This window comes from Cetorhinus maximus, chromosome 31 (genome assembly GCF_964194155.1).
Source record: "Cetorhinus maximus chromosome 31, sCetMax3.hap1.1, whole genome shotgun sequence".
NCBI classification, from domain to species: domain Eukaryota; kingdom Metazoa; phylum Chordata; class Chondrichthyes; order Lamniformes; family Cetorhinidae; genus Cetorhinus; species Cetorhinus maximus.
Window position 1 is genome coordinate 13,879,219 of NC_135909.1, and position 144,179 is coordinate 14,023,397.

A 144,179-nucleotide genomic window follows, 5' to 3' on the forward strand; every position below is an offset into this window, starting at 1 on the left:
CCAGTTTGTGTTGAGCTTCACTGAAAAATTGCAGCAGGCCAAGGAGGGACATGTGGGCATGAGAGCAGGATGGTGTGTTGAAATGGCAAGTGACAGACATGTCTGGGTCGTGCTTGCAGACAGACCAAAGGTGTTCCGCAAAGTGGTCACGCAGTCTGGGTTTGATGTCCCCAATGTAGAGGAGGCCGCATTGGGAGCAGTGAATGCAGTTGACCAAATTGGAAGAGGTGCAAGTGAAGCCCTGCTTCACCTGAAAGGAGTATTCTGGCCATTCGATGGTGAGGAGGGAGGAGGTAAAGGGGCAATTGTTGCACCTTCTTCGATTGCATGGGAAGGTGCCATGGGAAGGGGATGAGGTGTTGGGAGTGATGGAGGTGTGATCCAGATTGTCCCCGAGGGAACGGTCCCTCTGGGATGCTGACGGTTTGGGGGTGGGGTGGGGGGGTGGAGGTGGTCTGGGAGGATGAGGGGAAGGTGGTGGCATCACGATTGGGTTGGATGAAATGGCGGAGGATGATTCTTTGAATATGGAGGTTGGTGGGGTGGAAAGTGTGGACAAGGGGGACCCTATCGTGGTTCTGTGAGGGAGGGGAAAGTGTGAGGACTAGAGGCGCGGGAGATGTGCGGGACATGGTTGAGGGCACGGCCAAACACAGTCGGTGGGAAACCTGGATTAAGGAAGAAGGAAGTCATGTCAGAAGCGCCGTTTTGGAAAGGTGCCTCATCGGGACACATGCGAAGGTGCTGAAGGAACTGAGAGAATGGGATGGAGCCCTTACAGGAAGCAGGGTGTGAGGAGCTGTAGTCGAGGTAGCTGTGGGGGTCGGTGAGCTGGATTTGAATATTGGTGGGCAGTCTATTACAAGAAATGGAGACAGAGATGTCAAGGTAGGGAAGGGAAGTGCTGGATATGGACGATGTGAAGGTGATGGAGGGGTGGAAATTGGAAGCAAATTTGATATATTTTTCCAGGTCCAAACAGAGCATGAAGAGTCACCGAAGTGAGTCCACTAGAGTTTGCTGGAAGTTCATCAGCATTAATGTACCCATTCAATGCATTTACGTGCTGATTGCCATTACCTCAGTCCTAGAGGCTTTCTTAAGGCTGTCGCTTTTGATTTTTTTTTTCTTTGCTTACACAGGCTTACAACTAATTACAAAACTAACTTTTCCCAGTTCTGGTGAAAGGTCATTCATGTGAGACATGGACCCAGTTTCACATTCTCTGTCACTACCGGAGCTGTGGTGTAACTCGTACATTTTCTGACTTAACAATTGTGATGTGACAGGTTGGTTAAAAGGATTTGGGAGACAATGAAAGTTATCTTTGGTTGATGTAGCGTCCCTGGCTGCCTCGTTGTTCCAGTCTTTAGTGGTATTATTCTCATTTAGGGGTGTTCTTTAAATTAGTTTGCTCGAGTTGTCAGGTGTAATTCCTGGACGAGCCCTCCTGAGATGTTGAAGACATCGGTGCACTTTTCAACCTCAGAGACTCTTCTTCACTCACTCTAAGTTGGACTTTCCATCCCTGCCTGGATCCCTGTGTTAGGCGCAAGTTCAAAGTTGTTCATTTTATAAAAACAGTAAAATTCACTCTAATTATAAAACAGGAGTTTTAAAAGTACTGCAGCTGAAAATATAGCAATAAAAGTGGGAGAATCCGATCATGTCAGTGATTATTTGTGAAGTGTGATCCTGACGCGAGTGCACGAGTCTAGAATGACGAGAATCCATGGAGACAGATCCTGAAGAGATTGTCTGAGCCCAGAGTTCCGGGTCTCTGTGGGGGGGACAGGAGAAGGTCATTCAGTCCTTCCTTCCTGTTCCAACACTCAGTTAGACAATGGCTGATCTGTGCCTTAGCTCCATCCAACTGCCTTGATTCCATATCCTTTATACTGTTGCCTCGCAAAAAACTATTACTCACGGATTTGGAATTATTCATTGAGGCAGCATTTACTGCTTATTAGGGAAGACAGTTTCACACCTCTATCTTTGCGTGAAACAATATTTTTAAAGTCTCTCCTGAATGGCCTGGCTTTGTTGACATTCTGAAATAAAAACAAAGAAGCTGTTGAAAATAACTCTGCAACTCCGGCAGCATCTGTGGCGAGTGAAGCAGAGCCTCCCGGAACTGGCGAAGAAGTCACATTGGAATCGAAACGTTCGCCCTGTTCCAGGTCTGGCAGCATCAGTGGAGAGAGGGACAGAGTTAATGTTTGATTCTTCACGAGAGATACTGCCAGACCTGATTCCAGAGAGCGGGGCCGGGAAATTATTCTGAATAAAAACAAAAAACTACTGCGGATGCTGGAAATCCAAAACAAAAACAGAATTACCTGGAAAAACTCAGCAGGTCTGGCAGCATCAGCAGGGAAGAAAAGAGTTGACGTTTCCAGTCCTCATGACCCTTCAGCAGAACTGAGTAAAATTAGGAGCAGGGTGAAATATAAGTTGGTTTAAGGTGGGGGGTGGGGGGGGAGAGAGAAGTTGGGCGGGGTGTGGTAGTAGGGACAAGCAAGCAGTGATAGGAGCAGATAATCAAAAGATGTCACAGACAAAGGAACAAAGACGTGTTAAAGGTGGTGATATTATCTAAGAGAATGTGCTAATTAAGAATGGATGGCAGGACACTCAAGGTACAGCTCTAGTGGGGGTGCGGTGGAAAGACTGACAGGGCATTACAGGTATATATTTAAAAATAATGGAAATAGGTGGGAAAAGAAAAATCTATATATGGAAAAAACAAAAGGTAGTGGGAAGAAACGGAATGGGGGTGGGAATGGGGGAGGGAGTTCAAGATCTAAAGTTGTTGAATTCAATATTCAGTCCAGAAGGCTGTAAAGTGCCTAGTCGGAAGATGAGGTGCTGTTCCTCCAGTTTGCGTTGGGCTTCACTGCAGCAAGCCAAGGACAGACATGTGGGCAAGGGAGCAGAGTGGAATGTTAAAATGGCAAGCGACAGGGAGGTTTGGGTCTTTCTTGCGGACAGACCGCAGGTGTTCTGCAAAGCGGTCGCCCACTTTGCTTTTGGTCTCTCCAATGTAGAGCAGACCGCAATGGGAGCAACGAATGCGGTAGACTAAGTTAGGGGAAATGCAAGTGAAATGCTGCTTCACATGAAAGGAGTGCTTGGGCCCTTGGACGGTGAGGAGAGAGGAAGTGAAGGGGCAGGTGTTGCAACTTCTGCGTGGGCATGGGGAGGTGCCATAGGTGGGGGTTGAGGATTAGGGGGTGATGGAGGAGTGGATCAGGGTGTCCCGGAGGGAACGATCCCTACGGAATTCCCTCAGGCGGCGTGAAGGGCAGATGTGTTTGGTGGTGGCATCATGATGGAGTTGGCGGAAATGGCGGAGAATGATCCTTTGAATGTGGAGGCTGGTGGGGTGATAAGTGAGGACAAGGGGGACGCTATCATGTTGCTGGGAGGGAGGAGAAGGCGTGAGGGTGGATGCACGGGAGATGGGCCGGACACGGTTGAGGGCCCTGTCAACGACCGTGGGTGGAAAACCTCGGTTAAGGAAGAAGGAGGACATGTCAGAAGAACTGCTTTTGAAGGTAGCATCATCAGAACAGATGCGACGGAGGCGAAGGAACTGAGAGAATGGGATGGAGTCCATACAGGAAGCGGGGTGTGGGGAGCTGTAGTCGAGATAGCTCTGGGAGTCGGTAGGCTTGTAATGGATATTGGGGGACAGTCCATCAACAGAAATTGAGACAGAGAGGTCAAGGAAGGGAAGGGAAGTGTCAGAGATGGACCATGTGAAAATGATGGAGGGGTGGAGATTGGAAGCAAAATTAATAAATTTTTCCAGTATCCGACGAGAGCATGAAGCAGCACCGAAGTAATCATCGATGTACCAGAGAAAGAGTTGTGGGAGGGGGCCGGAGTAGGCCTGGAACAAGGAATGTTCCACATATCCCATAAAGAGACAGGCATAGCTGGGGCCCATGCGGGTACCTATAGCCACACCTTTTATTTGGAGGAAATGAGAGGAGTTAAAGGAGAAAATGTTCAGGGTGAGAACAAGTTCAGCCAGACGGAGGAGAGTAGTGATGGTTGGGGATTGTTCGGGCCTCTTTTCAAGGAAGAAGCTAAGAGCCCTCAGACCATCCTGGTGGGGGATGGAGGTGTAGCGGGATTGGACGTCCATGGTGAAGAGGAAGCGGTTGGGGCAAGGTAACCTGAAATTGTTGATGTGACGTAAGGTGTCAGAGGAATCACGGACGTAGGTGGGAAGGGACTGGACAAGGGGAGAGAGAAGGGAGTCAAGATAACGAGAAATGAGTTCCGTGGGGCAGGAACAGGCTGACATGATCAGTCTGCTGGGACAGTTCTGTCTGTGGATTTTGGGTTGGAGGTAGAAGCTGGCCGTCTGAGGTTGGGCAACTATCAGGTTGGAAGCTGTGGGAGGAAGATCTCCAGAGGAGATGAGGTCAGTGACAGCCCTGGAAACAATGGCTTGATGTTCAGTGGTCGGGTCATGGTCCAGAGAGAGGTAGGAGGAAGTGTCTGTGAGTTGACGCTCAGCCTCCGCGAGGTAGAGGTCAGTGCGCCAGACAACAACAGCACCACCCTTGTCAGCGGGTTTGATGACAATGTTGGGGTTGGACCTGAGAGAATGGAGTGCAGTAAGTTCAGAGAGACAGGTTAGAATTGGTGAGAGGAGCAGAGAAATTGAGACGACTAATGTCACGCCGACAGTTCTCAATGAAAAGATCAAGAGAAGGTAAGAATCCAGAGGGAGGGGCCCAGGTGGAGGGAGAATCCTGGAGGTGGGTGAAAGGATTCGGTGAACGGGGGGAGGACTCCTGCCCAAAGAAGTGAGCACGGAGATGAAGACGGCGGAAGAAGAGTTCATCATCGTGCCAAGCCCAAAATTCATTGAGATGAGGGCGTAAGGGTATGAAACTAAGTCCTTTGCTGAGCACTGAACGTTCAGCGTCGGAGAGGGGAAGGTCAGGGGGTATAGTGAATACACGGCCGGGGCTGGGATTGGAAGATGGGGTGGGGATGGAGGGACAGGCAGGGGTGGAGGGTCCTAGATGGGTGTTGGTGTCGATGAACATGGTGAGAGTTATTGCAAAACAGTTTATCAATCAGACACAAAATGCCAAAGATATAGTGTGTTTCGCGGTACTATAAATGCTGACTGTAATTTGAAGAAGTGTGCGATGGTGGTATAGTGATGAGCATAGCTGCCTTCCAAGCAGTTGACCTGGGTTCGATTCCCAGCCATCGCAGCAGCGGTACATTTTTTAGCCTTACCCGTGGTCAGACCACAATTCCGGACCCGTGGATTTAATCTCTGTGGTTTCCAAAATGAGATAAAGAACAACAGAAAGTGTGGTGGAATTTCCAACAAGGAAATAAAGGACTAATGAAATAAAATACATCAAACGTTTTCATCACTCACGTTTTTCGAACGTAAAATTCGGGTCTTGGGTGGAAAGACGCCTCACCCCCGCCCTCTCGCATATTTCCGATATGTGGATGATACGTTTGCTATATTTAAATCCGCAGCTGCATGTAACAATTTCCTTACATGTCTTTATGGGCTCCGTCCTGCGCTCAAATTCACCTATGAAATGGAGCAGTCAAAATAACTCCCCTTCCTTGACACACTAGTTGAGAAATCTTCCAGAGGATTCTCTAGCAGGTTTACCGCAAGCCGACCTTCACTGGTCAATATACGCGTTGGGATTCTTACAGTCCCACGCTCTGTAAGATTGGTCTTATCGGCAACTTTGTAAATAGGGCCCGAGCCATTTGCTCACCGTGCAAGCTTGATGCTGAAATCGGGCTCATCAAAGGCATCCTGCAGGGTAATGGCTACCCTGATCAGATCATTTCGCGTTGTGTATCACACAAGCTCATGACCGGGCCAAAGACCGTTACTTTCCACCCTGAAGTATATTCTCTATCAGTATAAATTGTTGTCTTCCCCTTATATTGGTTTTCTTGCGAGTGTCCTGTTGAGTGCAGAAGGCAAAGCTTTGACATGTCTCTTTTTTTCAGCCATTCTCAAATACATTGGCGCTAATGTTCAATTTGAAAACCCGTTTCAGCTCTACCAGTTTGGCTCAGTCAATCTCCGGCCCATTTTCTCATTGATCTTTGAAAGCTGGTGAAATAGGCTGCTCTCTGATTGGTTATAAAAGCCACCCAATGAGTTTCCGAACACATTGACCATTCAGAAGGAGGCCGACTGCATTCCCCAGAAGATTGGGGAAGGTTGAGTGCGGGAGGAATTCTTCATTCGTGGTGTAAGTGTGTGTAAGATTGTAGAAAGACCGGCGGTAGAGCCCAGGACAAAGCCAAAGCCAAGTCTCGCTCCTCCCGGGCTGGACTGCAGCTCCCCGCGGGCCGTGTCCACAGGCTCCTGAGAAAGGGCAGCTATGCTGAGCGTGTGGCTGCTGGAGCGCTCCGCTCTTCCGATTGTAACATTCCCGGCCGCTTTCAGGGGACAGGATCAGAAATCAGCCGTTTCTCTCTGTCCCGAAGAAGCCTGTGTGAAGGAGTCGGTTGGTAATCTATGTTATTGCGTTTCCAGTGAGCTGAGATTGGCTCTGTTTTAAATCGCTGCTTTGTTACCGCCGGTTACAGATAAGAGATTGATAAATTTAACCTGTTCCTAAAATAGCGCCAGGATTCTGTGACGCAGAATGCAATATTACAGCTCCTAAAGTGTGAGATTAAAATTGCCTGGAAATTCAGCCGTTCGGCTGTTGTCTTTTTTTCCGTCAAATTGGCGGGCTTTTCGAGTTTGAAAATATAAGCCAATCGGCACTTCCAATTCCTGCTACCTGGCTCTCCGATTGGTTGAAGATTTGGGATGAGAATGGACTGACCAATCAGAGCTAGAGCCTGGCTAAACCCTCTCAAACCTTTCACAATGGTTAATTATAGAAGTTTGACTGACGGAATCCGTATCTTTCACCCCACCTGTACTTGAGTCCTAAAATATACTTTTTTCCAACAGGCAAATAATTGAAGGAACCAGAATAAATAGGGTGTTTCCTCCAGCCAAGCTAGAATGAATATTCCCGCCTGCTCCTCCCACACAGTACGTATATTATCACTGACAGAGCGCAGAGACACAGACAGGTCATCAATTTCACTATCCGAGACAGCAGAAATAATTCCAGAGTCACACTTTCCATCCATCAATCAAACTGTGCAGGAGAGATAGATGTTGTTTCCATGTTACCTCGACTCAGTACCACAGACGGGTAGTCCACATTCTCACCCACGATCCAATTTTCACCAGGTCAATTCCACAATAGTACAGCCTCAGCTACAAACTAAATGTCAAATAAAACTGATCCATGTTTCCAGTTTCAAGTTTACAGGCTTAACCTTAATAATGTACACTGAGATCCATGTTTGCAGCAGTCCAATATTTGCACACTTCACTAGTTTATAAATTGCAGTATTAATTCCCACATTGTGTCCTGACACATGCATTAGATGCAAATCCAAATCTCAATTACATTATCAGTTTGAGATATTCTGAAAGCGAGTATAACCTGAGATCCAAACTCAGATTCTAGTTAAAAGCACCCTGATTATGAAACTAGGATACAAAATTAATTTGATGACTATGGATTGAGCTATAAACTCCATGCTAATTCTAAATCCTCACACAGTGTCAAATTAAAGATACTTTACCAATTCAGGACTGAGCTCCATTTTGCATTTGTGTGGAAATTCTGACTCAGAATCAGACTGAATGCCACATATCAAATTGTTTCGTACAAGCTGGAGTTACACTTGCAGACCAATCCAGGATCAGATTGAAGGATACATTATCTTTCACAATTGTGTTCACAGTGACAAAGGTTTAATACTCAGCCAAAGCTGACACACATTGTTTTCTTTAAACCTACCATATCCGTGGCTTGTTGTTTTGCTGGAAATGTATGTGGAATGAATCAAAACATATAATTAGTCCCAGAGACTGAAGGTTATATAATGAATCCCACACTCACACAGAAGCTGAGAATAATTCTCAAGCACATTTTCAGTGCCAGATGTTGAAAGATACAGGCTGTTCACTGCACTCACTCACAATAGCTGAATCTGAGTGATACTAAAGAAATATGACACACCAATTGTACCACTGAGAGATTTAGAAAGAGTCCAAGCATCACATAGAGTAACAGATGCTGACGGATACAAATGGAAGACCACACACTAACACACACACACTGTAAATTCCACTTTCACATACAATACCGATGATTAAAAAACACCAATTGAATCTCACAATTTTTTATAACACCAAAGTTTGACAGACATAAAATTAATCCCACTGACAGATACAGAATGAATCTCATGCACACAAACACAACCAAGTGATGAAAGAAACATATGATTCCCACACTTCCTTTACAATATCACAGATACAGAGTGCCATTGACAAATCTGCTTTGAATGCTACGCTCACACACGTTACGAGAGTCTGACATGTATGTAATGGATAAAGAATGGATACTACACTCAAAATTCTGACTTGGAAATATATTGCTGTTCCTTCACTGTCGCTGGGTCAAAATCCTGGAACTCCCTTCTGATTAGTATTGAGGATGTACCTGCACCACATGCACTGCAGTGGTTCAAGAAGGTATCTCACCACCACCTTCTCAAGGGCAACTAAGGATGGACAATAACTGCTGGCCTAGCCAGCGAAGCCAACATCCCACGAATGAATAAAAAAAGGGCACCAAAGACTTCAGATTCAGAATGATTTCCATGTTCACATACAGAAGTACTGTCTGATAGAGTTAAACACACACACACACCATTAAGAGATTCAGAATGAGTCCCTAACTCATTTGCATTACCAGAAAGTGACTGAGCATAAAACACTTCCACACCTACAGTTCAACTGGCAAGTCAAAAAGTGTCCAGACACTCACACAATACCAGAAAATGCAATATGCAGTCTGAATATGACACAGGTATATTGTACCAGAGAATGAGAGACACAGAATGACTCCAACACTCACTTTCAGCACCAGAAGCTGACTGATAGAGCAAAATCCTTCCACACATACAGTTCCACTGACAGTTTCACAATGTAACCCACCTCTCTCAGTCTCAGAAAACAATGATACAGATAGGAATGGAATATAACACAAATATACTGTCCAAGAGAGTGACTGTCAGGATAAATTCAAACACATTGGCAGTTCCACTGACAATGTCTCCACACTTACATACAGTAACCAAGACTGACAGCTTCAGAATGTCTCTCAGTTTCATACAGTACCAGTAAGTGACATAGATATTGAATCCCACGTTCACTAAATGGGCCAGAAAAGGCCAGTGAAGAATGTATCTCACTCTCAAATACAAAACAACAATCTGACGGTTTCAGCACAACTTCTGTTTGGTATAACAAAGTATTATGAAATGTCAGCTCCACCGTTAGTAATTCCAGATATCCCCCTTCGCCGTCCAATAAAATATGAACGGTTCTTGTCTGTTCTGTCGCTCTCTGAGTGTGCTGACATCTACTGGCCAGAGCTGAGAAGTGCAACAGAGCGGAACTTTTTAAAAAATTCAATGGATATGAGATTCGCTGGCTCGGCCATCATATTTTTTCAACCGGGAACTCGTTTGTACTGCAGGGAAGCATTTTACACAACAACAAAGAACATTTCTCAACACCAGAGAGCACAATTCCACAGCAGGAAATGTATTCTAAACATGTGAAACACTTTAAAACCATAATGGAACAGCAGACGTTAAACACCAAGCAGCAGAGTGGCGCAGCGGAAGCGTGCTGGGCTCATAACCCAGAGGTCGATGGATCGAAACCATCCTCTGCCATTTGCATTCTCATTAATGCCAAAAGGGAGTATTTTCTGTTGCCCACAATCATGTCTGTTATTCGCATCAGTTTCTTGCTTCCAGTGCAAAAATTCAATCTTCAGCTAATCTCTGGTATGGTGTTTATTCACAGATGGATATAAACTGTAAATGCTGCAAACGCATCGCAGCCAATGCTTTCCCCTTTCCCTCGGCCCATTCCTCCCAAAGAACTGGCACAGGCGCAAATGCCCTGAGTGGCCACCTCCTCTTCACTATTACTGTTTCATTATCTGAATGGAAAAAAACATCCTCTTAGATGGAAACAATATCGTTAAAGTCATATTTTTTAAAGTTAATTCACGGGATGTTGGCTTCGCTGACTGGGCCGGAATTATTTGTCCATCCCGAGTTGCCCTTGAGAAGGTGGTGGTGGGCTGATTTCTTGAACCGCTGCATTCCGTGTGGTGTAGGTACACCCACAGTGCTGTTAGGAAGGAAGTTCCAGGATTTTAACCCAGCGACAGTGATGGAACGGCGATATATTTACAAGTCAGGATGATGAGTGACTCGGAGGGGAACTTAGCCGCAGGTTTTCCGATCTATAGGACACCCTGCAGTAATTCGCCATCTTTATTTGAACAGCAGCGTCCTCCCTGTGACATGAACCACCGAGAAGGACAAAACTATCAGCATAGCGGAGACAGCATCGCACCAAATACACAGTTCATCATTATCTGGACAGTAATTGTTATTCCTTCTTAATCACTGGTTTAATTTATGGAATTCCGTCCCCATGATTAATAATATTAACCATAATAATAAGTAACCATAATTATCATAAACGTTTCATTCCTTCGGGATTGTATTAAATGCAGATTAAAGTAAATTATTATTTGTGTGCCTCTGATTGTTTCCTGTCTTGTTTTACCTGTTAGTGCTGATGGGAATTTAACGTGCTCAGTTTACCACTCATTCCGTCCTTATTGGCCCTACTTGAGGTGATAACCAGCATGTATGTGACCTTTCTGCTCGAACTGAATTTCTGTCTCTCACATATTTTGGTCACTCATTGCCAGATGCTCATTCACTATCATATAGTTAAGTCATTCGAAACTCCAATAAGTCTAGATCCAACCTGATCAACACTTCCTCATTAGAAAACCCCCTCAGTCGAGGGAATATCCCAGTCACCTTTCTTGGGAACTGTCTTCAATGCAAGTAATGTCCATCCTTCAGTAATCAGACCAAATCAGCACCCATTATTCTAGGTTTCGTCTCGCCAATGCCCTGTACAGTTGCAGCAAAGCTTCTCCGCTTTTCTATTCCAGTCCCCTTGCAATTAAGACCAACATTCTGCATGCCCTCCTAAGTATTTGATGCACCTGCATGCTAACTTTTTTTCAATGATTCTTATACAGTGGCACACATATCCATCTGTACTGCAGCATTCTGCAATGTCATCTAAACATTTTTTGTAATTCTTGTACAAGGATCCCTCTGTACCACAGGATTCTGCAGTCTCTCTCCATGTAAGTAATATTCCTCTCTCCTATGCTTCTTGCAGAAGTGGGCAACCTGTCATTTTACTACATTGTACTACATCTGCCATTTTATCCCCACTCACTTGAACATCCACATATCTATGCAGACTCTCTGTATCCACTTTACAACTTGATTTGATTCCTATAATTGCGTCGTCAACAAATTTTGCTACAATACAGTGGATCCCATCATTCAAATCATTAACATCGATCATAAATAGTAGAGGCCCCAACACTGAACTCTGTATCTGTCTACTAGTTATAGTTTGCCAACCTCAAAATGACCCATTTATCCTGACCCTCTGTTTCCTGTTAGTTAGCCAGTTCTCAATCCATGGTAATATATGAACCATAACAACATGTACTCTTATCTTGTGTCGTGACATTTTATGTGGCACCTTATAGAATGTCTTTTGGAATACAACTGGCTCCCCTTTATCATCCCTGCTGCTTACATTCTGGAGGAGCTCCAGAACAATAATCTAACATGATTTCCCTATCTATATCCCCTTCTTAGAATCTTTGAATTACACTCACCATTTGCCTTCACACTTGACGATAGTACATTAATTTCCCTCATCCAAACCTTCCTGGCACTTGGTGATGGACTGCTTCAGTATCCAAAGAGACGTGAATGGTGCTGAACTTTGTGCAGTCATCAGGTTTCTGACCTTATTTTGGAAGGATGGTCATTGATGAAGCAGCTGAAGATTGTTGGGCCGAGGACACTACCCTGAGGAACTCCTGCAATGATGTCCTGGAGCTGAGGTGATTGACCTCCAGCAACCACAAACATCTTCCTCTGTGGTAGGTATGACTCCAAGCAGCAGAGAGTTTTCCCCATGATTATCATTGAGTCCAGTTATTACACTGGCACTTACTGTTATACTTACCCTGATTGATTTTTTTAAAAATTCTCATCTCCTAGTTTCAATCAATGTCCAAGTTTAGAAAGAGAAAAACAGAGAAATCGGCACAAACTAACCAGTTACCTCCTTTCCTGTGATATCAAGCATTGAATATTTTGAACATGGCCGGTTTGCTCCAGCCCCTTCCTCTCAGCTCTTTATCCCCCGCCACTCTCACTCTTCTCTCCTTCTCTCTCCCTCGCGGCTGCTCTCGGGCAGCTCTGCCGCTGTTCTTTCTCCACCCTCCGGTCTCACTCAGCTTTCACTCTCAGCTCCTCCGGCATAGTCCCAAGTTATTGACTGTTTAGGAAATTCTCGGATCTTTCTTTAGTTCAAGATGGACGACCTCACTCTTCCCAATGTTGACCACCACCGGCCACAGTTTTATTCTCTCACTGAATCTGTCAATGACCCTTTGAAACTTGCTGCTCCCACAGACGCTACTAACCATGTCACCAACCTATTGTTATCAGCAAACTTGAATATAGGCTGGAAGTTATTAAAATTTACAATAAAACAGAAAATGCTGTAAAAACTCAGCAGCCCTGGCAGCATCTGTGCAGAGAGGAACAGAGTTAACGTTTGAGTCCGTATGACTCTTCTTCAGAGCTCGCCACTACTTTACCCTTTTTGTCCCTTATTCAATTTTGTATCCATGCTGTCGCTGCCCCTTTAATCCCAGCTGCTGGAATTTTACCAAGTTCATTATGTGGGACTTTTTCAAATCCCTTTGGAAGTCCAGACACACATCATCATCCTCACTTCCCTGGTCAATGTTCTCTGACACGTCATCAAAGAGCTTTATTAAGTATTTCAGTGCTGATTTTCTGTTAACCAATCTGTGCTGGTTATCATTTATCAACTCATGTTCTACCGAGTGACAATGAATTTTGTTCTGGATTATTGTCTTTAAACGTTTCCCCACCACCGGCATGAGACTAACTGCTCTGTAGTTACTGGGTTTATCCCTCTCCATTTTAAACACGGATGTAACATGAACAACCTGCAGTCGTCTGGCTTCACTCCCATATCCAAGGAGGATTGAAAGATTGTGGCTCGAATCCCCGCTATTTCCACCCTTCATTCCCTCAGTAATCCAAGGTGTATCCGATGCGGATTGAGCAGCTTTTCTACTGTGAGCGGTGCCAGCCTTGTGATAGCTTCCACTTCATCCATTTTCATCCTGTCCAATTTCCCCACGAATGACATTAGCAGCATCCGCTTATTTTGTGATGACAGGTTTAGTGCAAAGTTTACGAGGCGAATACCAGGAATGGGCCGGTTGTCTTATGTGGTGAAGTTGAACAGGTTAGGCTTGTATCGCCTGGAGTTCAGGAGAGTAAGAGGCAACTAGACTCAAACCTTTAAGATCCTGAGGGTCTTGACAGGGTGGAGGTGGCGAGCACGTTTCCTCTTGTAGCAAATTCTGGAACTAGGGGTCACTGTTTAGAAATAAGGGGACTCTCATTTCAGACAGAGTTAAGAATTTCTTTTCTATCCGAGGGTCGAGCGTCTTTGGAGCTTTCTTCCTCAAAAGCTGGTGGAAGCAGAGACTTTGAATATTTTTAAGACAGAGTTAGATAGATTCTTGATTAACAAGGAGGGGTGAAAGGTTCTTGGGGGGAGGCAGGAATGTGAGGTTGAGGTTACAATCAGATCAGGCAGGGTCTTACTGAATGGCGGGGCAGGCTCGAGGGGCTGAGTGACCTACTCCTGCTGCTAATTGGTTTGTTTGTATGTTCTCATTTAGTACGTCAGCCACGCCCTCTCCCCGCACAGGATCTCCAAATCAGCTCCCCTTTCAGTGACTGCCCTTATGCTGGTAAAAAATCTTCTGTGTTTTCGGTTGTTACCTGCAAATCTTTTCTCATACACTCTCTCTTCTGATCTAATTTCCTTTTTACCATCTCTCCTCTGCACTTTCTGTGGTCTGCTTGGTTCGCTAATGTATTATGAATCTGACTATTATCATCAGTCTTATTTGGAGTTCCCACAGAGCACAGGATGTGTAGGCAACAGCTCTCAGCTGTCCCAACATTTCACTGAAATGAGTTGTCTATTTAATTAAAGTTCTCGTTATTTAGAGAGTTCAACTCCTTCGCTCTTGTACTTTTGCTGCAGTATCTCGGTTAAAATTACACAGCAGCTCCTTCCTCCTCTGCACTTAACCCTCACTTGCAAAAAATTGAAATTTTTAAGTCTTCACTCTGAAATTTACTCTCTCTGTGTTTGAGCTCACAGGTCACTTGAGTTCTTGTTTGTAATTTAATTCTTCCACGTAATTTAACTGAAAGTAAGATTTGATTTTCAATATGAATTCATTTGCACTGTAATTCCAGTTTATTTCAATTCAATATATCAACAAACTGGAAGTTTGCTCCTAGTTTCTATGTTTTCAAAGGAAAATCTAGAAGTGACTTATTTGTTCTGCAATAACGTGCCTCAGTTCAGTAAATCCTGTTCTAAACAGAACGCTTTATCCAGACAATACATCTACTTGATGAGCTGATGGTGCACGGAGCACTCAGCTTTTATAGAAGTAAAGTATTCTTCCCTCATGCCTGTTCTGCCATTTAATGAACACATGACTGGTCTGTATTTTAGCTCCGTCTATCCCTCTTTGTTTTGTAATTCTTAAAGTTCTTACCAAACAAAAGCCATCAGTTTCAGTTTGGAAATTTTTGATTGACTCCCAGCTTTAACGCTTGATTGAGGGAGAGAATTCATTATTTCCACCAGCCTTTGTGTGAAGGAGTGCTTCGTGAAGTTACCCCCGAAAGGCTTCGTTTTAATTTGAAGGTTATGTCCCCTTCTCCTGGTCTTCCCCCGCCAGAGGTAATAGTTCCTCCCGATCTACCCTGTCAAATCATTTAATCATCATATATATCTCAGTTAGGTCGCCCCTTAATCTTCGATATTCAAGGCTCTACGAGACTAGTCTTTGAAATCCGTCATCATTTGAGGCTGGTATCACTCTTGTGAAATTCTGCTGCTCCCACTCGGAGGCCAATCTCTCTTTCCTGAAGTGTGTTGTCCGGAACTGAACACAGTGATCTAAATGGGATCTAAACAGAGTTTTATAAAGCTGTAGCATGAGCTCCAATCCTTTGTATTCTACTAGCATTATTACAGTATTTTTACCTTCCTGTCCACTAGCTTTTAATGATGTCTGTACATAGCTTCCTGCTCCTCCACCTTTTCCCACATCTCACCACAAAAACAAACAGTCCGCTCTATCCTTCATAGGATTAATTAGACAGCCCATCACTTTAAAGTTCATTTGATCAAACTTGCTCACTCACTGAACTCATCAAGCAAATTTCAACTTAAATGTGTTCCCGAGGATAATGTTATGTTTCTGCTCCATCGTCATTAACTTTTTCCGTTGCCTCCTTTCATGAATCCTGTCTGATAATCATTCCAGTATAATTTGGGTGAAGAACTGTAATTGTCAGTCTCAGGTTTGATGAAGTCTGAACAAATCCGTGATCTCCAGTGAGATATTGACAAGCAACGGATTTCAGTTCTATTTCATTCAAAATGTAACAAAACAGGAAGCAACAATTAATAAATAATATCCACAAACTAGCAGCAAGGATTGGATTGGAACCCATGTATGCAGAACACAATAGATTAGCAATCCAGCACCTTAAACTCTCAGTCACCTGGTCACCTGTCTGAGTTTTAGAACACAGTCTCACACCCTTTTTCCATCCATCAAAAGTTGGCAGGAAGGTTCTGAATGAGCAGCCTGGTGCGCAATGTTGGAAATGCAGCTTCTGTAAGTGAAAGGAATTTCTATCACATCAGGTCAGGGACTGTATGGAATGGACCAATGTGAGACATTTCCTCACAAATTAAATTATGACAATAGCAAAATCTTGCAGAGTGTATGTACTCTTCATTGGTTGTCAAACATTCTGTTAATTGCTAAACCGAATTGTACGAGAAAGAAAATAGTTGGGATGATTTTAAATACCTATATTAGATCTCCCCTTAACGTTCCCTGTGATAAGAAGAACACTGGCAGTTATTTTCCCCAGTCCATCCACATACGGGATCCCTCACCGCTCATACCATTCCAGTAAATCTCCACTGTACGCTCTCCAAGGTCTTGCTGTTCTTCCGAAAACTTTTCCCTAGCCCTCACCAGGATCTTATAATCATCATTATAATGGGATATGCCTCCAATTCCTTAAATCCCATCTACCCACATGATACTTGTTAAATAAGATATGATGCATTATAGATGAGGATAGGCTTCCATCAATTTTAATTTCCTTAAAGGCGTCGAAAAATGGATTTTCAATCTCTATTAAAAGAATCTTTGAGAAATTCGGCAATCAGCCATGAAAACCCCGCTTCCTTCATTCCACTTATTGTTATTTTTATTTCTGCTAATCCTACTTCTTTATCACAAAGGTTTCCCTCTTCTCCTTTAAATCCTCTTTAACAGAAGTGCTCATTTTCTCCATCCACAATTTACAACTGCCTTCTTTTATATTTAACTCTTGTTTGAAAAGAGGTACTGGACGGACTGGCTGAACTTTATGTTGGTAAGTCTCAAGGACTTAATGGGATGCAGCTGACGATGCTGAGAGATGTAAGAGTGGAAATTGTGAAGTTACTGGCCAGAACCTTCAGAATTCTATTTGTTTTTGTAATAGACAGCAAAAAACCACTTATTTATCCCAGGACACAATATTGAGTTAATGTGAATCGGTGCTGAGCAGGTTCTAACGTCCCGCGTCTCCAATTCTTTTTTTACTTCAGTGACCGGTCCTTGATGTAAGCTTTTTGCTTCACAACTCTTGTTTATTCCGGAAAACAAAGATGAATAGAATTTAATCGATGCAGAGCAGATTCCAACGCCCTACATCTCAGTTTTGATTTAAGTTTTTTCCTCTAAAAATGAGACCCCACCTCCTGGGAACACAGCAGCAATACTTCCAGGATCTGATTTACAACCTTGAAACTCAGTGAAAGGCTTTCACCCTCCCCTCGGGCTCTGACCGCCGCTCTACCCCCAACATTCCGCTTGGATAAGCAGACAAAACAACTTCCTTCCCAGCAGTCCCCCAGTACAGACTGGATAATGTCCCAAGCTCGTATCCCGCTAACCTCACATTGTTCCACCGAGTTATGCTATTCCCCCCAGCTCCGGGAATCTCGGACCAAACCCCGAGACCTTTCATTATCTCCTCAACCAACATTTTCTCCCCTGATTAAGTCCACCCTGAGAAGAGGGGCTGGGCATTCCGAGTTCCTCTGCAGACATCCGGTGGTTGCGAAGGGACCAAAAGAGGCCTAAAACCTGAAAGAAACCCTCTGGCACAGCCCTCTGAACATGTCTCCATTAGACCGTATGTCTCCATTAGACCGTGCAGTCACTCACTTTTCCAGAGCCGCTTCATCCAATTCAGGAACGCGGGGAGTCCGAGACCATCCGGACAGGCAATAGGCTTTGGCGGAGTTCACCCAGGACGTGGACTCTAGTCTATCACAGGCACAAACTCACACACACAGACACACACTGAGGGGCAACTTACCGTAGCCAATCTACCTAACCGGAGAAAATCTACGCGGACACGGGGAGAAAGTGCAAACTCCACTCGGACAGACACCCGACCGAACCCGGATCCCTGAAGCTGTGAGGCAGCAGCGCCTCCGCCCACCGCGCAGACAATACCTGCTTCATAGACAACAACAGCGCGAAGTATGAGCCATTTCAGTGCCAGCATCCAGTGGACATAGAGGATTCAACATAAAACAAAATTAAAAATACTGAACAGATCCTCAGGGAGCAGGACTCAAGTCAAAGTGGAAAAACCCAGTGGATTTGTCGTCGAAACTATTCACCATTGGACAATGGCAACTGAAATCATTCCCCACTCCACCCCCCCCCCTCCCCCTCCCCCCTCCTCCCCTCACGTACCCCACCCCCGCTTTCATACAGACCAAAAATGCTCCTGCACTGATTCACTTTTGCTCAAGTTGTTTACAATCAAATGAAGAAAATAAACTGTTGGAGGGAATTTCCATGATTGATGGAAACACCAACAACCGCCAGTTGTCAATCACTCAGCCCCATCAGACCCACCCACACTGACGGGAGCTTCCTGCATCCAGCACTGGCCCTGTCGCACTCACCAGCTGCTCACCCAGACCCCACTCTCACAAGCACTGAACATTTTTACCCAGACCCTTCAAATTATTTTTAACAATGAGAAGAAATGTTCACATTTCATCGCAGTTTGGTTGAATGGAACAAATGTTAAACTTTTCACCGTCACTCGGTAACCACGCTCGACATTCCTTCAATCAGTTGTATAAATTATCGGCTGTAAGGATTTATTTCACTGGGTTAAATAATTTCCATGTGAGGAATGTTCCAGCGTGAGAATGGAGGGGGCCGGGCTGACTGAGCTGTGTCTTCACCGCTTCTGGGCAGTGGGAATGTTCACCCTTCATTCTGCTCCGATTCACTTTCCCAAAGGGAATCTACAGATTTTCCAATCTGGGTCCTGGGGTTTATTCATTGGTTCCTTTCAATCTGTCTCATTTTTCCGAATGACGATGTTTTCCGAACTTCGGGGAAACCCTCCCCCTTACATTCTGCCCCAGTCTAGGGTGGAACAGGCCGATAGCGACCCCAAACTGGTCACCTCCACATTGACAGATACAACACGGTCACACTCTGCTTCAGTGAGATGAATGTCGAGAGCGGTTTCTTTGGAAGAAATTGTGGCTGATTGAGGTGCTTAGAAAGTCCTGATTATTTGTAATGAATCCGTTCCAAATCCATTGGAATGTCCGTGGAGTGATACCTAATATCCCTCTTTGTGAAAGGATATTTAAGATAAATGATAATCTCTTTCGGTGAAACGTGTTGAGCAGGTTGTGAGGAGAACTCTTTGAAATGTTCACGTGCTGCCACGTTAACAACATGTAAACAATTGACACTTTTTCACAAATAAATTTAAACTAAATATCCACCTACATGTAGACTCAGAATGTTCAGCATTTTAAACGGAGTGGAAAACAGGTTCATTGCACATCTTCAGTGAGGTCTCGGCAAGCAGAATTTGCCAAATGCTTGTTACAGCGTTCACACAGTAAACTATTGTTCACTTCTCTTCCTCTTATTTCCGGTGATGAAGTTTGAATCCTATCGCTGACCCAGTGATGTTTACCTTGCTCTGTTGTCTTGTTCTTCCAAAATCTGGATGTCAGTGTTCTGAACTTCAACTGTTAAATAGAATAGCGCCCATCTCTTCCGGTGGAGTCACACGAGGGAGGGTTTCTCAGTGTGAGTGGCCACTTTCCACAAATCTCTTCTTCAGTTGTGTTGAAATGTTAGAAGAAAACCTGCTGTACAAGGGAAGGCAATTTGAGCTAGCAATTTGGAAATACTCATCAGAACCAAGAAATGTTTTGCACTGTTACGAAGTATTTGCTCAAATCAGCTCAAAACTTGTAAATGGAAGCGAGGCTCCGCTAGGACTTGAACCCAGGGTCTCCTGTTTACTAAACAGGCACTTTAACCAACTCAGCCACAGAGCCCAATGCCGGTTTAGATGTCTCATGAACAGTTAGTTATATGTCGCAGATCTGGCACGACTTCGGTCCAGAAAACTGGGGTAAAGTATATAATGAGTGGAGAGCCTTTCATGATGTGTTAAAGAGACACTTCACACAAAGGGTGGTGAAAAATTAGAACTTTCCTCCCAAAAAGCGAACGAAACTTAGAGTCAAATGACAATTTTAAAAATGAGGTGGATCGAGGTTTTTTTGAATCAACACTGCTATGATTGTCTGTGAAATCCTGCCAGGAAGATGGAGCTCAGATACAGATGATCCAGGATCCAGCTGAAGGGCGGAACAGGATTGTGACCCAGCGACAGGGAAGGGGTGGCGATATATTTCTAAGTCAGGGCGGTGTGTGGCTCCACTGAATGGGGAACTCACCATACTGAAGGGACAATCCCCTCCGCGACCGCTGCTCTACCGCCAATATCCCCTCCCCTTTTAACCGCACCTTTCTGTGCTAATGCAGGGGATACAACGTCAGCTTTTTATCTCCTCAAAACCCAAACACCTTTTCCAAGGGAAGCAGTGATGCGCTTGTCCTATTTTTCAGTTTAATGTAGTGTGTTTGCAGGTGATGGTGTTCCCATGCGTCTGCTGCCCTTGTCCTTTTCGCCGGCAGGAGTGGCGGGTTTGGAATGAGCTGTGGAAGGAAAGTTAATGTCAGGAGGGGGATTCGGCACCCACGCTTCCAGAAGAATAGGGCAATATAAACACAGCACTTCAGACCACTCGGCCGCCATAAATCGCAGCTGTGATGTATTGGGACACTAACCCATTGAACTTTGCACAAATGTTTTGGATTCTATTTTCACCTTCATTGCATTAGAAGCTCGATGTGATTTTCCTTTTTTCAGCACCTGTCAGGTTCCTGTAACTGAGACCCATCCTTCCCCAAGCCGCCGGGGGGTGAGGAGCTTCTCATTGCTGCATTGCTCTGTTTGCTCAAATCAACAAAGACCCAATTCCCGCCCGACCTGTTCCTCACACGAAGGTGATGAGAGTGTAAGATCTGAGCGACTTGAAGTGTCCATTGGAAAATTACATCCTGGCGACAGGAATATCTCTCCACAGCTGCTTTCGGACCTGCTGAATATTCCCCGCATTTCCTGTTTCTGATTTTGTGCCTTCATTACAGGAGTTTTTTTCACTGATAACCCAAAACTTGTCTCTCGGGGCAGCTTCAGCCATAGATTTTCTGTGATCTCCTCACATACATGTTCTCTCTTCACTTTCCTACACACATGTTTTAAAGTCGGCTGTTCCCACACTCATCATCCTGTACCATGGATTTCAATCCCTCCCTCCCCGACACACCTCCCCCTACCCCACCCCCCGCCGCGCAATTACACCTCACGCAGTCTAAGCATTTCTTAGGAATTGGCAAAGACGAGGGGAGAATTAATCCACACTCACATTCAGTAGCACTGAGTGATAATGAGTTAATCACACAGACACACACACGCACAACCACACACACCCCAGCCCCCAGCCGCCACCCAACAAACACACACACACACACACACACAGACACACACAGCGTCATTGTGAGATTCAGGATGAGGAGATTCAGAAAGTCGCTTACAATACCAAAGACTGACTAATACAGAATAAACCCGGTCATTTACAGCACCGGAAGCTGACTGTCAGGCAAATCAATTGCACACGTACAGCTCCACTGACAGACTCAACTTATGACCAAAACCTCATAAAGTATCAGATGATGCAAAGATACATACTGAATATGACGAAGATATATTGTGTCTGGGAATGACAAATGCAGAAATCTGATCCTGTCACTGGAAGAGTAATCCAGCGATCCCAGGCTCATGCTCTGAGAGCCATCAGCTGCAGCAGAATTGTATTCGACCATAATTGATACGCTCCTGGCCCAGCACATCACCCACCCTAATATTCCCATCAAACGGCGGAATCAACCTGTATACCGAGGCTCTGCCGAATGTCACGACTCATTGGGGATAGTTCGCTGAAATATCAAACCCCACTGCTCCCCGAGCAGCGACAAATGTGAAAAAGTTTGATCAGCCACCAGATTGCCCCAATCCTACCTAACTGTTTAATTTAGGCTAACAGAATATGAGCACTAGGTTTGTAAACTTAATAAGTAAATAATTGTTTTGATCAAATTGTCTTTAACAAATGGCAAAAGAAAAAAAAAAGCTGCTAACTTCTAACACGATAACTTAAACTCCACCCCCTTCTTAAACCCCTACATACACACGCACGCACACACACACACACACACACACACATACACACAAGGCACACAAAACATGTATTTTAAGGGTTGGAAAAAACAGTTCATTAGCACCAATCTGGAGTACAGGGTTCAATGGGTTGATTTTGATTGATGTCTTCGAAATTCCTTTCAGATCTTGTTGATGACACGAGGTGGCCTTCCAGCACTTTCAGAATTTAGTTAATTGGATGACAACTTGCCTTTCAATGTCTCTAACAGTGGTTTCCCTTTCCCTTTTTATACTGGTTTCCTCAGAGAGAGAGCTGGTTATAGAGATATGAGGAAAGAGATTTTAAATGTTTTCTCTTTGCAGGCCAAGAGCTAACTGCTGTACCACTCTTCACACAAAACCTTGATCACCAGGTCAGGAGCCAGTGAAAATGTTGGCAGACAGCTCCCTTGGTCCAGAAATCCTTCCTGGCACCATCCTGTCTTTCATGACACACTCTGTTCCAGGATTGCAGCATTGTATATATCTCTCATTCTGTTCCAATGAGCATGTCTTTCAACATGCAGCCATTGTAATTCTAATCCACAGTCCAACAGGAAATAAAGAGATATGTTCTTTACAACAGTCCAACAGAAATGAGAAGATATGTTTCTTACACTGTGAATAAGAAAATACCATAGACATTTAGCCAACGAATTAATCCCAATTTCCCTAACAGTAATAATGGCTGATAGATACAGAATGGCTCCCACATTGGCAATCAGTACCACTGACTGATACAAAATTTATCCCACCCTCACTTACAGTACAAGACACATAAAGAAGGAATTCTACTCTCACAAACGGTTCCAGAGTGAACAAAGCTCATTCAGGTACAGAAGCAGAGTTTTATGGATATGACATGAATCCCACAATCAAATTTACTCCCAGCGATTAACAGATGCAGCCGAGTCTTGAAGACATTAATCCCATTGTCGTTTAACCAGATTTGTACACAAGAACTGGAACATTTCCTTTTTTTGCACGAGATGTGGGCGTCGCTGGCGAGGCCAGCAGGTGTGCCCTGTCCACAAAAAAAGCAGAATAAATCCAACCCGGCCAATTAGTCTACTCCTGATCAAAAAAAGAGTGATGGATGGGGACTTCGACAGTGCCATCAAGCAACAGTTACTCAGCAATAACCTGTTCATTGATGCTTGGTTTGGGATACACCAGGACCATTCAGCTCCTGACTGCACTGCAACCTTGGGCCAAACATGGAGAAGAACTGAGCTTAACTGGCGAGGTAACAGCAACTGCCCTTGATATCAAGGAGGCATTTGAATTGAATGCTTGCCTTTTTAAAGCTGTTGTAACAACCACAAGGGGTCTCAATACGCGTTACAATGAATGAAACACTTTTCAAGTCTAATTACTGGTCTAATGTTGGAAATTGCTGAACTTTGGAACAATTATACATTGTTGGAAATCCGAAAGGAACACGCGCAAACCGAAGTGGTTCTGCGGCGCAATGGAAAACGGGTTGAACTTCTAGGCAGTGACAATTAAGGTATTCAAAGGTTGTGGTTTACAGTCCCACTGTAGTCGGATTTTAGATCAGGTTACAAGCAAATCAATGAGTCATCATTCATGTGAGTAGAAATAAAACACTGCGGATGCTGGCAATCTGAAAGACAAACAGAAAATGCTGGAGAAAGTCAGCAGGTCTCGCAGCGTCTGTGGAGGGAGAATAGGGTTAATGTTTCGAGTCCGATATCACTGTCCTTCAGCACTCTGAAATACTGGACACAAAGCGTTAACTCTGTTTCATTCTCCACAGGTGCCGCCAGACCGGCAGAATTTTTAACATTTTCTATTTTTCTTATTCTTTTATTTAAGGCTTTCAGTAAAGGGGAGCTGTTTCACCGACATATCCAGTTATACGGGGGTGGGGGGGTGTGGGGGAGGTGGGGGGGGTTGGGGGGGGGGTGCTCCTGTCCGCCCCCACTTTCTATCTGAACCACTGACCAGAAGAATCTCACCTTCTCACGGCAACTTTTCATGAAACTAGAAAACACCAGGCCAGGCCAGAATCAGTCTGTTCATTCTTCAAACAGTTTCCAAAGTTGACATATACAGCCAGCGGGAACAGTGGCACGCAGCACAACACAGTCCCCTCCCACAACTCATTCTCCGGTACATCGATGATTACTTCAGTGCTGCTTCATGCTCTCGTCTGGAACTGGAAAGATTTATTAATTTTGCTTCCAATTTCCACCCCTCCATCATTTTCACAAGGTCCATCTCTGACACTTCCCTTCCCTTCCTTTACCTCGCTGTCTCAATTTCTGGTGATAGACTATCCACCAATATCCATTACAAGCCTACCGACTCCCACAGCTACCTCGACTACAGCTCCTCACACCCCGCTTCCTGTAAGGAGTCCAGCCCATTCTCTGTCGCATCTGTTCTGATGATGCCACTTTCAAAAACAGTTCCTCTGACATGTCTTCCTTCTTCCTTAACCGAGGTTTTCCACCCACGGTGTTTGACAGGGCTCTCAACTGTGTGCTGCCCATCTCCCGTGCATCAACCCTCACACGTTCATCTCCCTCCCACAACCATAATAGGGTCCCCCTTGTCCTCACTTATCACCCCACCAGCCTCCGCGTTCAAAGGATCATCCTCCGCCATTTCCGCCAACTCCAGCATGTTGCCACCACCAAACACATCTTCCCTTCAACCCCCCTGGCGGCATTCCACAGGGATCGTGCCCTCCGGGACACCCTGGTCCACTCCTTCATCACCCCCTACACCTCAACCCCCTCCCACGGCACCTTCCAGTGCAACCGCAGAAGGTGCAACACCTGCTCCTTTACTTCCCCTCTCCTCACCATCCAAGGGCCCAAACGCTCTTTTCAAGTGAAGCAGCATTTCACTTGCTCTTCCCTCAATTTAGCCTACTGCATTAGCTGCTCCTAATGCGGTTTCCTCTACATTGGAGAGACCAAACGCAGACTGGGTGACCGCTTTGTGGAACACCTTCAGTCTGTCCGTAGGCATTACCCAGACCTCCCTGCCGTTTGCCATTTCAACACTCCACCCTGCTCTCATGCCCACATGTCCGTCCTTGGCTTGCTGCATTTTTCCAGTGAAGCTCAACGCACACTAGAAGAACAGCACCTCATCTTCCGACTAGGCACTTTACAGCCTTCTGGACTGAATATTGAGTTCAACAATTTTAGATCATGAACTTCTCCTCGATCCCCACCCCCTTTCCGATCCCCCTTTTTTTCCATAAATTTATATAGATTTTTCTTTACCCACAGATTTCCATTATTTATAAATATATTTCTATCCATTGTTTTTTCTCTACCTTTTAGCCTATTTCGATCCCTTCATCCCACCCCATTCCCACTAGGGCTATCTGTACCTTGTTTGTCCTGCTTTCTACCCTTAATTCGCATATTCCTTAGATAATATCGGCACCCTCAACACGGATTTGTCCTTTTGTCTATGACAACTTTTGGCTATCTCCACCAATCACTGGCCCTCTATCCAGCGCTACCTGTCCCCCACCCCCCACCCCCCCACCCCACCCCCCGCTCCCCACCTTAAACCAGCTTATATTTCATCTCTTTTCTATTTTTACTTAGTTCTATTGAAGAGTCATACGAACTCGAAATGTTAACTGTGTACCTCTCCGCAGATGCTGCCAGACCTGCTGAGTTTTTCCAGGTACTGTTATTTTTGTTTTGGCTTTCCAGCATCCGCAGTTATTTGTTTTTAACTCTCTGTTTAATTGACTGCCACTTCACTTCAAGGAATGCCTACCTTGAAGAAGTATTGCTCTTCTCTCCATCAGGCTTTCCGTATCTCTCTTATTCCTTGTTCACTTTCATTGCTTTCCATTTCTCTCCTGGTGTTTGACAAGGTGTTTACTAAAATCCGCTTTCACAGCCATATTTCCTTTCTCAGTGACTGTCTCCGTCTCTGACTTACCCCACGGGGATTTCAACTGAAGCTCCAACCCTCATGTTTCGAATCCACCCAGGATTACAAGTATCTCCGGGACATACAATACTCCTTGGACTGCTGTTCTCGTCGCCTTCTGAGATCCACACTCAGAGCCATATGAACACACTCTACCTCTCCATCCAGCAGCACCACCGCACCCTATTTCTAAGCTGCCCGTGCCCCCAGTTTCATTTTGTTCTTCGTCTCATCCGACGCCTCAACAAGAAACTTTGTCTCTTTCTTTCAGGTGCAGAGGAACGCAAGCTCCAACAACTCATCGACACCAACACCCATCCAGGACCCTCCACCCCTGCATGTCCCTCTGTCCCCATCCCATCTTCCAATCGCAGCCCCAGCCGTGTATTCGCCATACCCCCTAACTTTCCCCTCTCTGATGCTGAACGTTCAGTGCCCAGCAAGGGACTTAGTTTCAAACCCTTACGCCCTCATCTCAATTAATTTCGGGCTCGGCACGATGCTGCAGTTTCCTTCTGCAGCCTTCGTCTCCATGCTCACTCCTTTGGGCAGGAGTCCTCTCCCCGTTCAACGGATCCTTTTACCCGCCTCCAATATTCTCCCTCCAGTTGGACCCCTCCCTCTGGATTCTTACCTTCTCTTGATCTTTTCATTGAGAGCTGTCGGCGTGACATTAGTCATCTTAATTTATCTGCTCCTCTCACCCACTCTAATCTCTCTCTCTCTGAACTTGCTGCATTCCGTTCTCTCAGGTTCAACCCTGATATTGTCATCAAACCTGCTGACAAGGGTGGTGCTGTTGTTGTCTGGCGCACTGACCTCTAGCTCGCAGAGGCTAAGCGTCAACTCACAGACACTTCCTCCCACCTCCCCCTGGACCATGACCCCACCACTGAACATCAAGCTATTGTTTCACGGACTGTTCCTGAACTAATCTCCTCTGGGGATCTTCCTTCCACAGCTTCCAACCTGATAGTCGCCCAACCTCGGACGGCCCGCTTCTACCTCCTACCCAAAATCCACAAACAGGACTGTCCCGGCAGACAGATCATGTCAGCCTGTTCCTGCCCCACGGAACTCACTTCGTGCTATCTTGACTCCATTCTCTCTCCCTTTGTCCAGTCCCTTCCCACCTACTTCCATGATTCCTCTGACACCCTACATATCAACAATTTCCAGTTCCCTGGCCCCAACCGCCTCCTCTTCACCATGGACGTCCAATCCCTCTACACCTCCATCCCTCAATGGGATGGTCTGAGGGCTCTCCGCTTCTTCCTCGAACAGAGGCCCGAATAATCCCCATCCACCACTACTCTCCTCCTTCTGGCTGAACTTGTTCTCACACTGAACAATTTTTCCTTAAACAGCTCTCACTTCCTCCAAATAAAAAATGTGGCTTTGGGTACCGGCATGGGCCCCAGTTATGCCTGTCTCTTTATGGGGTATGTGGAACATTCCTTGTTCCAGTCCTACTCCGGCCCCCTCCCACAACTCTTTCTCCGATACATCGATGATTGCTTCGGTGCTGCTTTATGCTCTCGTCTTGACCTGGAAAAATTTATTTTGCCATGGGAGGGGGTTGAGGTGTAGGGGGTGATGGAGGAGTGGACCAGGGTGTCCCGGAGAAAATGACCCCTGCGGAATGCCGCCAGGGGGGGTGAAGGGAAGATGTGTTTGGTGGTGGCATCATGCTGGAGTTGGCGGAAATGGTGGAGGATGATCCGTTGAATGCGAAGGCTGGTGGGGTGATAAGTGAGGACAAGGGGGACCCTATCATGGTTCTGGGAGGGAGAGGAAGGTGTGAGGGCAGATGCGCGGGAGATGGGCGGGACACAGTTGAGGGCCCTGTCAACCACCGTGGATGGAAAACCTCAGTTAAGGTAGAAGGAAGACATGTCAGACGAACAGTTTTTGAAGGTGGCATCATCAGAACAGATGCGACGGAGGCAAGGGAACTGAGAGAATGGGAGAGAAACCTTACAGGAAGCGGGGTGTGAGGATTTGTATTCGAGGTAGCTGTGGGAGTCGATAGGCTTGTAGTGGATATTGGTGGACAGTCTATCGCCAGAAATTGAAACTGAGAGGTCAAGGAAGGGAAGAGAAGTGTCAGTGATGGACCCGGTGAAAATGATGGAGGGGAAGAATTTGGAAGCAAAATTAAAACATTTTTCCAGATGCAGACGAGGGCATGTAGCGGGACTGAAGCAGTCATCGATGTACCGGAGAAAGGGCAAGTGCTGGAGAATGGGATTGGATAGATAGGGGATTGATGACTGATGCGGGCACGATGGGCCGAAGGGTCTCTTTCCGTGCTGTAAAACTCTATAACTCCATGATTGTGGTTTAAATGAGAAACTGGTTCGTTAATGTCGGTTGACGATGGTGACTCAAGTTACTATTCACTTTCCCTCCGAACCATTGAGCAGAATCATCAAATTCTCCGGACGAATCCCCCAAAACACATTGAGAATTGTTCGAACGCAGTCAGTTTGCTCAGCCCTCAGGCAGACTCCAACCTGTCCATAAGCAGCCAGTTGGTAATAGTGACATGCAGCATGGCACTACCTCTCAGAACTGCCCTGTCACCTCTCCAGACTGTTTCTGGGAGACACCTTTAAACAATAACATGATGAGGCCGATGTGAACCTACACCACTGGATGTCAAGACCAACACCATTACCACGCGGCTCTCACAGTTGTAATGAACAGCTCCTGTTGCAGTTTTCGATCAGACAGTGGAGGGTTATCCCGGGTTCCCTGTCAGATGACATGCTGCTTCAGAATGTTTTCCAACTGGATACATGGGGCGAGCGGCAGTGAGAACATTGGAGGGCCGGGGGTAAATTCCTCACTTGTCAGGCTGGAGTTTCGCGTCCATTTCCAGACAATTCCCTTACTCGATCTGAATCTAATTCCGGTCCCTTGATGATTCGCGCATTTCCTTGTTCCACCATTGGAGGCCGTGCCTTCAGCTGTCGGAACCATCAGCTCTTCAATTCCTTCCCTAAACCTCCCACCCCTCCTTTCTCCTTTAACGATCTCTTTAAAATCTTCCTCTTTGATGAAGTGTTTGGCCACCTGGCCTAATACATGTATCGGTATCAAATGCTGCTTGTTGCCTCTCCTGGAAAGCTCCTTGGTCGGGTTACGACTGCACGGTGTTGAAATGGCCTGAATGTGGATAAACACACATTCTGCTTCAATCTTAAGAAAGTGTCCCCTGCATTTTCCTCATGTCGCCTATGTCGACAAAACAGTAATGAGTTGCACAAAATGATGAATGATTTTGGTAGACTAAATAAGGAGAACTTTTTTTTAATCCAGTGACAGAAGGGTCAGTAACCACAGGACCCAGTTTTAAGGTAAATAGCCACTTGGTGGCACAGAACTGGAGTGTTTCTGATAAAAAAAAAGAGACATGCTGTCGAAGTTTTTCATCTTGCACTTATCAGGACAGACACACGAACGCCAAATTTCAAAGGGAACAACATTGAAAAGTATGTGATAAACAGGGTGCTGATTGGTTGGCATGTGGAATCTGACTGGTTAAGGCGTTGCCATGGACAATGCACCAAGAAACAGTTAATCCAAAGCTTTTGTTTTAATTCCAAAAAAAGGCAAGCCAACTCTGATTGGTCAAACATATCAACATGCGAGCTTACGAAATAGGAGCAGAAGTCGGCCATTCAGCCCCTGAAACCTGCTCCGTCATTCAATAAGATCATGGCTGCTCTGCTTGTGTTTCGATTTTCACATTCCCATCTACCTCCGACAACCTTTGATTCTCTTACCTAACATGAAAATTTGTACCTTTGCCTTAAAAATTTTCAGTGATCTCGCCTCTACCGCTTTCTGAGACAGGGAATTCCAAAGTCACACAACCGCCTTAGAGAAAACAAATTCTCCTAATCTCTGTCCTAAAATGGCGACCCCTAATTTTAAAACTGTGCCTCCTAGTTCTGGACTCACCCACAAGAGTGAATATCATTTCCACGTCCACCTTGTCAAGACCATCCAGGATCTTATATAATTCAACCAAGTCACCCCTCAATCTCCTTAACTCCAGTGGAAACAAGCCCAGTCTGTACAACATTTCCCCATAAGGCATCCCGCTCATTGCAGTTTTTAATCCAGTCAACCTCCTTTGTACCACCTCCAACCCATTTACCTGCTTCCTTAAATAAGACCAAAACTGCACAAAGGGTGGGAGATATGCTCTCATCAATACCATTTATAACTGAAGCATAACATTGTTACTTTTATGTTCAATTCCTCTCGTAACAAAGGGTAGCATTCCATGAGTTTCTCAATTACTTGCTGTGCCTGCACTAACTTCCTGTGAATCGAGAAATAGAACAGCTAGATCCTTCAGCATCTCGGAATTCTGCAGGCGTACCCCATTAAATAATAATCTGTTTTTTTTAATCTTTGTGCCAAACCGAAAAACTTCACCATCTGCCAAATGTTTGCCCATTCATTCAACCTATCTATATCCGTTTACAATCTTCTTATGTCCTCTTCGCAACTTACCTATGTTTGTTTCTTCTGCAATTTTAACAACTATGCCTTGCCTACCCTCATCTAAGTCATTGATATAAATTGTAAAATGTTGCGACCCCAGCACAAACCCCTGCGCGACCCCATTCGTCACATCCTGCCAAACAGAAAAAAATTACCCATTTAGACTACTCTCTGTTTTCTGCCAGCTAGCCAATTTTCTACCCACACTAATCTGAACAGTGATGATCGGCTTGAAGTTGACAGTAGCAGAGAAATCATTTAGCGGATTTCTCAAATAGCACATCGAGGAAAGGGAGCTAGTTACACTGTTCATTTTCAAATGTGAATATGAGCGCGGGATGGAACACGTTAACGTCTGCAAGGAAATGCTTACTTACAACTACATGTTGGTTGTTAATTCCCTCTGAACGAGATTGCGGAACCACATAAAGGCCCATTTTCTCCTCAGTGAAACTCCTGGAATACAGTGTAAATGCGGTCAAATAAAAACCAAGCTGCGGGGTTACCAGCTCTGTCAGTTATTTCAGATAATATTACAACAGAACTCATCAGCCTGCAACCTGAACTCACAAGCATGGGGTTACCTGAATTGCTGTTTTGGGATAATTTCAGAGTCAGATTACATAGGCAAACATTTATAAGGCCTGTGTTTATTTTCCCCACATGTGCAGCGTAGATAAATTCTAAGCAATAACGACCCGGATTCTCAAACCTGCTCCCGATTTCAGTAAATCCCACCTTCTAGAGCACAGCTCTTCATTGTTTTCCTTACGCGGCCCACATCTTGGACCAAAAGCCACAAACAATGATGTTTGGCTGGGGGTTGAACCCTTCACTTCTCGCAAACCAATTCAACAAAAATCCCGAATTAAGGATCGCACTCCTAGACCAAAGAGCCAGCGGAGATGACCCGCTTCAATGAATATCGATGTTGATTGCCATCAAAGTGCTTCAGTCACCCTTTTACATTGTTATAGTGAAAAGACAGCAATGAACAATTCCAGCTCAGCTCCGGCTGTAATACGGGGAGTGAAACACTTTGCTGCTCCACAATTTTAGTCCTGCCCAGATGTCCTGATTGTTAATTCCCCCTGAACCGGATTGCTGAAACGCTCACTTTCTGCTCAGTGCAAATACTAGAAAACAGCTCAAATATCGAAAAAATAAATCAAATTATGCCATTCTGTGTGTTCGTTCAGGCAAAATTGCAAGTGACTGCATTGGGCATCCCACCTGAATCCACAAGGAAGGAGTTGCTGCATTTGGTGCAGTGGGATGAATTCAGAGTCCCATAACACGAGGAGGCTTTGCGTTCATTTTCTTCACGTCCGGTGAAGTGAAGTATTCTCTGCAATGAGCTTCCAGGGTGTTTCAATCTCGCTCTGATTTCCGCAATTAGAATTTGAAAACAAGCAGGGCTCGTCCGTGATTTGAACCCGGGACCTCTCGCAAGTTCACACAATGAAGACCCCTAAGCGAGAATCATACCCCTAGACCAACGAGCCAGCCGGTAACATACACCTGGTGCAACTAAGGAATCGTTTCAATGGCACCTACAGGCGACCAAACATCTTTGGACATGGTGATTGGAAAATCAGACATTTTGGCAATTACTCCGCATCTCAGGCAGTAACACGGACAGTGAAACCGATGTTCACGTTTCACATCGATTACTTTTGATCAACACTGGAAAAAGTTACTGTTGTTATTAGTTTTAATCCAGTGAAACGCAGGAAAAAATGCAAAAGCGGCAGCCTGCGATGTATTGGAAATCAGTAAAGATAAAAGGAGAATAAAGTTTGTGCAGTTTGGCCAGAGAGAGGGAAACATAAACTCTAAGATTTACAACAGCGCAGAATGAGGCCCGTCCTGTCCGTGAAAACGGTTCCGACTGTGCAGCCAGATGTGCAATGTTGGAAATGTCGTTTTTGTTTTTGACCTTCACCAGGACAGGCAGTAAGATGTAACATTGATTATCATACAAACCGCGAGAGATTAAATCACAATAAAACACAAAGAGCGATAAATAACCTGAAACAACAAATCTATTGGATTGAAATGTTGAATTTCGATTGATATATCGCAAACAGCCAATTGAATTGGATCTTCGTCGTTTTATAGATCCGGAAGAGAAAAGAGAAACTGATGAAAAATGAAAATAAAAAACGATAAGAAATGAAAACTAAAACTGCTGCCTTATTATCTGTTTCTTCACTCACCCTTCAATACTGGATAAAACAGAATGGAAATAACTGGATGAATTTAACCAAACGGATCCCGATCTGAAACGTTTACTCTGTTTGTCCCGCCACAAACGCTCCCAGTTCTGCTGTGTATTTCCAGCTTTTTCTGAGTTTTCTTCAGATTTGCAGCATCTTCATTATTTCGCTTTTGGAATGTATGAGAAACCTCGGTGAACACTCGCCCTTCCCCCTTGCGTCGTGCCCCAGTCTCATTTTAAGTGGCCCAAAGCGACCCTCACACCGTCACCTCCACGCTGACAGATACAAGGTGGTCACGCACTGGTTCAGTGAGATTAATGCCGAGAGCGGTTTCCAGGTCCAATGCAATCGCAAAAAGAATCGTTGATTGAAGTTGTGGGGGATTGCGGCAACTTTGAATTGTGAATTTGTGCAGCGAATTACTTTATGAGAAGGGACAATTTCAAACAGCCATTCTGAAAACCTTTCTGAAAAGAAAATGATTCGGCCCTGTTTTGCTCAACTTCACAAATTAATCCAAATGTTAGTTTCTTCGACAGGGATTTAACCACAGCCTGTTTGTTAGGAGGATATTTTAACTAAATTCTCATAGAATCAGAGCAGAGGAGCTTGATGACTTGATCTGAGGAGTCTTGGGGGTGTATTTGATGTGTTTAGCTCTGAATTTTCCGTCTCTGGGTATGTTACGATTCCGTGAGTTTGCTGTTCTGTGTGATTGAGAGGGAGGGAAGCAGGAAGATCTGTGAAAAAGTTTTCCCTTTAAATATTTCACAGCTCCCCCGTCTATTTTTGGTATTCGTTCATAGGATGTTGATATCGCTGGATCGGCCAGCATTTTTTGCCCATCCTGAATTGCCCTTGAGAAGATGGAGGTGTGTTGCCTTCTTAATCCGCTACTGTTATGACGCGGCAGATGGTGTGAGCCAAGCGGATCAAATCCACAAAGGAAACTTGATCACTCGGTCACAACGATTTCGCAATTTGCATTTTATTTCAAGGTGCGTGCCCTGAATTCAGTAGTATTATATCTACCAAGAATCTAAAGGTGTTTTCAAAACTAAATTAAACATTTATTAGCAAAATAAATTATTTCAAGTACATACATAGGTCTACACATTACTGCTACAATAACTTGTAAATCCGCTAACTAATATGGCTTCCAGTTACACCCCCGTTAAGGCAGCGTTAAAAAATAGATTTAAACTGCTCCAGCCAAGTCAAACACAATACCCTGAACAGTAGAATTCAAAGTGGCTTTTCCCAGCTTGGGTTTCTATAGACATTGCCTTAATGAGCAAACACTGGTGGCTTTTCACACTTCTGGTGGATCTTGCAATGCCTTCCCTTACACAGAACTTCTATCCCCTTTAGACAAGTTTCTCCCTTTTAATGTATATTCCATTTTTCCCATATGCCTTTGGAACTTTACTTTTCTCATAATATAAATCATTGCATGGTGCTCATATTATCAGAAACCTCTGGGGGAAAATAATTACAGTGCTTGGCCTAGCTTCTCTGGCTAGGCGTAACATTCTATCATCTCTTTGAAATTCATACTACCCTGATTTATCTAAAAATACAAATTCTCCTCACCTCACATTCTAAAATTTCAGCCATGTTTACGAAATTAGCATCTCAAACAAAGCTTCCTCTTGATGAGTCAAGCTTCCAGACCAGCTGTCTCTAACTCAATTAAAGCCCACACACACGCACACAAACTGCTCATACCGCACTATTAACCCACTTTTAAAACAAATCACAATAACATTATGAGAATTATTATACTGTTGTGATAGCTACAGTCCGTGTGTTGTAGTTACATCCACAGTGCTGTTTCGGAGGAAATTCCAGGATTTTGACCCAGCAACAGTGAAGGAACGACGGAAAAGTGCTATCTCAGGATAGTGTGTGGCTTGGAGGTGAAATTGCAGATGGTGGCCTTCCCATGATTTTGCTGCCCTTGCCCTTCGAGGTGGTAGAGCTGCGGGTTTGGAAAGTGCGATTGAAGAAGCCTTGGTGAGTTGCTGTAGTGCCTCTTGTACATATTGCTGCCACTGTACGTCAGTGTTTGGAAGAGTGCATGTGTATTGTGGTGAATGAGGTGCCAATCAAGCGGATTGCTATGCCCTGGGTGGTATCGAGCTTCTTGAGTGCTGTTGGAGCTGCACTCATCCAGGCAAGTTGGGAGCATTCCATCACACTCCCGACTTGTGCCTTCAAGATGGTGGAGCAGCTTTGGGGAGTCAGGAGGTGAGTTACTCAACAGAATTCGCAGCCTCTGACCTCTGATCTTGCAGCCACCGTATTCAAGTGGATGGTGCAGTTCGATTCCTGGTCAATGGTAGCCCCCAGTGTGTTGATAGTGGGAGATTCTGAGGCAGAACTGCCATTAAATGTCAAGAACTGATGATTAGATTACTTCTTGTCGTGGATGGTCATTTCCTAAAATTAATAGCGCGAATGTTATCTTCCACTTATCAGCCCAAGACTGAATATTGTCTAGCTATTGCTGTATATGTCCGGACTGCTTCACTATCTGATGAATGAATGGTGCAGAACATTGCACAACATCCACCAACATCCCCACTTCTAACCTTATGATGGAGGGAAGTTCATTGATGAAGCAACTGAAGATTGTTGGGCCAATGGCATTCCTCTGAAGAACTCCCTCAGTGATGTCCTGCAACTGAGCTGAGTGTCCTACAACAGCCACAACCACCTTCCCTTCTTTTAGGCCTGACTCCCCCTCATGGGGAGTTGTCCAGCTGATTCCCAGTGATTTCAGTTTCGCTAGGGCTCCTTGTTGCCACACTGGGTCAAATGTTGCGTTGATGTCAACGACAGTCACTCTCACCTCACCTCTTGAGTTCAGCTCTTGTGTCCATGTGTGGACAAAGGCTGCAATGATTTCAGTAGCTGAGTGGCCCAGATGGAACCCAAACTGAGAGTCAGTGAGCAGGTTTTTGCTGGGTAAGTGCAGTAAGTGGTGATAGCACGGTCAACGACACTTTTCATCACTTTGTTCATGATGAAGAATAAACTAATGGAGCAGTATTAGGATGGGTTGGATTTGTTCTGCTTCTTCTGGACAGAACATGCCTCGGAATTTGTATGCACATTGACGTGTAGATGCCTCTTCTGTCTCTAGTTAGCAGCTAGTTCTGGAGCTCAAGTCCAGCGATGTCCAACAAATCCAATTGGAGAGGTCAGACGCAATCGGGCAGCGATTAAAATCACTTTCCGTTAAATTCACCCAGTTTTTTTTTACATGTTTTAATGCAGTATTGATTGGCGACCGGATAAACAGAAAACAAGGGAGCAGCTCCATCATTTCTTTTCTTCCTATCGACATTTTTTCCCTCCGTTTCTCTTTTCTCTCCCGGGTCTAGAAAATAACGGGAATTCCAATTTCCTTTCTTTTCCATCGATGGTTTCTCATTTCTAAAAGATATTTTACATTCCAATCGAATTGATTTGTTATTTCTCATTGTTTTTCCGCACGTTTTGTTTTGTTGAATTCTCTCACGGTCTGGTTGATGATCAATGTTCCGTCTCACTGTCTGTTCTGGTGAAGATCAGCAACACCATCCGCCTCGTCGCTTGAGGCTGCGCCTCGCCACTCATGTGGAATTAAAGCAACTCGTCCTGTCAGTTGGCATTTTAAAACATATTAGAAGACTCATTACTTCGAAAATGGCTTAATGTTTAAGGCGTCTGTGTGATGGCCATGTTGATGCGATCCAATGATTAGATCTTCCGCTTATTCCGCGATGTTATATTTACAATGTGACGAAACATGTTGAACATGGCCTTGCAGTGTTTCACATCAGCCCATTCATAAAAATCCGTGACCTGATGTGATGGAAATGTAATTTGCCGAGAGAAACAACATTTTCAACAAGTACCTGGTGATGTAGTTAAAGAGTTGGTTTTAATTTTCCAAAATTCTCTAGATTCGGGGAAGGCTACATTAAGTTGTAAAATAGTTAATTTAACACCTGTATTCAAAAAGGCCGGGAGGCAGAAAGCAGGAAACAATATGCCAGTTAGCTTAACATCAATCGTAGTGAAATTTTTAGAAGCTAATATTAAAAACGTTATAACAGGGCACTTAGATGAATTCAAGGCAATCAGCAGGATCAACATGGTTTTGGGAAAAGGGGAATCATTTTTAACCAGTTTGTTGGATTTCTTTACTGTGAATAAAGGGAAATATTGGATGTACTATATTTAGATTTTCAGATGGCATTTGGGTCATCGGCATTGTGGAGACTAATCGCAGACTGGGTGACCATTTTACGGAACATTGTTGCTCAATCCGCAAGCATGACCCAGCCTTCCGGTCACTTGCCATTTCAAATCACTATCTTGCTCTCAGGCTCACATTTCCGCTGTGGCCTGCTGCAATGCTCCAGTGAAGCCCAACGCAAATGGGGGGAACAGCATCTCATCTACTGGCAAGGCAATTTACAGCCTTCAGGACTTAACATTGAGTTCAAAGACCATGAATTCTAACCACCTCCCCCTACATGGTCCTCTGTTACCTGTTCTCATATTTGCCTTCGGAGAGCGCTGACCCTTGTTCTGCTGTTAACACGTTCTGTAATCTTACCTTTATGCCCCATATTAGCATTTACTATAGTCTTTAACACTACCTTTAACACTCCCCTTGTCTTGTGACCATGATATCCTTGTCAAGTCTCTGCTGAGGTCCCCACTATCCCTCACCTTCTGTTTTGCACCATTGCTCCACCCGCTCTCTTCCACAGTATAAAATCCATCACATTTCTACCTCTCTTCAGCTCTGAAGAAGAGTCAAACGGAGCCGAAACTTTTCTCTCTCCACAGATGCTGCCTGGCCTGCTGAGCTTTTGAAGAAGTTTTTATTTCAAGTTTCCAGCACCTGCAGCATTTTAGTTTCATTGTCGTGCACGATTCCTGGATTCCCAGCCATCGGAAATAGTTTCGCTCTCTGATGCTATCGCCTTAACATGACGGAAAATTCGATCAAATTACTCGTTAATTGGACAGAAGGACTTTCTTCAATGAGTGGTTTAAATGGTCCGTGGATTAATTTCTGGAATCTATGGAATAAATACAATCACATATTTATTCATATGGGACCAGTATCGGTTTCACTAGGCCGTGTAATGACCGCGTGGCCTAATGGTTAAGTCTTTTGACTTCGGTGTGCGTAATGCTATCAGACGATTACAGGTTCGAGTCCTCCTGCGGTCGCTTTATACAGAAATCGATTGGAACTTTCTGAAAACCGTGGTCTTCCTCGTTAGTTGAAGATTCTTCTTCTTTTCCAAACATTTCAGAGCTCTTTCTCAGAATGCAGTGTCTTGTTATTTTGTACAATCTTTGTATTTTGTTTCCAACTCGAACAAAAGGCTTTGCCTCAACCCATTTTATGGGTTTAATAAAATGCTTTGGAAAAAATTCCAATCTCTCCGTGAAGCGGCTCAAACATAAGCTAAACGCGCTGCTTTGGTGTACAACAGGGATGGACCACGATGTCACTGTGTTCCTCATCTTGTAGCCCAGATTAATCTCCATGGACAAAAGCAAAATACTGCGGATGCTGGAAATCTGAAACCTTCGGTATGTCCGCACGCATTATCCAGACCTCCCTGCCGCTTGCTATTTCAACACATCACCCTGCTCTCAGGCCCACATGTCGGTCCTTGGCCTGCTGCAATGTTCCAGTGAAGCTCAACGCAAACTGGAGGAACAGCACCTCATTTTCCGATTAGGCACTCTACAACCTTCCAGACTTAATGTTGCGTTCAACAAATTCAGATCATGAACTCTCTCCTCTATCCCCACCCCCTTTCCGATCCTCCTTTTTCCAAATTTATATTTTTAAAATATATTTTTATTTTCCCACCTAGTTTTAAATTTATTTCTATCAATCGTTTTATCTCCACCTTTTAGCCCATTTGGATAACTTAGCCCCACCCCACCCCCGCTGGGGATATCTGCCACTTGTTTATCCTGCTTTCTACCCTTAATGTCACCATTAGCACACTCCTTAGATAATATCAGCACCGTTAACACCACTTTGTCCTTTTGTCTATGACATCTTTGGCAATTTCTTCTTTGCCTCCACCTATCACTGGCCCTCTATCCAGCTCCACCTGTCCCACCGCCCCCCCCCCCCCCCCCCGTCAACCAGCTTATATTTCACCACATTTCTATATTTCTTTAGTTCTGATGAAGAGTCATTCGGACTCGAGGCGTTAATTGTGTTCCTCTCAGCAGATGCTGTCAGAGTTGCTGAGTTTTTCCAGCTATTTTTATTTTTGTTTCTAATCTCCGTGGACACGTATTTAAATCCCGTGATGGTAGCTGATGGAATTCAAACTCAATTAGGTAGTAAATATGGAATTGTGATCTCATATTAGTAATGGCGACCATAAAACTATAGTCAATTGTTCTCAAAACAAATCAATTTCATCAAAGCGCTTGAGATACAGAAGTCTGCCGCCCTGTCGGTGTCTGGCCCGCATGCAACTCCCCACCCACAGCAATATTATTCCCTTAACTGCTCTCTGAATTAGCCGAGGAAGCCACACAGTTCAAGGGCAAATAGGGAAGAGCAAAAAAATGCTGGCCCTGCAGGCGACGCCCACATCTCATGCAAAGAAGTATAATTAAGAAATAAAGAAATTCCTGGTGGACAGAGACGGAAGGAGTGACAGGTTGGGTCTTTTTTTCTCTTATAACGACAAACGTAACGATCCCAGCTGATGTTACTGCTGGGTAAGTCAGATCCAGGGTGGAACCTTATATGATAGATCGTATACGTTTTTTGCTAAGAAACGTGAAGGATGGTTACTGAACAGAATCACAGGGGTCTGCTGATGCAATTTTAACACAATAATAAAACATTTATTAAGGAAGGAAAGGCAAAGTACGTTACACCGATCCTTCATCCAAACTATACCTTAACTGATATACACAAATTCATAAAGATAACAGAAACTACAAAAATATCTTATGCTCTAACGTTCGCGGCAAGTGTACAGTCCATGTAGCTGAGTGAGTGAGCTGCAGTCGGACATACCACACTCTGAAACCAAGTTTCGAGGGATTTCTCATTAATCCCCCAGTTGCTCATCGGACTGTGAGGCAACTGGTCTCAATGAAACTCTGTCTTTCTGACAAGGGTTTCCAATCTTCACATTCGTAGATCTCGCTTTGGTATTCTTTCCCAAACGACGCTTTCTCTCAGATACCTTCAAGAAGGATCCACCTCCAGGGTTTCAGCCTCTCTTTCCAAGGTTCTTTTCTCCTGGATCTATCCGCACATTCAAACTTCACCTTCCACACGGACACTATCCGGTATTAGGCCCCGCCAAACAGAACAACATTGCTGCAAAGGTCCATAATAAGGGCCAACCTTTGGCTGTCTACGCAGATTTTCTGGCTTCTTGCAAGTCCCAGCTCGTTCTAAGTCTGCTCCGCGCGGCTCTGACTCTGCTCCTCAATCTTCACTGAACAGGATCTGTTTCAGATTCCTGTCCTCATCCTTCAACTTCCTGAGACCTCTTTCTGTACCAGTCCCTGGTTTGGGACTGCTCCTTTGTTTTGGGACCTACTCCATGTACCTCCTCTCTGTCCAGCTTTTTCTGGCACTTTTTTATCAGAATGGAACTCTCTTCTCAGTCACCTGCGCCCCTTTTCACGCTGTTTTGCTTTTGGACCTTCTTTTACTTCTGCGCAGGCGCAGAAGTAACTTCCAACCTGGAAAAAAGGAAACGAATTGCGCATGTGTGCAAGGCCGTGTCTCGGCCTGAAGTCGAGAAAAGGAGCCGACCAGCACATGCGCAATGCCAACAACGTCGCTAAAAGAACAACCTGCGCATGTGCGACCATTTCAGAACTAGACTATGCGACCCCCTGGGAACTGTAGTTCTCAGTCTCCGAGGGCTCGATCTCCATTTTGAAAGATAAATTTTAGCTTGTTCCTTTTTGGGTTCATCACAGGTTTCAGTTCCCTCCAGATTAAGTTTTACTTTCTTAAAAGGGGGTGGAATAATTAACTTTAAGAAGCAACGTGTACAGACTGGGTGATAATTTGAAAACCTGTTCAGTCCAAGATTATGAAAATTGAAACATAGGAACAGAAGTAAACTATTCTTCCCTCATGCCTGCCCTGCCTTTTAATGAACTCACGACTGGCCTGTATTTTAGCTCAATCTATCTCTCTCGTTCTAATTTTAATGTTGTGTACCTTTGGCCTGGCTTCCCCCCAACAGACGTCATGTTCTCTACTTATCTACCCTGTCAAATCATTGAATCATCATAAACATTTCAGGCAGATTACCCCTTAATCTTCGAATTTCAAGGCATTACAAGACTAGGTTTTGCAATCTGTCCTCACCATTTGAGCGTGGCAACACAGCTGCACCCACTTCTCACTCTTCCTCAAGTTTTGTTGTTCAGAATTCATCGCAATGATCTGAATGGGGTCTAAACAGTATCTTACATAACTGTAGAATGAGTTCAATCAGTTGTATTCTATTAGCCTTGTTGTTTTTTTCACCTTCCTGTCCAATAGCTTGTAATGATGTCTGTACATGGCTCCCTGTTCTTCCACAGATGCTACCATCTCACCACAAAAATAACACCCTGCTCTAAGTATCATATGTTTATTTCAAAGGGCCCTAAATTTAATCTTATTTTGCTAAAACTTGCTCACTCACTTAACTTATCAAGTAAATACTAAATTAAATGTGTTCCCTAATGATAATCATGTTTTTCTGTTCCATCACCATTATTTCTTTCTGTTGCTTTCAGCTGGTGTAAATCCAGAGAATGGAAGGGAGGGAGGAAAATATCTTTCTGCCTTTCATGAATCCTATTTTATCATCATTTCAGTAAAATTTGAGTGAAAAACTGAAGCTCTCAATCTCAGTGTTTTTATGGCCTGAACAGACCCGGAATCTCCAGTGAGATATTAACAAGGATAGGATTCCAGGCCTATTTGATTCAAAATGTTAGCAAACAGGAAGAATCAATTAATTGATAATATCCACAAACTAGCAACAAGGATCCAAATCAGAATGGATCATCGGTCCATCACCTGGACCTCTCTGTCACCTCGTCACCTGTCTGAGTTTCAGAACACAGTCTCATACACTTTTTCCATCCAGGAACGTTGACAAGAAGGTTCTGAATAGGCAGGCAGGTGTGCAATGTTGGACATTCAGCTTCTGTGAGCAAAATAACCTTCCATCACATCAGGTCAAGGATTGGTTTTAATTTACAAACGTGAAACATTTCCTGACTAATTTATTTTGGACAAAAGCAAAACTCTGCAGATTATGTTGAATTTGTTCATTGGTTACCTAACATTCAGGCAATGGAAAAATATGGAATAATGTGTATAAGAAAAACATATGCCTGGGATCAATTTAAATACCTGCACTAAATCTCCCCTTAACACTCTCTGTTGTAAGAAGAACATCCCTAGTTGTTGTTTCTTTGTCCATCCACATCCGGAATCCCTCACCGCTGATACCATTCCAGTAAACCCCCACTGTATGCTCTGCAAGGCCTTGCCGTCTTTCCTAAAACTTTCCCCTTGCCCTCACCAGCATTTTATAATCCACATTATAATCTGATATGCCTCCAATTCCTTGAATTACGTCTATCTGTATTATTTAGATAAACTAAGGTTACAATACATTTTCGATCACGATTGAGCTTTTTTAATGTTAATTTCCTAAAAGATGTAGAGGAAATAGACTTAAAATCTCTCGAAATAAACCTTCGTGAAAATCTGCAATCAATTCACGGACAACCCTCCATTCCACTTATTGCTACTTTTGTTTCCGCTAACTCTACATCTTTACCACAAAGGCCTCTTGAAACCCTCTTCAAGAAAGGTTCTCACTTTTTCCATCGACAATTTGCAAATGTTTTTGTTGTTCCCAGAAATCTTGTGAAAGAAGAGGCCCGAGCAGGATTGGCTGCAATGAATGTTAATAAGTCACGAGGTCCAGATGTAATGCAGCTGAGGATGCTTTCGGATGCAACAGCGGAAATCCTGAAGGTACTGGCCAGAATCTTCCGAACACTGTTTGTTATTTTTAATGGACAGCTACACACCACTTGTTTATTACAGGAAACAAAAATGAATAAAAGTGCATCAGAGATGAGCGGATTCTAACGTCCTACATCTCCAGATTCTTTATTTGGTAATGAACAACCCATCCTCGATGTCAGATTTTTGCATTAAGAATGAGAACCCCGCCTCCAGGGAACACAGCACCGATACCTCCAAGATCAGATTTGCAACCTTGAAACTCAGTGAAAGGCTTTCACACTCCCCTCGGGAACTGTGGCAGAGTGTGTGGAGTCACCTCAGAACCCACAGCCCCGGAGTGGAAGAAAGTCATTCTCAGCCACGAGGTACCGTCTAAGACAGGAGACTAAATTCTTTTGTGAGTGTCTCTGGGTGATGAACTGATGGTGCTCGGAGCTCTCAGCTTTTACTCATTTATTTCACAGGAGTTATTCAGTTTTGACGTTGATTGGTTCTCTGGTGTCGATTCCTCGTATTCTTCGCCCGATTTTCTGTCCAATGAAGCTCTCTCAGCAGGATTCTCATTAACGCCTTGTCTTTTCCTCGCAGCGTTTCAATCACGATGTTTTTTGAACTATATTATTAAAGGCTTGCAGCAGCCAGTTTCCAGGAACAGCAATGTGATGAAGGCAGGAGTATCTGTTTTGAAGTGGTGTTAATTAAGGGGCAAATGGTGGCTCCGACACGATGGAATAACTCCCGTGCCACTGTCCGAAATTGTGCCATGGGAATTTTACATGTGAAGGCAGATGGTACCTCAGTTTTCCATAGCATCTCAAAACTGGCAACTGTAACAGTGAAACTTTGGCTCAGCGCGGCACTGAAGTGTCAGCCGGACTTTCTGCTCAGAATTCTGGAGAGATTTTGAACTCACAACCCTCTGCCTGTAAAAACTTGAGAGCAACTGACTGAATCATAGTTCACAGACTAGGGCAAAGACAGGGGACATTGTATTCTGAGAGCAGAAGCAGCACTAGATTGTTATTTAGAGAGGTGTTACAGAGAATGAGAGATTAACACTCACAGTTGAAAGAGGTGGACTTTTTAGCAGGGCAGGGAGAGAGAGGTTGCAGGAATTTCGATTTGAGTGTCGAAATCAGAAAACGTTAGCTTTATTTTAAAGATTGGATGTGATAAGGCGTCAGAGGCTGAGAGAAATTAATGATAAAAACTGTTATCAGTCGGATCCACATAGGGAGGAAGTGAGGATTTCTGATTCCCACATTTGCCCCGGAAATGGGGCAGACAGCATTACAACATTGAGAAGTTCAACGAAACAAGGAGAGAAACCCTTCAATCGACTGTCTTTGAAGACAATGGGCAACATCTGCTGTGGTGTGTGTGCATTATTCTGAGGTATGTCTACATCACATCTCCACCGACTGGAAGAGGTTATGTTTTATTATCACAGGCCACGTGAGTTAGTAATGTCAGAACGAGCAGTTTCTCAGTGTTTACAACTCCTTGACCTTCTCGAAGAGGTAAATTGTTTACCATGATGTACTGTAATACCCACAGAGGGGTAACAAGGATATATGACACTATCCAGTAATAAACCACATTTAAAACCGAGATCCCATCTTCCCCACTCGGGGGGATGTGAACAATCCAACCGGACTATTTCCAACAAGAGAAGAGGAGTTTTAGCCGGAGTCCTGGGATCAATAATAATCCCTCATCCAGAATCACTGAAACAGGTTATCCAAATATTGATTAGGTTACTGCCTGTGGGATCCTGCTGTGCACATTCAAGCACGAATCTCAATTACCAAGACCCCCCATCTACCCCCTTGCCCAAAATACCCACCCATTGGCTGTGAGGTTTTGGATCTTTCTGCGGTTGCAAAATGTGCTGGCGAAATGCAAGTTCCTCCTCATTCCCGCCCTCCCTCCACCTCCCCCCCTCTTTTCCTCCGTCGCTCTCTTCCTCGTTCTGACAGATGCTGTCTCCCACAACCCCTCCCCTTATCTCCCCCGTTTCTATTCCTCCCGTCGCCAACCCTTCAGTCCCCTCAACCTCGTAAAAACCTTCCTTCTCTCGAATCTTATTCCCTTTCCATGGGATCTATCGTCTCCCCAGGCTCCCTCTGACTCCGGGCTCGGGGACTCTCAGTCCGGCCCGGGCTCTTTAACTGGCTCCATTCACAGGAAAAGTAACTTCAGTTTCCACAAAAACATCCGCTCTCTCTAAAGTCCCAAAACTGAAACTCAGGCTGCCCGTTAATGTGAAGAGGCGGGTGTCGGGCTGCGGTTTCCGCTCCTGCTATTTAATGAACGTCGCAATAACTGGATGCCGTGAGCAGAAAGAAATTGCTGCTATTTTTAGACATTTGTTTTAACTGAACTCACTGTCGCTCTGCTTTAAAAGGACGAGTTTGAATCTCCTGACTTATAGATAAAATGAAGTCGGGTGATTATAGCTAACACAACCAACTCTAGCCAACGGAACTAAGCAGCTGTATGGATGGAAGCGGCTGTGGGTTTAAACCCCATGATGGACACTTTGTGTTTTACTTCTCATACTGGGTAACAGAGCAATTGCAGAAACAGTAGATACCCCACATCGCTGAAACATTATTCCAATGTAAAATTGTGCAAAATGGAAACTGAGCCGGAAAATCGGAAGAGATGACTTTCATCATGGTTTTCAAATTCATCATTCCAGCAGAATCCAGACACAATGAACTTTGTGCCCAGACAAAAGCTTCAGGTACAGTAAAGAACCATGAGCCTGACGTGATTTGAACACGCAACCGACTGACCTGGAGTCAGACATGCTACCGTTGCGCCACAAGCCCAGTACTAGATTCACTTCCTTAGAGCTTGATCATATTCAGTGCATTGAAAATCAAACAGGGATCATGAAAGGGAACATGATTTTCCCTCCCTTCCTCGTGGCCTTCTTTGCTTTCTATGGATTTACATCAAAAGGACGAGTAACAGGAAAAGCAAAGAATGAGAGAGCAAACGCACAACAATAAGCCGTGGGAGAAGTTTATTTTCAAATTTCATAAATAGTTTAAATGAGTGAGAAATACATTGGCAGTTGGATTCACAATGAACCATAATCTGATTGAGGCCACGAATGCACGAGTTTCGTTTCGTTTTGTTTTTAATTGGTGAGATGTTGCAAACTACGGAGGAGCAGAGACCCTAATTATAAAACTGAAAGTTAGCAGACAGGTAGAAAGAAATAACGATGCAGGATAACAAGGAGTCACATCATCACACAGTGCAGAAGAGGCTCTTCAGCACATCGTGTCTGCACCGTCACGTGAGAAACACATGACCTACCTACCTAATCCCATTTACCAGCACTTGGCCCATAGCCTTAAATGTTATCACGTGCCAAGTGCTCATCCAGGTAATTTTTAAACGATGTGAGGCAACCCTCCTCGACCACCCTCACAGGCAGTGCATTCAAGACCGTCGCCACCCTTTGGGTAAAACAATTTTTCCTCACATACCCCCAAAACATACTGCCGCTCACTTTCAACTTGTGCCCCCTTGTGACTAAACCTTCAACTAAGGGGAACAGCTGCTCCCTAACCACCCTATCCATGCCCCTCAAAATCTTGTAAACCTCGATCAGATCGTCCCTCAGCCTTCTCTTCCCCAACGAAAACAACCCAAGTCTATCCAACCTCTCTTCATAACTTAAAGGTTTCATCCCAGTCAACATCCTGGTGAATCTCCTCTGCACCTCCTCCAGTGTAATCACATCCTTCCTATAATGTGGCGACCAGAACTGCACACAGTACTCCAGCTGTGGCCTCACCAAGGTTCTTTACAACTCCAACATGACCTCCCTACTTTTTAAATCTATGCCTCGATTGATAAAAGCAAGTGTCTCATATGCCTTTTTCACCACCCCACTAACATGCCCCTCCGCCTTCAGAGATCTATAGACACACATTCCAAGGCCCCTTTGTTCCTCGGGGCTTCCTATTATCATATCGTTCATTGAATACTTCCTTGTCAAATTACTCCTACCAAAATTTAACACCTCACACTTTTCAGGGATAAATTCCACCTGCCACTTAGCTGCCCATTTGATCATCCCCTATATATCTTCCTGTAGCCCAAGCCAGTCAACCTCACTGTTTACCACCCGGCCAATCGTTGTGTCGTCTGCAAACTTACTAATCCTACCTCCCACATAGTCATCTATGACGTTCATATAAATGACGAATAATAGGGGACCCAGCACAGATTTTTGAAAGATCATTAAAGAATTATCCAGCGCGGACTCGGTTGTTCGCATCAAAGAAAAAATGAAAATGCTGGAAACACTCAGCCCATCAGGCATTAACTGTGGAGAGAGATTTTTTCAAATGTTAATGTTTCAAGTTTGTGAACTTATTGGAACTTTTGTATTCTGTAAATAACAATTCGAAGTCACACATCAACAATTCCTTGTTTGAGCATCAACATCCGGGATACATTCTCGGTCCCGCTCTCTGGAATCCCCCGCTCCATGTTTGGCCCAAAACTGGAAAGAGGTCAGGAGCCTCCTGGTTCCGATGTAAGTAAACTGGCGCCATCAGGTCGGGCAACACAATAAATAATATAGATGGGATCAGATAGACTTGCATGTCGGAAGTGTGAGATCATCAACTTAAGACCTCAGAAAGATGTATCAGACGATTGTGTATCTGGTGAGAAGCTGGTGACCCTGGAGGAACTGAGAGGCTGAGGTTCCAAATACAGAAATCACCAAGCACAATGAACAATTACCACCTTTTCTAAAGCCTATTTCTGTAACAAGAAGTAATTTATAGTTTACATCGACTGCAATTTGCACGTCAATTCATGTTAAATTGAATAAACGACATCCGGGATCCTGTTTTTTTTAGTAGAAGCATCAAGTACAAAAGCAAGGCAGCTGTGGAAAATCTTTAAAAAAAAAACATTGGTACGGTCTCAACTGGAATATTGTGCCCAACAATGATTATCAAAATTAAAAAGAATGTGGCGACATTGGAAACATTTACAAGAATGAATTCATTGCTGAGGAACTTCAATGAGATGAATAGATTGGAAAAAAAAACCTGCGGCTGTTCTCAGAGAAGAAAATGTTGAGACGAGATTAGATGGGGATTTTCAAAATCACAAGAGGTCTGGACAAAGTAATAGAGAGAAACTGTTTCCATTGTCGGGAGGGCCGAAAATCGGAGCACACCGATTTAAGATGATTGGCAAGATATCCACAATTGGACCTGAGGAAGAACTTCGTGTACGACAGCGTGTGGTTAGGATCTGTAATGCTTTACCTAAGAGGGAGGTTTGACAATGGCTTTCAGACGAGATTCTATAATTTTCTGAAGAGAGTAATTTAGAGGCTACGGAGGCATTGAATAACTGAGTTTCCCTGCAGAGAACCAGAACAGGGAACAAGGGCCAATTGCTCACCGTCTATGCTGTCACCATTTTGTGTGTCTCTAACGCCAAGAATGAAGCCAGGGATCTTTTCGTGTAAAGTGATGGTGAGAATTAGTCTATCAAAAGTACTGGGAAGTTCGGAAGGAGAGAATAGCTGATCCTGCATTCCTCACCCTAATACAAGAATGTAAGATTGTGGAAATAGTCAGCAGCTCAAGCAACATCTGTGGAGAGAGAAACTGTGTTTTGTGCAGTGATAGTAGGAGCCTCAGCAGCCTCAATGTGTGTGTGTAGAAGACAGGACGTTGGGTTGTTGCTGGGTCAGTGACATTTTTTGTAAGAGGCAGTGGAGGGGAAGTTTTGAGAGCTTTTCGTACGGGCAGAAGTGATACCGTTTAAAGTAAACAGACAGTTTCACAATCAACACTAATGTAGCTGACAGGACAGATCCACTCAGCCGTCAGTAACTTGACAGAGGATGTCATTGTCTAGCGGTTACCATACTCACTTTCACAGGCGAAAGTTTCCCGGATGGAAATGTTCTGCTTCACCCTGTTAAGGTTGAGCAAGCCGTGGGCGACCTCATCCCTCTGTCGAAAGTGTTGCAGTGGCTGCTCCTCTATTCTTAATTGAAGTTTATTTTACTTCACTGAGAAGAAAAATGACCCACAGTGTAGACCATTTCCTCATTTCATCCCCTTTAAAGCAGGAATCATGAAATCCTCCAGGCTAAAGATCTGAAATGTAGCTCAGCCATCTATTTGGTGGCTGTCAGTAGAAAGCCTTTCCTGTCTAGATCCGCGATTACAGCTGGTTGGAACCTAAAGATTGCTGGTAGATTATTGTTGGGCAAGGGCATTAAATGTTATGAGACCAGAGCTGGCAGATCGATTTGATGTAGGAATCAATCATGACCTAAGTGAATGGTGGAACTGATTGGAGGAGCTGAATGTCCTACTCCTCTTCATATTGATTCACTGCAATGAAATGCACCTCAGTGTTGAGGGTGACCAATGTGTACCGGTTGTTCTATTGTGACAATGGATGAAAAGCCAATTTTCCGAAAGTGAGGAGATGCAATTTGATGTTTTTCCCCCCTCTTCTGTTTAACAGTAACATTCGGAATACTTCCCCGCTGCCGCTCTCTGTAATCAACCGCCCCGTGTTTGGACCAAAGCTGTATTAAGGGCAGGAGCCTCCTTGTTCTTGTGGAAATAAACTGGCGTCATCAAGTGAAGCCGTACAAAATTTTGATGCGATCAGAGAGGGTTCCATGTAGGGAACTGTGAGATCGTTCGCTTAAAACCTAAAGAAGATGCATCAGATTATTTTGTGTCTGGTGAGAAGCTGGGAATTCTGGAGGAGCTGAGAGACTGAGGGTTCCAAATGCAGAAATCAGCAAATTCAGTGAACAGACACTTTTTTTTCAAGGTGAAATCAACCCTAATAGGTCATTTACACTTTACATAGACAGGAAACTGCCTGTTAATTCATGTGTAATTGGTGTTGATTTTGGTTTGTTTGTTAAAACAAAGTAAGAAGTAAAAACATAAGAAGCAAAATCTTGTCCATTGGTTTTCTCGTTGGGGCCATTGGGTAAATTTGATTCTTCTGATTTGTTGCTCTCCACGGGGACCGCGGGATCCTGGGGTTTGTAAATAGTGGCATCGAGTACAAAAACAAGGCAGCTATGAAGAATCTTTATCAAGCACTAAAATAAAAAAAGAAAATGTTGGACAAACTCAGCAGGCTTGACTGCATCTGTGGAGAGAGAAACAGAGTTATCATTTGGAGTCCTATATGACTCTTCGTCGGAGTCTTTTTCCCTCTCTACGGATGCTGCCCTTGCTGAGTTTTTCCAGCATTTCCTGTTCTCCTTTCAGATTTCTAGCATCCGAGGGACCTTATTTTACTCCATTCATGGATGTGGGCGTTGCTGGCTATCCTGCGTTTATTGCCCATCCCTAATTTCCCTCAGATGGAGGTGGTGAGTTACCTTCTAGAACCGCTGCAGTTTTATAAAATAATGTTTGGGCCACGAGCAGAACATTGTGTCGAACAATGCTCATCACAATTTAGAAAGATGTGGCGACATCAGGGAGTGCGCAGGAAACATTGGGGGGAAAATGTTTTCACTGAGGAACTTCAGTTTAATGGATACATTGGAGAAACTGGGGCTGTTCCCCTTAGAGAAGGGGATGCTGAGAGGAATGTACAGAGTGGTGATCATCTGAAAGCCTGTTTGCTGCTAGATGAGGAATTTGGGAACATAGGAAGATAAGGACACTGATCTTCCATCAATCGTGTTCAACTCATGAGTGGTCCCTATATTTACTTCAACTATCCACTGTGGTTTCATAATCCTTTAATTTCTTACATCTTAATAACAATAATAACTTGTAACCAATTTCAGTATCGAAAACTTTCAGCTGATCCTAAGCTACAGTCGCAATTTTCAGAAGGTTCCACATTTTTACGAACTTTTGTGTGAAGAAGTGTTTCCTGACGTCACCCTAAACGGCTTAGCTGAAATTGAATGTTATGTCCTCTTGTTGTGGATTCCCCAAATCCGGGAAAATTGTTTCTCTGTATCTAAACAATCAAGTCCCTTAATCACCTCACATGCCTCATTTCAACAACCTGAACAAAACACATGCGGGAACCTGAGTTTTATAAATAGAAGCATCGAGTGCAAAAGCAAGGCATCAATGGAGAATCTTTAAAAACACTGAAATAGAAAGAGACTGGAGGTGACTGACATGGACACGGCTGGATGAATGGCCTCCTCCTGTACTATAACCATTCTATGATGCTATGATTCCAACCTACCCCCATTCTTTTAGCCTTTCAGAAACATATCAATATCGTCATGGCTGATTCTCTATCTCAACTCCACACTCTCGCTCTTTCCCCATGCCCCTTGAGGCCTTTCAAGTTTAGAAATCCATTTCTTTCATAAACATATTCACTGACGTGGCCTCTGTGGTAGAGAATTCCAGATTTACCACCATCTGAGTGAAGACGTTTCTCCTCATCTCAGTCCTAAATGGCCTACCCCGTATCATGAGATACTTACCCCTTGTTCTGGACCTCCTAGCAAGAGGAAACATCAACAATACATCCAGTCTGTCCAGCCCTGTCAGAAATGTTTCCGTTTCAATGAGATCCGCTCTTATTCTTCTAAACTCTAGTGAATAGAGGCCTAGTCGGTCCAATCTTTCCTCATACGACAATCCTGCCATCCCTAGAATCAGTCTGGTGAACTTTCGGTGCACTCCCTCTATGGCAAGTACATCCTTTCTTCGGTAAGGAGACCAAAACTGCACACAATACTACAGGAATGGCCTCACCAAGGCCCTGCACTGCTGCAGCAAGACACCCTTTCTACTGTGCTCAAGAGACCTTGCAATGAAGGCCAATATACCATGTGCTTTCTTAACTGCTTGCTGCATCTGCGTGCTTGTTTTCGGTGTTTGGTGTACAAGGACACCCAGGTCCATTTGAACATCAACATTTGCCAATGTATCAACATTGAAATAATACTCTGCCGTTGTGTTTATCCTACCAAAGTGGATAACTGCAGCACTTATCCACCTTATACTGCATCTACCATGTATTTTGTCACTCACTCAACTCCCATAAATCGCCTTAAAGCATCGTAACATCCTCCTCACCACTCACATTTCGACGAAGTTCTTTGTCGTCAGATAACATGGAAATATTACATTTGATTCCCTCATCCAAGTCAATGAAATATATTGTGAAAAGATGGGGCCCAAGCACTGATCCCTCTGGTACTCTAGTTGTCACTGTCTGCCATTCCGAAAAATACCCATTTGTTCCTACTCTGTTTCCTGTCTGCCAAACAATTCTCAATCCACACCCATATATTACCCCAATCCCATGTGCTTAAATTTTGCACACAGGCCTCTTACATGGGGCTTTATCAACAGCTCCCTGAAAATAAAAATACACCACATCCACTGGTTCTCCCGTTTGTATTCTGTTAGTTACGTCCTCAAACAAGCTCCAGTAGCATTGTCAAACATGATTCCCTTTCATAAATCCCTGTTCATTTTGTCTAATCCCGTTAATGGTTTCTAAGTTTCTTGTTATCACACCCTTTATAATAGACTCTAGCATTTTCCCTGATGTCAGGCTAACCGATGTGTCATCCCCTGATTTTCCCCTCCCCCACTTTTTAGGTAGTGGGTTTACATTTGACATCCTCCAGTCTGCCGGGACTGTTCCAGAATCTACAGAAATTTGGAAGATGGTAACCAACGCACCCATTATTTCCATGGCCACGTTCTTTAGTACCCTGGAATGTAGATTGTCAGGCCCTGGGGATTTAACGGCTTTCAGCGCCATTAATTTCTTCAGCGTTGCTTTTTTAGGAATACTAATTCCCATCAATTCCTCCTTCTCACTTGACCTTTGGTTCGCTGGAATTTATGGAAATTTATTTGTGTCTTCCTCCGTGAAGGTGAAGATAGAACTAAAGTAGTTGTTGAATTGCTCTGCTACATCCTTGTTCTCTATTGTAAATTTTGCTGTTTCGAAGTGTAAGGGCCCTACATTTGTCTTCATTCATCTTTTTGTTCTGTGTACTTATACATGCTTTTACAATAGTCTTTATGTTCCTTGCAAGTTTACTCTCATACTCTATTTTTCCTCTCTTAATTAACCTCTTGGTCCTCCTTTATTGAATTCTAAACTGCTTCCAATCCTCAGGCTTGCAACATTTTCCAGCAAATTTATATGACTGCACTTTGGAACTAATACTATCCTTCATTTATTTTGTAGCCATGGTTGGGCCACTTTTCTGTTGTCCTTTTGCGCCAAAAAGGAATATATACTTTTAGCAATGCATGAATTATTCCTTAAATGGTAACCATTGCCTACCCACCACCATGCCTTTTATTGAAGTTCCCCAATCGACCTGAGCCAACTCACTCCTCATGCCTCCGCAGTTTCCTTTGTTTTGATTTAGGACCATAGTTTCGGATTGGATTACTTCATTTTATAACCTAAGAAAGAGTTCTTTCCTGTTATGGTCACTGTTCCCTCACGGACTTCGCTCAAAAAACTTATTCATTAACCCCGTCTCATTGCAAAAATAAACAAATCTAGGGTAGCCTGTTCCCTAGCTGGTTCCTCGAAGTAGCGTTCAAAAAAGCTATTTGATGCACACTCCATCATTTACCACAATATTATTGATAATTTTGTTTGTCCACTCTATATGGAAATTAAAGTCGCCCATGACAACTGTAGCACATTTGTTACATGCATCTTTAATTCCCTGTCTAATGCCACCCCCTACCTTACCACTTCTGTTTGGAAGCCTATATACACCTCCCGCGAATGTTTCCCGCACCTGATTGCGTCATAGCCCCACCTAGATTGATTCTGCATCTAGATTTTCTCTCAATATTGTATGATGTCATCGTTAACTAAAAATGCTACGCCAGCTCCTTTTCCTTTTTGCCTGTCCTTCCTAAATATCAAATAACGTTGGAGATTCAGCTCCCAGCATTGGTCACTCTGCAGCCATGTCTGTGTTATCACAATCATATCCTACACGTTGACATCTATTTGCGTTGTTAATTCGTCCACCTTATTGCAAATGCTCCGTGCGTTCAGCTACAGTCCATTAAGACTTGTCTCTTTACACATTTGTACTCTGGCCCTATTTGCTGCTCGCCCCCGTTTCCTCTGCCTTCCGCTTCTGATTTTTGTTTTGCTTTTCTGTCTTTCATTTCTATCTTTGTTTCCATCTCTTGTGTCTCCCCTCTCAGGTCCCCATCCCCCTGCCAGTCTAGTTCATCCGACTATCATTCTGGCCATGCTGCGCTGCAGCCTCTACGTTGCAGATCTATGTCCAAGCAATTTCAGCTGCTTCATCAATGACCTTCCCGGCAAAATAGACTCAGAATTGGGGATTTTCGCAGATGATTTGCGCAATGTCTAGCACCATTTGCGAGTCATGAGGTTCTGAAGTTGTCCGTTGCATGAACAGTGAGGCCTGAACAATATTCAGACATGGGCTGATAGGTGGCAAGTAAGAATTGCGCCACACCAATGGCCAGGCAATGACCATCTTCAACCAGAGAGAATCCAATTATCTCCCCTTAAAGCTCAATGAATAAAGCAGCGTTCACATCCTGGGTGTTGCCGTTGAGCAGATCCTGTACTGGGCCAGACATACAATACTGTGCTTACAAAAGCAGTTCAGGTGTTGGGAATTCTGTGGTGAGGCACTCAGCTCCTCCCAGCCCAATACCTTTCCCACATCCACACGGCACAGGTCGGACTCCTTCTGAATACTTTCCATTTGCTTTGGGATGCTTGAAGCTCCAAGAGCACTCAAGAAGCTCGACACCATAAGGGACAAAGCAGCCCGCTTGCTTGGCACCTAATCCACGACCTTTTACATCCAATCTCTCCAACATCGGCGCACAGTGGCGGCCGTGAATACCATCTACAAGATGCACTACTGCAACTCACCAAGTCTCCGTCCACAGCAACTTCCAGAACCGTGGCATCTACCGCCTAGGAGGCCAATGGCAGCAGATGCATGGAAACACAACCACCTGCAAGTTCTTCTTCTCCATCCACACACCATCCTGACTTGGAGCTATATCGCCGTTCCTTCACTGTCACTGGCACAACATTGTGAAACTCGCTTCCTAATATCATTGTGAGTTTAGCTACACCACATGGACTGCAGCGGTTTCTCGTTCTTAAGGAAAGTTAGGGGTGGGCAATAACTGACGGCTTAGTCAGCGAGAGCCAATTCCGGTGACGGAATAACTAATAATAAACAATATGAATTATCTTTTTTGTAATGTTTCCATTGTCTCTCAGCCGCAGTAGCTTCTGCGGGGGAGACTTCTTGATTTCCAATACCCTTCCCGTGAAGACTTTCTTCTTCTCAACGCCCCTGAACAAGGTAAATTCCCGCTTTGTTTGCAGGCTGTCCGCCAGGTTAAATAACGAAGCTAGCGAGTCATTTAATCATCGTGCGCATCGCCATCAGATCAAGCCTTAAATATCGATATTCAAGGTATTACAAGAAACGTCGAGACAATCCGTCTGCCCTCATAACTTCGGTCTGATATCACAATGATAATTTCAGATTTCCATTCTGCATAACGCCGTCCCATACAAAAGCGGGATTCAAACTCACGCGTGGGAAGCACAAAGGATTTGCAGCTTTAAACTCTGGACCACCTCGCCACGTGCATGACACTTATCTAACGACGTCATGTAGCTTTGGGAAATAAACCCAAGTCCCCGGAATATTTCCACTCCTCCTCTGTCTCCCCTTAGAGAGAGATGGAAATATCCATTCGAATGGGCTGCAAATCAGACCCGCATGTTATTGTGAACAGAAGTATAGAATCCAAGATCTTACAAGAAAAGTCGAAGCAAGCTGGCCTCATGACTTGGGTGGAGGATCACATCAGTGATTCCAGGCATAGCTTCTGCTCAATCACCGGAATAAGGAAGAAACAATTGATAAAGTAACGACGAAGTTGGGATTCGAACCCACACGTGGACGGGTTAGCAGCCCATCACCTCTCGCCCACCTCGTCAAAAAGGTAGCCTATTAAACCCCCTTTTATACTTTTTGCATCCAAGAACCGTTGAAATAAATGACCCTCTTTGGTACCGGCCCCGAATATTCGGCCAGATGTGTAAAGATGGAAATGTAGTTTCTGTCATTAAAGTAAATGCCCATCACATCAGATCAGGGACTGTTGTAAACCGACTGATGTGATTCACTTCAACACTTCAACCTGATATTCTACACAGTGTGAAAACCCACCGCCGAAAGACCGGAACATACAAGCATTTGGTTGCAAAAGGAAACCCCTCCCAGCTCACTGCAAGTACCGGAACACAGCTAAAATGTGGAAAATTAAAATGAAACACTGGGGTTCCCAGCTCTGCTTGTCCTTTCAGTCAAGATTGAAACTGAGTGCAATCAGCCTCCCACGTGAATCCACAGGTGGACAGTTCCCTTATTTGATGCATTGGGATAAATTCAGAGTCTCATGGCACGGAGAAACGTCCTTTAAATTTGGCATTCATTTTCTTCACGTGTGTTGAGGTGATGCATTTTCTGCAATGATTTCCCGGGTGTTCAAACCTGCTCCTGATTTTCGGAACAGCCACCACCTCGAGCGCGAAAACAACTGCTGCATTAACATGGGCTCGTCCGGGAATTGAACCCGGGACCTCTCGCATATTGATTCAATGAAAATCCCAAAGCGAGAATCCAGCAACAGCAAAAGGCATTCAAGGGATCCTTTCATTGTCACCCATTGACGGAAGTCTGTCCTCATTAATACTGCATCATGATCTCAGTTTACAAAAACAATGTGGGTAGACGGGATTCAAAGACATTATAGCATGGATTATGTGATCCTGGTGAGGTAACTGAAGCACAAATTCAGGAACTGGTGCCAGTACTGGTACGGCCACAACATCAGTGACCAGTGACTGTTTCAGTGAATGCACGTCACTCTCACCTTGTGTTCTCTGCGAGCCCTTTTCTGCTGCTGCTCTATTAGGTCAGAAGCAGATGCTGGTGGTGAGGCAGCTCTCATGTTACGGATCACTTTGATTCTGTTTCATGAAGCGGTGGCAGTCCAAGGGCCTCACGTTTCTTCACTTTAAGAACCTGCAAGTCTTCAAAGCCTCCCAGTGACAGCTATTAAAGAGACAAGTAAAACTTCCTGTTAAGGGAAGAACGGTAAGACTGTGGGGGGCGTGCAGCGGCGGTTTACTGGAATGGTATCAGTGGAGAGTGGTTCCGGATGTGGATGGACAAAAAAAAACAACTGGGGATGTTATTCTTATCACAGAGAATGTTAAGGGGAGATTTAATAAAAACTAGAACTCTTACCTTAATATATTTTAAACTGGAGAAAATACTCACCAATCAGCTCTCAGTGAGCTGACGTCACTTTTTGAAGCTTCCCCGCAATGGCGCATGGTTCTGGACTCTTCCCCGCTCTCTCTCGCTGTCTTGTGATGTCACTCTTGTCATTTTCAACAAGAACTGCCTGCAGGGCACTCTTCCCAGGCTGCTTCACCGCGATACCGCCTGCACAGTATCACATCAGAGACTCCAGGCAGACCTTCTGCAAAAGCATCGCACACGGAATGTTGATAAAGTGACGACGAGGGTGGGATTTGAACCCACGCGTGCAACGCACAATGGATTAGCAGTCCATCGCCTTAACCTCTCGGCCACCTCGTCACTGAACTTCGATTTATTAAACCTCCTTCTATGCTTTTTGCATTCATGATCTGTTGAAATAAATGATCCTCTTTCGTACAGGTCCTGAATATTCGGCCAGGTGTCTAAAGATGGAAATGTATTTTCTGTCAATAAAATGCATTTCCACCACATCAGATCAGATGCTGTTGTAAATGGGCTGATGTGAATCGTTTCAACACTTCAACATGATATCCAACATGTTTCTCCACAGTGTGAAAACCCACCGCGGAATGACTGGAACATACAAGCATTTGGGAGCAAGAAGAAACCCTTCCCAGCTCACTGCCAGTGGCCGATCACAGCTAAAGTGTGGGAAATGAAAATAAATCTTTGGAGATCCCAGCTCTGCTTGGCCTTTCAGTCAAGATTTTCACTGAGTTCAATCAGCCTCCCACCTGAATCCAGAAGTAGACAGTTCCCTTATTTGATGTATTCGGATAATTTCAGAGTCCCATAACACGGAGAAACGTTCTTTAAACCCTGTGTTCATTTTCTTCACGTGTGTTCTCTGCAATGACTTCCCGGGTGTTCAAACTTGGTCCTGATTTCCGGAACTGCCACCACCACGAGCGCGAAAAAATACTGCATTAAAATGCTTGCTGGGCTCGTCCTGGAGATGAAAGCGGGACCTCTTGCATTCGAACTCATTGAAAAGCCCAAAGCGAGAATCGAAGCCCAAAAACAACCAGCCACCTGCACGATAAACTGCTCTCAATGGATCCTTTCATTGCCACCCACAGTGTATCAACCAAAAGCGAATTCCTGTTAATGCTGGAAATCTTTTAGAATGTATTGGAACCCCCGGGGACGACTCCAACCAGTGGAGAGTTTCCCGCCTCATTTCTACTGACTTCAGTTTTGCGAGTGTTCCTTGATGCCACACTCGGTCAAAAGCTTCTTTGGACTCAAGTGCAGTCACTTGCACCTCAGGTATTAAGTTCAGCTGCTTTCTCCATGTTTGGACCAAGGCTGCAATGAGCTAAGGAGCTGAGTGACCCTGGCAGAAAACAAACTGAGTTTCAGTGAGCAGGTTATTGCTGAGTAAGTGCCACTTGATCGCACTGTCGAAGAAATTTCCACCCCCTTTTTTGATGAACGAGAGGAGACTGATCGTGCGATTTTCGGTGGTTGGGTTTTCCTGTTTTTTGTGGACAAGACAGACCTGAGCAATTTCCCACATTGCCGGGTAGATGCCAGTCTTGTAGCTGCACTGGAACAGCTTGGCGAGGTGCGAGGTTATTTCTGGATCACAGGTTTTCAGTGCTGCTGCAGGAATGGTGTCAGGGCCCAAAGCCTTTGCAGTTACTCGCGCCTTCAGCCATTTCTTGATTTCACTTGGAGTGAATGGAGCTGGCTGAAGACTGACATCTGTGATGCATTTCACCAACTTTGCACAAAAGCAGAACTGAGGGAATCACAAACGTGGCTCCATGAAACTGATCAGCTAAGCGGTGAAAGGCGACTGTGTTTATCACAAACGGGTCCCATTAAATTCAGAAACAGGTTTGCTGCAAAAGTAGCCATGACCATGTGCGATGCACACACAGGTTTCTGATCTGCAATTAGATGTGCTCCCGCTGTGACGCTTACATACCCGTGAGTTGAGAAGGTTTAGGGGCTATCTGGTTGAGGTAATTGAGTTGATTAATAGGTCTTAATGCGGAGAAACAATTTCCGCTGGTGGGGGAATACAGAACAAATGTATATAACCTTAAACTTAGAATTAAGACATTTAGCGGTGACGTCAGGAAACAATTCACTCAAAGGATGAAGAAGGATGTTTGTAGGACGATCCCTGTGTACCGATTGGCCGAGAGCTTATGGCAATAAACTGATGCTTAGTTGGGCTATGGACCCCCTCTTTGTCAAGAAAAACATCGAAATCTGGAGGGAACGGAAACGAGGTGATGGCTGTCCTTTGTCATTATGCGGTTATGTTCTCTAATATAAGCCAAGGACAGTCGGTGACTGTAAAGCTGGTATCCTTAGGTCGCTGTTTAAATTCTCGCTCGAAGCATTGCTTCTATCAGCTGAAATAGCTCAGTTGGTAGAGCGTTAAACTGAAAATCTAAAGGTCACTGTTTCAATCCCGGGTTTCGGCGAAGAGTTGCAAGACGACTCTCCTGAGCATCTCCGGTTTTGTGTTTCCCGGTCGCTTAGTGAGGGTGCCTGTCTCTTTTGGGGAGACGCAGTCCCATTTCTGAGGGCAGCGGATACTTGCCCTCCCCGCTTGCGCGTGTCCAGCTCTGTGCCCGCTGGTCCACGTTACTGGAATAAAGATCGGTTTAACTTCTAAAAAAATTTGAAAAAGCGCTGGTCAACTCATCCCCCATTAAACTATCGCAACTAACCTACAAATCTCAGATGCAGCAGCATATGCGTGCTAGGCCCATAACCCAAAAGTCGATAGATCGAACCCATTCTCTGCTACTTATATTGGCACAGCAATAATTCCTCCCTAGGAAGAAGCATACAAAAGGGAGGACGAGGCACCCATGGCTGAAAAGGAAGTCGGACAGCATAAGAGTTATAAGAGAAGCATACAATGCGGCGAAGAGCAGTGGGAAACCAAGGGATTGGGAAGCCTCCAAAGACCAACGGAGGACAGCTAAAAAAGAAATAAGGAGTGATAAGAGTAAACATGAGGGGAAACTAGCCAGTAATATAATAGAAGATTGCAAGAGATTTTTTTTAGATATATAAAGGGTAAGAAAGAGGCAAAGGCGGATATTGGGCCGCTGGAAAATGACGCTGGAGAAGTAGTAGTGGGGAACAAAGAAATGGCGGAGGAACTGAATAGGTACTTTGCGTCAGTCTTCACGGTGGAAGACACGAGTAATATCCCCAAAGTTCAAGAGAGTCGAGGGGCAGAGCTGAGTATGGTGGCCATTACCAAGGAGAAGGTGCTAGGAAAACTGAAAGGTCTGAAGGTGGATAAATCACCTGGACCAGATGGATTACACCCCAGAGTTCTGAAGGAGATAGCTGAAGAGATAGTGGAGGCGTTAGTGGTGATCTTTCAGGAATCACTGGAGGCAGGGAGGGTCACAGAGGACTGGAAAATCTCTAATGTAACCCCCCTCCCCCGCCCCGTTTAAGAAGGGAGTGAGGCAAAAGACGGGAAATTACAGGCCGATTAGCCTGACCTCGGTCGTTGGTAAGATTTTAGAGTCCGTTATTAAGGATGAGATTTCAGAATACTTGGAAGTGCATGGTAAAATAGGGCAGAGTCAGCAAGGTTTCATCAAGGGGAGGTCATGTCTGACAAATCTGTTAGAATTCTTTGAGGAGGTAACGAGTAGGTTAGACACAGGAGAGCCAATGGATGTTGTCTACTTGGACTTCCAGAAGGCCTTTGACAAGATGCTGCACAGGAGGCTGCTCAGTAAGATAAGAGCTCATGGTGTTAGAGGCAAGGTACTAGCATGGATAGAAGATTGGCTGTCTGGCAGGAGGCAGAGAGTGGGGATAAGGGGGCCCTTTTCAGGATGGCGGCTGGTGACTAGTGGAGCTCTGCAGGGGTCAGTGTTGGGACCACAACATTTCACTTTATACATTAATGATTTAGATGAAGTAACTGAGGGCAGTCTGGCTAAGTTTGCAGATGATACAAAGATAGGTGGAGGGACAGGTAGTATTGAGAAGGCTAGGAGGCTGCAGAAGGATTTAGACAGGTTAGGAGAATGGGCAAAGAAGTGGCAGATGGAATATAACGTGGGGAAGTGTGATGTCATGCACTTTGGTAGGAAGAATAGAGGCATAGATTATTTTCTAAATGGGAAGAGAATTCAGAAATCTGGAGTGCAAAGGGACTTGGAAGTCCTAGACCAGGTTTCTCTTAAGGTTAACTTGCAGGTTGAGTCGGTAATTAGGAAGGAAAATGCAATGTTGGCATTTATTTCGAGAGGACAGGAATATAAAAGAGGGGATGTGCTGCTGAGGCTTTATGAGGCTCTGGTCAGACCACATTTAGAATATGGTGAGCAATTTTGGGCCCCGTATCTCAGGAAATTTGTGCTGGCCCTGGAGAGGGTCCAGAGAGGTTCACGAGAACGATCCCAGGAATGAAAGGCTTAACATATGAGGAACGTTTGAGGACTCTGGGTCTATACTCGATGGAGTTTAGAAGGATGAGCGGGGATCTGATTGAAACTTACAGATTACTGAAAGGCCTGGATAGAGTGGACGTGGGGAAGATGTTTCCATTAGTAGGAGAGACTAGGACCCGAGGGCTCAGCCTCAGAGAAAAGGGACCACCTTTTAGAACAGTGATGAGGAGAAACTTCTTTAGCCAGAGAGTGGTGAATCTATGGAATTCATTGCCACAGAAGGCTGTGTAGACAGGTCATTGAGTGTATTTAAGACCGATATAGATAGGTTCTTGATTGGTAAGGGGATCAAAGGTTACGGGGAGAAGGCGGGAGAATGAGGTTGAGAGACTTATCAGCGATGATTGAATGGCGGAGCAGACTCCATGGGCCGAATGGCCTAATTTGTGCTCCTATGTTTTATGGTCTTATATGTTCCCAGCTGCTGATTCGTTGATCAACCATTGGGAATGTAAATCCTGAAAATACGCCGATTGATCCATTTCACTGGTGCTTTGGTTAACATTAATCGAGGGTAGTGGAATTGTAATCTATCATTTCCCTCTGGTTTATTCTGCTTTATTCGTGTTTGTATCTGTCAGTGATGAGATCGAGAAGTGAGCTCGCCTCAGTCAAGCGGCAGGCGGATCTTATGAGAATGAGAAATATTTACCCTTTCCTTTTAAATTCAGATCAGAATGTATCACTGAAACACAGAAAATGCTGTTTTATCTGCTCGAAGGAGGCTTTAATGACTCACTGAAAAGATATAATTTGACCTTTCAGTAAGCTCTTTGTCTGCAGCAGTTTCTGGTGGTTTTCCTCAGTCACAGAATCACACAGAATCACACAGTGTAGAAGAGGCCCTTCAGCCCATCACGTCTGCACCGACACTTGAGAAACACCTGACCTACCTACCTAATCCCATTTACCAGCACTTAGCCCATAGCCTTGAATGTTGTGACGTGCCAAGTGTTCATCCAGGTACTTTGTAAAGGATGTGAGGCAACCCGCCTCCACCTCCCTCCCAGGAAGTGAATTCCAGACCGTCACCACCCTCTCGGTAAAAAGGTTTTTCCTCACGTACCCCCTAAACCTCCTGCCCCTCACCTTGAACTTATGCCCCCTTGTGACTAAACCTTCAACTAAGGGGAACAGCTGCTCCCTATCCACTCTGTCCATGCCCCTCATTATCTTGAACACCTCTAACAGGTCGCCCCTCAGTATTCTCTGCTCCAAGGCAAACAACCCAAGTCTATCCAACCTCTCTTCCTAACTGAAATGTTTCATCCCAGGCAACATCCTGGTCAATCTCCTCTGCACCCCCTCCAGTGCAATCACATCCTTCCTATAATGTGGTGAACAGAACTGCACACAGTACTCCAGCTGTGGCCTCAATAAGGTTCTATACAACTCCAACATGACCTCCCTAATTTTGTAATCTATGCCTCGATTGATATAGGCAAGTGTCCCAAATGCCTTTCTCACCACCCCACTAACCTGCCCCTCTGCCTACAGAGATCTATGGAAACATCAGCCAAGGTTCCTTTGTTCCTCAGAACCTCCTAGTGTCATGCCATTGATTCAATACCTCTTTGTCAAATTACTCCTTCCGAAGTGTATCACCTCACACTTTTCAGGGTTAAATCCCATCTGCCACTTATCTGCCCATTTGACCATCCCGTCTATATCTTCCTGTAGCCTAAGCCACTCAGCCTCACTGTTAACCACCCGGCCAATCTTTGTGTCATCCGCAAACTTACTAATCCAGGATGTAACTCTCCAATTGGATACTTCATGTCGCTCATATCTTACACTCTCAACACCTTCGTGTGAGGAACAGGTCGGGTGGGAATTGGGTCTTTGTTGATTTGAGCAAACAGAGCAATGCAGCAATGAGAAGCTCCTCACCCCCCAGCGGCTTGGGGAAGGATGGCACTCAGATACAGGAACCTGACAGGTGCTGAAAAATGGAAAATCACATCGACTGTTTTAAAGCAGTGACGATGAATGTGGAACTCAGAACCATTTGTACAGAATGCAATGGATTTAGTGGCCGAGCAGATGCGACAGAAGCGTCAGGATGGCCGAGCGGTCTAAGGCGCTGCGTTCAGGTCGCAGTCTCCTCTGGAGGCGTGGGTTCGAATCCCACTCCTGACACTAATTTTCCTTCAGCAACTTCCAAACCCGAGGCCTCCAACACTTGGAAGGAAAAGGGCAGCAGATGCATGAGAACACCACCAGCAGCAAGCTCCCCTCCGAGCCACAAACCATCCTGACTTGGAACTGGATCGCCGTCCCTTCACTGTCGCTGGGGCAAAACCCTGGAACCCCCTCCCTCACAGTACTGTGGGTGTACCTACACCACATGGACTGTAGCGGTTCAAGATGGCAGCTCATCGCCAGCTTCTCAAGGACAATTTCGGTTGGGTAATAAATGCTGGCCGAGCCATCGACGCCCACATCCCGTGAAAGAATAAAACAAAATCTCTTGGTCACCGATACACAGCTCATTTCACTGATCGATTTCAGCAACAGCTCCGAGATTTAATAAAACTCCCCAAAGCGCTTCAAAGGAGATTTATCAAGCAACATTCGACATCGAGTCACATATTTGGACAACTGAACAAAACCTTCGTAAAACTGGAAGATATTAAGGGGGCGTTAAGGGGGAGAGTGAACTGGGGATGTTTCTAGATGGAATTGCAGAACTAAGGGCTCAGACAGCTGAAGACGTGGCCGCTAATGATGAAACAATGAAAAGTGTAAATGAGCAAGAGGACAGAGATAGATTCAGGAAAGAGAAAGGGAGATTTCTGGGAATGGAACTGGAACTCCAGTTCAGCCAATGAGAAATCTCCACCTCAAACACTAATGTTCAGGGCCGCTCATTCCATGTGTCCAGTTGGAAACCTGTCTGAAGGAACATGCAGTGTGACAGAGCGCCTGTGATAATCCTTCATTCCCTGATCTAAAGTTGTAACAGGAGCTGTTCATTACAGCTGTCTAAACCGCGATGGCCTTGATATTCAGTGGTGCAGATTCACATTATCATTTGAAATCTTTCTGAAAGCTGAGCAGACTGACTCTGGTCAGCATCTTTAAAGGTTTTGGTTTTGTCCTGCAATAACCCTCAGTGCAGGAAAGGCAGCTCATTGTCCTTTGGTACAAAAGCAAAATACTGCGGATGCTGGAAATCTGAAACAACGCCAGAAAATGCTGCAAATGCTCAGCACATCTGGCAGCATCTGTGGAGAGTGAAACAGATTCACGTTTCAGGTCTTTTGGGTGCAAGTTCGCGTCCCGAAATTTAAACTGTTTCACTCTTCACAAATACTACCAGATCTGCGAAGGGTTTCTAGCAATTCCTTGTGGGTAATTGAACATCGTTAGGTTCTGTGGATTAATTGGTTAAAACACCTGCCGAGTAAACAGGAGATCCTGCGTCCAAATCCCAGCAGAACCTGATTTCGTTGGATTTCATCTGGGCAGTTGGGCACTTGCTTTATAACAGGGCCAAACCTGGAATTTAAGGTTAAAATGGTCTCTCCTTTTACAGTGGACTATCTGCAAACGCTTTAACAATGACAAGTTTTCCTTTCTGTGACTGTCGAAGAAGAGACCTTGTGGAAGTTACCACACACAATGAGAAACTCTCCCCAGTGTGCCGCTACTGGAAGAGCTGGGCTCTATTCTATTTAACAATTGATGCCCAGAACACGAACATCGAGATTTTGAAAAGACAAGGGCAACATCACTGGGTCAGAATTCAAATATCATCCTGGGAAATAAGAGGAAGAGAGATGAAAGCAGATTACTGTATGAACGTTGGAACAAACAGTTTCTGAGTCCTGTTTTCCGGGAACTCACTGAATATCTGTGACTAACCTGTTTCCCACTCCGGTTAAAATACTGAATATTCTGCATTTACATCGGGGCGGAAATTTGGTTTATAATTCATTTGTGAACAAAAGTATCAAGTGTTTAGGTGTTGTTAAGCTGGCAGCACGTAACAATTTCAAAGAGTTATCCACATGACCTGGTCAACACGTTCCAATTAACTTTAATCTTTCCCAAAGAGGGATATTAGGTATTACTCCAGGAAAATCCCAAAGCATTTAGGATGGATGCCCTACAAAAAATCAGGACTTTCAAAACACCTTAACCACCCACAATTCCTTCAAATGAAATGTGTTCGCTGTTGTATTGGACCCAGAAACCGCTCTCGGCATTAATCTCAGTGAAGCAGAGTGTGACCGTGTTCTATCTGTCAGTGTGGAGGTGACCAGTTCGGGGTCACTATCGGCCGCTTCCAGCCGAGACTAAGGCACGATGCAAGGGGGAGGTTTTCCCCCGAGATTAGGAAGATATTGTCAGTCGGGAAAAGGGACAAATCAAAAGGAACCAAAGAATAAACCCCAGGGCCCAGATTGGAGAATCTGCAGATTCCCTTTGGGAAAGTGAATGGGAGCAGAATGAAAGGTGAACATTCCCGCTGCCCAGAAGCGGTGAAGACACAGCTCAGTCAGCCCGTCCCCCTCCATTCTCACACTGGAACATTCTCACATGGAAATTGTTTAACCCAGTGAAATAAATCCTTACAGCCGATAATTTATACAACTGATTGAAGGAATGTCGAGCGTGGTTACCGAGTGACGGTCAAAAGTTTAACATTTGTTCCGTTCAACCAAACTGCGATGAAATGTGATTTTTTTTTCTCATTTTAACAATAATTTGAAGGGTCTGGATAAAAATGTTCAGTGTTTGTGAGAGTGGGGTCTGGGTGAGCAGCTGGTGAGTGCGACAGAGCCAGTGCTGGATGCAGGAAGCTCCCGTCAGTGTTGGTGGGTCTGATGGGGCTGAGTGATTGACAACTGGCGGTTGTTGGTGTTTCCATAAATCATGGAAATTCCCTCCGACAGTTTATTTTCTTCATTTGATTGTAAACAACTCGAAATAAAGGGAATAAGTGCAGGAACTTTTTTGGTCTGCATTTCAGCTGCCATTGACCAGTGGTTAAATTTTCCTCTAAAAATCCACTGGGTTTTTCGACTTTGACATAGGAACATAGAAACTGGGAGCAGGAGTAGGCCATTCGGCCCTTCGAGCCTGCTCCGCCATTCATTATGATCATGGCTGACCATCCAACTCAATAGACTGCTCCTACTTTCTCCCCATACCCTTTGATACCTTTCGCCCCAAGAGCTATATCTAACTCCTTCTTGAAAGCATGCAATGTTTAATCTCAACTAATTTCTGTGGTAACGAATTCCACAGGCTCACCACTCTCTGGGTGAAGAAATTTCTCCTCATCTCAGTCTCCTCATATGTCAGTCCCGCTATCCCAGGATTCAGTCGAGTAAACCTTCGTTGCACTCCCTCTATAGCAAGTTCATCCTTCCTCAGATAAGGAGACCAAAACTGCACACAATATTCCAGATGTGGTCTCACCAAGGCCCTGTACAATTGCAGCAACACATCCCTGTTCCTGTACTCGAATCCTCTGGATATGAAGACCAACATAACATTATCCTTCTTTAACACCTGCTGCACCTGCATGGTTACCTTCAGCGACTGGTGTACAAGGACACATAGCTCTTGTTGCACATTCCCCTCTCTCGATTTATAGCCATTCAGATAATAATCTGCCTTCCTGTTTTTGCTACCAAAATGGATAACCTCACATTTATATACATTATACTGCATCTGCCATGCATTTGCCTGCTCAATCAGCTTGTACAAATCACACTGAAACATCTCTGCATCCTCCTCATAGCTCACCCTCCCACCCAGCTTTGTGTCATCTGCAAATGTGGAGATATTACGATTAATTCCCTCATCTAAATCATTAATATATATTGTGAATAACTGGGGTCCCAGCAATGATCCCTGCGGTACCCCACAAGTCACTACATGATATTCGGAAAAAGACCCATTTATTCCTACCCTTTGCTTCCTTTCTGCCAAACTGTTTTCTATCCATCTCAATACACTGCCCCCAATCCCATGTGCTTTAATTTTACACGCCAATCTCTTACGTGGGACTTTGTGGAAAGCCTTCTGAAAGTCCAAATAAACAACATCCACTGGCTCCCCCTCATCAACTCTACTAGTTACATCCTCGAAAGATTCCAGTAGATTTGTCAAACATGATTTCCCTTTCATAAATCCATGCTGACTCTGACCGATTCTGTCATTGTTTTCCACGTGCTCAGCTATTAAATCTTTTAAAATGGACTCTAGAATTTTCCCCACAACCGACATCAGGCTGACTGGTCTATACTTCCCTGTTTTCTCTCTGCCTCTCTTTTTAAATAGTGGGGTTACCTTAGCTACCCTCCAACCTGTAGGAACTTTTCTAGAGTATATGGAATCTCGGAAGATGACCACCAATGCATCCACAATTTCCAGGACCACTTCCTTAAGTATTCTGGGATGTAGATGATCGGGGATTTATCGGCCTTCAATCCCATCAATTTCCCCAACTCCATTTCCCTACTAATACTGATTTCTTTCAGTTCCTCCCTCTCACTAACCCTGTGTTCCACAACATTTCTGGTATGGTATTAGTGTCCTCTTTGGTGAAGACAGAACAAATGTATTTATTTAGTTGATCAGCCATTTCTTTGTTCCCCATTATGAATTCCTCTGTTTCTGACTGTAAGTGACCCACATTTGTCTTCACCAATCTTTTTCTCTTCAAAAACCTACAGAAATGTTTACAGTCGGTTTTTATGTTCCCTGCAAGCTTACACTCGTACTCTGTTTTCCCCTTCTTAATCAATCCCTTGGTCCTCTATTGCTGAATTCTAAACTGCTCCCAATCCTCAGGTCTGTTGTTTCTTTCTGGCCAATTGTATGCCTCTTCCTTGGATCTAATACTATCTCTAATGTCCCTTGTAAGCCATGGTTTGGCCACCTTTCCTGTTTTACTTTCGCGCCAGACAGGAATAAACAATTGTTGCAGTTCACCCATGCGCTCTTTGAATGATTGCCATCGCTTACCCACCATTATCTGTTAAGTAATGTTTCCCAATCCATCATTGCCAAGTCGCACCTCATACCATTATAGTTTCCTTAATTAAGATTCAGGACCCAAGTCTCAGAATCAACTACGTCACTCTCCATCTTGATGAAGAATTCTATCATATTCTGGTTGCTCATCCCCAAGGGGCCTCGCACAACTAGATTGCCAATTATTCCTTTCTCATTACACAATACCGAGTCGAGGATGGCCTGTTCTCTCGTTGGTTCCTCAATGTATTGGTCCAGAAAAACATCCCGTATACACTCCAGGAATTCGTCCTCTACGTTCCTGCTCCCAGAGGATCTGTTCAGTATTTTTAATTCTGGTTTATCTTGTATCCTCTATTCCCACGGAATGCTGACACTGAAATTGCTCATATTTCCCACCATTGTACTCTATGAAGCAGGTATTGTCTGCACGGTCTAATGGAGACATGTTCAGAGTGCTGTACCAGAGGGTTTTATTCAGGTTTTAGGCTCTTTTGGTCCATTAGCAGCAACCAGATGTCTGCAGAGGAACTCGGAATGCCGAGCCCCTCTTCTCAGGATGGACTTAATAAGGAGACAAAATGTTGGTTAAAGAGAGAATAAAAGGCCTGGGGATTAGGGCCGAGATTGCCGGAGCTTGGGGGAATAGCACAAATCAGTGGAGCAATGTAACATTCGCGGAATACGAGCTGGGAGATTATCCAGTCCGTGCTGGGGGACTGCGGGGAAGGAAGTTGTTTTGTCTGCCCATCCCAGCCGAATGTTGGTTGTGAAGTGACGGTCAGACCCCGAGGGGAGGGTGAAAGCCTTTCACTGAGTTTGAAGGTTGTAAATCAGATCTTGGAGGTATCGCTGCTGTGTTCCCAGGAAGCGGGGGTCTCATTCTTCAAACCAAAAGCTTGCATGGAGGACCGGTTTCTCAGTAAAAAAAAAAACTGGAGATGTGGGGCGTTAGAATCTGCTCAGCTCTGATTCACGTTAATTCATTTGGTGTCCTGGAATAAACAAGTGGTTTGTAGCTGTCCATTACAGAAAGAAATAGAATTCAGAAGATTCTGGCCAATACCTTCACAATTCCCACTATTACATCCCACAGAATCTTCATCTGCATCTCATTAAGTCCTAGAGCCTGAGCAACATTAAGCACAGGCAGTCCTTCTGGTACCTCTTCTTTAACAAGGGTTATATGTAAAAGAAGACATTTGCAAATTGTCGATGGAGTAAGTGAGCACTTTTACTGAAGAGCGGTTAAAGGGGAAGAGGCAACCCTTTGTGATAAAGAAGTAGGGTTAGCAAAAATAAAAGTAGCAATAAGTTGAATGATGGGGGCAGGTTGTTATGGACTGATCACAGAATTTCATAGATTTATTTAATAGAGATCGTGAGTCCATTTTTTCCTTGTCTTTGAGGGGTTCAACATTGAAGGAAGCCTATCTTCATTAAAAATGCATCATAATCTTAGTTTACAAAACAATGTGTGTAGATGAGATTCAAAGAATTAGAGGCATTTCACATTATAATGTGAATTATATGATCCTGGTGAGGGCTAGGGAAAATCTTTGGGAGGAAAGGTAAGGCCGTGGAGGATGCGCAGTGGAGATTTACTGCAATGGTATCAGTGGTGAGGGATTCTGTATGTGCATGGGCAAAAAAAATCTGGGGGTATTCTTCGTATCACCGAGAATGTTAAAGGGAGATTTAATACAGGTATTGAATATCAAGCCAGGTATATTTTTTTAAACACATTAAACAATAGTTTTGTTTTCAATTGACAGAATGTTCAACAACCAATGAAGTGTTAATACAATCTGCAGGATTTTGCTATTGTCATAATTTAATTTGTCAGGAAATGTTTCACGTTGGTCCATTCCAAACAGTCCCTGACCTGATGTGATAGAAATTCCTTTCACTTACAGAAGCTGCATTTCCAACATTGCACACCAGGCTGCTCATTCAGAACCTTCTTACCAAGTTTTCAAGGATGGAAAAAGGGTGTGAGACTGTGTTCTAAAACTCAGACAGGTGACTGAGAGGTTAAGGTGATGGAATGCTAAACTGTTTTTTTTAAGCACATATGGGTTCCAATCGCATCCTTGTTGTTAGTTTGTGGATATTATTAATTAATTGTTTTGTTCCATTTCATTACATTTTGCAGAAAATAGACCTGGAATCTGATGCTCGTCAATATCTCACTGGAGATCCCGGATTTGTTCAGACTTCATCAAAATTGAGACTGGTAATTACAGGTCTTCAGCAAAATTTTTCTAGAATGATTATAAAATAGGATTCATAAAAGGCAGTGAGATTTTCCGTTCTCTGGGTTTACACTGGCTGAAAGAGCAATGGGAAAAGTTAATGGTGATGGATCAGTAACATAACATTATGCTTGGGGAACACATTTAGTTTGAAATTTTCATGGTAAATTTAGTGAGTGAGCAAGTTTTAGCAAATGAACTTTAAAGTGAGGGGCCGTCCAATTAAACCTGTGAAAAATAGAGCAGGTTGTTTAATTTTGTGGTGAGATGCTCAAAACTGTGGAGGAGCAGAGAGCCATTCACAGATATCATTAAAAGCCAGTGGACAGGAAGGTAAAAAAAAATGTAACAAGGCTAATAGACTATAAAGGGTTGGAGCTCATGCTTCAGTTATATAAAATCTGTTTAGAGCCCATTTAGATCACTGCGTTCAGTTCTGGACATCACACCTCAGGAAGGTTAGATTGTCCTTAGTGTGGGAACAGCAGAGTTTCACCACAGTAATACCAGACTCAAATTGATGAGGAGAGATTGCAAAGACTAGCCTTGCAATGCTTTGAATCTCGAATTACACCTGGGCAGAACAGGGACTGATGTCCTACGGGGAATATTTGCTAGAGTGGTTGGGGAGAGTTTAAACTAAAATGGCAGGGGGATGGGAACCTAGGCAAGGAGTCAGAAAACGGGGAATAACGGACAAGAACAAAAGACAGAAAGGGGAATATGAAAACTGATCGGCAGAGAAAGGAAGAGCAAGAATCAAACAGGGCCTCAGTGAAAAATAGTGGGAACGGGACAAGTAATGTTAAAAAGACAAGCCTTAAGGCTTCGTGCCTTAACGCGGGGAGCATTCACAATAAAGTGGATGCATTAACCGCGCAAATAGATCTAAACAGGTATGATATAGTCGGGATTATGGAGACATGCCTGCAGGGTGACCGGGGATGGGAACTGAACATCCAAGGGTATTCAGTATTTAGGAAGGACAGACAAAAAGGAAAGGGCGATGGAGTTGCATTGCTGGTTAAAGAGGAAATTAACACAATAGTGAGGAAAGATATTAGCTCCGATGATGTGGAACCTGTATGGGTAGAGCTGAGAAACGCTAAGGGGCAAAAAATGTTAGTGGGGGTTGTATATAGACCCAAACTGTAGTGGTGACTTTGGGAATAGCATTAAACAAGAAATTAGAGATGCATGCAATAAAGGCACATCTGCAATTATGGGTGACTTTAATCTGCATATAGATTGGGCAAATCAAATTAGTAACAATACCATAGAGGAATTATTCCTGGAGTGTATACGGAATGGTTTCCTTAAAGAAGACGTTGAGGAACCAACTAGAGAACAGGGCATCCTAGACTGGGTATTGTGTAATGAGAAAGGAATAATTGGCAATCTAGTTGTGCGAGGCCCTTTGGGGATGAGCAACCATAATATGATAGAATTCTTCATCAAGTTGGAGAGTGATGTAGTTGATTCTGAGACTAGGGCCCTGACTCTTAATAAAGGAAACTGCCATGGTATGAGGTGCGAGTTGGCTATGATGGATTGGGAAACGTTACTTAAAGGGATGGTATTGGATAGGCAATGGCAAACATTGAAAAAGTGTATGGGTGAACTGCAACAATTGTTTATGACTGTCTGGTGCAAAAGGAAAACAGGAAAGGTGGCCAAACCAAGGCTTACAAGGGAAATTAGCGATAGTATGAAATACAAGGAAGAGGTATAGAAATTAGGTAGAAAAAATAACAGGCCTGAGGATTGGAAGCAGTTTAGAATTCAGCAAAGGAAGACGAAGGGATTGATTAAGAAGGGGAAAATCGAGTACGGGAGTAAGCCTGCGGGGAACATAAAAACTGAATGTAAATTTTCTATAGGCTTGTGAAGATAAAAAGATTGGTAAAGACAAATGTAGGTCCCTTACAGACAGAAACAGGGGCATTTATAATGGGGAACAAAGAAATGGTTGTGCAACAAAATGCATACTTCTGACTGTTCTGTCTTCACAAAGGAAGACACAAATAACATACCAGAAATGTTGGGGAACACAGGGTTTAGTGAGAGGGAGGAACTGAAAGAAATCAGTATTAGTAGGGAAATGGAGTTGGGGAAATTGATGGGATTGAAGGCCGATAAATCCTCACTGCCTGATCATCTACATCCCAGAGTACTTAAGGAAGTGTCCCTAGAAATAATGGATGCATTGGTGGTCATCTTCTGAGATTATATAGGCTCTAGAACAGTTCCTACAGATTGGAGGGTAGCTAAGGTAACCCCACTAACTAAAAAGGGAGGAAGAGAGAAAACAGGGAATTATACACCGGTCAGCCTGATGTTGATAGTGGGGGAAATTCTAGAGTCCATTATAAAGGATTTATTAGCTGAGCACTTGGAAAACAGTGGGAGAAACAGAGCGAGTCAGCATGGTTTTACGAAAGGGAAATCTTGCTTGACAAATCTACTGGAATTTTTTGAGGATGTAACAAGTAGAGTTGATGAGGGGGAGCCAGTGGATGTGGTTTATTTGGACTTTCAGAAGGCTTTCAACAAAGTCCCACATAAGAGATTAGCGTGTAAAATTAAAGCGCATGGGATTGGGGGTAGTGTATTGAGATGGATTGAAAACTGGTTGGCAGACAGGAAAAAAAGGGTAGGAATAAATGGGTGTTTTTCCGAATGGCAGGCAGTGACTAGTGTGGTACCGCAGGGATCAGTGCTGGGACCTCAGCTATTGACAATATATATTAATGATTTAGATGAGGGAACTAAATGTAGTTTCTCCAAATCTGCAGATGAGACAAAGGTGAGTGGGAGGGTGAGCTGTGAGGAGTATGCAGAGATGCTTCAGTGTGATTTGGGCAAGCTGGCTGAGTGGGCAAATGCATGGCAGATGCAGTATAATGTGGATAAATGTGAGGTTATCCACTTTGGTAGCAGAAACAGGAAGGAAGATTATCATCTGGATGGCTGTAAATTGAGAGAGGGGAATGTGCAACGAGACCTGGGTGTCCCTGTACACCAGTCGTTGAAGGTAAGCATGCATGTGCAGCAGGCGGAAAAGAAGGGAAATGGTATGTTGGTCTTCATAGGGAGAGGATTTGAGTACAGGAGCAGAGATGTCTTGCTGCAATTATACACGGCCTTGGTGAGACGACACCTGGAATATTGTGTGCAGTTTTGGTCTGCTTATCTGAGGAAGGAAGTTATTGCTTTAGAGGGAGTTTAGCGAAGGTTTACCAGACTGATTCCTGGGATGGCGGGACTGACATATGACGAGAGATCGAGTCGGTTAGTATTATATTCGCTGGAGCTCAGAAGAATGAGGGGGGATCTCATAGAAACATATAAAATTCTAACAGGACTAGACAGGGTAGATGCAGAAAGGATGTTCCCGATGGTGGGGGAGTCCAGAACCAGGGGTCACAGTCTGAGGAAACGGGGTAGACCATTTAGGACTGAGATGAGGAGGAATTTCTTCACCCAAAGAGTGGTGAGCCTGTGGAATTCGCTACCACAGAACGTACTTGAGGCTAAAACATTCTATGTTTTCAAGGAGTTAGACATAGCCCTTGGGGCAAAAGGGATCAACGGATATGGGGAGAAAGTGGGAGCAAGCTATTGAGTTGGATGATCAGCCATGATCATAATGAATGGCAGAGCAGGCTCGAAGGGCCGAATGGCCTACTCCTGCTCCTTGCTTCTATGTATGGTCAGTAAGTTCACAGATGACAGGAAAATTGGTGGCGTTGTAAATAATGAGGAGGAAGCCTTAGATTACGGACAATATCGATGGGCTGGTAAGGCGGGCAGAGCAGTGGCAAGAGGAATTTAATCGTGAGTTGAGGTGATGCATTTTGTGAGGGCTAACACACCAAGGGAATACACAATGAATAGTCGGACCCTAGGGAGCACAGAGGATCAGAGGGACCTTGGTTTAAATGTCCCTGAAGGTAGCAGCACCAGTAGATAAGGTAGTTAAGAAGGAATATGGGATACGTGCCTTTATTAGCCGAGGCATAGAATATAAGTGCAGGGAGGTTGTGTTGGAGCTGTATAAAATGCTAGTTAGGCAACAATTGGAGTCCTGTGTGCAGTTCTGGTTATCACACTATAGGAAGGATGTGATTGCACTGGAGATGGTGCAGAGATTCACCAGGATAAAAACAAAAAACTGCGGATGATGGAAATATAAAACAAAAACAGAATTACCTGGAAAAACTCAGCAGGTCTGGCAGCATCGGTGGAGAAGAAAAGAGTTGACCTTTCGAGTCCTCATGACGCTTCAACAGAACTGAGTAATATTAGGAGGGAGGTGAAATATAAGCTGGTTTAAGGTGGGGTGGGGGGTGGGTGGAGAGAAGTGGGCGGGGGTTGGTGTGGTTGTAGGGACAAGCAAGCACCTTGAGTGTCCTGCCATCCATTCTTAATTAGCACATTCGTTTAGATAATATGACCACCTTCAACATCTCTTTGCTCTTTTGTCTTTGACATCTTTTGATTATCTGCTCCTATCACTGCTTGCTTGTCCCTACAACCACACCCCGCCCCCCAACTTCTCTCCCCCCAACCCCCCCCAGCCCCCCCCCCCCCCCCACCCACCCGCCCCCACCCCCCTCCCCGACCTTAAACAAGGTTATATTTCACCCCTCTCCTAATATTACTCAGTTCTGTTGAAGGGTCATGAGGACTCGAAACGTCAACTCTTTTCTTCCCCGCCGATGCTGCCAGACCTGCTGAGATTTTCCAGGTAATTCTGTTCTTGTTTTGGATTTCCAGCATCCGAAGTTTTTTGTTTTTATCTCTGTGTTGAATTGACCGCCACTCCTCTTCAAGAAATGCCTACCTTGAAGAAGTACTGCTCCTCTCTCCGACAGGATTTCCGTATCTCTCTTTTGCCTTGTTCACCTTCATTGCTTTCCATTTCTCTCCTGGTGTTTGACAAGGTGTTTACTAAAACCCGCTTTCACAGCCATATTTCCTTTCTCAGTGACTGTCTCCATCTCTGACTTACCCCACGTGGATTTCAATTGAAATTCCATCCCTCTTGTTTCGAACCCACCCAGGATTATAGGTATCTCCGGGACATAAAACGTTTCTCGGACTGCTGTTCCCGTCGCTTTCTGAGATCCACACTCAGTGCCATGCGCCACCATATGAACACACTCGAACTCTCCCTCCAGCAGCACCGCCGCACCCTTTTTCAAAGCTGCGCGTGCCCCCAGTTTCATTTTATTCTTTGTCTCATCCGACGCCATAACAAGAAACTTTTTCTGTTTCTCTCAAGTGCTAAGGAATGCAAGCTCCAACAACTCATTGACACCAACACCCATCTAGGACCCTCCACCCCTGCCTGTCCCTCCGTCCCCACCCCATCTTCCAATCCCAGCCCCGGCCGTGTATTCACTATACCCCCTACCCTTCCCCTCTCCGACGCTTAATGTTCAGTGCTCAGCAAAGGACTTATGCCCTCATCTCAATGAATTTCGGGCTCGGCACGATGCTGAACTCATCTTCTGCCGTCTTCGTCTCCGTGCTCACTTCTTTGGGCAGGAGTCCTCTCCCCGTTCAACAGATCCTTTTACCCACCTCCAATTCTGGTTTAACGAGAGCTTTATACAAGACCGGAACATTTTTTTTTACCCCATGAGATGTGAGAGTTGCTGGCTATGCCAGCAGGTAATCATGTCCACAAAAAATAAGCAGGACAAATCCAAGCTGGCAAGGAACCACACCATTACTGTTCTCCCTATCAAAATAAAGAAATGATGGATGGGGTGTTCGACAGTGGTATCCAGCAGCAGTTACTCAGCAATAACCGGTTCATTGACGATTAGTTTGGAATCCACCAGGGCCATTCAGCTCCTGACTGCACTGCAGCCTTGGCCCAAACATGGGCAAAACTGCTGAACTCAACGGGGGAGGTGACAGCGACTGCCCTTGATATCAAGTCAGCATTTGACAAGGAAGACCATGACACCAGGAAGAACATATTTTCCCACAGAAAACATCCTCACAGAACAGAGAATATCTTTACACTAGAGGAAACAACTTTATCGAACAGAGAAAATTTTTGCACACAGCGGATCATATTTACACAGCCAGGAGCACATTTGCACATCAGGGAAGCATTTTACACAACCACAGTGAGGATGTTTCAACGGCAGAATCACAGTTTCACCACAGAGGGAACAGTTGTACAGCAGGGAGCACAGTTACTCAACAGGAATTACATCTAAAACAGGCCCTATCTTTATGCAACAGGAAATAAATTTTCGTAAATGATCAGTTTCTCCATATTAATATCTTGCTGGTTTGCTCGGCACCTTTTCCTGTCAGCCATTGTGTTTATCCTGATAGTCCCTTACTACTTTCCTGTGTGTCTTTCTCTGTCTGGTACATTCATGGTAGCGTTAGTGGATTTGCGGAGCTTTGGGTGAGCTTCCCAATAGGTGTGTTCTTGTTTAAAAAGTTATGAGGAAGTGAATAGGTGTTTGGCTACCAAACAACGGTAATAGGCAGTAGAAAATTGTTGCTTCGGAGGAGACTGGCGTTGGAGAAGCGTGCTGGCCTCCTAACCCAGTGATCGATGCATTGAAACCATACTCAGTTTATTTAAATTCTCATTAACACCAAAAAAAAACATTTGTCTGCGACACAAAATCATCTCTTAATTTGCTTCATAGTAAATTTACATCAGCTTCTTGCTTCCGGTGAACACTTCAATCTGTAACCAATCTCTCAAATCGTTTTATTTCACACACGGACGCAGCAGAAGCGCTGCAAAAATACACCAGCCGAGGATTTCCCCTTTTTCTCAGCCCAATTCAGGCCATGGTCCGAACGGCCTTCCCTTGCTCTCTATCACTCTATGATTATCTGAGTGATAAAGAAGAAAACAAATATCTTATATGGACCCGATATAGTGAAGTTTATACATATTAGCTTCAGTATGTCCGATCTACAGGACACCCTGCAGTAATTCCCATGCTTATTTTGACAGCAGCGTCCTCCCTGAGACATGGACCATGAGAAGGACAAGATTATCAGCATAGCGGAAACAACATCACGTCAAAGACACAGATAATCATTATTTTTACAGATATGATTGTTCATTCTTAATCACGTATTTAAAATATGGGATTCCATCCCCAATATCTCCATGAACTGGGAAGGTTTCGTTCCATCAGGTTTGCATTAGAGACACATTGTACAAAACACTTCAGTGAGTGTCTCTGGTCAATGAAATGATGATGCACGGAGTTCTCAGCTTTTACTCATTGATCTTCGCAAGAGTTGATCCAGTTTTGACGTTGACTTTTCCTCTGGTGTCGATTTACTCGAATTCCTCACCTGATTTCTCTGCTGTCCAATGAAGCTCACTCAGCAGAGTTTTCAATAGTAATTTGATTTTTCCTCACAGAACTTCAATCACCATGTTTTTGAACAATTTGTTTAAAAATATGCTCACAGCCGGCTTCCAGGAGCAGCAATGTGATAAAGACAATATAATCTGTTATCAAGTGATTTTAATTGAGGGATCAATGTGGGCTCCGACAACATGGAACAAACTCACGCGTGGGAAGCACAATGGATGAGCAGCCTTAAATTCAGACAGTCATGGAGTGATGCGCGACATTATCCTGATGCCACCTCCTCTGTAAACCTGGACTCGGAACGATTACATCAGTGATTTCAGACATACCTTCTGAAAAAGCACCGCGTTCACGAAGAACCCGTTAATAAACGGACGACGAAGGTGGAATTCGAACCCACGCGTGCAAAGCACAATGGATTAGCAGTCCATCGCCTTAACCTCTCGGCCACCTCATCACGTGCAGTCTCCTTATTAAACCTCCTCCTGTACTGTTTTACATCCATGAACTGTTGAACTAAATGATCCTGCTTGTTTCAGGTCCTGAATAACCATCCAGGTGTCTCATGTAGTTTGTCAATAAAATACATTTCCATCACATCAGGTCGAAACTGTTGTAAATCGACTAATGTGAATCACTTCAACACTTTAACATGACATCCAACATGTTTCTAGACAGTGTGAAAACCCACCGCGGAAAGACCGAAACATACATTCATCTGGAAGAATAAAGAAACTCCTTCCGACTCACTGCAAGTACCGGAACACAACTGAAATGTGGTTTTTCACTCAAGACTGTAACTGGCTGCAATCAGCCTCCGACTGAAACCACAAGGAGAGAGTTGCCGCATTCGATGCATTGGGAGAAACTTAGCGTTGGTTTTCTGTGTTGTGATTTATTCTCCGCAATGATTTCCCGGATGTTCAAACCTGGTCCTGATTTCCCCAACTGGCACCGCCTCGAGCACACGAATTAATGTATTAAAATGCTGGGAGGGATCGTCCGGGAATTGAACCCGGGACCTCTCGCATATTAATTCATCACAAATCCCAAAGCGAGAATCATACCCCGAGACCAACGAGCCAGCTGCCCTAACAGTAAGCTATTCAACATATCCTTTCATTGCCACCCACAGGAAATTAACAAAATGCGAAATACTGTGGATGCTGGAAATCTTTTGGAATGTATTAGAAATCCCGGGGCCGACACCAACCAGTGGAGAGTTTCCCTCCTTGTATAAATTGACTTCAGTTTTGTTGGGTTTCTCAATGCCACACTCTGCCAAATGCTTCTGTATAGGCAACTGCGGTCACTTGCAACTCACGCCTTGAGTTCAGCTCTTTTGTCCATATTAAGACCAAGGCCGCAATAAGGTCGGGAGCTGAGTGACCCTGGCGGAAACCAAACTGAGCTACAGTGAGCAGGTGATTGGTGAGTTAGCGCCACTTGATCGCACTGCCGAAGACACAGCAATGTGGTTGACCCTTAACTGCCCTCTGAAATGGCCTACCAAGCCTCTCAGTTGTAACAAACCGCTACAAAGCCACAAAAAAGGAATCCAACCGGACGGACCACGTGTCTTCGACCTCTGCACCGTTATTCTCAGCCCTGTCCACCCTGCAAAGTCCCCCTTACTAACATCTGGGGGCTAGTGCCGAAATTGGGAGAGCTGCCTCACAGACTAGGCAAGCAACAGCCTGAAATATTCATCCTCACAGATAATGTCCCAGGCTCCACCATCACTATCCACCCTGGATATGCCCTATCCCACCGGTAGGACAGGCCCAGCAGAGGTGGCGGCACAGTGGTAATGCAGTAGGGTGGCAGTAGCCCTGGGAGTCCTCAACACCGCCTCCGGACGCGATTAATTTTCATGGCATCAGGTCAAACATGGGCAACGAAATCTGCTGATTTACACGTACCGCCCTCCCTCAACTGATGAACCAGTGCTCCTGCATGTTGAACACCACTTGGAGGAAGCACTGAGGGTGGCAAGGTCACAGAATGGCCTCCGGGTGGAGGAATTCAATGTGCATCACCAAAAGTGGCTCGGTAGCACCACTACTGACCCAGCTGGACGAGTCCTAAATGACATCGCTGCGAGACTGGGTCTGTGGCAGGTGCTGAGTGAACCAAAAGAGGGAAAATCATACTTGAGCTCATCCTCACCAATCTGCCTGCCGCAGATGCATTTGTCCACGACAGAATCAGTAGAAGTGACTATAGCACAGAAGTTGTGGAGACGAAATCCCGCCTTCACATTGAGGACAGACTCCATCGTGTTGTGTGGCACTGCCACCATGCTAAATGGGATAGGTTTTGAACATATTTAGCAACACAAGACCGGACATCCATGAAGCCCTGTGGGCCATCAGCAGGAGCAGAACTGTACTCGAACACAAACTGTAAACTCATGGGCTGGCATATTCCCCACTATATCATTACCATCAAGCCAGTTGATCAACCATTGTTCAATGAAGAGTGAAGAGGACATTTCAGGAGCTGCACCAGCCTGACCTGATAATGAGCTGTCAACCTGGTGAAGCTATGACACAGGACTACTTGCATGCCAAACAGCATCTGCAGCAAGTGATAGACAGAGCTAAGCGATCACACAACCAACAGACAGACCTAAAATCCGCAGTCCTGCTGCATCCAGTCGGGAATGGTGATGGACAATTAAACAATTCACTGGAGGAAGAGACGCCACAAATATCCCCATCCACAATAATGGAGGACCTCAGCACATCAGCACAAATGGTAAGCATTTGCTACAAGAAGTGCCGAGTGGATGATCCATCTCAGCCTCCTCCAGAGGTCCCCAGCATCACAGATGCCAGTCTTCAGCCAATTCGATTCACTCCACGTGATATCAAGAAACAGCTGATGGCACTGAGTAGTGAAAAGGCTATGGGCCCTGACAATATTCTGGAAATAGGACTGAAGACTTGTGCCCCAGAACTTGTCAAGCCCCGAGCCAAGCTTTTCCAGTACAGATACATCGCTGGCATCTACCCAGCTATGTGGAAAATTGCCCAGGTATTTCCTGTACACAGAAAGCAGGCCAAATCCAACCCGGCCAATTACCTCCCAATCAGTCTACTCTCGATCATCAGTAATGTAATGGAAGGGGTCATCAGTAGTTCTATCAAGCGGCACTTGCTTAACAATAACCTGCTCACTGATGCACAGTTTGGGCTCCGCTAGGGCCACTCAGCTCCTGACCTCCTTACAACCTTGGTTCACATATAGGCAAAAGAGCAGAACTCCCGAGGAGAGGTGGGAGTGAGTGCCCTTAACATCAAAGCCGGATTTGCCTGAGTGTGGCACCAAGGAGCGCTAGGAAAACTGGAGTCAATGGGATCAGGTAGAAAACTCCATTAGTTTATAGTCATGCCTAAGGCGTTCAGTCATCTCAGCTCCAGGATATCACTGCAGGAGTTCCTCAGGGTAATGTGCTCGCCCCAACCTTCTTCGACTGCTTCATCAACGACCTTTCTTCCATCAAAAGGTCAGAGGTGGGGATGTTCGCTTATAATTTCACAACGTTCAGCACCATTCGTGACTCCTCAGATACTGAAGCAGTCCATATCCAAATGCAGCAAGACCTGGACAATATCCAAGCTTGGGCTGAAAAATGACAAGTAAAATTTGCGCCGCAAAAGTGCCAGGCAATGGCCATCTCCAACAAGAAAGAAGCTAACCACTGGCCCTTGACGTTTAATGGCGTTACCACCACTTAATCGCTCACTCTCAACATCCTGAGGGTTACTGATTACCAAAAACTGAACTGGACTAGCTTTATAAACACTGTCGTTAAAAGGGCAGGTCAGAGGCGAGGGATTGTGCGACGAGTAACTCACCTCCTGACTCTCCAAAGCTTGTCCAGAATCTATAAGGCACAAGTCAGGAGTGTGATGGAATGGTCACCAATTGCCTGGTGGAGTGCAGCACCCGCAACACTCAGGAAGCTTGGCATCATCCAGGAGAAAGCACCACATCCATAAACATTCACTCCCTCCACCACCGAAGCACAGTCGAGGAGTGTGAAGCATCTACAAGATGTATACAGGAATTCACCAAGCCTCCTTAAACAACAATTTCCAAACCCACGACCACTACCGTCGAGAAGGGCAACGGAAGCAGCTACATGGGAACATCACCACCTGGGAGTTGCCCTCCAAGTCACACGCCATCTTGACTTCGAAATATATCGCCTTTCCTTCACTGTCGCTCGGTCAAAATCCTGGGACCCCCTTCCCAGCAGCACTGTGGGTGAACCTACACCACATGGACTGCAGCGGCTCAAGAAAGCCGCTGACCACCACCTTCTCAAAGGAAACTAGGGATGGGCAATAAATGCTGGCCCAGCCAGCGAAGTGCACATCCTGTGAATGAATAAAAGTTTTCCTGTCACCTTCAATCATTTATGAACATGCCCACAATTTCCCCCTGCTCTTGCACGCCCTTTGGGTGCACACGCTTTATTTTATGTTGCCTCTTTGCTTTCTTCCGACCACAATTAATCTTTTCACATTTCCCTGGAAAAGGAAATCAACTGCAAAAGCGCTGGTTAGTCCACATCTGGAATTTTGTATACTGTTCTAGTCGCCACCTTACAGGAAGGACATAATTACACTGTAGAGAGCACTGAGAGGATTTACAAAAATACTTCCAAAGCTAGAAAATTGCAGCTACGAGGAAGGATTGGATAGGCTAAGGTTGTTTTCCTTAGAACAGAGGAGGCTGAGGGGTGACCTAATTGAGATGTACAAAATGATGAGGGGCCTAGATAGGGTGGACAGTAAATTCTTGTTTCCCCTCACTGAGGGGTTAATTGTCAGGGAGCGGAGATTTAAGGACATTTTTGGAAGGATTAGAGGGGAGACGAGGAAAAGCTTTTTCATGCAACGGGTGGCGAGCATTTGGATTTCACTGCCTGAACCGGTGGTTGAGGCTGAAACGCTCAACTCATTTAAAATGTACTTAGATCTGCATCTGGAGCGCTGTAACCTGCAAGGCTCCGGGTCAGGTGCTGTGAAGAGGGTTTAAAATGAGCGGCTAGTTTCTTCTTCATCTTTTTTCTATCCAGCACAGACATGTTGGGCTGAATCACCTCTTTCTGCGCCGTCACTTTTGTAGGGTTCTGTGGTTCTCTCTGCCGCTTAACCGCCCATTCCACCAACCTGCCCACGTCGTTTTGAAGTTCTACTGAATTTCTATAGCTCTTTACGCAAGCACAGGACGTCCAAAAACATTTTACGGACGATGAGCACTTTTGAAATGTCGTCACTGTTCAAATTGCTGAAATTTTGAACCGTCTGTTCGTCAATGTCAGAAATTCCCATATTGGGATATGGTAAGTAACATTGGTGTAGATCTGTGGCGCAACCGATAGCGCTTTGGACTTGCAGTCGGTATAAACAGAGACATTTAAAGGTTGTGGATTCGAATGCTTTAGATAAGCATTGAAGAAAGTCAGCAAGAGGTTTATCAATATTCTCACAAAAGGGAAACTGCCGTCCCGAACTTCCTTCTATACAGGTCACTCCCCACTTTCCCATCTGAACCACTGAACAGGTGAAATCTCATCACCGTCTCAGGACAAAACAAAAACCTTTGAAAGATGCTGACCAGAGTCAGTCTGCCCAGCCCTCAGAATGATTTAAAATTGGACATTTACAGCCACCGCGGAAACTGCTTCCCATTACTGCTCAGTCATCTTTCCAGACTGTTCCTGACAGACAGCTCGAAACAAGGATGATGCGAATCTGCACCACTGAATATCAAGACCAACACGGTTATCACAGCTGTAATGAACAGCTCCTGTTACAGCTTTAGATCAGACAGTGGAGGATTATCACAGGCGCTCTGTCAGACTGCATGTTCCTTCAGACAGGTTTCCAACTGGATACATGGAATGAGCGGCTGTGTGAACATTAGTGGTTCAGGGGGGATTTCTAACTGGCCGGACTGGAGTTCCAGTTCCATTCCAAGACATTTCTCTTTCTGAATCCATCTCTGTCCTCTTGCTCATTAACACTTTGCATTGTTTCATCATTGGCGGCCACGTTTTCAGCTGTCTGAGCCTTTAGCGCTGCAATTCCTTCTAGAAACATCCCCACTTCACTCCCCCCCTTAATACCCTCTTAAAATCTATCAGTTTTACTAAGGTTTTGTTCATTTGGCCAAATATCTGACTGGATGTCGAATGTTGCTTGATCAAGCTCCTTTGAAGCGCTTTGGGGGGTTTTGGTAAATCACGGCGCTGCTGCTCGAATGGCTCGAATTTGGAGAAATTCACATACAGCTTCAGTCTTCTTAAAGATTCACCTTTATTCCCTCCACTTGCTTTGCATCGAAAAAACATCTCCTATGAGGTGTTCAAAATGATGACCAGTTTACTAGAGTAAATAAGGAGAAAGTGTTTCCACTGACAGGAGGGTCACTAACCAGAGGACACAGTTTGAAGCTGATTGGGAAAAGAACCAGGAACGGGATGAGTAGAATGTATTTTACACAGTGAGCTCATTGTGAAATGGAAGCTACCTGGGAGGGTGATGGAAGCAGATTAATGATTAACTTTCAAAAGGGAGTTGGGGGAAAAAATCACCTGAAGGAAGGGAATACAGGAAAATGGGAACAGAAGATCACGGATCTCGGAGTAATTATATCGCTCAACCAAGGAACCAGCGCAGGCGGAATGAGCTCCTTCTGTCCTTTATCATTCTATGATTTATGGATAAAAATCAGTCCTACATTCTGTAGAGCAGGAAGGGTGTGAGAAGCCGGCATGGGAATTGATCCCGTGGGCACAGAATAGAATCGTTAAAATTCTGTATTTTGTCAGGGAATCGAAACTGTGTAAATATGACTCTGTCTGTTTAAAAGTGGCTTGTTACCAATTCCAGATAGTTGACGTTTGCTTAAAAGGGATGTGTTATCAGTCAATGAACAGGCTATAATATAAAAACGGAAATTGCTGATAATACCCAGCAGCAACTGTGGAGAGAAAAGGAATTAATGTTTCAGGTTGGTGGCCCTTCATCTGAACTGAGGGAATATAGGAATGTAATAGGCTTGGAGCAAGGGACCAGTCCGGGCTTTGGGAAGAGGTTGAACAAAAGCGCAGGTTTGTAATGGTTTGGGGGCCCAGAGAGATTAAATTACAAAAGGTTTCACGGCGCCAAAGCCAAAGGACTGGAACAGGCAAAAAACAAAATGTGGCTCCAGATGAGGTGAGAATGGCTAAAGATCAGCCGCCCAATTGCAAAGTGAAGGATTTAAATAAGAAACAGAAAATAAAATGATAATCCTGAAAGAAACACATGAAACAAGAGTTTATAATTTAAAAATATTGAACTGGACGTTGAGGCCGGAAATGTGTAGGGTGAGGTGTTCTTCCTCAAGCTTATGTTATTCTTCACTGGAACACTGCAGCAGACCAAGGACAGAAAGGTCAGAGTGGGAGCAAGGTGGAGAATTGAAATGACAAGTGACAGGAAGCTCAGAGTCAGGCTTGCGGATTGAACGGAGATTCCTCAAAGCGCTCACCCACCTGAAGCAGATGAGAACATATTGCGGCAGCAAATGCAGCACATTAAACTGAAAGAAGAACAAGTGCATCACTGTTTCACTTGGAAGGAGTATTTGAGGCCTTGGATAGAAAGGTGACATTAAAAGGGGAGGGGATATTCACTGAGTCAAGGATTTCACACTGAGAGAGAAGGAAATGATGATCTCACCGGCCTGAAATGCTAGTTCTATATTTCTCCCCACAGATGCAGTATAATTGTTGTGTATTTCCAGCACTTTCTGATTGTTACTATTTCTGATTTTCAGCATTCGCAGTATGTTGCTTTTGTATCCAGTTTACTTTATGAGCTGTTTTCAGGGGATCCGGTTGCCTCGAGTCTGGCTCGGCCGACCGAAACTCCTCTTGAGAAGCTGGCAGTGAGCTGCCTTCTTGAACTGCTGCAGCCCATATGGTGTAAGTCCGTCCACAGCGCTGTTAGGAAGGGAGTTCCAGTATTTGAGAGGGCGACACAGTTCCAAGTCAGGATGGTGTGTAGCTCGGAGGGGAGCTTGCTGCTGTTCTCATGCATCTGCCGCCTTTTTCCTCCCAGGTGGTGGAGATCTCGGGTTTGGAAGGTGCTGAAGGAAAAACTAATGTCAGGAGTGGGATTCGAACCCACGCCTCCAGAGGAGACTGCGACCTGAACGCAGCGCCTTAGACCGCTCGGCCATCCTGACTCTGTCACTGATTTCTACATAAATGGTTTTTAATTCCACATTCATCGTCACTGCTTTCAAAAACTCGATGTGATTTTCCTTTTTTCAGCAGCTGTCAGGTTCCTGTATCTGAGTGCCATCCTTCCCCAAGCCGCCGGGGGGTGAGGAGCTTCTCATTGCTGCATTGCTCTGTTTGCTCAAATCAACAAAGACCCAATTCCCGCCCGACCTGTTCCTCACACGAAGGTGATGAGAGTGTAAGATCTGAGCGAGGTGAAGTATCCAATTGGAGAGTCACATCCTGGCGACAGGAATATCTCTCCACAGCTGTTTTCGGACCTGCTGAATATTCCCCGCATTTCCTGTTTCTGATTTTTTGCCTTCATTACAGGAGATCTTTTTACTGACAACCCAAAGCTTGTCTCTCGGGGCAGCTCCAGGCACCGCTTTCCTGTGACCTTAAAAGTCGGCTGTTTTCACACTCATCACTCTGCGCCATGGCTTTCAACCACCGCCACTACACCTCCACCACCCCCACTCCCCGCACCTTCCTCTCTGTCCCCAGTCCCGCGCCCCACTCCCATCCCCTCTCCCGCCTGCTCAGCTCTCAGGTCTTCTTAGCGTTTTTTTTTCGGAATTCTCAAGGGCCCGGGGATCACAGAGTCTGTGAGGGAATATAAGGGGTTAATCCACATTCACATGCATGGAACTGCGACTCTCTTAAGATGGACGGAAGTTGGTGTCCCTTCCAGATCCACTAGGAGGTCTAGTTACTGGAGCTGTGGGAATTTCTGCCATTTCTATCCCACAGGGAGTGGCGCCTCCCCGTTGGTCCCGCTGGGATGGTGATGGCTAAAGTGAGTGGCCGAGAAAGCGGGTGGTCCCCCTGTCCCTCTTGGGCTTGTTTTCCCTCATCCAGCTGTGAGGGGGCGGGGGGTTGAGTTTGTGGGGTGGGGGCGGGATCTTGCTGGTTTGCGCACCTTTCCCTGTCTGTCACTGTGTGTGTCCTGATCGTCTCTACTGTTTTTCTGTGGGTCTTTCTCTGTCTGTTGCATTCGGAGTGATGTGAAGTGTAATTGCGCAGCCAGGGTGAGCTTCCCAACACGTGTGCTCTTGATTAAAAATAAGTAAGAAGTGAATATTTGCTTGGCTACCGTAAAGTATTCAGCGGCAGGAAGGAATTACGGCTCCGTCGCAGGGCGGTGCAGCGAAGCCCACAGCACAGAGGCCGATGGATCTAAACCATCTTCTGCTCTTTTTGTTCTTATTCACACCAAAAATAACCAGCGGTCTGCGACCGAAAAACACACCTGGCTTTTTCTGTAAAGTGAATTTGTATCAGCTTCTTACTTCCAGTAAACACTTCAATCTGCAACCAACCTCTCAAATCGTTTTTATTCACACACCAGACATAAGTAGTAAATGCTACAAAAATACACCAGCCCAGTATTTCCTCTTTCTCTCAGCCCATTTCAGGCCATGGTCCGAATGGCCTTTCCTTGTTCTCAATCACCCCAAGATGATCTGAATCGAAAAAAATAACAAAACAAATCTCTTAGGCGGAAACATTGTTGCGGAGATTATACATATTAGCTGCAGTATGTCCGATCTACAGGACACCCTGCATTAATTCCTATGCGTATTTGGACAGCAGCGTCCTCCCTGATACATGTACCATCGAGAAGGACAAGATTATCAGCATAACGGGAAAAGCATCACGTCAAAGACACAGATAATCATTATTTGGAGTCCTATGTTTATTCATTCTTACTCACTTATTAAATATATGGAGCTCCATTCCCGATATCACCATGAACTGGTAAGGCTTCGTTCCTTCAGGTTTGGATTAGAGACACATTGTACAAAACACTCTGTGAGTGTCTCTGGTTAATGAACTGACGATGCGCGGAACTCTCAGCTTTTACTCATTGATCTTCGCAAGAATTGATCCAGTTTTGACGGTGACTTGTTCTCTGGTGTCAATTTACTCGAATTCCTCACCTGATTTCTCTGCTGTCCAATGAAGCTCACTCAGCAGTATTTTCAATGATAACTTGACTTTTCGTAACAGGAATTCAGACATCATGTTTTTGAACAATTTTTCAAAGGATTTGCACACAGCCAGGTTCCAGGAACAGCAATGTGATGAAGGCAATATGATCTGTTTTGAAGTGATATTAATTGAGGGACAAATTTTGGCTCCGACATCATGGAATAACTCCCCCGCCCATCTCCGAAATTGTGCCATGGTATATTTTAGGTGAGAAGGCAGATGGCAGCTCAGTTCAACATATCGTCTAAAAGCTGGCACCAGTAACAGCAAAGAATTCACTAGATCGTGAGCCTGAATTTGAGGTCAGGATCCGGGAATGAGTTTTGAACTCACAACCTCCACATTGTAAAAAGCAAGGGAGCAGCTGACTGAATCATAGTTCACTGCATAGGGAAAAAAGACAGAAGAGATTGCACTCTGTAAGGAGAAGTAGAAGTAGATTGTTAATTGAAGAGATGTCACAGCCAATGAGAGATAGACACCCACAGTTGAAAGAGACGGATTTTTTATCACGGCAGGGATAGAGAGTGCAGCAGGAATTTCGATTCCCAGTGTAGATAACAGAAAACGTTAACTTTGAGTCAAATATTGGACCTGATAAGGGGTCAGAGGCTAACTGACCTTAATGATAACAACTGTATCAGTCGGAGTCACACAGGGAGGGAGTGATCATTTCTGATTCCCACTTGTCTCCCAGGAATGAAGCAGACAGCATTACAACATTGAGAAGCTCAGAGTAACAAAAAAGCGAAACTCTTCAACCGAGTCTCCCTGGGGGAAAAAAGCAACATCCGCGGTGGTGTGTGAGTATTTTTGGTGTCTATATTATATCTCCACTGCCTGGAAGATGTTATATTTCATTATCACAGTTCACGTGAATTAGTAAAGTTAGAACCAGGACTTCTTCAGTGCTTCCAACTGCTTGAAATTCTAGAAGAGGCAAATATGTTTCACAAATTGTGTAATGCCCCACAGAGGGGCAATAAAGATACATGACTCTTTCACTCATAAACCACAATTTAAACGAAAACCCATTTCCCCTATCGGACGGATGCGAACAATCCGACCAGACTATTTACAACAAGAGAAGCGGAGTCTTACCCGAAGCCCTAGGATCAATATTAATCCCTGAAACAGGGTCTCTGAACCAGATTATACAGTCATTGATCAGGTTGCTTCGGTAGGATGTTGCTGTGCACATTCAAGCAGCAATCTCACTTACCAAGACACACCTCCGCTCCCGCACCATTGGCCGTGAGGTTTTAGATCTTTCTGAGGTTGTAAAATGTGGTGGAACAATTCAAGTTCCTCTCTCCCATCCGCCCGCTGCCTCTCTTCCTCCAGCTCCGCCCTTCTCTAACTCCCTCCCTCTCTCCTCGCTGTCTCCCTCCCTCTCTCCCCGGCTCTCCCTCCCCCTCCTCGCATCACCCCGTCCCGCCCCGCCTGCACCCCATTTCTCTTTCAAATCTTATTTCCTGTCTCTGGGGCCTGTTTTATCCCCAGGCTACCCACTGACTCCGGCCTCTGGGACTCTCAGGCCGGCCCGAGCTCTTTAAACGGCTCCATTCACAGGAAAAGTGACTTCACTTCCCACAATAACATCCGCGCTCCCTGTACCCCTCTAGCCACAAAACTGAAATTCAGGTCAATGCTAACATGAAGACTGCGGTCTGCGGTTTCCGCTCCTGCTGTTTGAAACAATTCGCTATATGTGTGTACAGTGAGCAGAAAGATATTGCTGTGCTTTGTAAACATTTCTTACTGATCTCACTGTCATTCTGCTTTAACAGAACTAGTTTGAATCTCTTGATATATTAGCAAAATGAGAAATGAACTGCATTTGAAATGTATCCATATCAGAAATTGCTCTAATATTCAGTTGGTCTGTACTTCACTGGACTGATGAAAGATCAACTCCTGTGTCCAATCAGTAAGATATGCAGCCACTCGGGGCTTTCATAGTGGAACTGGACTGCCACCTGAAGATAAAAGTTTACATGGCTGTGGAGACAGGGCTGGGGACTGGGATAGCTGAGTTTCTGCTGAAGCATCTCAGGAGAGACAGAGGGCCGAATAGTCCCCTTCTCTGTTGTAGCTATTCTATGTGTATGTGTGTGAGATTCATTCAGTACCACTTTGTCTCTGGAACAGGGTTTGAGTGTGGAATTCATTGTTCATCTGTCGGTCTCTGTGGATTAATTCTTTATCGTTTTGTCCCTGGGACAGGATTTGTTTTCGGGATTAATCATGGATCTGTCAGTTTCTGATGATGTGCCTGTGTGTATGATTCATTCTGTATCATTCTGTCCACTGAATACTGTGAGAGTGTGCGATTCAATATGTATCAGTCAGTGACTGTTGCCAGGCTTAAGTTAATGATTCATTCTGGTCTCTCTGTCTTTTGCTCACACTTTGAGTGTGGGATTCATTACGTATATGTCAGTCCCGGAGACACTTTGCAAATCTGGATTCATTCAAACCAGAATATACCTCACTGAAAGTGGGCCATTTGTTCCAACAGGTAAACTGCCCGACAAGATCCTCCGCCTAGAATACTTCATGTAACATTCTCTGTTTATCCCTGAAATTCATTCTCCCTCCTATACTTATCTAGACTTCCCTTAAATGCAGTTTATCTAATCGTCTCAGTTGCTCCAGGCAATAGTTGGCCTGTAACTGCTGCCGATTCAATGGGAATAAATTAATTAATTGTGTTTCCTAAATTGTATTTCATATTTGTATTTCTATGTCTGCCCCATCACATCACATCACAAATTACCCACATTGACCTGTTTCTGCGACACCGACAATGTGAATTTCTACCGCTCTGTTGCGGCCAGTAGATGGCAGCACATTCTGATACAGTGAAGTTGACAGATCAGAGAAAACAGTGGATATTGTTCATATTATTCGGCAAGAGGCAGTTGTAGAAATACTATGGATGGAGATGACCTCTTCCTATATGTATTATGTAACAAGCAGTGGTTATCGTCTGTCCCTCGGTACGAGGATGACATCCACTCAGGGCCGTGAGTTTCTGCCATGGGTCTTCATGAGAGTGAACAGGCCGATTCTTGGCCCACAGACCTTTGGACACATGGGGACAGGATGTCCCACGAGGTAGTGAGATCCAGAGAGCAGGATTTGCTTCCTGTTACTTCTTCTTAGCCGCCGTTCTGCCTCATCATTAAGACCTGGGGACTCACAGCGCGCTGCAGCTTGGGGGGCAGGTTTTGGTCATTTTTAATGGTGAGAAGCAAGTTCCTCGCAGTCATTAATATGAATGCTGCAGCGTTTGAATTAACGTTTCAAAGTGTCTTTGAAGCATTTTCTTTGTCTTCCCCTGGAATGTTGTCCATTTGAGAGTTGAGGAAACAGGACTTGGCGGTTGCGACGCTTTTCGATTATCCGGACACAGTGTGCAGTCCATCCAAGTTAATTTTTCAGGAACAAAAACAAAAATAGATGGAAAAGCTCAGCAAGTCTGACAGCATCTGCGGAGGGGAATACAGTTAACGTTTCGAGTCCGAATGAACCTTCATCAGTTGAACAGTCATTCGGACTCGAAACGTTAACTGTATTCCTCTCCGCAGATGCTGTCAGACCTGCTGAGTTATTCCAGGTATTTTTGATTTTGTTCTAGATTTCCAGTATCCGCCGTATTTTGCTTTTATCTTAATTTTTCAGGAGTTTGGCCTGAATGCTGGTGGAGCTGCCTTCAAGAACGACACTAGAGTTTGTTCGGCAGTGCTCCCACGGAATCTGGAGGGTGCCGCGGAGACATTGCGGATGGAATTTATTTACCGCTCGTATGAGTCGCCGATGCACAGTTAAGTAGTTACATTCGACCCGTCAGCCGCTGTCTTGTTTGTGAGAGCGAGACACATACTTATCTACCCTTCTCTGCTCCATTTTCCCTGAATTCAGCCTCCCAGAATCTTTCATAATTTTAAAGACCTGTATGAGACCACCCCCCAGCCTTCATTCTTCAAGGGAAAAGGTAGACATCCTGAAAATCATGTCGTGTCTGTTTAACACTTGTTTATTTTTTCATAGTATATGGGCGTCTTTTGCAATCCCAGAATTTGATGATCATCTCACATTATCCTTGAAGTTAGGAGTGAAGTAAATTACTGTGGGTCTGGAGTCACATGTAGAGCAGGCAAGGGAAGGGCGGATGATTTCTTTCCGTAAAGGGCATTCGTGAACCGGGTGGGTTTTTACTACAATCGATGATAGTTTCATAGCCGCCATTACCGAGCCGAGGTTTTAATTCCAAATGTAGGAAATATTTTAATTTAAATCTGCTCTGTTGGGATTTAAACCCGTGCCCGCAGAGATTAGCCTGGCACCTCTGTATTGTTAGTCCAGTGACAGCAGATTCAGCTAATGATCGAGCCGCTTCATGAGAAGATTGGAATTCTCCCAAAGCATTTTATTAAACTGATTGATGCACAGCTTTTGTTCCAGTTGGACACATCAATCATTTAACGAACCTGATCAGTTAAACAAAATGAGTTAGAAATTAATGCACAAATTAACAAGAGCAGACATTTTGAGAAAGAGCCCTGCCATGTTAGGAAGGAAACGCAGAACCTTCAGCTGACGAGTGAGACCGCGGTTTTCAGGAAGTTAAACAGATTTTTATATAAAACGACCACGGCAGGACTCGAACCTGCAATCTTCTGATAACCTCTTCAAATACCACCGAAGTCAGACGCCTTATCCATTAGGCCACGCGGTCAGGTAATACGATACTGGAACTGATGCTAGTGCCATGTAAATAAATATCGTGGTTGTATATTTTTCAGTTCGATTTTTGGATGATCCGCTGAATCCCAGATCCATGGCCTCAGGGTCTGAGTTTGACTCTGTGTCTTGCGTTGGAAAATAAGCATTTGGAGATCGGGAACTCAGTTCCTATTGTCCGCACCCTCTCCTCATCATTCTCCTGCAGTGTTTTGAATCTCTCTCACTCTCTGCCTCGTGGCCTCCACTCAACCGCTGCTAAATTCCAGAAAATAAACCACAGAACAGCCCCTTCATATAAACCACGAACAAAGGAAGCCGTTCTTCCCGAATTAATGAGCAATTTGATCGCAGTTTCCGACTTGTTAAGGCGATAGTGTCAGAGAGAGAAACTTCTGTGATGGTGGGAATTTTGGAATTGGGGGAGGGGGAGGGGTGTAAGGGCGTTGGGGCTCAGTCAAAAAACATGACGTTTCCGGAGTGAAATTAGGAAACATCTCTCTCAGCAAAGGGTCCTGGAATTTCAGAGATCCCATCGGGGAACAGCACTTTAATTTTAAATCTCAGTTTTATAGACTTGTGTTCATCAAATATATGATGGATCAGTGAGAAAATGGGTATTTATCTGTCCCGGAAATTTGATCCTTGAAACATTATTGAAGACATTGAGTTATGCATTCACTGTAATCGAACCCAGGTTTCTTTGATGAAAAGTAAGAATTCTACCCCTGAATCACCAATCCGCCCATCATGCTGAAATCAATGTATTTCCCTAACTACAAGATCACTGCACTAAAACAGAAAGCAAACTGAAAGTAACCTGAAGAAAATAAAATAATTTAGGGACTGTGACGCTGTTACAGAATCGGCAACTTCGGGAATCTAATCCGAGTTTCCCACGCCCTAGTGACGCATTGTGCTCCTGAACCAGCAATGCACAGGTTTGGACGGATTTCATAACTTTCAAACTATTTCCTAATCTGATTATCAAAGTATCACTTCCCTTATCATTGATCTACAGTCCCTCATTGTTCAAATCCCACGTCTGGCTTTCGGTATTTTTGATCACTCCACAGACAGAACTGTCAAGAGGGTTTAGAGAAAGTAAATAAAGATGACCTGTTCCCACTGCCTCAAAGGTCAGTAACCAAACAGGGCAGATTTTAATTCATTCGAAAAGGAACCAAAGATAACGTGTGGAAACGATATTCTCGTCATAAATTGTGAGCATTTGGATGGACTGCAAAACCGGCAGGCAAACCCACGACAGCTATCATCTGGAAGTGCAAAGGCAGCAGACACATGGGAACACCAACACGTGGAAGTTCTCCTCCAAGCCGCACATTATCCTGACTTGGAAATAGATCGCCATTCCTTCACTGTCACCGGTTCAAAACCATGGAATTCCCTTTCTAACAGCACAGTGGGTGTACCTACACCACAGAGGCTGCAGCGGTTCAAGATGGCAGCTCACCACCTGTTTCTGAAGGGTAGTTGTGGATGGGCAATAAACGCTGGCCTTGCCAGCGACGCCCACATCCTGTAATAAATAAATCAGCACCCACAATAATTTTGTTGTTGTTGTTATTTCTGTGTAGGTATTTACCTGGATAATGAAACAGGTTCCGATCAGCCCTTTGACAGACAGCCGAGATTGCGTCTATTAAGCCTGCGAGATCAGACTCCAACGTGTGCAGGGAATGAGGAAGAGCGAGAAGGAGGGAACATCCTGCGTTGGATAGGTTTTCTCTGAAAGACAACAAAGCTTTGCTTTTCTTCAGCCGTTTTGACAACCACAAGATTTCAGAACGACGCGTGACAACCACTGGAGAACTTCTCAAGTGTGTTCGGCATTTTAATTTAGGAAATTGGTGAAATTTCCAACCGTTTGTTTCACATTGTCAGGCTGCATGTTCCTTCAGACAGGTTTCCATCTAGACACATGGAGTGAGCGGATTTGTGAACGTTTGTGGTTCAGGGATAGATTCCTCACTGGCCAGACTGGACTCATGGTTCAGTTGCTTAACATTATTTTATAGTTTTCTGTATCCAGTTCTGGCCTATGACTCATTCATGTTTTTAATCTTAAAACTGGATTTATCTTGGTGTTACAGATCTAAGATAATTGGTAAAAGAATAGCAAATACTGTCTTTCCGTCTCCCCTTACACAAGTTTACAATTCATAGTGCTAAAGACTAAGTAGTAGGCAAGCAAAATGTGAGCAGAATGTAAAGTGTTTTTAAAGGAATAAAGAGAGGTTGAGATGATGGACAGAAGTTTGGTAGATACAATAACGTGGGAATATGTGAGGATCACCACTTTGGTGGGATAGCTAAAAAAATACTAATATTCTTTAAATGAAGAGAGATGGCAGAATGCTGTGCTGCACTGAGACTTGGATGTCCTTGTACATGTATCACAATACAAAGCTAGGTTGCAGGTACAGCAGGCAGTTAGGAAGGCTAATGAGGTGTTGGCCTTTATTGCAAGGGGAATGGAGTATAAACTCGGGCATTCTTGTGATAACTGAAGAGGTGTATGGGACAAAACTTAGAGTATTGAGTCCTGTTTAGGTCTCCTTCCTTAAGGGGCGATATACTTACATTTTAAAGAGTTCAGATTTGCCCTGAGAAGGAGGTGGTGAGCTGCCTTCTTGAGCCACCACCAATGTTGACATTGACTTTGGTCCTCAAGCCCTGGATTGAAATTTGACTCTATAAACTTGCGGCTCAGAGGTGTGAATGTCACCAACCGAGACACCCTGTGCAGAAGTAATTTATCAGGATGAATACCAGTTGTTGATTTGTTAGGAACTAAAAATACAAAGATGACTGAGAACAAAGGGTCAAAACAGCAAGATGAAGCATTTCAATAAATAACTCTGCAATGTTTGCAAAGAAAACAACACTTTCACTGAATGAGTGGGAAGGTGGTTTGATTTCATTGAGTTGAAACTGATTTCTATGTGAAATGACGATGAATCAATCTCAACATTAGCAACTTGCATGGAGCAACCAACGAATCCATGTCTCCCAATTTCTCTGTCAAATGATTCTAGTGCCTGTCTTATACTATTGACAGAAGATTGGAGGTTGTTGAGTGCACTTGTCAGTTGTTCTAAGTAACTACATCGGTTAGGCTCAGATCGATGTTGCATTATGAGCTGTTAAATAATTCCGTTAAATGATGGTCAATTGCCATAGGAAGGTGGGATTAGAAAGGGCACCTGGGTGTCCTCGGGCTGGCATGGACAAGATAGGCTGAATGGCCTCCTTCTATGCTGTAACTTTTCTATGGTTCTATTCCTATGAATGTTTTGTTCCAGGAAACTGCCACTTAGTCACATCCTGTCCCAGGAAATTCCAACACTTACTGCCCTGAGAAACTCAATTAGACACTTGCTGCTCACCAATTGATCATAATCTTCACTAACGTCCCTTATTCTTTATGGGATCATTGAATTACAGAACATAATGAGCACATTCGGCCCGTCTGGACACGGCTGGCCCCCTGAACGAGCAGCTCACCTGCTGCCACTCCGCACCCTTTTCCCTGTAACACTGCTCATTTTTCTTTTCAGATCAAGATAAAATTCCCTTTTGAAAACCTCAATTGTCCCTGCCTCCAGCACACTCACAGACACTGCATTAAACATCCTAAACACATGCAGCATGAAAAAAAATATTTCCTTATGTGGTAATTGTGTTTTTTGTAAATTAATTTAAATCTGTGTCCTCTTGTTCTGGATCATTCCATCAATGGAACAGTTAAACCGTATTTACTCTGTCCACACATCTCGTGATTTTGAATAACTCTATCAAATCTCCTCTCAAACTCCCTCTCTTCAAGAAACACATTCCCAACTTCTCCAATCATTCAATGTGAATTAAGTTCCTCATGCCTGGATCTGTCTTGTGAATTTTTCCTGCAATCTCACTAATGCTTTCACATCCTTGCTAAATTGTGGTGCACAGGATTAGATACAATACTCCAGTTGAGGCCGAAGCAGTGTTTTCTACAGGCTTCACATAACTTTATTGTTTTTGTACTACATGCTTTCTTGATGAAGCCCATGACGTTGTCTGTTTTACTGGCCATTCTCTCAACCTGTCCTGTGATGATAAATGATATATACACATATATACCCACATCCCTCTGTTCCCGCACTTCCTTTATAATTGTAACCTTCATTTCGTGTTGCCTCTCCCTGTTCTTCCTACAAAAACGAATGACAACAGGTTACTCTGCAATAAATTTCACCTGCTAATTATCCGCCCATTCCATCAACATTTCTAGATCCCTTTGGAGTTCTACACTATCCTCCTCACAGTTCACAGTGCTTCTAACTTTTGTATCATCGGAAAATTGTGAGCTTGCAACAAGATCTGGCTGATGAATTACAGGAAGGGCAGGGGCCCTGACACTGGACACAAGAAATAGGAACAGCAGTAGACCACACGGCCCATCGCGCCTACCCTGCCAAACGATGATATCATGGTTGACCTTGGGCCTCAACTCTATTTTTCCGCCAGTTCCCGATATCCCACAAGTCCCCGAGAGACCTGGGGAGCTCCACAAGATAACTTTCTCCAGTCCAAAATGCAACAGTTCACCACAAATCTTTGGTTCCCGTCACTCAGCTCATTTCGTATCTGTGCTGTTATTGTCCTTTCTATTCAATGAGCTCTAATTTTCCTCAGAAGTCTTTTGTCCATCACTTTATCTATTGCCTTTTGCACGTTTATGTAAATCACATCAAGGGCTTCACCCTCATCAAAATTCTTTGCTGTCGCATCAAAAAAAACTAACTGAAGTTAAATAACACGATTTTTTCTTACCAAATTGTTAGGAAGTAGAGAGGTTTAAGTAAGTTACACTGGTATTTGCAATTGTTAGGAATGAGTTTTAGCTTTAAAGTTTAAGTTTGATGTGTATTTCTGTATGTGTGTTAAGAAAGGTCAAATGGAGTTTTAGTTTCGTTTTAAAAAGGTTCTTGCATTTCAAATCAGGTTTACGACTTAAGAAGTGAAGCAAACACATCAGTAGAAGAATTGGACTGTTGCCTAGCAACAGGGAGGCAGAGAGGCAGGTCCCTCCCACAGACACACACACAGAAGGAGAGAAACTGCAGTTGTGATTTGGACGTTGTGGACCTCGGTTGATTTTTGAAAGTTGCTGTCAAGAGAGAGTGGAAAAGGGGGCACATACTTAGTCCCAAGCGAAAGAAAAATCCCAAAATCCAGGGGAGTGGAAGAGGGGAAAGTCCAAAACAGACCTTCTGGTCAAAGGAATGATTGGAACCTCAAACAGGTCCTGTTAATGAATTTAAGAGTGAGGGGCAGAGGGAATGGCTCCAAGCTTCAGAGTTAAATGCACAAAACCTGCAGAAAACAGGTTTAAAGCGAGAACAACTGGCAAGGGGCAAGAAGGAACAAAGAGACAACTGAAGGTCTTTAAATTTTGCCATGGACAGGTGAAGTAGTAGTCTACTGTTGACAGCTGAGTCGGTGAGAGAGAATTCGTGGAAGACTGCTTGTATGCATGTGGTGACCTAGGCGAGATGGACATTGCAAGGGGAGTTCGAAACCCTGGAGCTGAACTCTTGAGGAAGGCGTCTGAGTGAAAGCATTGGATTGGGAGAAGATTCCAAGGCAACGTATGGAGAGCAGAGATTGGAAATCCTCGTGTGAAAGGCGGAGTGCATTGAAATTGGTTGACTCTCGGCTTGACAAGCTTCTGTGGGGAGTTGAGGAGAGATCCATAGCACCTGGTTAAGGTGGTATCTGTCACTTGGTTTCAGGGTCTGGTGTGCCTTACCACAGGGTGCCTATTGATACATGGATTGTGTAGTTACTGTGGAAATTCAAGAAGAAAATAGATTTTGCAACTTGCGTTATCCTTACAAATCTGTCTCCACCTGTAAAGTTTTAGTAGTGGGCGAAAGAGTATTGTAACATGGTTCACCTTTTCTCGTTGAATAAATGTTTTATTTAATTTTTGCTAAAAGTTGATCAGCTGACTCCTGTGACTGTTCACTAGCTACTTTCCATGTATTTAAACAAACAAATAAAAGTTAGGATCTATCAAGCTGGGCTCCACTCTGGGTTTAGGATTGTCCCGGGCTAATCACAGCTGGGAAAATAACATAATCCAAGCTGGTTTTACTTATTAATGTGCATTTTCCCGAGGTAATTTTCATGTTGTCGGGAATTTTCCTTTCTGAAAGGTCGCTCACCACCCAGGTTAAACTGGCTGCCCTGTAGTTTCTGGGCTTATCCTTACACATTTGTTTGAACAAGGATGTTACAATAGCAATTCTCCACTCCGCTGTCACCACCGCGAGTCGAAGGAATATTGGAAAATTGTGCCCTATGTCCCTGCAATTCCTGCTCTCCTCCCTCAGTATTCTGGATGCACCTCGTCTGCGTCTGGTCCTAATCAACTTTATGCACACACCGCCTATCAAATACCTTCTCTTGAAATTGTTTATTACTTTTACACTAAAATATCGATCGAGGTGAAACGGCTCACTTTCTGCTCAGTACAACTCCTAGAACACAAACAAAATATGATCAAATCAAATTCACACTATAGGGCTACCAGACCTGGCCGTCTCAGAGAAGTTTACAATTCTCTCAGAGAATACAACAGCCGAATACATTCATCCAGAAAATGGGGCTGTCTAATTAGTGTGTTCGGGTAACATTACAGTGCGATTAAGTGGGCAATTGTTTTTTTTTCCAAATTGCCTTCATTTCCTTCATGTGTGTTTCATCGATGAGTTCTCTGCAATGGTGGGTCCAGTTGTCAAACTTACCCCTGATATAAGTAAACCGCCCTACCTAGACCGCAATGAGTTTTAGACAATGCACTGGGCGATTTACACGACAAATAACAACACCTGAGAGCTCGCCTGAGATTTGAAACAGAGACCGCTCACATTCTCACTTATGAAACGTCCCGTAGCGAGAATCACACGGCGAGACCAATAATGTAACTGTATGTATATAACTCAGCCAATATAGACATTCATTGGCACCCAAAAGATATCAGCCATTCTTTCAGAGCGCTCTAGGTAAAAGAGAACATTGAAGAAATACACCAGGCAGTGTCTCGGCCAGGCAGTATCCATGGAGACGGCAAGAAATCTCAAGTTTCAGTTACACTCATTCTCTTATTAGGATAAATTAACCGTCCGATTACATGAGCAACAGTTTCTTCATTTACTCCACGTGTTTTGCAGTGATAATTTCGTTATCACGACTTCTCAGGTTCAAAAAACTCACCTGGGTTGAAGTAAAACCCGACTTTTCGCTCGTCAAGAAATGTGGATTGCAAGTGGTAAAATGCGAGGGCTCGTCCGGGAATTGAACCCGGGACCTCTCGCACGATCGTTTAACGAAAGCCCCGAAGCGAGAATCATACCTCTAGACCAACGAGCCTCCCACAGGTAAGTGAGATAACTGGTATGTGTATTCATTGTCCTCCAGAGTGCGTCAACCCAGCTATCTAAGTGCACACGTCACCAACCTAACCAGTCATTCAGTCACGAGCTCACCCAGTCAGTCATCTATTAGCTCCCGCACAGTCAATGACTCGATATTTAAACTACCAGAATATGGCAGTTAATGTTGTAAAAAGGGGCCATGTACTTTCGTCCATGACTCTGCCGCTGGGTTGAGATGGGGGAGTTAGATGGCGGCGGTGCAGCGCATTTCTCTGACATCAGGACGAGAAGTTCCCTGGAGAAATGTGCAGGAACATCCGGGAGGCAAAATCTTTGGGTAAGGTGGTAATTGCTGCTGACCGGAAATTGCGGACCATTGTGTCCTGTGTAAATTGAGCGGAGCTGATTCAGTGGCGCTTGTTTTAACCGTCCAGCCCGCCAGTTTCCATATTCGACACATTACCCTCCGACATTTCCACCACAGCCAGCATGATATGACCACCAAAAATACCCTCCCTTCTCCTCCACAATCACCATTCCAAAGGGGCCATTCACTCGGCGACAGCTGGTGCTCCCCCAGTGCACCTTCCCTTTTCTAGGGCACAATCCCATGCAAGTGCATGAGTTGAAACTCCTCTTCTACCTCTTCCCTTCTCAACATTCAAGGCCCCAAACACTCCTTCCAAGTGTAACAATGATACACTTGCCCTGCTTTCAATTTAAGATAATATATTTGGTGTTCACAATATGGCCTCCGCTACTTGGTGAGGCCCCACAGACTGAGTGACCGCTTTGCCAACACCTCCTTTCAGTCCGCAAGCCTGACTCCGACTTTCCTGCCACTTGTAATTTCAATTCTCCACCTTGCTCCCACTCTGACCTTTCTGTCCTTGGTCTGCTGCACCGTTCCAATGAAGATTAACGTAAGCCCGAGGAAGAACACGGTCATCTTTCAACTCGGCACCCTACAGGTTTCAGGATCACACTGAGTTCAATATTTTTAGATTATAAACACTGCCCCTATTTTGTTTCATGTGTTTTTTTTTGCTATTTCGTCTTTTCCCTCATTCTCTATTCTTTCTCTTTGCAATTCGACGGCTACTATCCAACCATTCATACCTCATCTGGGCCAATCGCTTGTTTATTTCCCTGTTCCAATAGAACTCCCTGTGGCTTTTGCCCCGTGAAACTTATTTTTGTAATTTCATCTCTCCGGGCACCCACACCATCACAGACCTGCGCTTTTCTTCAACCTCTTCCCAGCCCCCGACTCTTTCACTTGTTCAAAACCTATTACATTTCTACCTTTCCTCAGTTCTGCTGGAGTATCGTTAACTTGAAACATTAATTCGTTTTCCATCTACAGTTGCTGAGTGTTTCTAGCATTTTCTGTTTTTATATCATAGTAAGCTCCTTGCCTGATAACACAACTCGTTAAATTCAATAATATGGAACTGGTAACAAACCACATTTAAACAGACATAGTCATACCTGCAATTCAATTGCGATTCCCTGAAAGAATAAATATTTTACCGTTTCCATTCTGCGCCAACGGGATCAATTCTCATGCCAGTTTCTCACGCCCTTCATGCTCTACAGAACGGAGGACTGATTTATATCCATGAATCATAGAAGGATACAGGACAGACAGAGGTCATTCCGCCTGTGCTGGGTCTTTGGTTGAGCGATATAATTACTCCCGCATCCATTCTCTCTCCCCATATTCCTGTATTGTATTTCCTTTCAGATACTTCTACAAATGCATTTTGAAAGTTATTATTGAATCTGCTTCCACCACCCGTCCATAAAGCTTCCATTTCACAACAACACTCAGTTTAAAATACATTCTCCTCATCTCTCTCCTGACTATTTTCCCAATCAGCGTCAAACTGTGTCCTCTGGTTAGCGAAATTTCTGTCAGTCGAAACAGTTTCTCCTTATTTACTCTATCAAACTGGCCATCATGTGACCACCTCATGGCAGGAGTTTCGCAACGCGAAACAATTGGAGAAAATTCGAGGAAAATTTTAACAAAATTAATTCCGAATATTAATTTATCCAAATTTGAACAATTTCAACAACAGCACCGCAATTGAATAAAACTTCCCAGAGCGCTTCGAAGGAGCTCAGTCAAGCAACATTCGACACCGAGTCACAAATTTGGACAGCTGATCAAAACCTTGGTCAAGGGGATGGATTTTAAGAGGGTCTTAAGCGTGGTGGAGGGTGGTGATTGGCAACTGGGGGCGTTTCTAGAAGGAATTTCAGAGCTAAATGCTCAGACAGATAGAAACGAGGCCGCCATTGATGAAGCAATGACAAGCGGAAATGAATAAGAGACCAAGTTTGGATTTAGAAAGAGAAAGGGAAATGTCTGGGAAAGGAACTGAGAATCTAGTCTGGCAATAGAGAAATCTATCCCTGGGCTACTAATGTTCACACAGCCGCTCATTCCATGTGTCCAATTGGAAACGTGTCTGAAAGATCATGCAGACCGCCTGTGATAATCTTCCCAGTGTCTGATCTAAAGCTGTAACAGGGGGTGTTCCTTACAGCTGTGATAACCGTGTTGGTCTTGATGTTCAGGACTGTAGACTCACATCATTCTTGTTTCGAGCTGTCTGTCAGAAACAGTCTGGAAAGATGACAGAGCAGTTATGGGAAGTAGTGTTATGCTGCATGTCACTGATGCTCGTTGGCGAAATATCACAGAATCACTGCATTGTTACGGCACAGAAAGAAGCCATTTGGCCCATCATGTCTTCACAGGCTCTCCAAATGAATAACTCTTGAACCATTCCCCCACCTTCTCCCCGTAACCCTACATATTCTTCCATTTCGGATAACATTATAATTGCCTTTTGAATGCTTCAGTTGATCCTGCCTCCATCACACTCTCGGGCAGTGCCTTCCAGACACTAGCCACTCGCTTCAAAATAATAATTTAAAAAACAACTTCTGAAAAAAATTCGCTTCTTTTACTAATCACATATCATTTCGATCCTCTCACGAGTGAAAAAAAAATTCTCCCTATCTAACCTGTCCAGAATTTTCATGATTGTGAACACCTCTATCAAATCTCCTCTAAATCTTCTTTTCTCTAAGGAAAACAGACCTATCTTCTCCAATATATCTTCATAACTGAAGCTCCCCATCCCTGGAACCATTCACGTGAATCTTTTCTGCACCCTCTCCAGCACCTCCACATCCTCCCTAAAGAGTGGCGCCCAGAACTGGACGCAATACTCTTGTTGAGGCCGAACTCGTGAATTATACAAATTCGACATAGCCTCTTGCTCTTGTACTCTATCCCTTTATCAATAAAGTCCAGGATACTGTATGGTTGATGAAACACTCTCTCAAGCTGTCCTTCCACCTTCAATGATTTACGTACATAAACACCCAAGTCCCACTGCTTTTCCACCTCCCTTAGAGTTGTACCCTTCATTTTATATTGTCTTTGCAAGTTCTTCCTACCAAACCTCTCTCCATTGAACTTCACCTGCCACCTGTCTCCCCATTTCCACTAACAGGTCCAAGTCCATTTGAAGTTCTACACTATCCTCCACACTCTCCACAATGTTTCCAAGCTTTGTATCCTCCGCAAACGTTGAAATTTTGTCCTGGGAACAAAGGTCTCGGTCATTGATATTTATGAGGAACAGCAAAGGTCCCAACCCTTCCGCCAGGCCGAATAACATCCATTTACCACCAACCTCTGTTTCCTGCCACTCAGCCAATTCTGCATCCTTGTTGCGGCGAAGCGGCTCTACTCCTTTTGCCACCTGTTTCCCTATTCGGTGGCGAGTTTTCTTCTGTTAAGTGGTTCAGATTGGAAAGTGGGGCGTGACTAGATTCACCTGTACAGAGAGGGGTTGGTGACGGCAGTTTCCCTTCTCCGATGAACCAGTTGCTGATTTGCTTTTATCTAAAAGATCGACTCTGGTGGGACTCGAACCTACAACCTTTGAATCTCTTACACAACAACAGCTAGAAGTCCAACACGCTATCCGTTGCGCCACAGAGCCCAACACATGTGAAGCTCATTTCCTATTCCACATAAGGGAATTTCTGACATTGTAGAACAAAACGTTCAAAGGGTCAGCAATTTCCTCCATTTGAACAATGACGACATTTCAAGAGCACTCATTGCCTGTGAAGTGTTTTGGACGTCCTGTGGTTGTGAAGAGACCGATAGAAATTCGAGTGAAAGAGCAATTTCCTTCAAAAGGACATATTCAGGTTGGAAAATAGGGCGTCTGAATTTTTTGCAGAGAAGGGTGAAGTGATTCATTTTGGTCGGAAGAACACGGGGAGAAAAGACAAAACAAAGTTTACAATTCCAAAGACGGTGCCGGAAGAGCGGGAAATGATGTACATCTGCATAAATCATTGATGGAGGCAGTGCAGGTTGAAAGAATCGTTCATGAAGCATACAACATCCTCGGCTTTATGAATGGGAGCATAGATTACAAGAGCAAAGCGGTTGTTTTGAACTTGGAAAAGACAGTATTTCGGCCACAGCTGGAGTATTGCGCCCATTTCCGGGCATCACACTTTTGGAAATATGTGAAGGCATTGGAGAGGAAGCAGTAAAGTTTCACGAGAATATTTCGCGGCGAGGAACTTAAATTACCTCGATACATTGTAGCGGTAGGGGATATTTACCTTGGAGACGAGGAATTTGAGAGGAGATTTCTTAGAGTTCTTTGAAGTCCTGAGTCTTCTGGACAGAGTGTGGGTGATGATTTGGACATGGGCTGATTCAGTATCGGAGGTGTTGAAAATGGTGCTGGACATTGAGCAAACATCAGCGAACATTCCCAATTCTGCTGGAAGGAAGTTCAATGGTGAAGCAGCTGAAGATGGTTGGGCCTAGGACACCACACCGAGGAACTCCCGCAGTGATGTCCTGGAACTGGGATGATTGATCTCCACAACCACAATCATCTTTCTTTGTGCTGGGTATGACTCCAACCAGCAGAGAGCTCCTCACCCCCCTCCCCCGATTCCCATTGTCTCCAGTTTTGCTGGGGATCCATAATGCCACACAGTCAAATGCTGCCTTGATGTCAAGGGCACTCACTCTCACCTCACCTCTGGAGTTCAGTTTGCGCTGGAGGACGAGAGGAATCAGATTGATTTGTTTGGCCACCCAAGCTGAATGTTGGGCTTGAGGTGGCGATCAGATTCGAAGGGGAGGGTGACAACCTTTCACTGAGTTTCAAGGTTGCAGTTCAGACCTTGGTGGGATTGCTGCTATATTCCCAGAACGTGGTGATCTCATTCTTAGAGCAACACACTTACACTGAGGACAAGTTGCTCCATGTAAAATAAAATTGAGATGTGGGATGTCAGAATCTGTTCAACACTCATTCACTTATATTCATTTCTGCATCCTAGAGTAACAAAGTGGTTTGTAACTGTAAAAAAATAAATAAAATTCAGAAGATTCAGTCCAATACCTCCACAGTTTCCACTATTACAGCCCTCAGCATTTTCAGATGCATTCCATCTGGTCCCACTGACTTATCAACATTTAGCACAGCCAGACCTTCTCGTATCTCTTCTTTAACACGAGTTATATGTGAAAGAAATCATTTGCAAATTGTCGATGGTGGATTTGTGCCCTCATTGTGAAGAGGGTTTAAAGGAGAGGAGCGAAGCATTTGTGCTGAAGAAGTGGGATCAGTGAATATAAAAGTAACAATAAGTGGAATGAAGGGGCAGGGTTGTTCATGGGCTGACTGGAGAATTTCATTAAGATTTATTCATTGGAGATTGGAAGGTCATTTTTCCAAATCTTTAAGGAGATTAATGTTGAAGGACACCTGTCTTCATCCATAAGGAATCATTAGCTAAGTTTATAAAAAATAACGCGGATAGATAGGATTCAAAGAATTGGAGGGGTATCACGTTGTGATGTGGAATATAAGATCTTGGTGAGGGCTTGAGAAAACCTTTAGGAAGAACACTAAGTCCTTGAGGAGCGTGGAGGGGAAATTTTCTGGAATGGGATCAGTGGTGAGGGATTCCGTACGTGGATGGACTGAAAAATAAAATCTGGAGATGCTCTTATCATAGAGAATGTTAAGGGGAGATTTCGTACAGATATTTAAGATTAGCCAATGTATTTAATATCAGCCCAGGTATTCATTTATTATACACATTAAGCAATATTTTTCCCATTGATGGGAATGTTTGAAAACCAATGATTAGATAAAAAAATAAATTGTGAGGAAATGTTTCACACTGCTCCATTCCAAACAGTTCCTGACTTGACGTGATACATTTTTTCCTGCTTACTGGAGCCGCATTTCCAACATTGCACACTTGGCTGCACTTTCAGAACCTTCTTGCTCACTCTTCACGGCTGGAAAAAAGGATACGAGACCATAACTTAAAGCTAGGATCGGCTATGAGGGGATGTTAAGATGAGGGATTGTGAAATCGTTGTGCTTTTCACACATCGGTTCGAAGCAAGTTATTGGATATTTTTAGTTAATTGCTTCTTCCTGTTTGAGTAGGTTTTGCATAAAAAAAGGCCTGGAATCGGATGCTTGTCAATGTCTCACTGGAGATGACAAGTGGCAAGTAACATTCGCGCCACACAAGTGTCGGGCAATAATCATCTCCAAGAAGTAAGAATCCAACTATTACCTTGATGTTCAATGGCATTAGCATCACTGAATCCCCCACTATCAGCATCCTGGGAGTTACCATTGACAAGAAAATGAACTGGAATAGCCATTATGGCAACAATAGCAGGTCAGAGGCTAGGAATCGTGCGACGAGTAACTCACATCCAGGCTCCCCAAAGCCTGTCCACCATCGACAAGGCACAAGTCAGGAGAATGATTGAATGCTCCCCACTTCCCTGGATGAGTGCAGCTCCCACACCATCCAAGAAGCTTTACACCATCCAAGACAAAGCCGCTCGCATGATGGAGACCACATCCAAAAACATTCATTCCCTCCACCACCGACGCACAGTAGCAGCAGTGCATACCATGTTCAAGGTGCACAGCAGGAACTCACCAAGGCTCCTTCGACAGCACCTTCCAGACCCTGGACTACTATCATGTAGAAGGGCACGGTCAGCAGATAGATGGGAACACCACCACCTGGAAATTCACCTTCAAGCCATGAATTGGAAATATATCGCTGTCCCTTCAACGTCGCTGGTAAAAAACCCTAGAACTCCCTTCCTGACAGCACTGTGGACCTACCTACACCACATGGACTGCAGAGGTTAAAGAAGGCAGGTCACCACCACATTCTCAAGGGCAATTAGGGATGGGCAATAATTGCTGTCCAAACCAGCGAAGGCTAAATACCTAGAATGTTTTTTTTTAATGGAATATTTCAGACTTAATCAAAATTGATACTGAGCTATTACAGTTCTTTACCTATGTTTTATTGGAATGATGAACAAATAGAATTCAGGAAAGGGAGCAGGACTTTTCCTTCCCTTTCATTCTCTGGATTTACAGTGGCTGAAAGAGCAGCTGGAAAAGCTAATGGCGATGGAGCAGAAAAAAATAACTTTGTCCTTGTGGAACACATTTAGTTTGACATTTTCTTGATAAGTCCAGTGAGTGAGCAAGTTTTAGCAAATGAGTTTTAAAGTGAAGGGCCATCTAATTAAACCTATGAGAGATAGAAAATGTTGTTTAATTTTGTGGTGAGAAACTCGAAACTGTGGAGGAGCCGAGAGAGATGTACAGACATCATTAAAAGCAAGTGGACAGGAAGATAAAAATAATATCTAAGAGTAATAGAATACAAAGTATTGGGAATCATATTACCGCTGTATAAAACCCTGTTTAGATCAATGCGTTCTGTTCCTGACAACAGACCTGAGGGATGTTAGATTGGCCTTGGAGTGGGGGCAGCATAATTTCATCAGAGTGATACCAGATTCAAATGACGAGGACAGATTGTAAATACTAGTATTGTAATGTCTTGAATATCAGAGACTAAGGGGTGATCCAACTGAAATGTTTACGGTGTTTGAATGATTTGACAGGGTAGATAGAGAGAAACTGTCACCTCTGGTGCGACGGGAGATGGGGGTCGAGGGTGGGAGTCGTGCCCTCAACAAGGGGGCTTAACCTTGAAATTAGAATGAAACCTTTGAAAGTTATTTTCAGGAAGTACGTCTTCACACAAAGCATGGTGGAATCTCCCTCCGCCAAACAGCTGTAAACGCTGGGGGTCAACCGAAAAGTTCCAAACTGAAATCGATAGCTCTTGTTTGTTAAGTGTTTTAAGGATTACGAAACGAAGAGGGATAAATGGAGCAAAAAAAACAGACCAGTCATGAGTTCATTAAATGGGAGGACAAACTTGGGGGAAGAATATTTACTTTTGTTCCTCCGCCCCGAATTCATAAAGAAAAACTAAATCTGGAAGGAACTGAAATGAGGTGTCATCACTTGTTGGTCCCATTATTCTCTCAACATTGACAATCTCTAGTGCTGAGCTGCAATTCCACACACAACTCGTCTCCCAGGAAATACTGCAGGAAGAAAATTATCCTCTCCAACCTGCATTTACCACATTTCACCAGCTGCCAATCCTTTGATCAGCATTTGGAAATTGAAATCGGTCTATTGCCCCACTTCCATGGTGATTTTGGGAATAGTCAGCAGGGGAGTAGAATTAGAAAGCAGTTGTTTTCCTCTCTGTTAATATTCTCTCAATGTCGACATGCATCAATCATTGGATGGGGAAGTGAGCTTGTTTTAATCCTGTGATGAACAAACCTGCTCCATGTTACAAGCATTTTCTGTGTTAATTTTTTAAAATTTCAGATGACAATTTCTCATTGAAACACAGTAAACTGCTCCCAGGTACTTTCATGAGCTTGTGAAACAAGACAATTCCAATTTCCACACATAATGAAGCCAAGCGGGAGGAGACACCTGTTTCTCAGTGATCAGATATTGGAGTTGATGAAGAATGTTTTCTGAAGATCAATGTGTCCTTTTGGAAATCTGGAATGGGTATGGTTTTCAATATTAAACTTTGACCTTTCCGTTAGTTCTTTATGTGCAGCTGTTTTTGGTGGTGTTATTGAGTCAGGGATATTTGTCAGGGCAGCAAGAGAACTCACTGTGCTTCTTCAATAGCGCTGGGAAATCTTTCATCTCTTTAAAAACCTGCCACCAGTTATTGCTCAGGATTAGCCAGGAGTGGTACACCGAGGATATTCACTTATTGAAATCAATGCATTACACAGAAAGCATTAGTTCCTGTCAAACAAGTATAACAGTTTCATAATATTTTTCTGGTTTATTGCGAAGTAATTTTATGGGGTAAGTATAGTTGGGTCTGTCTGTGTGTAATGTAATTACATTTGGACTCAAGTTTAGCTCATCAAAAGAAGCTGGGTGCTTGACATGCTAATGTGTAAACATGGAACCTGGATTAGCATGTAAGGTGTGAAGGGAATTTGCATTTTTAGATAAATGAAGGGATATTTGGATTTCAACGGTATCTCAGTAAGTTTTCAACTAGCCAGATAAGCAAGGCTAAGGAACATGTTTATTTTTCCCAAAGGTTACTGGAAATAGTGGCGACCTGGGAGTTTTTTAGATTGTGAAGAAGATACAATTTCATCGACATCTGGGTCTATAGAATTTACATATCAAGAAGAGAGAAACATACATAAAGGAGAATGAAAGGTGATGTTGAAAAAGGCCATGTAAGATCTAACAGGAGTGTGTGAAATGGCCTCAATGAAGCCTCCAGCATTTTTGCGTAAGTCTGCTGTCTAACTAAACGGGAGTTGGAGAAAAGCCATATGGCATTCCATTGTCCAAGATACTGTGTTAACTTGCTGAGTCTGCTTTAATTCTAAAATCTATTTCGGACCTTAAAGGGTGTGTAACTGAGGGGGTCAGGTTAATTAGTAACTTGAGGAGTTATTATAGTGCTATTTGTAGTCTTATGTATGTGCTTGACATCTTATATTTTTAATAAGATATTATTTTTTTTTTAAATTTCTAAATGCTCTGGCAGGCATGTTGCTTCTGAATTCAGTGCACACATCTCGTAATAAATACAAGTGCAAAACCCTTGTGACAACACGACCAACTATCCCTCTTGGATTTGGTCCATATCTTCTGCAACGTCATAACAGTCCCTCACACACTCTGATCAATTAACGCCTGTACCCTTTATTGCTGATGGATTTCTTGTCATCTTGAATCCCACCTGAGTTGAGTTTTAAGTCAGATTTCATGTTTTCTGGAGCAAAACTGAAACTGATTCAGGAAAAATGAACAGACACTTTCTGTCAGAAAGGGGCAGCCAATTTCTGCACAGGAAACACATACAAACAACAATGTGAACATGCTTTGGGATGATGATTGAGTGCTCGGGGGCATAACTCCACTGCTCGTGTGTCTTCAGCATAGCACAATGGCGTCACTTAGGATAAAATAAGAGGGTGGGCAGGACCTTGGTTTATCATCATTATTTAAGGGCTGCACCTACAATAGTGCAGCCCTCCCTCAGTACTGTACTGGAGTGTCAACCTTCTTTGCTACACACAAATTCTGGCACGGGTTTTGGGGACATACACTTATCTTTCAAAGCCAAATGCGACCAAATCAGCCCCACTGAAAGTTTTTAACAGATCGCCCAATCCACAGCTACAGGACTGGGGCAATTGTGAGGTCATCCCCTGGCAGGTCACGTGACAGGTGAGGCCACAATGCATCACCACCAGGTTTGTGACTTGATTCAAACCCAAAATCCTGTCACAATGACTTTTCAAATAAATTTGTCGTCTACTTGCGAACACAGCAGTAACACTTTCTGCCTAACCATGAGGAGAGCTAGGGAGGCATGTACAAAACTAAATCCTTTAATAAAATAATTCAAAAATCATTTAGACTGAAATCCTGTGAGGAAATGTCAAGTTATTATTGAGAACTCCGCTCAGAGAGCTTCATTGGACAGGAGAGAAATCAGGCGAAGAATCTGAGTAAATCAACACCAGCGAACAAGTTGACATCAAAACTGGATCAACTCCCGTGAAGATCAATGAGTAAAAGCTGAGAGCTCCGTGCACCATCAGTTGATCAAGTAGAGATATTGCCTGGATAAAGCATTCTGTTCAGGACAGGATTTATTGAACTGAGTCGAATAGACAGGTCTTTGCACAACAAGTCAGTCATCTCTAGATTGTAATTTGAAAACTTCCAGTTTGTTGCAAGATGGAATTCATATAAATTATAATTACAGTACAAATAATTTGATAACTCAAACACAAACGTTGCTTTCAGGTAAATTAAGTGGGACAATGAAATTACAACCAAGAACTCAATTGACCTGGGAGCTCAAACACAGAAAATTGCAGAGTGAAGAGTTTATAATGTGGATTTGTTGAAAGTGGAGATTAGGTGTAGAGGGGGAATGAGCTGCTGTGTAAATTAACCCGAGAGACAACAGCAAAGATACAAGCAGGAAGGAGCAGAACATTCTAAATAACGAAAACTTTAATTAAACAGGCAGCTCATTTCAGTGTAATATCGGGACAGCTGAGAGCTGTTGACTACACATCCTGTGCTCTGTTGGAAATCCAAAAACAGGCTGATGATAAATGTCAGATTCATAATAAATTAGGGAACCAAGCAGAATACAGGAAGTACAGAGGAGAGCTCAAAAAGTAAACTTGAACAGCAGAGAGAGTGTATGAGAAAAGATTAGCAGGTAACACAAGGTAACACTGAAGGCTAATAACAACAAATGGACAGTCACTGAAAGGGAGGCTGTGGAGGCAGAGGGAATGGCTGAAGCTCTATATGGCAGGAGAGATTAAATGGCGAAAGAATTGGTGCTGCAAGGCAAAAGGGAGAGGTAAAGGAACAAGTAACAAAAAACTGAGATGTGTCGAAAAGAGGTGTGAATGGAAAAATGAGGAGCAGCTGCCACCCAAAAGCAAATGCAACAGAAAAATGAGGTTAAAACCGAATGTGAAAAAAAGCAGTCAAAATGGGGACAGAAGTTACAGTTTGAAGAACATAAGAGATTTGAGCATCTGTAGGTCATTCAGCCCTTCGAGGCTATTCTGCCATTAACACGATCATGGCTGATCGATGCGTATATTTGGTATAATTGTATCTGCTCTGTAAGTTAATGTATTTTCAATGAGTTATTTAAGGTTCGTTAACATAATAACAATTACATTGCTTAGCTTAAGAAAATAAAGTATTATTTGTCGTTGAGCACATATACATAGGGGATAGCTGGGAAATAGGGTTGTGTAGCAGCAGAACTGTGAGACTAAACAAGCAAATAAAATCTTTTGATAAATACAAACTCTGTGTCTTGCTTTCGGCTTCACCAACTGGTTTGGATCCCATTAACACTGAAGAGGGAAAGACAAAAAAAATCAACATCATGTCTCTTTTTTTAAGGAATACTCAAGTTCTGTATTCCTAAGTGACAATTTCTACATAAATCTGTCACATTTCTCACCATTCCCAGTTCCGACAAAGTGTCATGACCTGAAGCCACTGGTACTTCCAGATCTGCTGTGTATTTCCAGCATTTCCTGTGTTTATTTCAGATTCCCAGCATCCAGAATATTTTGCTTTTATATTTCCATTGTATTATTGGTTGTTACTGTGGGATAAATTTTATATCTGCCTGGCCCTTGCACCGTGTCTGTGTTGGATATGAGGTGTACATGTCGGTCTCTAACATACATGTGTGCCTATGGAAAAGGACTGCCTGTGCAGACAGTTCCTACCCTGATCCTTACAACTCCTCCCACACCAAGTGAGATCAGACAGATACAGGCCCCCTTGCACAGATACAGAAAGATGTCACACAGACACTAGTATTAGTCTAATTTTCGAAATACGTGAAGGTTTTATGAAGAGTGCAGAAAGGGTTTATAAGAATGTTTGTAAGAATGAGGGGCTTTAGTTACATGGATAGATTGAATAAGTTGTGGTTACTCTCCTTCGAAAAGAGAAAGCTGTGAGGAGATTTGGTAGAAGTGTTTGAAATAGTAAGTGTTCTAGACAGTGTAGATAACGATAAAATTATCCTGTGGGCAGTGGGCATCGATTTATGGTGGTTGGCAAAAGTACTAATGGAGGCAACAGGATTTTCTTTTAATGCAGTAAACCATTAGGATCAGCAATTCACTGCCTGAGAGTATGCTAAAGACAGGAGAAAGTGGGGTTGTCAAAAGGGAATTGGATAAGCACCTGAAGGGAAAAGGTTTGCCAGGCTGTGGTGAGAGGGCTGGGGATCAGAAGTAGCTGAGTGCCTCTGGTGGAGAAAGACCACGGACACGAAGGGCCAAATGGCCTCTTGCTGTGCTTTAACTATTCTAAGCTTGTATGTATTTAAGTAAAGGATTCATTCTGTCTCACTATGCCTCTGGCAAAGAATTTGAGTGTCTGATTCATTATGTATCTGTCAGTCTCTAGGGATGTGTGTGAGTGTATGATTCACTCTGTATTGCTGTCTGTGGTGCACTATGAGTGTGAGATTCATTAAGTATCTGTCAGTCTCTGAGACACTTTGGAAACCGGTATTCATTCTACCCAGAATATACTTCATTGGGCCATCTGGTCTAATTGGTACATTATTCCACAAGATTCTCCACCCAGAATACTTCATGTACCATTATCTGCTGGTACATGAAATCCATTCTCCCTCCTGTACTTACCTAGCTTTCCCTTAAATACAGCTGTGCTCATTGATTTAATTGCTCAAAATGACAAGTCCCACATTGTACAGATTCCATGAGAAATAAGTTATACTGATTTTTTTAAATTGGATTTAATACTTACAACTCTATGTCGACCCTGTCACATCCCATCACTACTTCCTCACATTGACCTGAATCTGCAACACCAACAGTTCATGTTAATTCCCTCCGCTCTGTTGCAGTTCTCGGCTCTGGCCAGCAGATGTCAGCACACTCCGCTAGGTCGAAGTTTACAGATCAGAGATGGACACAACAGGCAAGAATTGTTCACATTATATTAAGAGGGGAAGGGAAGGTCTTAGAATTACTAATGGTCGATATGACCTTTTATTCTATTTTGCTATACAAGCAGTAATTATAATGTTGTGCTAAAGCCGTCAACATGTTGTGTGTGAATGTGAGATACATTCTTATCGGCCCTTCTCTGATCCAACTTGTGAATGTGGGATTCATTCTGTGTCTGTTACTCACTGGTGCTGTGTGAAAGGCACGCTGGACCTGTCAGTCTTGGTTACTGTATGTGAGTGTGGATACATTCTCCGTGGAACTGTAGGTGAATGTTGCATTCATTCTGCATTTGTCGATATCTGGTACAATATATCTGTGTCATAGTCAGCCTGTATCTTGCATTTCCAGGGACTGCATGAGTGTTGGGTCACGCCTTGAGCCTGACAGTGGGATGGGACATATGCAACGGATGTGTTCGATCAGTCACTTTCTGGTATTGAACGGGACTCAATCTGAATTTCTTAATGGTGATGGTGGTTTGTGATTGTGCATGTGTTTCACTCTTTGCCAGTCAGTGCTACCGTATGTGAATGTGGAAACCATTCTGAATCTGAATGTCTCTTGCATTCCGTGGGAGTGTAGTTTTAGTCTGCATTTGTTATTCTTTGGAGCTGTGTATGAGTTTGACAGGCATTCTGGTCTGTCACTAGGGGAGTAGGTGAGTGTAGGGTTCATATTGCACATTTCATTCTCTGTCACTATAAAGAAATTGGGGCTGATTTTATACCTGAATGTCTCTGGTGTTGTTTATGAGCATGGCAATCATATATATCTGTCAGGCTCTCCTAATGTGTGAGTCTGGGTTTAATTCTGGGTCTGTTGATGGTATTCTATGCCTGTGGTATTGTTATGTAGGTTGGGAATCATATGAATCTTTCAGTCCCTCATGCTGTTTGTGAGCATGAGATTCATTCTGTATCTGTCAGTGGGATTAATTCTGTATGTCAGTGACTGCTACTGTATGAAATTGTGGGATTCAATTGGTATATTTCATTCACTGGTATTGTATGTGGAAGTGAATGAAATATACCAATTGTATCCCACAATTTCAATAAGTAGCAGTCACTGACAGATACAGAATTAATCCCACTGGCAAATACAGAATGAATCTCATGCTCACAAATAGCATGGGGGACTGAAATATATATATGATTCCCAACTTACATAACAATGTGCATGTGGGTGTGTGTCTGTGTATGTGCATGTAGACTTCCATTTGTTTCTGTCAGCACCTGTTATTCTATGCGGCTCTTGGACCCTTTCTACAATCTCTCAGTGGGATAATTGGTGTGTCAGAATAATTTGGTATCACTCACACTGAAATATTGTGAGTGAGTGCAGTAAACAGTCTGTGTCTCTCAACATCCGGCACTGAACATGTGTTTGATAATTGCTCACTGGTACTCTGGGTGAGTAGAGGATTCATTGTGTAACCTTCAGTGGCTGGGACTGTTTGTAAGATTGGGTTAATTGTATATAAATTTCCAGCACAGCCACAGGCCACTAATGTGGTCGGCTTAAGCAAACCATATGTGGGAGTTTTGGCCCAATATTAAATCTGTCACTTTGAACACAATTGGGAAAGATAATGAATCCTTCAATCTGATACTGGATGGGTGTGCAAGTGTAACTCAAGTTGTACTAATCGATTTGATCTGTGACATTCAGTCTGATTCTGAGTAAGAACTTTGACATGGATGTAAAATGGAGCTCAGTCTGGAATTGTTACCATATTTCCATTTGACACTGTGTGAGGATGGAGGATTAGTATGTAATCTATAGCTCAGTTCATATTCATCAAGTTAACATTGTAACTTTTAGTTTAATAATGAGGGTGAGTTTTAAACTAGAATCTGAATTTCTGTCTCAGGTTATACTAGCTTTCAGAATATATCAAACTGATAATGTACTTGAGATTTGAACTTGTATCTCAGGTATATGTCAGGACACACTATGGGAATTAATAGTGCAATTTATAAGTCCATGATGTGTGTGAATATTGGGCTGCCAATTAACATGAATTTCAGTGTACATCATTAAGGTTAAGCCTGTAAGCTTGTAACTGGAAACGTGTCAGTTTTATCAGATGTTTAAGTTGTAGCGAAGGCAGCACGACTGTGGGATTGACCCAGTGAGAATTTAATAGCGGGTGAGAATTTGGACTGGGATTTATGGACACTCCCATCTGCAGGACTGAGTTTGGGTGACATGGATACAATGTCTATCTCTCCTGCTCTGTTTGATTCATGGATGGAAAATGGAACTATTGCTGCTGCCTGAGACTGTGAAATTGATGACCTGTCTGTGTCTATGTGCTCTGTCAGTGATAATGTACATACTGTGTCTGAGAAGGAGCTGGTGGGAATCTTCATTTTAATTTGTCTGGAGGAAACATCACATTTATTCTGGTTCCTTCAATTATTTGCTTGTTGGAAAAAAGTATATTTTAGAATTCATGTACAGGTGAGGTAGAAGATACTGATTCTATTAGTTTAATCTCTCTATTAATAGTCATTATGAATGATCTGGGAAGTCTGGGAAGAGTGTCCTCTGCAGTCACCGTCGCCGGGAAGCAGTCTGGGAAGAGTGACCTCTGCAGTCACCATCACCGGGAAGCAGTCTGGGAAGAGTGTCCTCTGCAGTCACCGTCACCAGGAAGCAGTCTGGGAAGATTGTCCTCTGCAGTCACCGTCGCCGGGAAGCAGTCTGGGAAGAGCGTCCTCTGCAGTCACCGTCGCCAGGAAGCAGTCTAGGAAGAGCATCCTCTGCAGTCACTGTCGCCGGGAAGCAGTCTGGGAGGAGTGCCCTCTGCAGTCACCGTCGCCGGGAAGCAGTCTGGGAAGAGTGTCCTCTGCAGTCACCGTCGCCGGGAAGCAGTCTGGGAAGAGCGTCCTCTGCAGTCACCGTCGCCGGGAAGCAGTCTGGGAAGAGTGCCATCTGCAGTCACCGTCACCGGGAAGCAGTCTGGGAAGAGTGTCCTCTGCAGTCACCGTCGCCGGGAAGCAGTCTGGGAAGAGCGTCCTCTGCAGTCACCGTCACCGGGAAGCAGTCTGGGAAGAGTATCCTCTGCAGTCACCGGGAAGCAGTCTGGGAAGAGTGCCATCTGCAGTCACCGTCACCGGGAAGCAGTCTGGGAAGAGTGTCCTCTGCAGTCACCCTCACTGGGAAGCAGTCAGGGAAGAGTGTCCTCTGCAGTCACCATCACTGGAAAGCATTCTGGGAAGAGTGCCCTCTGCAGTCACCGTCACTGCGAAGCAGTTTGGGAAGAGTGTCCTCTGTAGTTACCATCATCGAGTGAAAAAAAAACAAGAGTGACATCACAGGAAAACCATAAGTTCATTGGTTGGTGAGTAACTGCTAGTTTGAACTACCTATTCTAAGTTGATTTCAGATTAAAGGTGACTATTGGGGCCCAGGATCGGAGGTCTAACACATCAGCTTTAACTCAGCAGAGAGAGCGAGTTCCAGTTGATTTTAAAAAGTGTATTTTTATTCTCTATTCTAACTTGATTTCAGGTTAAAGGTAAATAGGAGAAATATTTTACAGATTGATAAATTAAAGACCAGTAGGAAATTTAACAACAAATTGAAAAACTAATTAAATAAAATAGAGCTGCAGTGCCAGGCGATGTGTTGTAGCTGTGTGGTGTGGTTGCTGTTGGACCCCATTGTGGTTCCTCATGACCACATCTGTAGCAAATGTTGGTTGCTCGAGAAACTCTGGCTCAGAGTTGATGAGCTAAAGTCTGGGCTTCAGACACTGCAACAGATCAATGAGGGGGAGAGTTACCTGGATGCTCTGTTTCAGGAGACAGTCACACCCCTTAGATTAATTACCATAAATTCGGCCAGTGTTCAGGGACAGGAGGGTGTGACTATGAGTGAGGCAGGTAGAGGAATCCAGGAAATAGCACTGCAAGAGCCTCAACCCTTGCCCTTAACCAACAGGTTCGAGATTCTTGCTCCCTGTGTGGATGAGAGTGGGGACTGTAGGGAGGATGAGCAAACTGACCATAGCACCATGGCACAGGGAGCCATTCAAGTGGGGGGAGAAAAGAGATATGTAGTTGCAATCGGGGATAGTATAGTTAGGGGAATGATACTGTTCTCTGTAGCCAGGATCGAGAGTCCCGAAGGCTGTGTTGCCTACCTGGTGCCTGGGTTAAGGATATCTGCAGAGGAACTTGGAGTGGGTGGGGAAAGATCCAGTTGTCATGGTCCACGTAGGTACCAATGATATTGGTAGAACAAGGAAAGAGGTTCTGTTGAGGGAATACAAGCAGCTAGGGGCTAAATTAAAAAGCAGAACCAAAAAGGTAATAATCTCCGGATTCTTACCTGAGACTCGAGCTAATTGGTATCGGGTCAATAAGATTAAAGAGGTGAATGTGTGGCTCAAAGTTTGGTGTGGGAGAAATGGGTTCGAATTCATGGGACATTAGCACTAGTACTGGGGAAAGAGGGAGCTATTCCATTCGGATCAGCTCCACTTTAATCAGGCTGGGACCAGCGTACTGGCGAATCACATAACTAGGGTTGTAGATGGAGCTTTAAGCTAAATAGTGGGGGGGTTCAGTTACATGGAAATATAAAAAATCAAAGTTTAAGGAGAGGGTTAAAGTGCAGGTTAGTGATGAGGCTGATTGTTCCCAAAAAGTGAAAGGAAGGGACAGAGTGTGTGAACACCATATTGCACCAAAGAATCAAATAAGAGTAGGGAAAATTGACAAACAGGCAAACTTCAAGGTTTTGTATCTGAATGTGTGTAGCATTCAGAATAAAACTAATGAGTTAAAAGCACAAATAGAGATAAATAGGTATGATTTGGTGGTGATTACTGAGATGTGGTTACAGGGAGAACAGGTTTGGGAGTTGAATATCCAAGGGTACTCAGTGTTTTGGAAGGATAGGCAGGAAGGAAAAGGAGGTGGTGTAGCTTTGTTAGTAAAGGAAGAGATCAGTGCTATAGTGAGGAATGATGTAGGCACTGGAGAGCAAGATGTAGAGTCAGTCTGGTTAGAAATAAGAAATTGCAATGGAAAGAAGTCCCTGGTGGGAGTAATCAATAGGTCCCCAAACAGTAGTTCAGCAGTAAGGCACACAATAAACCATGAAATACTGGGAGTATGTAAGAAAGGCACGGCAATAATCATGGGTGATTTTAATATGCATATAGACCGGGCTAATCAAATTGGTAAGAGTAGCCTCGAGGGAGAGTTATAGGGTGTATTAGAGATTGTTTCTTGAAGCAATGCGTTGTGGAACCAACAAGGGAGCAGGTTATTCTGGATTTGGTTTTGTGTAATGAGATTAATGTTCTCAGAATAAAGGATCCACTCCAGAAGAGTGAGCATAGCATGCTAGAATTTCAAGTTCAGTTTGAAAGTGAGAAACTTGAGTCCCACACTCGTGTTCTGAAGTTAAACAAAGGTAACTACATAGGCAGGAGGGCAGATTTGACCTTAGTGGACTGGGCAGGAAGACTACAATGTAGGACAGTTGAAGAAGAGTGGCAGATATTTAAGGAGATATTCAATTCCTCCGAAGTAAATTATATTCCAAAGAGGAAGAAAGATTGTAAGAGGGGAAAAAGCATCCATGGTTAAGCAAGGAAGTTAAAGATAACATAAAGGCAAAAACTAAGGAATACCAAATTGCAAAGGTCAGAGGCAGGCTGGAAGATTGGGAAACTTTTAAAGATCAACAAATGGTTACTAAAAAAATAATAAAAAGAACAATGGTAAATTATGAAAGAAAACTAGCGCCAAATGTAAAAGCTGATAGCAAAAGTTTCTGCGAGTATATAAAATGAAAGAGAGTAGCTAAAGTGAACGTTGGTCCCTTGGAGGATGAGACTGGGGAGTTAATAGTGGGGAACGCAGAAATGGCAGAGACACTTAATCAATATTTTGCCTCAGGTTTCACGGTAGAGGACACTAGTACCACCCCAATAGTGATAGGTAGAGCAGAGGGTATAGAGAAGGAGGAACTTCAAACTATCACCATCACCAGAGAAAAAGTACAGAGCAAAATATTGGGACTAAAGAGCGACAAGTCCCCAGGACCTGATGGCCGACATCCCAGGGTCTTAAAGGAAGTGGCAGCATAGATAATGGATGCATTGGTAATAATATTCCAAAATTCCCTGGATTCTGGAAAGGATCCAGTGGATTGGAAAATTGCTAATATAATACCCTTATACAAAAAGGGGGAAGACAGAAAGTAGGAAACTATAGACCAGTTAGTTTAACATCTGTCACTGGGAAATTTTTGGAACCATTATTAAGAAAGTAGTAATGGGGCATTTGAAAAGACAAAATCCAATCCATCAGGGTCAGCATGATTTCCTGAAGATTAAATCATGTTTGACTAATTTGCTAGAGTTCTTTGAAGATGTGACAAGCAAAATGGATAATGGGGATTGTGTAGATGTAGTATACCTGGACCTCCACAAGACCTTTGATAAGGTGCCACACAAAAGATTAATACACAAGATAAGATCACACGGAGTTAGGGGTAATATATTAGTTTGGATAGAGAATTTGCAAACCAATAAAAAGTAAGGAGTCGGGATAAATGGGTCTTTTTCTGGATGGCAAGCTGTAACTAGTGGGGTGCCACAGGTTTCAGTCCTTGGGCCCCAACTATTTGCAATCTATGTTAATGACTTGGATTCAGGGATAGAATGTACTATAGCTAAATTTGCAGATGACACCAAAATAGGTGGGAAAGTAAGTTGTAATGAAGAAATAAGAAATTTACAAATGGATATGGACAGGTTAGGTGAATGGGCCAAAATTTGGCAGTTGGAGTTTAACATGGATAAGTGTGAGGTTATCCATTTTGGTTGGAAAAATAAAAAGGACTTATTATTTAAAGGGAGAGAAACTTCAGAATGTTTCAGTGCAGAGGGACCTGGGTGTCCTCGTGCATGAATTGCTGAAAGCTAGTATACAGGTACAGCAGGTAATAAGGAAGGATAATGGAATTTTGGCATTTATTGCTAAAGGAATTGAGTGTTAAAATAGGGAAGTGTTGTTGCAACTGTACAAGGCATTGGTGAGGCCACACCTGGAGTGCTGTGCACAGTTTTGGTCCCCTTACTTGAGAAAGGATGTAGTTTCAATGGAGGCAGTTCAGAGGGAGTTCACTAGATTGATTCCAGAGATGCGGGGCTTGTCTTATGAGAAGAGATTGAGCAGTTTAGGCCTATACTCGCTAGAGCTTAGAAGGATGAGAGGAGATCTAATTGAGGTATAGAAGATGCTAAAGGGGATAGAAAATGTAGATGTGGAGTGGATGTTTCCCCTTGTGGGGGATTCTAGAATGAGAGGCCATAATTTTAGGCTAAGGGGTGGTAGATTTAAATCAGGGATGAGGAGGAATTACTTTTCTCAAAGGGTCGTGAATCTGTGGAATTCACTACCTCAGAGTGCAGAGGATGCTGGGATAATAAAAATAAGTTTAAGGAGGAGATAGACAGATTTTTAATTAGTAACGGGTTGAAAGGTTATGGGGAGAGAGCGGGAAATTGGAGTTGAGGCCGAAATGAGATCAGCTATGATCGTATTGAATGGCGGGGCAGGCTCGAGAGGCTGAATTGCCTACTCCTGCTTCTAGTTCTTATGAATGGCTGGTGAGCTGTAGCCAGATTCTAGCTTCTATTGGACAGACCCTTCTCAATCCAATTCCCAACTAATCAGAGAGCCAGATAGAAGAAACTGTAAGTTCTGACCGGCTTATATTTTCATATTTAAAAAGCCTGCCAATTTCAGATCATGTGGGGATAATTCTATTTCCAGCAATTTCTGCTACTGAATGCAACTTTGGGGTTCATGCTGTACCTTCTAATTCTGTGACTTGTACATGAGAGAGGTTTGTTCTAAAGCTGTAACTCTCTGTTTGTCTTTTTGTGATGGTGGAATTCAATCTCTATCTGCTAATCTTGTACCATGTGAAAGTGTAGGATTCTCTCTGCATCTGTCACTTGTTGAAATGCATGTGTGTGAGAGATTTATTATGTGTCTGTCAGTCTCTGCTTCTGTATGCAAGTGCTGATATCAATCTGTACTGCCCAGTCTCTGCTCTGCCCTGCTCTGTGAGTGTGGTCACATTCACTGTCTGTCATTGCTCGATGTGAGTGTGGGATTCATTCTGTGATCATCAGCCCTTGGGGCTCAGCAAGTGTGAGAGTCGCTCTGCATCTCTCATCCATTGTCAGGTTAATTCTGTAACTGACATTCATTGGAGCTGTGTTGTTATGGCCTTAATTCTGCATCTGGTAGTCTCTGGTTTGGGATGTGGATTTGGGACATATTCCATATCTGACAGACTCTGGTACTGAATGTGACAATCAATTTAACTTTGTATCTGTCAGTCTTTATGCAAAATAAGTTGTAATTGTGTATCTGTCTGTCTATGGTGAGCATGGGATGAATTACGTACCTGTCAATGAATGGAAATGAATGTGATTTTGTGATCCATTCCATCTGTCAGTCCCCAGAATTACAAGTGAATTTGGGGCTCATTCTGAAGCTGACAGTATCTGGAAGTGAGTGTGAGTTTGACTTTAATTCTGCAGTTATCAGTCTTTGACTACATGTGTAATTTATTCATTCAGCAAGTATCAGTCTCTGGTCCTGTATCCAAATGTTGATTTTTGTTTGTATCTGTCAGCTGTGGAACAGTGTATGAGTGCAGGATGAACTATATGAATGTCATTCTCTGATTCTATATCAGTGGGATTCAATCTACTTCAACATATCACTTGTGAAATATTAAAAACCAGTGCTTCCTTTCAGTTACCTGTGAAGTGCAATATTGTTGCATTCAATCTGTATGTGCCCATCTCTTGTCTTGCACGTGGATGTGTTATTTTTTCTGTATCAGTCGGTCCCAGATAATTTACATGAGAATGAGATTAATTCTAACTCTAACATATGTGAGTGTGGCATTCAGTCTTTAGCTGTCCATATCTGGAAATAATTGTGTCGCTGAAGTTGATTTCACTTTTATCATCATCCGTTGCTTTGTGTGAATGAGATTTGTCTTATGCCTGTCAGTCGGTGGCACTTTAAATGACTGCTTTTGGTCTATGCCTTATTGTCTTTTTCTGTGTGTAGTCCTGTGGGGTTTCTTTTCTGCATTTCAGGGTTTGGTCCCCTGTATAATGTGGGACTAATGCAGTGTATGTCAGTTTCTGGTGAGTGTGGACATACCTCTATATGAGTCAGTCTCTCAACTGTATGTGAGTGTGCATTAATTCAGTTTTCATCAGCATCTGGCAACCCTGAGGGTGGGAATCATTCAATATCTGTCAGTTTCTGGTATTGTATGTGAATGTGCTGCTCATTCTGTGTCATTACCTTGTAAAGGGTGTGAGTGGGGGTTTATTTGTACCTGTCACTGTGCAATAACGAATGGGATTATGAGCTTCATTCTGTATTTTTCAATCTCTACTGCTCGATGTGAATGTGTTTATTTTTGTCCATCAGTCTCAGGTACAATAAGAGACTCTGGAATTTATTATCCCTTTGCCAGTCTCTGGTAGGGTATGTGACACTGGGCTACATTCTACATCTTTCAGTCAATGGCAATGGATATGAAAGTAGCTTTAATTCTGTATTTGTCAGTCCCTGGGTTGAATGTGGTATCTGGAATTTGTTGTTCTTATGTCTGTCTCTAGATTTTCATGTGTGTGTGGGGTTCATTCTCGATCTATGTGTCTCTGTCATCGAATGCAACCGTGCGGGTTTTCTGTATTGGTCCTTCACCTGCATCTCAGGCATGATCGACAGGCTACATTCAGTAGTTCTGTGCTAGTTGTGTATTGGTATTAAATTTTTATCTCTGTGAGAACAAATTGGAGTGATAACATATGCATCAATCTCATATCCGGTCCATTATTTAATTCCTGCAGTTTGAAAAAAAAATGGAATTCATACTTTAATATTCTAGTCTAACACTTAGTGAAATTTTGGAACTGGTATTTAATGTGTAGCTCACTCTACATTCTGAGGTGCTTAGTAGCAATTCATCCTGCATATTACAATAGGGTAAATGCTGTCTGATGTAGTTAATAATTAGTATTTAATTTGTGGCCGAGGTGACACCGTGTATTTAAATCAAATAGTGCCTGTGCTTTTGCCCTGGGATTGATGTATCTAGTCCTCAGGTGTACTGGTTTAATGTAAACAACTTCTCCCACCAAGGCTCTGTTTGACTCTTACATTGAAAGGGCACCTCTCAATCTTGGGATCTGTGTCGGTCTCTATATGTTTCATTTTGGCCTAAAGAGCTGGCAGTATCTCGAGGCTTTGTGAGTGATATTGTATTTACTGGAACCATCAGGCTGCACTTTTCCTTGTTTCGAAGAACCATCTAGTTCCTTCAATTATTTCCGTGCACACAGTAAACATAACTGCTTTACCTGAAGAATAGATTAAGTAGAAGATACAAAAGTGATCAAGGTATTTTTTTAAAATAAGTGTTATTATAATGAACAATAAACAAAGCAAAACTAGCAGCATATCTGACCCCACCACGGTACTGGAGCAATCTGTTTCTGCTCATCTGCTATTTTGAGCGGTTTTACAACAATTTTATGACATTCAGAAACAATCTGTCCTGTGCACTGCTCCTTGAATTAGACTATGCGATGGAGAAATGACCTTTGCAAGGGTCAAATTTCTCTTTACATCTCCCTTTGAACTAACTGTACACCTGGAAACAAGCAGGTACTGTTTAAAATGTCTCTTTCACACTTCTCACCTGGTGCCTGAAATTGATCTTCTTTGTGTAACTGGAAACATTGTTACTGTGCGGCTATTTCCCCCGCCATTCTCTGTCCAATAACAAGGGACAGTGGGAGCCGGGACTAAGCCAGGAAGCTTCACTCGGGTTTGGGGAGAGAAAGCAGCAATGATCTTCAATGGCGAGTTCTTCTCACTCTGTCCAGACACTGCTCGAGAATGGCCTCTCCCTTCCCCCCGCTCACTCCATGTTCCGGGAGCAGCTCGTGTTCCAGGGAGCCCATTAAAAACAGCCGCCGCCTCCGCCTCAGCTGCCCGGACACTCAATGCCAATCTCTGAGCATATCTGCGGACGCGGCTCCAAACCGATGCGCTGCTTTAAGCAGATGCTGTTTGTTCACTTCCCTCTGGGGCGGTGATGTCTCCGATCGCTGCTGAATTAAACCCTATTCCGCTCACTGAGTGAATAACGCTCTCGGCCATTGTTGGGGGAGGGGTTGCGCATGCGCTCTTATCCTCATTGTGACGACCCAGGGGACGGGTTCAAACAGCGCATGCGCAGAACTTCGCCACAATTAAGCTGCTGAAAATCAATGGGAATTTTCCCCATTTCACTCTAATCACAGAGAACAAAATCTCCGAACCTGTGTCGGCGCGGGGGGCAAGGGGCGTTGGGTGCGAGTGGTCGTGTGGCGCTGGTACACTGGTGGGTAAAGGCCGCTTTACAACATCAATTTTAACACAGGAGATTCCCCCAAACAGCTTGTAAAATGCTGGAACCGTGTGTGTATGAGGATGGTGATGTTACTGAGGATGATTCCTGTTTTAGAATAGACTGTGTTTAGGTCGGAATATTACTGAGTGTTAATTATAACGAGAGCATATTTCAAAGCCCCGGGTTTGCGGAAACTCCTGACTGTGAAGTCCGGGTCTGTCCGGGTTTGTGTCTCGGTTACATTGGTAATAAACGGCTGGAAATTGGCGGTTGCAGAAACTGGAGGAGGAGCTGAAAGATCAGGGGCTGTTCTCTCTCTGTCTGTCACTCCGGCTCTCTCCCCCCTCCCGCTCTCTGTTTAATCTTCACTCTGTCTCCTCCCCTCCCTGCTCTCACTCCACCTTTTTCAGTTAGGTCGGGGCGGGCTCTATAAAAGACGAACGTGACGCAGCCTGTCTCTCATATTCTGCAGTGATCTGAGTGAAGAATCATCATGTCTGGCAGAGGGAAAGGAGGTAAAGGACTGGGGAAAGGCGGAGCAAAGCGGCACCGCAAAGTGCTTCGTGATAATATCCAGGGAATCACCAAACCAGCAATCCGCCGCCTGGCTCGCCGTGGCGGTGTCAAGCGGATCTCGGGTTTGATCTATGAGGAGACTCGCGGGGTGCTGAAGGTTTTCCTGGAGAATGTGATCAGGGATGCGGTCACCTACACTGAACACGCCAAGCGCAAGACGGTCACTGCCATGGATGTGGTGTACGCTCTGAAACGCCAGGGCCGCACTCTCTATGGATTCGGCGGCTAAACAACTCGACACTTTCTACCAAACACACAACAAAGGCTCTTTTCAGAGCCACCCACCACCTCACAGAGAGAGCAGAGACCTGGGAACGGGAATTGGGATGGGCTATTATCGGGAATGTTAGTGAGTGTCTGAAACAGAAAAAAGAGAACTAACGAAGATTCAAACGGACAAGAAACGCTAACTCTTTTCTATCCACAGATGCTGTGAGACATACGGAGGTTTACAGCATTTTCTGTTTTTAATTCAGATTTCCGGCATCCGCAGTATTTTTCATTTATTTTAGTGCCTGATTTGTTCCGGGGTTCGGGGGGATGTACTAAGTAATTCGATTTAATCGTTGTTTATTAACCTGGATGGCACATTCTACACTGACGCTGAAAAGCCTCTCTACTACTTCACATTTTCGAAATGTTTTATTCTCGGTGACACCAGCCGTTCAATGCATCAGTGGCGTTGAGGTTACAATCAGCTCAGCCATGATTTCACTGAATAGGATAAGTCTTGAAGGGCTGAGTGGCCTCCTCCTGCTCCGAAACCCAATGTTCGCACGTATGAAGTTACTGACAGGATTTGGGAAACTGAACAGTTTCAGCTCAGCCACTCGGCGACCTGGAATTCCCGCAGTCTAAGCCTGACTCTAGCTCTGATTGGTCACCGTTTTCTTAGTCTAATTCTTAACCAATCGCAGAGTCGGGTAATGAGGTCGAAAATTATGTTTGGTTTCCTTTTCTTCGAATTCGAAAAGCCCGCCAATTCCAGTTGGAAAATACAAGATAGCCTTAATTTTCAGGCAACAATTTTTAATCTGTTATATCTGTTATATTGCACTCCCTGTCACAAAATCTTGGCGCTATTTTAAGAACAGTTTGATAATTGTCAATCTCCTTTCAGGAACCGGTATCTGTCAGGCCGGGAACAGCGGGAGAATCGAGCCGGTCCCTTTCCCCGCTCTTTATCGTCATGAACTGCCCAGAATGAGGGCAATGGGAAGGGGTCTGAAGCCCCCAGCACCGATTCCATTTTATTACCCACTCCAGACCTCTAAGCAAGCGGCGATTTTAAGGGATTGGTTGTGCTGTAGGGAGCAATGGACAGTAATTCAATTTTTGCCTGCGAAATCCAGCACTGACTTTACACAGTTCAAACAACAGACTGGTGTTTCTGTCCAAAAATGAGCAGGTTCACAAGGATGATGCGGGGTTTAAAAATTGTCGAAATAGGTTAAATGAACAGGAATTTCATTCGGGTTAGGAAATAATGATTTGCAGTGAAAATATTTAATTTTAAATAATTTGGCAACAAAGTCTTCTGATGTCGAGGCGGTAAACGGCTGGAAATAAATCATTTTGAAATGAGGGATTAAAATCAACTTGACCAATGGGGACCTGAGTTGCCAGGAATTAGTTCATTGGTTAGATTTTGCATAAAACTGCCTGGGCGGAAGGCTGCAGCCAATTACTGTTCGGGGCGGTTCCTCACAGAGTTTAAAAAGACGGGTTGCCGATCGCACTGTCTTAATAGTTCTTGCATCTCAGACTGTGGTGAATCTGTTCAGAAAATGGCCAGGACCAAGCAGACAGCGCGCAAATCCACCGGAGGGAAAGCTCCCCGCAAACAGCTGGCTACCAAAGCAGCCCGGAAGAGCGCTCCAGCCACGGGCGGCGTGAAGAAGCCTCATCGCTACAGACCCGGCACTGTGGCTCTGAGGGAGATCCGCCGCTACCAGAAATCCACCGAGCTGCTGATCCGCAAACTGCCCTTCCAGCGCCTGGTGCGAGAGATCGCTCAGGACTTCAAGACAGACCTGCGCTTCCAGAGCTCGGCCGTCATGGCCCTGCAGGAGGCCAGCGAGGCTTACCTGGTGGGGCTCTTTGAGGACACCAACTTGTGCGCTATCCACGCCAAGCGAGTCACCATCATGCCCAAAGACATCCAGCTGGCCCGCCGCATCCGCGGGGAACGCGCCTAATACGCGGCTTCAGCACCAAATACAACAAAGGCTCTTTTAAGAGCCACTAAATCGACAAATGAAAGAGCTGCGATATCCTGTTGACCACTCCAGCACTTAGACATCGCGAAGATACCATTAACCTCCTTGCATCAGTTTATTTTTTCTTCTCTACAAACCTCCTGTAGGATTGATAGTCACAGACGATGCAGTTGTAAATTGTAGCGCAGATGGTGTCTTAATTTCAGCAGAAAATTGGGACTGCGGTCACCTTAGTGCTCTAGGATACTTCCAATAAATGGCGGCGCTGATAATGTGTTAAATACTGCGAGCAGACATCAATCCCGGGCAAAGGGTGAGCTGCGGGATATAAGTCAGTGCTCATGATGTCAATAAAGGCGACGCCCTGAGCAGCAAACGTGTATCCCTCCGGTGCACAGATTTATCATAGAATCAAAGAATTTGTTCAGCACGGGAGGCCATTCGGCCCTTCGGTGCCTGCATCTGCTCTCCAAATGAGTGCTATGACCTAATGCTTTCCCACCGCCCCATCTCTGCACTTTGTTTATATTCAAATAATCAGCTCATACCCTCTTGAATGCCTCTATTGAACCTGCCTCCACTACTTCCAGGGAGTGCATTCCAGTCCCGAACCACTCGGGTGGAAATGTAATTTCTCTTTTAATGCGAGTTGGTTGTCTTTGCGGATCATTAGAAACGCTTCACCATTACTGAAATTCGGCACGTAGCGGTAGTCAATAGTTCACCCTTTCACAGACTCTGTGAGTGGCTCTGAAAAGAGCCTTTGGGTTATTAGATTAAAGAACAGCCGCTTCACTTAGTCTTCGAGGCCGCAGAGGCACTGGTTTTCTTGGGCAGCAGCACGGCCTGGATATTAGGCAGCACCCCACCCTGAGCGATGGTCACCCCTCCCAGCAGCTTGTTGAGCTCCTCGTCGTTGCGGACGGCCAGCTGCAGGTGTCTGGGGATGATGCGGGTCTTCTTGTTGTCCCGGGCCGCGTTACCGGCCAGCTCGAGGATTTCAGCCGTCAGATACTCGAGCACAGCAGCCAGATAGACAGGGGCTCCGGCACCCACACGCTCAGCATAGTTGCCCTTTCTCAGGAGCCTGTGAACACGGCCCACAGGGAATTGCAGTCCAGCCCGGGAGGAGCGAGATCTGGCCTTGGATCGAGCTTTACCGCCGGTCTTTCCTCTTCCAGACATTTCACAATCTCACAAACACTTTCACAGAGAATGAGGAAAGGGACTCGCATTCGCTTTTCTTATAGCTTCGGGAGGAATGGTGCTGCGGGCATTGCTGATTGGTCACTTTGTACAGCGTCACATAATGTTGTTCATATCACCAATCAGATATCTACTGAACTCACCAATCCGGAGACTCCACGGAGTGAGGGCGCAAAATAACGGCGCCAAATTTTGAAATTCCAACCGATCTTTTTTTTCAAATTTTAAAAGCCCGCCAAACTTGTAAAAAAATAGCCAAAAAAGAACGGATCGAACATAGAACTAATTGGATAAAAACAAAATACTGCTGATGCTGGAAATCTGAAACAAAAACAAAAATACCTGGAAAATCTCATCTACGGAGAGGAAGAAAGTTGACGTTTCGAGTACTAATTGGAATTGGTTATTCAGTATTTAGTATTCGAATGTTACATTCTCTTCATCTCTCTCTCTTTCCCTGGACTGCAGCTTTTTGTATATTTCAGTTTCTGATTTTCTGTCTGGGTTTATGTGTATCTGAAAACAAGTCGAAAATAATGGCGCAAATTTACAGAATCTATTTTTTTATTCGACGTCGAAATTACCGCCGATATATTTATAAAACAAGAAATACATTTCATATAGAAAACCAGTTAATAGTGAACACGGTCTGACGACAAAGTTTTACAAATGTCCTTCTCTGATGAGACTATTTCACATTTTATCCATTTTAAATTTCAGATTCGCCTTAAGAATCCGGCATCAAATCGAGATAATCTCGATCCGTCATGAAACATTCTAAGCAGCCGGCTGAAAGTGCCATTTACATCGTTCTGCTGATAGACGGAATATTGTAGATATTTGTGACAGCCAAAATTGAACATACTTGGAGTAAATTTGCCAGCGTTGAGACTGAAGGTTGCTACACAACCGGTGCTTATAGGAAATTAACTGATCGATTATTGAGGCCAAACTTGAACCGAATTGGAACCTGAAGCATTTGCGTTCTATTCGCTCTCTCTCCAAAACCAGGGAAATGGGTCGAATATGACGCGTTTTAAAACAAAGCGCAGAGGGTGAGCGGCAAGTCATTAATTTATGGGGCATCATTAACGAGGCCCAACAATTGAACGAGTGTTAAATTTACATTACCGAGAACCTGTGACTGAAACGTGATCAAAATAAAAATTTCACAATTCGAAATGCTTCATAGTAAAATCATAAATTAGAAGTAATGAAATCATATAGCTTTTTCAGAGAGATTGTGGGTGGCTCTTAAAAGAGCCGTTGTGTTTTGAATGTGTTTTTGAGTCAGTTCTGGGGTTTTACTTGGAGCTGGTGTACTTGGTCACCGCCTTTGTCCCTTCCGACACGGCGTGCTTGGCCAGTTCCCCGGGCAGCAGCAGGCGCACGGCGGTCTGGATCTCCCGGGAGCTGATGGTGCTGCGCTTGTTGTAATGGGCCAGGCGGGAAGCCTCACCCGCGATGCGCTCGAAAATATCGCTCACGAACGAGTTCATGATGCTCATGGCCTTGGAGGAGATGCCGGTGTCGGGGTGAACCTGCTTCATCACTTTGTAGATGTAGATGGCGTAACTCTCCTTCCTCGACTTTCGCCGCTTCTTGCCGCCCTTTGCTACCGGTTTCTTTAAGGCTTTCTTGCCTCCCTTCTTGGGAACTGGTTTTTTTTTTGTAAAAATATACTTTATTCATAAAATATCTTCAATCACATTCCAAACCATTTCAAAAACAACATTACAAGGGTACAATCCAGGTTAAACTTTTACAAAATGTATCACCAGGTGCATCAGGACAAACAGTATTACAATCATTTACAGCCTTTCATTTTGATCTGTACAGCCCGAGGGGCTCTAAACAGTTCCCAGTCTCTCGGTGCACTGTGGTAGAAAGGTCTTAGACAGCGACCCTTCCCCATTGCGCCTTTGCGGCAGCTGCCCCAAGCTTTAGTGCGTCCCTCAGCACGTAGTCCTGGACTTTGGATTGTGCCAGTCCGCAACAATCGGTCGGGGACAACTCTTTGTGCTGGAAGACCAACAAGTTTCGGGCAGACCAAAGCGCCTCTTTCACCGAGTTGATGATCCTCCAGCTGCAGTTGATGTTTGTCTCGGTGTGTGTCCCTGGGAACAGCCCGTAGAGCACAGAGTCCTGTGTCACAGAACTGCTCGGGATGAACCTCGACAGCAACCACTGCATCTCTCTCCAGGCTTTCTTTGCAAAGGCACAATCCACAAGGAGGTGAACAACGGTCTCTTCCCCACCACAGCCACCTCGAGGGCAACGTGCAGAGGGGGTGAGCCTCCTGGCGTGTAGGAAGGATCTGACGGGGAGGGCCTTTCTCACCACCAGCCAAGCTACGTCTTGGTGCTTGTTGGAAAGTTCTGGCGATGAGGCATTCTGCCAAATGACTTTGACAGTCTGCTCGGGGAACCATCCCACAGGGTCCACCCTCTCCTTTTCCCTCAGGGCCTCTAGGACGTTACGTGCTGACCACTGCCTGATGGACTTGTGGTCAAAGGTGTTTTTCTGCATAAATTTTTCCACCAGGGACAGGTGGTACGGCACGGTCCAACTACTTGGAGCGTTCCGCGGCAGCGTGGCCAGACCCATCCTTCGCAACACCGGGGACAGGTAGAACCTCAGCACGTAGTGACACTTGGTGTTTGCGTACTGAGGGTCTACACACCGCTTGATGCAGCCACACACAAAGGTGGCCATCAGTATGAGGGCGATGTTGGGCACGTTTTTTCCCCCTTTATCTAGAGGCTTGTGCATCGCGTCCCTGCGGACGCGATCCATTTTCGTCCTCCAGATAAAGCGGAAGATGGCTCGAGTGATTGCCATCGCGCAGGAGTCTGGAATGGGCCAGACCTGCGCCACGTACAGCAACAGCGAGAGTACCTCACACCTGATGACCAGGTTCTTTCCCGCAATGGAGAGGGAGCGTCGCTCCCACATGCCCAGTTTCCTTTTCACCATAGCCACTCGCTCCTTCCAGTTTCTAACGCATGCCCCGGTCCCTCCGAACCATATCCCCAGCACCTTCAGGCCGTCAGCCCTGACAGTGAAGGGGACAAAGGATCGGTCAGCCCAGTTCCCAAAGAACATGGCCTCGCTCTTCCCACGATTTACCTTGGCTCCCGAGGCCAGTTCGAACTGGTCGCAGATGTGCATCAGTCTGCGCACCGACAGCGGATCCGAGCAGAAGACGGCGACGTCGTCCATGTACAGGGAGGCTTTTACCTGAGTGCCTCCACTGCCTGGGATCGTCACTCCTCTTATGCCCGGATCCTTCCTGATGGACTCGGCAAAGGGTTCTATGCAGCACACGAAAAGGACAGGCGAGAGAGGACAGCCCTGCCTGACTCCAGATTTAATCGGAAAGCTATCTGTTTCCCACCCATTGATTGAGACTGCAAAACTGATGTTAGTGTAGAGCAGTTGGATCCAATTTCGAATTCCCTCCCCAAACCCCATTTTGGAGATCACATCCCCCATGTAGGTGTGCGATATTCTGTCAAAGGCCTTCTCCTGATCCAAGCTGATGAGGCAGGTAGCCACACCCCTGTCCTGTACATAGGCAATCGTATCCCTGAGCAGCGCCAGGCTGTCAGAGATCTTCCTGCCTGGCACAGAGCAGGTCTGGTCAGGGTGAATCACCGATTCCAGAGCGGATTTGACCCGATTGGCGATGACCTTGGACAGAATCTTATAGTCCACATTCAACAGTGAAATGGGTCGCCAATTTCTAATTTCCTCCCTTTCCCCCTTGTGCTTGTAGATGAGGGTGATGATGCCTTTCCTCATGGATTCTGACATACTACCGGCCAGGAGCATACTCTCGTACACTCCTAGCAGGTCTGGGCCGATCAAGTCCCACAGAGCTGAATACAACTCCGCCGGCAAGCCGTCGCTTCCGGGAGTTTTACTCTTCTCGAAGGACTCCAGGGCCTTAGTCAGTTCATCAGGAGTTAGCGGTTTGTCCAGGCTCTCCCGCGTACTGTGGTCTAAGACCTCCGTGATAGAGGACAGGAAGGACTGGGAGGCCGTGCTGTTCGTGGGCTTCACGTCATACAATCCGGCATAAAAGGATTTGCTGATCCTCAGAATGTCGGACCGTGATGACTTTACTGAGCCGTCTTCTTCCTTCAGGCTGCTGATCACAGAGCGCTCTCTGTGTACCTTTTGGAAGAAGAAACGTGAGCACGTCTCATCCTGCTCCACGGAGCGGACTCTGGAACGGAAGATGATCTTGGAGGCCTCCGAGGCAAAGTGCGAGGCTTGCTGGCCCTTCACCTCTTGGAGCTCCTCCTTGACATCGACCCCCATCGACTGCAGCCGGAGCAGATTCTGCATCTTTTTCTGGAGTCGGGACATTTCCCTCTGTTCCTTTCTAGCTTTCTGGGTGCCTTTGAGGATGAAAAACCTCTTGATGCTTCCCTTGATCGCTTCCCACCAGTGTGTCAGGGACTCAAAGAGGGGTTTCACGGTTCTCCAACCTTTGTAATCCCTCTTGAGCTCCTCAATGTTCTCTGGGGTCAGCAGTTGCACATTTAGCTTCCATGCCCCCCTGCCCACCCTCAGGTCCTTCTCCAAGTGGCAGTCCGCCAGTAGGAGGCAGTGGTCAGAGAAGAACACCAGCTTGACCTCGGTGGATCTGACTGTGAATGCACGGGACACAAACAGGAAGTCTATCCTGGAATGAATGGACCCGTCTGGCCGCGACCAGGTGTATCTACGCTGCGCTCCGTCTGCAGGGTTGCTGAAGACGTCGTGCAGCTTGGCATCCTTAACTGTTTCCATCAGGGATCTGGACGTAGCGTCCAATCTGCTGCCGGCCCTGCCGGATCGTCCAGCCGCATCGATGATGCAGTTGAAGTCACCGCCCAGAATGACCGGCCTGGAGGTCGCCAGCAGCAGTGGGAGCTGCTGAAAAACCTCCAGCCGCTCAGCCCCTTGTGCCGGGCCATACACGTTAATTAACCGGAGTGGAGCGTTCTTGTACATTACGTCTGCTACGAGGAGTCGCCCGCCCACCACCTCCTTAACCTCGGAGACGGTGAAGTTGCCTCCCCGCAGCAGAATACCCAGGCCGGAGGAACGAGAGTCGTTTCCGCCCGACCAGATAGATGGCCCATGGGACCACCATCGTGACCATTGCCTGTAGGAGCTGAGGTGCGGTATCGCACACTCCTGCAGAAACAACAGGTCAGCTTTGACCTTGGCTAGGTAGTCCAAGTTCGCAACACATCGCGTAGTAGATTTAATGCTACGCACATTTATGGATACAATCTTTAAACCCATTTTAAAGCATTTATTCTCCTACCAAACCCACTGTCTCTGAGAGTCCCAGACCTTTAGTCTGCTCCTTCATACCCGTAGTGAGCTCAAATTCCTTCACTTTGGATGGGCTGAGGTAGATCTCCTTGGCCGTGTTCTGCTCCGGTGGCATCTGGAGGTTCACGTAGAGAGCGGGTTTTGAGATGACCTTTGCTGGAGAAGCTTCTCCAAAACTCACCCCCTCTGGGGTGTTGCTGTTCCCGGCTTCCTGGAGCTGGGGTGCGATGATTGCCTCACTGCTCCCAGATTCCAGGGGCTGTGGTGCACTGGCCTCCTCAGGTTGCAGGCAAAGTTGGGGTGCGCTGGTCTCCTTGTTGTCTCCAATTTTCTGGAGCTCGGGTGTCTCGTCCTCCAACGCCCTGGAGCTTTGCCGCCTCTTCTGTCGGTGCCGCCCTGGCACTTCATCATCCGAAGAGCTGCTGCCCTTGTCATCCATGTCGGATGGGAGACGCCTCTTGCCGCCTCTCTGGGAAATGCCTTTGCTTCTTCTTCGCTCCTTCTTACTTTTCTTGTTCTTCACCATCCGCCACTCCCCCTGCTGCTTTTCCACTGCTGCCTCCTCCTCCATTGATTCGCTGTCCTGAGGACTGGGAGGTTCAGGGGGTAGTGCTGCTGATTGGCTCTCTGTTGCCTCAATCTCTTTCTCCACCTTGTCTCTCTCTGTGTCCTCCTTTGTCCCGTTGAGCTCCCTGGGGGCCTTGGTGGTTGGAGTGACACGAAACATTTCTTCTGCTTCCCCCTCGTCGGCTTTGGCTGCCTGTGCGTAAGTACGGCAGCGTTTGGGGCAGGTCCTGTAGAGGTGACCTGCCTCGCCACACAGGTTGCAGCACTTGGCCTGTTTGCAGTCTTTTGTCTGGTGCCCTTCCTGTTTGCAGATCTTGCAGAGGGAGGCGCTGCAGTTGGCCGCCACATGACCAGCCTTGCCGCATGAGCGACAATGCTTGGGTTGCCCAGCGTAGACCAGGTAGCCACGGTTTCCCCCGATAGCGAAACTGGAAGGAGGGTGGAAAATGGCTCCCTTACCATCGGTCTTTAGCGTGACCTTAAACAGGCGTTTGCCTGTCCAGATCCCCAAGTCGTCTCGAATCTCGGTGCCGCTCCCCACCTTATCGAAGTACCTGGTGAGGAAGGTGACCACGTCGGCGACAGGGACGAAGGGGTTGTACACATGCACCATCACCACACGTTCCCGTTGCAACGGCAGAGAAAAGTGCGGCTCCGCCGTCAGGATCTTCATCTCCGGCAGGTCTCTCTTCTCCTCGAACACCCTCAGGAGCTGGACGCAGTCTGCCACCCGCTTGAACGTCACATCAAAATAACCACCTTTGCGGGAGTCATGCAGGGTGAAGATCTCCGGAGCTTCGAAGCCGCACGCCTTCAACAGGATCCTCCTGGTGAAGAAGCCCCGATCCATAGGTGATCCTCCTTCGCTGTGGTTCACCGTGACTCGGACGGTGATAGGTAACCCACGGTATGGATTTCGATTGCGATTGGTTATAGCCCTTCCATCCCGACCTTGCTTTGGCAGGACCATGGTGTCGCCCCTGCAACACTTGATCTTAGCCAAAAGGCCGAGAAGCGAACTGGTTTCTTCTCATCAACCATTGTCACTTTCAGACACAGAATAAAACAAATCCCTACCGAGCGCCGATTAAATAGACTTTCTGACAGATCTATGCTAATGAGGAATGGGGAAACAATGATTCTGATTGGACATTTAAAAAATAAAACAGCCACTTATTTTGTACTTTTCTCTGATTGCATATTTAAAGTCACAAATCAAATTTCGACTTCTCCACCAATCATTAGCCCTTTTACTACAATCAGGAAATAAATTTTATCAGGATTCTCTCCAGTCCCAGTTTGTGAAGATACACCGGGAATTGTCGTCTGGTTGTCCGTGCGAGGGGCCCTTCTCCACAGAGGGACTGAACGGAAATGCGGGATTCCTCCTGGAACTCTTGTAGCGTGTGCGAATTACTCACTGGGATATTGTGTGAGTATGTGTGTGTGAGTGGTAGTGGGCTGAGGCTGTGGTACGCCATGTGAGTGTAGAATTTATTCTGTACCTGTCTTTGGGAGTGTTTAAGACTCATTGTGCGTCTGTCAGTTCAGGATGCATGTGAGTGAGCGGGGGATCCATTCTCAATTTGAGAATATTTGCTATTTTGGATGAAGTCCGTATCTGTCACCTGCGGCTTAAATATGCGAGTGAAGGATTTATTCTGTACCTGTCAGTTTATTGAACTACAAATGAGATTCACACCGTGTTTCTCAGTCTCTGACACTGTAGATCAGTGTGGCATTGATTGTATATCTTTCAGCCTCTGCTACTATCCGAGTGTGCACTTCTCATTCACTCTCAGAGCCTGGGACTGAGTATGAGTGTGAGATTCATGCTGGACATGCCAACATCTGATCTGCAATGTGAGTGTGTAATTCAGTCTGTATCTGTCAGTTTCTGGTATTGAATGGGAATGTGAGTCATTGTCAATATCTGGGAATCTTTTGAACATATTCTGCATCTGTTTGTCTTCAGTGCTGAATGTGAGATTACTTCAGTCAGTCAGTGATACTGTATGTGAGAGTGGGATTAATTCAGTCATTCGGTGGTGCTGTATGTGAGAGTGGGATTAATTCAGTAATTCGGTGGTGCTGTATGTGAGAGTGCGATTAATTCAGTCATTCGGTGGTGCTGTGTGTGAGAGTGGGATTAATTCTTTTAGTCGGTGTTACTAAAATAGATATGAACATACGAACCAGGAGCAGGAGTAGGCCCCTCAGCAGCTCGAGCCTGTTCCGCCATTCAATAAGATCATGGCAGAGGGATAGGCAGTGGCAGATATTTAAAGGGATATTTCAGAATACACAAAATACATGCATTCCAATCAGAACCAACAATTCCAAAGGGGGGTTATGTAGATGTTTAAATAAGAAATGAGTTAGTCCTATAGAAAGAGCATTTCAGGAATTGAAAATGCAAAATAGGGAGATGGCGGATGAACTAAACAGGTATCGTGCTTCAGTCATCACCATAGACGACACAAGTAATACCCTGGATAAAGCTGTAAATCAGGAAATGGAAGGGAGGGAGGAACTCGTGGAAAATTACAATCACCAGGGAAGTGGTATTGAGAAAATTGTTGGGGCTTCGGGCTGTGAAATCCCCAGGTCTGGATGGATTTCACCCCAAATTCTTGAAAGAAGTGGCTAGTGAGATTGTTGGTGCATTTGTTTTAATTTTCAAAATTCCCCAGATCTGGGGAAGGTTCAATTAGATTGGAAAATAGCGAACGTAACTCTTTCATTCAAAAAGGGAGGGAGACAGAAATTAGAAAGCTAAAGGCCAGTTAGCCAAACATCTGTCATAGGGAAAATGTTACAAGCTATTATTAAAGATAGCAGGGCACTTAGAAAAATTCAAGGCAATCTGGCAGAGTCAACATGGCTTTGTGAAAGAAAAATCATATTTAACCGATTTATTGGAGTTCTTTGATGGAGTCATATGTGCTGTGGATAAAGGGGAACCGGTGGCTGCACTGTACTTAGATTTCCAGAAGGCATTTGATAAAGCTCCACATCAAAGGTAATTGTGGAAAATAAAAAGCTCACAGTGTAGGGGCTAACATATTGGCATGGATGGAAGATTGGTGAGCTAATAGGAAGCAGAGAGTTGACATAAATGGGTCCTTTTTTGGTTGGCAGGATATGGTGAGTGGTGTGCCTGAGGGATCAGTATCATAGAGTTAACTAGCACAGAAACAGGCTCTTCAGCCCATCGTGCCCATTCCAGCCATCAAATCATTGCTGGGCCCTCAACTTTTTATAATGTATATAAATGATTCGATGAAGGGACTGAAGGAATGGTTACTAAATTTAATGGTGGCACAATGATAGTTAGAAAGTAAATTGTGAAGAGGACTTAAAGAGGCTGCAAAGGGACATAGAAAGTTTGAGTGGGCAAAGCTCTGGCAAATGGAGTATAACATGGGGAAATGTGAAATTGTTCGTTTTGGCAGGAAGAATAAAAATGAAGCTCCCTATCTAAATGGTGAGATATTGCAGAGCTCTGCGATTCAGAGGGATTTGGGTGTTCTAGAGCATAAATCACAAAATGTTATTATGCATGTACAGTAGGTAATTACGAGAAATAACAGAATGTTAGAATTTATTGTGAGGGGAATTGATTTCAAAAAGAGGGAGGTTCTACATCAGTTATACAGGGCACTGGTGAGACCACATCTGGAGCCCTGTGTACAGTATTGGTCTCTTTATTTAAAGGAAACATTTAAATGTGTTCGAAGCAGTTCAGGGAATATTTATTAGACTAAAACCAGGAATGGGCCGGTTGTCTTATGAAGAAAGATTGGACGGGTTAGCCTATCTTTGTGAATGGAATTTAGAAGAGTAAGAGGGGATTAGATTGAAACCTTTAAGACCCTGAGGAGTCTTAACAGGATGGATGTGGAGATGATGTTTCCTCTTGTGGGAGAAGCTTGAACTAGGGGGTCATTGTTTAAAAATAAGGGGTCACACATTTAAGACATTGATGAGGAGAATTTATTTCTCTGAGCGCAGTGAGTCTTGGAACTCTCTTCCTCAAAAGGCAGTGGATGCAGAGTTTTTGAATATTTTAATGGTAGAGCTGCATGGATTGTCGATTAGCAAGGGGGTGAAAGGCTATCGGGGGCAAACAGGAATGTGGGGATGAGGTTCACGTTAGCTAGCTCTGCTTTCATGCCCTCATTTAAGTTGAAAATACTCGTCATGGGTGCACTCATTTCTCCATCCAAAATGAGTGTAAAATTCAATCATATTATGAACGCTGTTACCTAGAGGTACCTTCACTATGAGGCACTTAATTAATCCTGTCTCGTTGCTCAATACCAGGTCTCGAATACCCTGCTCTCTGGTTGGCTCCAGAATGTGCTGTTTTAAGAAAGTATCCCAGAAACACTATGAACTCCTCATCTACATTACGTTTGTCCATCTGATTTTCCCAGTTGATATGTAGATTGAAATCCCCCATGATTATTGCTGTACCTGTCTGACATGTTCCCATGATCTCTTCTTTTATACTCTGTTCTACCGTGCAGGTAAATAGTCACCTGGCCCACAAATGACTTCTTGCCTTTGTCATTTCACGTCTCAACCCAATCCTGAATCATCCTGGTTTTCTGAATTTAGGTCATCCCTCTCTAATGTGCTAATACCATCATTAATTAACAGAGCCAACCCTACACCTTTTCCTGACATATTTCATTCCTAAATATCACATACCCTTCAATATTCAGGTCCCAAACTATGTCACCCTGTAGCCGTGCCTCTCTGATGGCTATCAGATCATTCTTATTTATATATATTATCAGTTAATTTGTTACATTTCAAATGCTACATGTGTTTACATACAGAGCCTTTAGTGTTGTCCTTTTATTGTTTCTGTAGCTACAAGGCTTATCTGCTGATTTACTCTTAGATTTATGCTATTTCTCCCTTCCTGTCATGGTCTGTTTATCATTTCCCATATTAATACCTTTCTTTCTTGCCTTGTCTCTACTCTTTGAAAATGTGATCCTTTCCACTATTCAGTTTAAAACCCTCTCTACTTCCCTAGTTATGCAGCTTGTGAGGACACCAGCCCCAGCACAGTTCAGGTGTAGACCATCCCAACGGTACAGAAAAATCTGAAAGAACACCCAAAACTGGTGCCAGTGGCCCATAAACTGGAACCCACTTCTCCCACACCTGTCCTTGAGCCTTGCATTCATTTCTCTAATCTTATTTGTCCTATGCCAGTTTGAACATGGCTCAGGTAATAATCCTTTGAGGTCCTGCTGCTTAATTTTGTGCCTAGCTCCTCATACTGACTATGCAGAGCCTCTTTCCTCATCCTGCCCATGTTGTTGATCCCTACATGGACCATGATCACTGGATCCTCCGCCTCCCACTGCAAGTTGCTTTCCAGCTCTGAACAGATGTCCCTAAGCCAGGAAATGATACAGGCAGGCAACAGAGCCATCTGGACTCTCGCTCTTTGCTACAGAGAACAGTGCCAATCCCACTCAATATACTGCCCCATACTACCACTACATTCCTTTTAATGTTCCCCCAACTTGAATGGCTTCCTGTACCACGGTGCCATGGTCAATTTGCTCATCTACCCTGCAGCCACTGCCCTCATCCAAACAAGCTGGGAGAACATCAAACCTATTGGACCATTGCAGAGGCTCACACTCCTGCCCTCTGGGTCCCATTACCTGCCTCGTTCGCAGTCACACCCTCCTGTCCCTGACCATATCAGAAGAACCTACTCTAAGATGTGTGACTGCCCCCTGGTATAAAGCATCAAGGAAACTTCCCCTCTCGCTGATGTGTCACAGAGTCTGCAGCTCAATGAATCTGAGCTGAATTTCCTCCAGCCACGAACATTTACTGTAGACATTTCCTCTGGATCGCAATGTTACCCAGGAGTTCTCACATGCTGCAGCCTGGACACGTCACCTATCATGCCATCCTTAATGTGTTTTAAATAATTACTTAATTATGTTATTCAGTTATGTATGTTACATTCTTATATATTTTATTTACTTTACCACAAGTTTGTGTACTATTTTCAACCTTAGGGATAGTATCGACCTTATACATGTACCGGATATTCACCAAACAGCTAGCTCCTTTCCCTGTATTAGCGCAAGAACCAATTCCTATGGGGTGAGAAGGATAGAAGAAGGAAACAATTACCTGCTTTCCTCCCCCACCCTTCACCGAGCTCCCATCCCACCAAACTCCAAGTCTTCACTCAGTTAGCTCAGCTGCACTCGGTTTACCTTGGCTGCACTAAAGAACCCTGAATTTATAGTAAACTGAACTGGGGCAACAGTAACCAGATAGAAAACAAAAACAAAAATACCTGGAAAACTCAGCAGGTCTGATAGCATCTGCGGAGAGGAACACAGTTAACATTTACCAGACTGAACCAGTTAGCTAATTAACTACTCAACTCCGACAACTGAGAGTGAGCTTGCGCTGTCTAAACTGAAGAAAGAATTTAGCCTGTTTACACAGTATTTTCCAGTTACTGATAATTACAGACTAGATTAGATTTTAAGAGCAAAATTTAAGAACGACATTAACACTTACATCTCCCCCCTCACCAAACTCAAGTCTTTAGCCAGCTTGATCAGCTGCACTCTGTTTGGTACTGTATGTATGAGTGGGATTAATTCTGTCAATCTGTGGTATGGCATGTAAGAGTGGGATTAATTCTGTCCAGCGGTGGTACTGTATGTGAAAGCAGGATTCAGTCTGTCAGTCTTTGATACCACATGTGAATGTGGGGTTAATTCTGTCAGTCTGTGGCACTGTACGTGAGAGTGGAATTCATTCTGTCAATCAGTAGATTGTTTGTGAGAGTGGGATTAATTCTGCCAGGTGGCTATACTGTAAGTGAGAATAAGATTGATTTTTGTCTCTGTCAGGCTCCTGGACTCTGTCCGAATGTTAGATTCATTCTGTAACTCTCAATTCCTGATGCTGTGCATGATTGTGGGATTCATTTGTCTCTATCAAACCTTAGTTCTGAACGTGTGTTCATGAATGTTTTGTGTGTGTGTAAGTTTGTGGCACTGTGTGAATTTCAGATTCTTTCTCCATCTCTACATCTCTGGGACTGTTTGAGGTTCATTCTGTACCTATCAGTCAGTTCCACTGTGTGAGACATGGGATTCATTCTGCAGTTGTCTATTTCTGGCACTGTCGGTGAGTGTGTGATTTATTCTGTTTCTGTGTATGTCTGGTGCTGTGAGTGCCTTGGACTTCATTCTGTATGTGTCAGTGCCTGGAAACGTGTTGGATTTGTTGGGTACTTCACAGCATCCAGTTCTTTGTGGATGTGGAGCTTATTCTGTCGCTCTCAATCTTTGATGTTGCTTGTGACTCTGGGATTAATTGAGTATCTATATTCAATAGTTATCTCAGGCATGATGTTGGAAATGAGTTAACATCTTAAACCTTTTAGGAAGTAAAACTACCATTCAAATCCTTACCCAGCCTGGTTTACATGTGATGTCAGAACAAACCTCAGTTATTAGCTTATCCCTGAACTGCCATCTACAATGTCCAAGCAAACCATTCAGTTCTATTCAAGAAGGCCACTCACCAATACTTTCTCCAGGGCAATTAGGAATGGGCCCACATCCTGTGATTTAATAGAAGAAAGCTCACATCTCCAACAGCCACCAGTCTGAAAATATCACCACTCCAGTTTTAAATTCAAATATTCATGATCCATTCATTCTTTTCAACAATACAACAAAAGATTGTCAATCTTATCAAATGGTATTGATACATATAAATGTTAAAGCCTGTAATTATGTGACCTCATGATGTGAATGATGAGTCTCACTTATGAATAGTGCAAAATGGAAGTCTGGATGCAAATTAAATTCAATGGCTGGAAATCAGGTAGAGTGTGTGTGTGAATCTGTCATTTACATCCTGGACAGATCAGGCTTCTTACTGGGATTGTGAACTTGGAAAATGTGAGGCTCTAAACCAAGCAACCCACAGTAGCTCCCTA

General features: G+C 44.3%; 11 non-coding genes across 11 annotated transcripts; 4 read left to right on the forward strand and 7 right to left on the reverse strand.

Moving 5' to 3' along the window:
- Nucleotides 1-5,171: 5,171 nt before the first annotated feature.
- trnag-ucc (transfer RNA glycine (anticodon UCC)) lies at nt 5,172-5,243 on the forward strand. The gene has a single exon. It is a non-coding gene; the product is annotated as a tRNA-Gly (tRNA).
- Nucleotides 5,244-9,765: 4,522 nt separating this feature from the next.
- trnam-cau (transfer RNA methionine (anticodon CAU)) lies at nt 9,766-9,837 on the forward strand. Its single transcript has one exon. It is a non-coding gene; the product is annotated as a tRNA-Met (tRNA).
- A 9,920-nt stretch (nt 9,838-19,757) lies between these two features.
- Nucleotides 19,758-19,831, reverse strand: trnat-agu (transfer RNA threonine (anticodon AGU)). Its single transcript has one exon. It is a non-coding gene; the product is annotated as a tRNA-Thr (tRNA).
- A 37,619-nt stretch (nt 19,832-57,450) lies between these two features.
- trnas-gcu (transfer RNA serine (anticodon GCU)) lies at nt 57,451-57,532 on the reverse strand. The gene has a single exon. It is a non-coding gene; the product is annotated as a tRNA-Ser (tRNA).
- Nucleotides 57,533-59,582: 2,050 nt separating this feature from the next.
- Nucleotides 59,583-59,655, forward strand: trnaf-gaa (transfer RNA phenylalanine (anticodon GAA)). The gene has a single exon. It is a non-coding gene; the product is annotated as a tRNA-Phe (tRNA).
- A 4,063-nt stretch (nt 59,656-63,718) lies between these two features.
- Nucleotides 63,719-63,801, forward strand: trnal-cag (transfer RNA leucine (anticodon CAG)). Its single transcript has one exon. It is a non-coding gene; the product is annotated as a tRNA-Leu (tRNA).
- A 14,860-nt stretch (nt 63,802-78,661) lies between these two features.
- trnas-gcu (transfer RNA serine (anticodon GCU)) lies at nt 78,662-78,743 on the reverse strand. The gene has a single exon. It is a non-coding gene; the product is annotated as a tRNA-Ser (tRNA).
- Nucleotides 78,744-86,456: 7,713 nt separating this feature from the next.
- On the reverse strand, nt 86,457-86,539 carry trnal-cag (transfer RNA leucine (anticodon CAG)). Its single transcript has one exon. It is a non-coding gene; the product is annotated as a tRNA-Leu (tRNA).
- A 6,686-nt stretch (nt 86,540-93,225) lies between these two features.
- trnar-ucg (transfer RNA arginine (anticodon UCG)) lies at nt 93,226-93,315 on the reverse strand. The gene is given in 2 exon segments: nt 93,226-93,261; nt 93,279-93,315. It is a non-coding gene; the product is annotated as a tRNA-Arg (tRNA).
- A 7,358-nt stretch (nt 93,316-100,673) lies between these two features.
- On the reverse strand, nt 100,674-100,763 carry trnap-cgg (transfer RNA proline (anticodon CGG)). The gene is given in 2 exon segments: nt 100,674-100,709; nt 100,728-100,763. It is a non-coding gene; the product is annotated as a tRNA-Pro (tRNA).
- A 3,942-nt stretch (nt 100,764-104,705) lies between these two features.
- Nucleotides 104,706-104,796, reverse strand: trnar-ucu (transfer RNA arginine (anticodon UCU)). The gene is given in 2 exon segments: nt 104,706-104,741; nt 104,760-104,796. It is a non-coding gene; the product is annotated as a tRNA-Arg (tRNA).
- Nucleotides 104,797-144,179: the final 39,383 nt, after the last annotated feature.